General features: G+C 37.1%; 1 protein-coding gene across 2 annotated transcripts; it reads right to left on the bottom strand.

Moving 5' to 3' along the window:
* Positions 1-66,335: 66,335 nt before the first annotated feature.
* On the bottom strand, positions 66,336-134,179 carry DTHD1 (death domain containing 1). 2 transcript variants are annotated; one of them, XM_072620441.1, is made up of 10 exons: positions 133,657-134,177; positions 131,316-131,964; positions 109,008-109,338; positions 108,094-108,273; positions 103,806-104,050; positions 99,946-100,110; positions 90,916-91,205; positions 87,078-87,322; positions 70,342-70,399; positions 66,336-68,325 (listed from the first exon to the last, which is right to left on the bottom strand). In XM_072620441.1, exons 1-10 carry the CDS (start codon positions 133,922-133,924, stop codon positions 68,006-68,008), a joined length of 2,751 nt encoding a protein of 916 aa, XP_072476542.1. In that variant the 5' UTR covers positions 133,925-134,177; the 3' UTR covers positions 66,336-68,005. The 2 variants fall into 2 exon arrangements, with proteins under 2 accessions (XP_072476542.1, XP_072476543.1); XM_072620442.1 differs by lacking the exon at positions 99,946-100,110 and having other exon boundaries at positions 133,657-134,179.
* Between the last annotated feature and the right edge of the window lie 10,000 nt (positions 134,180-144,179).

The raw sequence follows: 144,179 nt of genomic DNA, 5'->3' as shown, positions 1-144,179 counted from the left end.
CTTCTCTTTTGAATCCTAAAAGCTGCTATCCTGTTTGAAAGCAAAAAAGAAGAGAAATGTATGGAGGGGTTTTTGCATGACATCTGCTGATGAGTATACAGATATATTTTAACTTTTTTCTTTCTTCTTTCTTTGAATAACTTTAGGATGTCATTAACAACCTAAAACCCACCAATATAAAAAAGATTGAGCAAACATCACAAATTAGCTGCAATTCTTCTGTTTCTCCATAGGCTAATTCTTAATTACGATAAAAAGAAAGAAAGAAAGAAGAAATTCAGAATCAATGAAGGTAACTCAGCTCCTAATCTTGACACATAAAGTTCCAAAGATTGGTCTCCTCATATATAACATAGCAGGATAGCCCTGAACTGGTGAGGGACCATTAGAGACTGGACATTCTGGCATTATGGGTAAGGTAATAAACTATGCTGAACTGATGGTATCAGGAAGCAAAGTTTTTATCCTGGCTCTAACTTCCTGTGTGACCTTGAACAAGAGATTTCTTCTTTGTGGTCATCAGTTTCCTCCTCTGTGTACCTGGAATTTGATTAGATGTTGTCTAAGGAATCTTCTAGCTCTGGTATTCTATGGTAATGACTGTTAAAGGCATCAATATTCTCAAACTGCATCAGGGGAGTGTGGCAGAGCCTGGGCCTTGGAATGGGTTAGCAATCCAGATAATACAATTTCTGTTGCTGCATCCCTCTCTAGCATTATGTTGGAGAGGTAGGAGTTAGTTGAACAGCCTCATTCTGCAAGAGGGAACAGGTCCTGGCCCTGGCTCAGTACCCTAGCCCAGGATTAATACCAGCGGAAGCAGAGCATCAAATCCACCAAAATGCCAGTTTGGCACCCTGCATAGTACTATGGCAGGAATAGGACACAGCAATAAAGATATCAAACTAGCATCCCTATCCGGGAAAATTGTTAGTGCCTCAGTGTTCCAGACAATGTCTGCTAGAAAGGACAGACCAAGAAGCTACATCAGCCAGGTTTTCTGGGTCACACTGCTTCAGGTTAGGTTAGGGGCTATAAGTTAATTGTAAGCACTTGTAGCATTCCAGTAAAACACCATGTCCTTCACTCAGGAATCAAAAGAAGAGTAATTCCAGGAATTAAGAGCCAAGAGAAATTAGGGGAAAAGGACAAGGAAGTCTGCCAGCCATTCCTAGTGGAAAAACTAAAAACAAGTGGGTAGAAGACAACTGCTAATTGTGGGGAAATATTATGAATTTAAAGAAACCTAAGGAAAAAAAAAAACTCCAGGAGATGAAAAGAAATTCATGATAATTACAAGTAACATCTCAGGAAATGAATAGAATAGCCTGATTAGCATAAGGTCTGCTAAAGGAAATGAAAGTAGAATGGAAGTAAGATAAAGCATCAAATTAGAGCTGCTGAAGAAAAACTTGGCAGGAGAACAAAGAGCTAAGTCAGGAAGCTGGAAAGGCCACCAGTGGGAGGAAGTCTGGAAAAAAAAATGAAGCAAGCAAAGATCTCAAAGATTCAATGATAGAAAAAAATATTAGAATGAATTAAAAAAAAATAAAAAGAAAGTAAAAGGTGTGAAGTATCTATAATTGATATGGAAAACAGGATGAGAGATAATTCAAGATTATTGAGCACCCTTAAACTCATGGTAAAACAAAAAACCTGCATACCATACTTGAAAAAGCCATAAAAGGAACTTGTCTAGGACTAGAGAAACCAGAGAGTAAATTAAACCTGAAACTCCAAATATAGCATACTTAGAAATATGATTGCCAAATTCCAGAGCTTCCAGTGCAAAGAAAAAAAAATTTAAACATCTTGAAAGAAAGAGATCAGGTCTCAATGGCCCACACTCTCACCTACCCTATCTTCTACATGTGCACAAAACTGTACATATATACTAGAAAGGAAGACAACAATGAAATCAAAGATACCTACAGCTTATGGTAACTTTTGCTGCAAAGTTGAGCATAAACTTGTGGAGGAAGATGGACCTTTAATAGAATCGGTGACTTCTAAGCATACTTGTTAAAAACAACAACAACAAAAACTATAATTGGGGAGAATCTTTGAAATACAAATATAAGAGACAAGAGAAACACAGAAAGATGAACAAATGTGAGCAACTTAGAAAGTCTAAATAGTGATCAAGTGCTTCTTGGCTAAAAGGGAAGAAAAAATTGCTATTCCTCTAGAATCCTATCATACTCAAGGGTTAAAAAGTGGACAAAGAAAAATTCAGGACCTGAGAATATGTTTTTGTTGCTTTAAAAGAGAAAGAAGGGGAGAGAATAAGACATAAACTATGTAAGAAGGAGGGGATAATTTACTTTTTCACATAATTAAAGTACTACAGGAAAAGATATACAAGCGAGAAAACAGTGAATGGGTATCTCTTGAATTTCACTTTTAGTTGGATGCAAGAAGACTGGGAGCAAGGGGAAAGTATACTGTAGATACGCAATAAGAAAATGAAAAATTGGTTACGGAAAATACAAAGAATGAAATGGGTGAGGGAGAGTGTTAAGGAGGACGGAACTAAAGTGAAAATAGTCACAAACTTGGAAAAACAAATGTCAGTTACAGAGAGTTGATAATGAAGAGAACACTAAAAGGAGGGAGAGATTGCATCTAGAAAGTGAGTTTGGGAATATTTGAAAACAGAGAGGAAAAGTATTAGAATCAAATAGGTTAACACAAGTGTTGATTTTATTCCCATCATTTCTCCAATTTTTTTTCTTGTAAAGGAGGAGGGAAAAGTGGAAGGCAAAAAGAGAAAATATCATAATAGGATATGATGGAGAGGAAAGTAAGCATACTAATTATAACCATTAATATGAATGAAATAAACTCACCCATAAAATGGTAGTTTTTCAGAGTAGATCTTTAAAGATAAGGGCCAATAATGTATAAGAAGCATGCTTAAAGCATAAAGATTCATTCAGAGTTAAATTGATGGGTTAGAGCAGATCTTATTATGCCTCAGGTGAATTCAAAGAAGTAGCCATCATCATCATCTTAAATAAGGCAAAAATAAAAGTAGGCAGGATTAAAAAAATAACTGGCACTGATATAGAGCCCTTTGATCCCCACAATAACTCTGTGAGGTAGGTATTATTTTTATTATTCCCATGTGACAGTTTAGAAAATTAGCTGTTAGGTTAAGTGACTTTTCTAAGGTCATATAGCTACTAAGAGTCTGAGATGGGATTGGAACTCAGTTTTTAACTTTAAATCCAGCACTTCTACCCACTGCATAAGCTATAAAAGTGTGGAAACTACGTTACACATCACCATTACACATCACAAAACTATCAATATTAAATATATATTCAGCAGATGGCATATAGTATGCAAGTACTCAAAGAATATATACAGAGAAAATGATAATAAAACAACTTTTGGAGACTTCAATCTGCCCTTTCTGGATATGGACAAATCTAAAAGATAAGCAAAAAAGAAATTAAAATCCTGAATAGAGTTTCAATTTAAAAATTGATATAGACATCTGATAAATCCTAAATTCTAATTGTTAAGAGCATATATGTTGACTTTGTATTATGGTATTAAAAAAATCTCATCAACAAATGAAGTACAGAAATAGGAAATGTAGTGTTTGAAGACCATTACATAACAAAATATAATTTTATAATAGGGATTTGAAGAAAGAGGTCAGACAGTGACAAAGATAATATGAATGAGTGTGTCAAAGAATAATTGATTTAGTATTGGAGGATCTGGGTTCAGATCTTAGCTCTAACATTAAGCTATTTGAGTATGGATAAGATATTTCATCTCTGGTATATAGTTTCCTCATCTGTAAAATGGATTAAACTATACCCTTCTAAGGTCTTTTCTACTTGTAAAAGTGTGATCCAGCAAACAATTAATAGTTTTAATAATGAGATAAAAGAATAAAAATTTGTGGTTGTAACCAAAGTATTCCTTAGGGGAAATGCCCTATCTCAACACTTTCACAAATAATCAAATAGATAGATAAATGAGTAAACAGGTAAGTGTGTGTGTGTGTGTGTGTGTGTGTGTGTGTGTGTGTGTGTGTGAAAGGTTTCTTTAGGTGCAGAGATAAAACAAAAGCATTGCAAATAAAACTAAGATTGCTGGGATAGGGGGGAGGTTTAAGCTTAAGATTTTCACTTACACTTACAACTCTCTCTTGCTTTCCTTTTAATTCACATTCCATTTTCTTCCCACCCCACCCCCAAACACAAATACCTCACATTCCGGTTTAAGTTTTGTGAGGTACCTGAATAGCAGAAGGTCATCTAAAATAATCTACAATTTTGAAGCAATCAACATATCATGGTTGATGTCAAATTTTGATTAAACCAAGAATTTGACATGATCTTTAGTAGGAAGGCTATTGTTTTCAACACTCTCTTCTGCTAATATATGTCAAGTACAGAGACTGTCCTCTTGACTATACTAAACGATACCAAATGGCACAGGAAAACACCCCTGAGATGGCTTTGTACAATCAAGACATACAATAAAGAATAGACTTTATGGCATTTAGTTCCTACAAAAACCTTATAAGGTAGATAGTATAAGCAGTTTTATCCAGGATCTCTGCTGTCTACTTCTTCCATACACCTTCCAAATTTTTTTTTTTTCTGAAACAGAGATCTGATCACTCCCTTGATCATACGCCTTGAGTGCTGACTCCCTCTTACCTCTGAAATAAAAAAATACTACCTCCTCTATCTGGTTGTATCCTATTTTCTCAGTCTTATTTCACATTATTCCCCTCCTCATTCTATGCTCCAACTAAACTGGCTTAGCCTCTCCCCAATCATACAATTACTCTCTGCATTTCTTTGGATGAGCTTTGCTCTAGGCCAATAAAGATCTCTCTCTTTACCTCTACCTCTCAGGGATCTGTTTTTCTTCCTTCAAATCTTAACCAAGTTGGCATATCCTCCATACAACTTTCCCAATCCTTCCCTGCCTCCCAGTGTTTAACCCTCTCTCCTTTTTCAAATTACTTGGAATATACATGTGTGTGTATATTTTGTGCATCTCCACAGATGCTATGTAATTTTTCATTTTTGTGTCCTCAGAGCTCACCATGATGTCTTACATATCACAGACACTTAATAAATGTTTGTTAAATTGAATTGAATTGGCTAATGAAAGAGACATTGTCAAGCTGTTTCTCTTCTCTAATTCTGCATTCTTCCAGTCCCTCCAAGGGAGAAATCCCCTCCTAACCTGAAAATGTTTGCCAAACAAGCTGGCAAATGAGACAGGCCCATCTGTGAGCCAACTAATATGTAAATGATTTTCAAAGAGCATCTTCAAGTCTGTGTGACAGGCTTGGATCTGCCTCTTTTACTACAGATCAAATTACAGTTCTCTCCAACCCCACCATAGCACTGCATTTCTGGATTTCCAACTGGAAAGAAAATATTTTTACCGAGTTTGCATGGAGGAAAGATACCTTAGCAAATATTTCCCTTGCTTCCAATTGTCAGGCTAGTGAACCGAAGAGCTTTATCATTTAAGCCAAGAAAGAAATTACAGAACAGCTCCTGGGCTACGAATGTGTAAACATGATCCGTCAATTCGGGTTTTCCGACAGAGCTCAGTGACAGCCTTTCAGCTAACCAGAGTCATTAGGCATTTACTGCCCTGGTTCGGGGGCTTCCTCATATATTCAGATCATTTTAAAATGGAGGTGCCCTTCATAGATCTATTGAGGCTCCACCTAGACAGGTAGAGGAAAAATGCCCAACTAAGCACACTGGCACATTCCAATGCTTAACAATGACACCAAAAAAAAAAAAAAAAAGCCACCTGCATTTTCAAGCAATTTTAGCTCTGAACACTAGTCTTTCCTCTGACATTGAAACTCCTCCCCAAACTGATTACCTGTCTCCCTTTCTCCCATAACTTAATTCCATGCACTCAACACTCTTGTCACACTGACCTGCTTCCGCTTCCTCTTTTATGGTCTATCTTTGTGCCTCAAACCTCACTGAAATGCTGCTTCCTCTACAAAATCTTAAGAGATGCTCCAATAAGAAAATGATGTTTCTTCCCTAGATCTCACGTGGTCTTTATTAGCTGTCTTAAGTTTTTGCACTCGGGTTATGTGTATTTTAGAATTATTGCATTGTATAGTATGTTAGCTATATAAATTTCAGTTATATATTGTATAGTATATTAACTGTACAAATTACAGGAGTGTATTGTAAAGTATGTTCACTACATAGTTATTTTATTGTACAATTTTTCATATCAGTGCATGGGTCATGTACTAATCCAACATCCCTCCACTAGACTATAAACTTCCTGAGGGGTGGGAGTAGGCATTAATTATCTTTGTATCTCCTTTAGTACCTATGTTTTGAAAATAGTAAGAACTCAAAGATCATTGAATTTATGAATGAATGCATCACTTAATGAATTAATTAAAATTACAAATGGAGAAACAGCACTCCTCCTGCCCTTTACTCTGAGAGTTGAGGTTGTTGAGAGATGGCAGGAAACTGTGCTGTCATTTAAATAGATCACAGAACCTCTGAGTTGGAAGGGAACTTCAGAGGCCATCTAGTTAAGTCTAATCATAACTATAGCATGATAGAAAAGGAGTCATCACATAAGGGACATTGGGGTTTATGGAAGGGATACTGCCTTAAGTAAGCAAGATAGAGCGGTTGTAGAGTACCCTGTTCTTATTTCTTCAAGAGAATAGGAAGGTGTTTGATATTCTTTATCATACATTTATTTTTCTAATTTGAGATCTGGAAAGATACTTCCAAAAAGGAGATGATGGTATCCAGGGTGTTATTAAGGACACATAGAGTTTGGTGAAACAAATAGCTAGCCCAGGGAAAAAATAGTTCTTTATCAATCCTAGGGTTTTGTTATCTAAACTCTGTCAATGAATCAAAGCTAAGGAATCCCCAGGAGCAGGAATTTGATAGCATGCCACAGAATGATGTAGCATTTATATACCTAAGCAACATGAAGAAGCTCATTTGGGGAGAGACTGATGGTGACATGGGGTCTTAGAGCTTAGGTAAAGATATCACTAAATCTCTGAGTTGTAAGAGACCTCAGAGGTCATTTACTTCAACAGCCTCAAAAAAGACTTTTCTCTACAACACACCTAAGTGATCCTTCAACCTTTGCCTAAAGCTTCAAGAAGGGAAGAACATATTACTGCTGAGATAGCTCATTCCATTTTGCCTAGCTCTAATCTAAGTGATCACCTAAGGGATGAAATTATGACTAGCTCTGCCTTTATGCACTGGACTGTGAAGTTTTTATACTCTAGTACATGGTCAATTTTTTTTAATTTAGCTTTTAACATTCATTTTCACAAAATTTTGGGTTCCAAATTTTCTCCCCTTTTGTCCCCTCCCCCCCCCAAAACACCAAGCATTCTAATTGCCCCTATCACCAATCTGCTCTCTCTTCTATCATCCTTCTCTGCCCTTGTCTCCATCTTCTCTTTTGTCCTGTAGGGCCAGATAACTTTCTATACCTCTTTACGTGTATTTCTAATCTCCTAGTGGCAAGAACAGTACTCTACAGTTGTTCCTAAAACTTTGAGTTCCAACTTCTTTTCCCCCCTCCCTCCCCACCCCTTCCCTTTGGAAGGCAAGCAATTCAATATAGGCCAAATCTGTGTAGTTTTGCAAATGACTTCCATAATAGTCGTGTTGTATAAGACTAACTATATTTCCCTCCATCCTATCCTGTCCCCCATTACTTCTATTCTCTCTTTTGATCCTGTCCGTCCCCATGAGTGTCGACCTCAAATTGCTCTGTCCTCCCCATGCCCTCCTTTCCATCATCCCCCCCACCCTGCTTATCCCCTATCCCCCACTTTCCTGTATTGTAAGATAGGTTTTCATACCAAAATGAGTGTGCATTTTATTCTTTCCTTTAGTGAAATGTGATGAGAGTAAACTTCATGTTTTTCTCTCACCTCCCCTCTTTATCCCTCCACTAACAAGTCTTTTGCTTGCCTCTTTTAAGAGAGATAATTTGCCCCATTCCATTTCTCCCTTTCTCCTCCCGATATATTTCTCTCTCACTGCTTGATTTCCTTTTTTTAAGATATGATCCCACCCTCTTCAATTCACTCTGTGCACTCTGTCTGTGTGTGTGTGTGTGTGTGGGTGTGTGTGTGTGTGTGGGTGTGTGTGTGTGTAATCCCACCCAGTACCCAGATACTGAAAAATTTCAAGAGTTACAAATATTGTCTTTCCATGTAGGAATGTAAACAGTTAAACTTTAGTAAGTCCCTTATGACTTCTCTTTGCTGTTCACCTTTTCATGTTTCTCTTCATTCTTGTGTTTGAAAGTCAAATTTTCTTTTCAGCTCTGGTCTTTTCATCAAGAATGCTTGAAAGTCCTCTATTTCATTGAAAGACCAATTTTTCCCCTGAAGTATTATACTCAGTTTTGCTGGGTAGGTGATTCTTGGTTTTAGTCCCAGTTCCTTTGACTTCTGGAATATCCTATTCCATGCCCTTTGATCCTTTAATGTAGAAGCTGCTAGATCTTGTGTTATCCTGATTGTATTTCCACAATACTTGAATTGTTTTTTTCTAGCTGCTTGAAATATTTTCTACTTGACCAGGGAACTCTGGAATTTGGCCACAATGTTCCTAGGAGTTCCTCTTTTTGGATCTCTTTCAAGCGCTGTTCTGTGGATTCCTGGAATACTTATTTTGCCCCCTGGTTCTAGAATCTCAGGGCAGTTTTCCTTGATACTTTCATGAAAGATGATGTCTAGGCTCTTTTTTTGATCAAGGCTTTCAGGTAGGCCCATAATTTTTAAATTGTCTCTCCTGGATCTATTTTCCAGGTCAGTTGTTTTCAAAATGAGATATTTCACATTATCTTCCATTTTTTCATTCTTTTGGTTTTGTTTTGTGATTTCTTGGTTTCTCATAAAGTCATTAGCCTCCATCTTATCCCTTCTAATTTTGAAAAAACTATTTTCTTCAGTGAGCTTTTGAACCTCCTTTTCCATTTGGCTAATTCTGCTTTTGAAAGCATTCTTCTCCTCATTGGTTTTTTGAACCTCTTTTGCCAGTTGAGTTAGCCTATTTTTCAAGGTGTTATTTTCTTCAGCATTTTTTTGGGTCTCCTTTAGCAGGGTGCTGACCTGTTATTCATGCTTTACATACATGTCTCTCATTTCTCTTCCCAGCTTTTCCTCCACCTCTCTAACTTGATTTTCAAAATTCTTTTTGAGCTCTTCCATGGCCTGAGCCCATTGAGTGGGCTGGGATACAGAAGCCTTGACTTCTGTGTCTTTGCCTGATGGTAAGCATTGTTCTTCTTCATCAGAAAGGAAGGGAGGAAATACCTGTTCACCAAGAAAGTAAACTTCTATAGTCTTATTTTTTTTCCCTTTTCTGAGCATTTTCCCAGCCAGTGACTTGACTTCTGAATATTCTCTTCACACCCATTTTGCCTCTGGATCCACTCAGCCAGCGCTTGGGGTCAGAGATTCAAATGCTGCTTCCCAGCCTCAGGGTTTCTGTGGGGGCAGGGCTGCTATTCAGTGTGAGATTAAGTTCAGGTGCTCAGGTGGGGGCAGGGCCACCTCAAAGGCTCAGTTCCCTCAGGGAGATTATGTTGAGACCTTCAACAATGGATCCAGGCTCCTGCCTGCTTGGGGAGCCCTGGTCTGCTCCTGCCCCCGCTGCTGCCTCCCAAGGGAGCCTGAGTTATGGGGGCACCCCACTCCCCTCTCAACCCACCAAAGAGACCCTCTCACCTGTGGGTGGAGGGACCCACATGGCAGCTGGAGATTCCGTCCCCAAAGCCTGCTCGGATCTGCTCCTCTCAGCGCCGCAGCCATGACAGGGCTGGGCTCTGCGTCCGCAGAGTGAAGGACCTTTTGCAAGAGGTTTGCAGGGCTCTCTGGAACAGAAATCTCCTCCTTTCCATTGTTCTGTGGCCTCTGCTGCTCCAGAATTCGCTGGGAGTTCTTTTTTACAGATGTTCTATGGGCTGTGGGTTTGGAGCTATGTGTATGTGAGTCTTTCTACTCCGCCATCTTGGCTCTGCCTCCCCCATGGTCAATTTTTGTATATGTGTCATGTGCCACTAGGAATAAAGGTATGTTCTTTTCTATCCCCATTCAGTTTTCTCCAGAGATCTATCATATTTACCTTACCCAGAGTACTATTCGCCTCCTTAACTTCACTCTTGCTTATTTTGAGGTTAAATTTATCAAGTTCAGAGAGGGGAAGGGGGGCCTCCCAGTAGTATAATTTTGCTGTCTATTTCTTCCTGTAACTCCCTTAACTTCTCCTCTAAGAATTTAGATGCTATACCACTTGGTACATATATATTAAGTAATGATATTACTTCATTATCTATGGTGCTTTTTAGCAGAATATAGTTTCATTCCTTATCTTTTTTGATTAGATTTATTTCTGTTTTTACTTTGTCTGAGATTAGGATTGCTCCCCCTGCTTTTTTACATCAGCTGAAACACAACATGTTCTGCTTCAACCATTTACGTTTACCCTGGGTGTATCTCACTGTTTCAAATGTGTTTATATGTGTGTGTGTGGATAAAGAATATGTATACATATATATGTATGTATATATATGATTTATTTTTCTGTTCTTAACATTCACTTCCACAAGAATTTGAATTCAAAATTTTCTCCCCATCTCTTTCCACCCCCCACTCCAGGTCAGCATGCACCCTATCCACCCATTCCTCCAGTTTGTCCTCCCTTCTATTACTCACCCTTTTCCCATCCCCCTTCTGCTCTATTTTTCTGTAGGGCAAAATGGATTTCTATACTCCATTGCCTGTAAACTTTATTTCCAGAGGCATGACAAAACAAATTATAACATTCATTCCTAAAGCTTTGAGTTCCATATTCTCTCCTCCCTCCCCATCCACCCTCATAGAGAAAATAAGCAATTCAGTATAGGTCATGCATGTGTAACAGTGCAAAGCACTTCCATAATATTTATGTTGCAAAAGACTGACCACATTTCCCTCTGTCCTATCCTGCCCTTCACTTATTCCATTCTCTTCCTTTACCTGTCCTCCCACAATAATGTTTGCTTCTGCTTATCCCTTTCCCCAATTTACTGTCCCTTCTATTATCTCCCCTCTCCTATCCCTTTTCCCTTTGCCTTCCTGCAGGGCAAAATAGATTTCCATATTCAATTGAGAGTGTGTTTTTCCCTCCTTAAGTCAAATCCCATGATACTAAGGCTCAATTGCCTTTCATCTGTCCCCTTTTCCTCTCCATTTTAGAAGCTCTTTCTTCCTTCTTGTATATGAGACAAATTACTACATTTTACCTCTCCCTTTCTCTTATTTCTAGTACATACCATTCAACAGTAAATTTTATTTTTTATGTATCCTTCCTTCATATTTAGCTCACTTTGTGCCCTCTGTCCATGTATATATACATGTATGTATATACATACACATAAATAGACAAAAATACACACATACACACATGTACATTCACATACCTACACATATATAATATACACATGCATACATACCCATACACATCTCCATATATATATATATTCCCTCTAACTACCCTAATACTGAAAAAGGTCTCATGAGTTACAAATAACATCTTTCCATGTAAGCAGTTCAACTTTAATGAGTTCCTCAAGACTTCTTTTCCCTGTTTATCTTTTACTGTTTCTCTTGATTCTGGTATTTGAAAGTCAAATTTTCTATTTTCCTCTGGTCTTTTCAACAAGAATGTTTAGACGTCCTCTACTTCATTGAAATTCCATTTTTTCCCCTGAAGTATTATACTCAGTTGTGTTGGGTAGGTGATTCTTGGTTTTAATCCTATCTCCTTTGTCCTCTGCAATATCATATTCCAAGCCCTTTGATCCCTTAGTATAGAAGCTGCTAAATCCTGTGTTAATCTGATTGCATTTCCACAATACTTGAATTGTTTCTTTCTGCCTGCTTGCAATATTTTCTCCTTGACCTGGGCGCTCTGAAATTTGGCTACAATATTTCTAGGAGTTTTCCTTTTGGGATCCCTTTCAGGAGGTGAGAGGTAAATTCTTTCAATATTTATTTTGCCCTCTGGTTCTAGAATATCAGGGCAGTTTTCCTTGATAATTCCTTGGAAGATGATGTCTAGGGTCCTTTTTTGAACACAGTTTTCAGGTAGACCAATAATTTTTAAGTTTTCTCTCCTAGATTTGTTTTCCAGATCAGTTGTTTGTCCAATAAGATATTTCACATTGTCTTCTATTTTTTTCATTCTTTTTGGTTTGTTTTATAATTTCTTGGTTTCTCATAAAGTCATTAGCTTCTATCTGCCCCATTCTAATTTTTAAAGAACCATTTTATTCAGTGAGCTTTTGAACCTCCTTTTCCATTTGGCTAATTTTGCCTTTTAAAGCATTCTTCTCCTCATTGGCTTTTTGGACCTCTTTTCCAATTTGATTAGTCTATTTTTAAAGGTTTTATTTTCTTCTGCTTTTTGGGAGTCTATTTTGACAAGCTGTTGACTTGTTTTCATGATTTTCTTGCATCACTCTCATTTTTCTTCCCCATTTTCCCTCCACCTCTCTTACTTGATTTTCAAAGTCCTTTTGAGCTCTTCCATGGAATGAAAACAATGCATATTTTTTTGGAGGTTTTGGATGTATAAGCCTTGATTTGCATGTCTTCCTCTGATGGTATGCTTTGTTCTTCCTCACCTGAAGGATGGAAGAAAATATCTTTTCACACAGAAAGTAACCCTCTACAGTCTTATCTTTTCCCCTTTTTTGGGCATTTTCCCAGCCAAGTTACTATACTTTTGAGTCCTTTGTCAAAAGGAGTATACTCTAGGGACCTGTAAGTTCTCAGTTCATCCAGGGTGGCACAATCAAGGGAAAGGAATTTACTCCTTTCCTGGCATGTGTTCTGGTCTGGGAACAACCACAAGCAGACTTTTCTGCTCAAGATCTGTGAGTAGGATTCCCTCTCCAGAATCTCAAACACTCTGCCATGCCAGCATTCTTCCTCACTCCAGGACCATCACTCAGAACTGAGCCCTGGATTAGCAGCTTGATTCCCCCAGGGTCTTTGGGCTGAGGGCTCTATAAGTAGATGCTGCTGCTGCAGTGGCTGCTGCATCCCTGGCACCAGGACTGGACCACCCAGGTGAAAAAGCTTTCTTACTGACCTCTGAAGCTATCTTTGGCATTTGTGGACTGAGAAATCTGGGAACTGCAGCAGCTATCCATGATTCCCTTCCCTGAGGCCTGCTCCAGTCCTGTTTGTGTTGTGCCACTTGACCAATACTGCACTACACTCTGCTCTGAGCCTGGTGTGATAGACCTTTCCTTCCAGGCTGTCTTAGGCTGGAAATCTCTTTTACTCTGCCATTTTGTGGCTTCTTCTGCTCTAGAATTTGTTTAGAGTCATTTTTACAGGTATTTTATGGGCTATGGGGAAAGAGCCATAGCAGGTTGTCTTTGTACTCCCTCAAATGTATTTCTTATAAACAACATATTGTTGGATTATGGTTTTTAACCCATTCTGCAATCTACCTCTGTTTTATAGGAGAGTTCATCCCATTCACATTCACAGTTATGATTACTATTTCTGTCTTTCTCTCAATTCTATTTCTCCCACCCCTTTATGCTTTTAGTTCTCCATTCTCCTGTCTGGGACAGCTCCCACTCTGTACTAGTCCCCTTCAGCCACAGCAAGAGGGAACCCCTTTGCAATTTTCCTAACCTCTCGAGATTGTTTACTCCTTCAGCTGATCTCACTATTCTAGGATTTTTCCTGGGGAAATATTCTCTGGGTTTTTCAAGTTCAACAAGGGGAAGGGAGAGTGCTTACAGTTCATTCCAACATCTTGGCTCCTGGAACTTCAAGTAGGTGATTTATAACATTTAGTTTGTAGGCTGATAGTCTCAGGAGTGGCTGCTACTGTTCCTGGGGGTTCTGCAGTTCTCTCTCACTCAGTTCCTCTGGACGCCCATCCTTGACTGATATGTTTGTGAACATACTCTTCAGTTTGCCCAGTGGTTCCTGCTTGGCTTTGCTGTGGCAGGGTCTGTGTTGGCACAGCCTGTGTGCTCTGTACTCCTTCATCCCTATGCAATATATCCTTCCCATCAACCTTGCAGGCTGTCCTGCACTAGAAATCTTCCACACTGTCTGATAGTGAATTCTGCCACTTGTTCAGATTCTCTTTTTAGAGGTATCTGAAGGAGTGTGTTGTAGAGCTTAGGTGTGTACATGCTCTCTCTCTACCATCTTGACTCTGCCCCCTCAAGGGATGAAATTATGATAGTAACTATTTCTTTTCTGAGTGTTGCATCCATTCAATTCAGTAATCTAATTGTACAAACATTTTTTAATCCCATTGTGCAAAGCACAATGCTAGACACTGGGGACATAAAAATCAAAGCCAAACACCCCTGCCCTTAAGGAGCACACATTCTTCTGGAAGAAAACAACATGCGTACTTGTAAATACAAGTAGGGTAGGACAAATCAAAGGCATTTTATATAGGAGATGATTGAAATATGTTTGAATCAGATCATTTACAGCAGGTGTTCCTCATAAGAGCAAGAAATAACACAGTGTTGTGCCTCTAGCATATGTTGGCTATAGGACCCTGAACAAGTCACATAGCTTTTCAGTGCCCCAGGCAAGTGTCTCAACCTAGAGACTGAGAGATGGAGCTGATCTGCATTGCTGTAGTTTATTTCACTTAGAAATTCCCTATACTGATGAAATTATGGCTCTGATTTTTTAAAAGTAAATGAATAAAAACACTTCTCATAATACTGGCTTTTGACAAATCTTTGATACTTCTTATTACTCACAGATAAAAGTAGAATAATAAAGGTTCTTCCTCATTTGTCCCTATTCCCTGAGAAACACAGAAAAGGCACAAGTCCCAGAATCCAGATGTAAATAGACAGGAAGGAAAAAAGGAAGCACACTACATTACATGCCAATATGAATAGGAGGTGGCAGACAAAAACATTAGGTAATAACTTCCAAGGTTAAGCCTTCTTAGCAATCAAAAAAGAATATTTGGAAGGAGCTTCCCTATAAACTTACATGATATCATTAAGATTAATTGTTTGGCTGTTACTGGGGGCAGAGCCAAGATGGCGGAGTAGAAACACACAAATACGCTAGCTCCGAACCCACAGTCCATGAAATATCTGTAGTAAAGAGCCGCCAATAAATTCGGGAGCAGGAGAAGCCACATAATAGTGGAGCGGATAAGATTTCTGTTCCAGAGGGACCAGCAAATGTCTTGCAAAAGGTCTGTCACACTGTGGACACGGAGCCCAGCCCAGCCCTGCACTGGCCCCGGCAACGAGAGGAACAGATCCGAGTGGATTTCAGGGACGGGATCTCCAGAGGCCAAGCAGGTCCCTCCACCCACAGGTGACGGGGGTCGGTGAGAAGGTCTCTTTGGTGGGTCAAGAGGGGAGTGGGGTGCACTCATACTCAGGCCCCCTCGGAAGGCAACAGCAGAGGCGGGAGCAGACCGGGGCTCCCTAAGCAGGCAGGAGCCCCGATCCATTGTTGAAGGTCTCCGCATAAACCCCCTGAGGGAACTGAGCCCGTGAGGCATCCCTGCCCCCACCTGAGCACCTGAACTTAATCTCACACTGAAGAGCAGCCCTGCCCGTGCCCAAAGCACTGAGGCTGGGAAGCAGCATTTGATTCTCAGACCCCAAGCACGGGCTGGGAGGATCCGGAGGCGAGGTGGGTGTGAGGAGAATATTCAGAGCTCAAGTCACTGGCTGGGAAAATGCCCAGAAAAGGAAAAAAAAACCAAGACTATTGAGGGTTACTTTCTTGGTCAGCAGGTCTCTCCTCCCCTCCCTTCTGATGAGGAAGAGCAGTGCTCACCATCAGGGGAAGACACGGAAGTCAGTGCTTCTACATCCCAGCCCACTCAATGAGATCAGATCTGGGAAAAGGTCTTAAAGAGCCCAAACAATTTTCAAAATCATGATAGAGAGGTGGAGGAAAAACTGGGAAGAGTAATAAAAGACTTGCAAGCAAAGTATGAACAACAAATCAGCACCCTGCTAAAGGAGACCCAAAAAAATGCTGAAGAAAATAACACCTTGAAAAATAGGCTAACTCAATTGGCAAAGGAGGTTCAAGAAGCCAATGAGGAGAAGAATGCTTTCAAAAGCAGAATTAGCCAAATGGAAAAGGAGGTTCAAAAGCTCACTGAAGAAAATAGTTTTTTCAAAATTAGAAGGGAACAGATGGAGGCTAATGACTTTATGAGAAACCAAGAAATCACAAAACAAAACCAAAAGAATGAAAAAATGGAAGATAATGTGAAATATCTCATTTTGAAAACAACTGACCTGGAAAATAGATCCAGGAGAGACAATTTAAAAATTATGGGCCTACCTGAAAGCCTTGATCAAAAAAAGAGCCTAGACATCATCTTTCATGAAATTATCAAGGAAAACTGCCCTGAGATTCTAGAACCAGAAGGCAAAATAAATATTGAAAGAATCCTCCGATCACCACCTGAAAAAGATCCAAAAAGAGAAACTCCTAGGAATATTATGGCCAAATTCCAGAATTCCCAGGTCAAGGAGAAAATATTGCAAGCAGCTAGAAAGAAACAATTCAAGTATTGTGGAAGTACAATCAGGATAACACAAGATCTAGCAGCTTCTACATTAAGGGATCGAAGGGCATGGAATAGGAATTAGGACTAAAACCAAGAATCACCTACCCAGCAAAACTGAGTATAATACTTCAGGGGAAAAAATGGTCTTTCAAAGAAATAGAGGATTTTCAAGCATTCTTGATGAAAAGACCAGAGCTGAAAAGAAAATTTGACTTTCAAACACAAGAATGAAGAGAAGCATGAAAAGGTAAACAGCAAAGAGAAGTCATAAGGGACTTATAAAAGTTGAACTGTTTACATCTCTACATGGAAAGACAATATTAGTAACTCCTGAAACTATTCAGTATCTGGGTACTTGGTGGGATTACACACACACACATGCACATGCACACACTCATAGAGACAGAGTGCACAGAGTGAATTGGATAGGATGGGATCATATCTTAAAAAAAAAATGAAATCAAGCAGTGAGAGAGAAATATATGGGAGGAGAAAGGGAGAAGTGGAATGGGGCAAATTATCTCTCATAAAAGAGGCAAGCAAAAGATTTTTTTTAGTTTGGGGAAAAAGAGGGGAGGTGAGAGAAAAACATGAAGCTTACTCTCATCACATTCCACTAAAGGAAGGAATAAAATGCACACTCATTTTGTTATGAAAACCTATCTTGCAATACAGGAAGGTGGGGGACAAGGGGATAAATAGGGTGGGGGGGGGACGATGGAAGGGAGGGCATGGGGAGGAGGGTACAATTTGAGGTCGACACTCACAGGGAGGGACAGGATCAAAAGAGAGAATGGAAGTAATTGGAAGCAGGATAGGATGGAGGGAAATATAGTTAGTCTTATATAACACGACTATTATGGAAGTCATTTGCAAAACTACACAGATTTGGCCGATATTGAATTGCTTGCCTTCCAAAGGGAGGGGGAGGGGAGGGAGGGAGGAAAAGAAGTTGCAACTCAAAGTTTTAGGAATAACTGTCAAGTACTGTTCTTGCCACTAGGAAATAAGAAATACAGGTAAAGGGGTATAGAAAGTTATTTGGCCCAACAGGACAGAGGAGAGGATGGAGACAAGGGCAGAGAGGAATGATGGAGAAGAGAGCAGAGTGGAGATGGGGGCAATTAGAATGCTCAGTGTTTTGGGGTGGGGGGAGGGGACAAAGGGGGAGAAAATTTGGAGCCCAAAAATTCTGTGAAAATGAATGTTAAAAGTGAAATTAAAAAAAAAAAGGATTAATTGTTTGACTACTGTACTTGCATTTCTTTGTGCATTTTTCACTGCGCATTTCCATCAGGGAAGATCAAAGAAACTATGTCTCTGTGATCTTATGTCCTTAGTGATAAGCTAGAGTAATGGGGAATCTAGATCAAGAGAAAAAAAGTCATGAAAGCATCAAGAATCCATATAAAGGAACCATTGAGCCAAGTCCTAGGACAAGTTAGATAAAAAGAGTGGATAATAAGTGGTTGATAGAGCTACAAAGGTGGTCCATTCTGGAAAGTGTTGTGGTATTAGATAAGAAAAACTATATAGTATTCAGAACTTTGAACTTACCAATCTTACTTCAGGACATGTAGTCCAAGGACAGGAAAGGCAGAATGGAAGGTCCCATATGTAATCATATATTCATAGCAACCTGGTTTGTGATAGAAAAAAATTAAACAACAAAGAGAAACATCTTTTTAAATAGTGGCTGAACAAATTGTGATATATGAATATTATGAAGCATTATTGTGTTCTTCTACTCTGAAATTCCATTAGAACCAATAATGCTCATTAGTATTTTCCTTCTCTGCCATAACTCAATCCTATCTTGACTCCTCAGAGGTGTGATTGAATGCTGTACTTACTTCAGCCTTCCCATCACACCTTTGGAATCTCTTTGGTACTGAGATAGCTCCTACTTTTTATACAAATTCCTCAGGGCATGACAAAGTCTCTAACACAAAGGTTTTGATTAATTCAAGGATATATAGAGCCCTGTTCACACTCTGCTTTGTTAAATCAAGAAGTGTTCATAACTAACAAAGGTAATTACTTTTTAGTGGGTAGAAAAATCAGTGACACCAATCCTTTATGTAGGTAAGGAACATATGGCACTAAGATGCTAAGGAATTTGCCCAAGGTAACATGATCAGTTTGAATCAGAGGTGGGATTTGAATTCAATTCTTTCTAACTCTAAATCCCGCATTCTCTATATTACAGTATGTAGTCTCTCAATGCACTCTATAATGACTATAATGCCACAGATAAAACCAACCCTATAAGGCAACTGGATTCAGAATAACTGTCAAGATCAATGTGGAATCTCAAAGTCAGATTACTACACCTGCTGAAAATTGAAGTCATTATGGCTTTATTGATTGATTGATGAGTGATTTTCTCTGTTTTTTTTTTACAAGGGAGTAGAGGAGGAATACAGGATTATTATTTTATTTAAAAATACATATATTAATATGACAAGGAACAGTAGTCCTGAACGCTATATTTACGTATAAAAGGTGAGCCCTCCAAGTTGGCATTATTAGAAGACAGTGGGAGGGAAAGGCTTTGAAAACCTGTTCAATGCTGACATGTTAGCAGTTTCTACAGGTAACAACAGTTGACAGTCCTCTTATAGTGACTGTAATTTGTATCTTCACAACTGTATAAGCTCAGAAGACATGACTTATGCTGAAAACCCTAGACTTCTCTCTGTAAATTAGTCATAATTTGGAAGATAAGGGGTTAGGGAGAAGTGGTGGTTATACTGGGGATAATATATTTTCTTCCAACTGTCTATCCTAGAGCATAAAACTATTGCCTTCTTGGACCAAAGTCAAAGGAAATGATAAATGATGGTTTTAGTTTCTATGACAAATGAAAGCAGCATTGTGATATATGGTATATTCAAGGTGATCAAAAGCTTTCCCAGAAATTGAGACTGAGATCATTGCTAGAGCTATTTGGGAAGTATTTTTAAGGGAGCATTATTTGGCTTCATTTTTTTACTTTTTTAAAGAATGCCTCTTTTCAAAAAAAGAGATGCTTTTCATTCTGGCTTTTTTAAGTGCATCTAATTAACATTTTAAAAATTGATAATAAGATTGGTAGAAATGTTTTTACTCATATAAAGTATTATATCTAACATACCCAAAGGTTGATTTTAATAGATATTTCATAAAAGATCTAGCTAGGTAAATACAAAGCATTGCCCATAGAGTTAGTCTTATGAGATTATCTATCTAATGTAATTTGAAGTGTCCTAGAAAGGTCTCTTGCTCCAGAATTCTCCCTTAAAATTCTCCCATAAAGATGACTATGATTCTACCAATGGAAATTCCTTCCTTTTATCCTTGAAGTCTTACAAAAGTCTTATGAAGTCTGGTGAAAATCCAAATATACATGTAAAGAGCAATACCTTCAGGTATTAGTCATTCAATAAACACTCATTAAATTTCAATTATATACAGAATAGTGTGCTAGGTGCTGAAGAGGGTGATAAAATTTTAGATAATACTTGGTTCCTGCATTCATGGCATTACAGGTTAGTAGAAAAATAAGATACACACTCTATACAAATATATTATGCTTTGTAAAGTAGGAGATTTCTTATACTTTTCCACATTTATATTCCATTGCCCTATTATGATTCCATGGGCAACTAGACCACAAATGTCTTGGTTTTAAAACTTGAGTTGGGTTTTGAATATGGGGATACTTAGTAGAATAATTTCTTTCCCATATTAGATCCTAACATGGAATAGATTCTTATACTTGAGCTGCTACTATGTGCTTAGCAGGCTAGGGTAAAAAAAAATTTTAATATCTTTGTATTAATATCTTTTGTTTTATGTTATTTTTAGCCTTCCCCTCATCAGGTCATCTCATGTAATGAAGATTATAAAGAGGATAGAAAAACAGTATGGAAAATAACTCAGTACATTAGTCATACCTAATGTTGCATGTAGTATTCTCATGTATAGTCCCTTACCACTGCACTGAAGAGAGAGAAAAGAACATTTTCTCAACCCTTCTCTAGAACAAACCTTGGTCATTATAATTTTATAGTGGTCTAGTTTCCTTTTATTGTTATTCTTTGTCTTTACATTCATGTATACATTGTACACATTATGTTCCTGATGCTTCTTAGTTTCCTCTGCATAAATTCATATCATTCTTCAATGCTTCTCTGAATTCTTTATATTCATCCTTTCTTATGTCACAACTGTATTCCATTTAAATTACTACACCACAAGTCATTTACCTATTCCTTAATCAATTGGCACCCACTTTGTTTCCAGTTCTTTGGTAAAGGTCTAGGTTTGATTATTTTGGGAACTCTCTGTTTTTGCTCCATTTAACATATTTAACCAGCAGTAGGATCTCTGGGTCACAAGATATGCCCTTCCGTAACTCAAATTGCTTTCCAGTAAGATTGAACCAATTCACAATTCTTCTAGTGGTATGTTGTTATCTCTATCTCCACAGTCCTATAAACATTGATTATTTCTATCTTTTGTAACTTCTGCAGTGAAATATGAGAATTATCTGATTTGCATTTCTCTAATGATAAGCGATTTAAAACATATGATTGATAATATTTTGAAATTCTTTTGAAAGTTAGTTTGTATCTTTTGATGGCTTATCTATTGGGAAAAATCAATAGCCATATATTTATGTTAATTCCTTATGTTTGGCATATCAGACATTTGTCAGAAAGAGTGAATGCAAGAAATTTTCCTCTGGTTGGCAACTTCCCTTCTTATGTTATCTCCATTGATTTTGTTACTGAAGAAACTTTTCAAATTCAGAAAATCAAAATTATGTTTTATCTCTTGCAAACTTCTCTTTGACTTACTTGTTTAAGAAATCTCCCCCAGCATTAACTGGGAAGGGAGCCTGATCTGATCCTATTCTAATTTTTTGTAATAGTCTTGTATTCATGTCTCATATTACTTCATGCACCATTCTAAATAGACTCTTTATACCTCTTAAGATGGCCATTAAAATTGGCAATATACCCAGTAATGTACCTTTCCAGTAAATATTTAATGATTCCTTTATGGCTTAAGAATTTTTGAGAAAGTCTAAAATATTCCTTTCTTACTTTAAAAACATCATATAAGGCGATATGTCCAACACTGAAATACTACATAGAAATCCTGGGTTTCTGGAAAGTCATGTACATTGATGTTTGGTGAATATGTGAATTGGCCCAATCATCATGGAAAACAATTTAGAATTGTATGGGGGAAAGTCACTAATGTACTCACAACTTTTAACCCAGGGATATCACTCCTGTGACTATATTCAAAACAGGTCAAATATAGAAAGAAAGGTCCTACATGCAACAAAATATTCAAAGAAGCACTCTTTATGCTTGTTCAAACTTGGAATTAAAATACTCATTGAATGGAGATTAAATAAAGAAAGAAGTCATGCTATATAAATATACTAGAATTTTATGTACTATAAGAAACAATGAATATGAAGATTTCGGAAAAACTTGGGAAGACTTAAATGAAGTAATACAAAAGAAGGAAGTAGAATGAAGATAACAATAGACTCAAAGACCATAATATGTGCTTTCAAACGTCATTTATATTTTTAAAATTCTTTTATTTCCAAATTCTCTCTCTGTCTTGCCCATTCTTCACCCATTAAGGCAAATGATGTGATACTCATTATACATGTGAAGTCATGCAAAACATATTCCTATGTTGGCTATGATGCAAAAAAAGTGCAAGAAAAATAAAGAAAATTAAAAACAATGCTATTCAATCTGTAATCAGAGTTCATCAGTTCCTTCTCTGGAGGTGGATAACACTTTTTTATCATGAGTCCTCCAGAATTGTCTTGGACCATTGTATCCATCAGATAACTAAGTCTCTCACAGTTGATCATCAGCAATATTGTTAGAATATACAACATTCTTCCAGTTCTGCTCACTTGACTTTGCAACTAGGTCTTCCCAGGTTATTCTGAACCCATCTTGTTCATCATTCTTATAACACAGTAGCATTCTACCATGATGATATATCCCATCTTCTTTAGCCATTCCTTAACTGATGGGCTCAATTTCTAAAACTTTGTCACCACAAAAGAACTGCTATTATTTTTTTTATACATATAGATCACTTTCCTTTTTCTTTGATGTCTTTGAGTTAGACAACTAGTAGTGATATTACTGAGTCAAAGAGTATGTGCAATTTTGTAGCCCTTTGGTAACAGTTCCAAATTGTTCTCTGGAATGGTTAGACCACATATAGTGCATTAGTGTTTCTATTTTTCTACATCCCCTCCAAGATTTTTCATTTTCCTTTTCTGTCATGTTAGCCAATCTGATAAGTATGAGATGGTAACTCAAAGTTGTTTTAATTTGTATTTCTTTAAGTATTAGTGATTTAGAGGGTTTTTTGATGTGACTTGATAGCTTTAATTTCTCTTCCAAAAATTGCCTGCACATATCTCTTGATCATCTATTACTTGAGAAATAGTTTTGTTTTGTTTTTTTTATAAATTTGACTCAGTTCACTATATATTTGGGAAGTTGGGTTTTTATCAGAGGAATTTGCTGCAATTTCTCCTCATTTTCCTTCTTTCCTTCTCATTTGGCTTCATTGGTTTTATGAAAATACTTTTAAATTTAATCTAGTCAAAATTATCCATTTTACTTGTGATTCTCTACATCTCTTGTTTGTAATCAAGATAATAATCTCTTATCCATAGAACTGACAGGTACATCATTTTCATACTCCCCTAATTTGCTTATGCTATCACCCTTTAGGTCTAAGTCACTTATCCATGTTTACCAGATCTTGACATACAGGGTGAGATCTTGGTCTATGCCTAGTTTTTGCCAGACTACTTTGCAATTTTCCCAGTAGTTTTTCTAAAATAGTGAATTCTTTTAAAGCTTGGGTCTTTGGGTTTATCAAAAATAGATTACTGTGGTGATTTACTGCTCTATATGGTACACCTGATCTATTCCACTGGTCTACCACTCCTTTTCTTAGCCAGTACCAGATTGTTTTAATGATTATTACTTTGTAATATAATTTGAAATCTGGAACTTCTTCTTTCCTTCATGCTTTTTCATTGATTTCCTTGATATTCTTCCAGAAGAATAACATTACTTTTCTAGCCCCATAAAATAAACTGATAAGTAAATTAAAGTAGAATTGTCATTTTTATTACATTGACTTGGCCTGCCCCTAAGCAATTAGTATTTCCCAAATTGTTTCCTTGTGTGAAAAATGTAATTTTTATAATTATGGTTATTTAGTTCCTGGGTGGACTTTGGCAGGTCGGCTCCCAAGTATTTTATACTATCTGTCATTATTTTAACTGGAATTTTTCTTTTTCTATGTCTTCTTGCTTGGTTTTGAGCATAATCCATAGACACGCTAATGATTTCAGTGGGTTTATCCTGCAACTGTATTAAAGTTGTTAATTGTTTCAACTAGTTTTTAAGTTAATCCTCTAGGTTCTCTAAGTATACAATCAGATCATCTGCAAGGAGTGAAAGTTTTGCTTCCTGTTCACCTATTCTTATTCTTTCAATTTATTCTTCTTCTATGTTTTCTATAGCTAGCATTTTTAGAAAAATACTGAATAATAATTGTGATAATGAACATTTTTACTTCACTCTGCTCTTATTGGGAAAGCTTCTACTTTGTCCTCATTACAGATAATGCTTGCTTTTAGTTTTAAATGGATACTATTTATCATTTATCTCTTTCTTTCTAATTTTTTAAATAGGAATAGATAATGGATTTTGTCAAAGGATTTTTCTGTATCTTTTGAAATAATCATATTATTCTTTTTGTTTTTATTTTGGATTGGTCAATTAGGCTTATAGTTTTCCTAACATTGAACCAGCCCTTCGTTCTTTGTATAAATCCCATCTATTCATATTGTACTATATTTGTGATATATTGCAGTAGTCTCTTTGTATAACAACAAGGACCCCGGCATACAAAGCAGGGCATCCTGTACAGGTTCTTAGATCTACTTTTCTAAAAGGAAAGCAACTTTTGAGGAATCAACAATCGATTTTAATCAAGCACATATATCATTCACTTAGTTCAGAGGGAAAAGTCAACACCCTGAACTTCAGAGAAAATATAGAGAAAAAGAGGTCAGCAGACAGGGCTTCCAAACTCTCTGATTGTGAACAATACATACACCACAGATCAACAGACAGATCCAATTGTCTGACCATTATGTACATGCATAGTTATGAGAGAAAGAGGTACCAGCATCTCGGTTTTCAAAACTGGGAGGAGAGGAGACTCCTTAGAGGCTTCCTAGAGTTTCATCTGGCATACAAAACTTCTTCCAGAAACTAAGCCCCAAAACAAAACCTCACCTCTGAATATTTATACACTTTTCCAAGCCAGAGGACAGGACCCTCTGACCTAGTGCCTCAGTAGAAATTAACAAAAGGGTATGAGGCCTATTAATGGATGGGGAAGATCTTTAATTCTTCTCCCTACTTACCATTAACCTTAAGTTGTCATTAGTCTTTGCTAGCTTTCCATTTAGAATTTTTGCATTTATATTCATTAAGGAAATTGTTCTATAGTTTTCTCTTTTTTATCTCCCTGGTGTAGATATGTAAACTGTATTTGTGTCATATGTTACTAAAATGACTGAACCTCCTCCATACCAAGAATTTGGTAGGACTCCTTTACTTATTTTTCAAACAGTGAATATAGCATTGAAATCAATTGTTCTTTCTATGATAGAATTCACTTGTAAATTCATCTGATCCTGAAGATTTTATCCTAAGGAATTCATCTAAGGTTTGTTCAATTTCTTTTTCTAAGATACTGCTGCTTAAGTATTCTATTTTCTCTTTCATTAATCTGGGCAATTTATATTTTTATAAATATTTCCCCATTTTATTTAGGTTGTAAGTTTTATTGACATATATTTGGGCAAAATAACTTGTATTAACTGTTTTGATTCATCTTAATTAGTGTTGAATTCACCAATTAATTTTTTGATAAAATTCTTTTCCTTTTTGATACTGGCTATTTGGTTTTCATTTTTCTGTTTTTAAAACCAAATTAACCAATGGATTATCTATTTTATTAGGTTTCTTTTCATTTCTTATCATTTCATCTTTCATTTTATTATTTTTATTTATTCATTTTTTACTTATACTTATATTAATTTCTCTTTTGATTTTCAGGATTCTATTATCTTTTAACTTTAAAAATATAAAATTTCCCCCGAGTTTGTTTGACTTCAAAAAAATTTTGGTTTATAGCATCATTGTTGTCATTTTCTTTAATGAAATTGTTAACTGTTTCACTGATTTGTTCTTTGGCCCACTTATTTTTCTAGTTTTCAATTATTTTATTTCCAAATTAATTTTTAATCATGCTTCCAAAGCTGTTATTTAAATGTAATTTCATTGCATGATGGTCTGAAAAGGATGCATTTAATATTTCTGCCCTTCTGCATTTTTTGTGAGGTCTTTATGCCCTAATATAGTCAATTTCTCTGAATACGCCATGTACAGCTGAAAAAAGATATATTCTCTATTCCCATTCAATTTTCTCCAGAGACCTAGGATATCTTAACTTTTCTAAAATTCTATCCATCCTCTTTCTTTCTTATTTAATGGTTAAATTTATCTAGACTGAAAGAAGTAGTTGAGATCCTCCACCAATATAGTTTTACTATTTCCTCCTGTAAGTCATTTAACTTTTTCTTTAAAATTTGGCTGTTATGAATTTGCTGCATCTGTGTTTATTACTGATATTACTTCATTTTATATAGTACTTTTTAGTAGAATATAGTTTCCCTCTCCCTTGATTAACCGACTATGGGAGGAACTGAGAACTTACATGCCCTTAGAAATACCTCAGAGAACAAATGTACAAAACCTCTGAAGTCTAGGATGGTATATATCCTCCACTTGATAAAGGGTTCAAAAGACAAGTAATTGACTGTGAAAATGCCCCAAAGGGGGAAAATTGGGAAAACTAATGAAAGCAATGCAAGAAATCATGAAAAGCAAGTCAACAACTTGCTAAAGGAGACCCAAAAAAATGATGAAGAAAATAACACCTTTAAAAATAGACTAACCCAAATGGAAAAAGAGGTCTATAAAGCAAATGAGGAGAAGAATATCATAAACAGCAGAACCGACCAAATGGAAAAGGAGGTTCACAAGTTCACTAGAACATCATTTTGTAAAAATTAGAATGGAGTAGGTGGAAGCTACTGACTTTATGACAAATAAAGAAATTGTAAAACAAAATCAAATGAATGAAAAAAATTAGAAAACAAGGTGAAATATCTCATTGGAAAAACAACTGACCTGGAAAATAGATGCAGGAGAGATAAATTAAAAATTATTGGCCTTCATATATACAGAATATATACAGAACTGAGTCAAATGTACAAAAATACAAGTCATTCCCCAATTGATAAATGGTCAAAGGATATGAACAGGCAATTTTCAGAGGAAGAAATTAAAGATATCTATAGTTGTATGAAAAAAATACTCTAAATCATTATTGATTGGAGAGATGCAAATCAAAACAACTATGAGTTACCACATCACACCTATCAGATCGGTAAACATGACAGAATGGGAAGATGATGGATGTTGGACAGGATTTGGGAGAGTTGGAACTTTATTGTTGGTGGAGCTGTGAGTTGATCCAGTCATTCTGGAGAACAATTTGGAGCTATGCCCAAGAGACTACAAAAATATGTATACCCTTTGACCAAGCAATATCGCTTCTAGGACTGTATCCCCAAGAGATCATAAACATGGGAGAAGGTCTCACATATACAAAAATATTTATAGCATCTCTTTTTGTGGTGGCCAAGAAATGATAATTGTGGGGATGCCCACCAATTGGGGAATGGCTGAACAAGTTGTGGTATGTGAATGTAATAGAATACTATTGTGCTAAAAGAAAAGAAGAACAGGAAGACTTCAGAGAGTCCTAGAAAGACTTATATGATCTGATGTTGAGTGAAAGGAGCAGAAACAGGAGAATTTTGTGGACAGCAACGACCACAGTGTGTGAGAGCTTTTACTGGTAGACGTGGAACTTCATTGCAATGCAAGGACCTAAAAAAATTCCCAATGGTCTTTTAAGGTAAAATGCCTTCCACTTCCAGAGAAAAGAACTGGAATTCAATTGCAGAATGTAGACAGACTATTTTTTTGTGTGTATTACATTTTGGTTTGTTATATGATTTCTCCCATTCATTATAATTATTCTATATAGCATGACTATAGTGAAAATGTATTTAATAGGAATGTATGTGTAGAACCAATATAAAATTGTATGCATTCTGAGGGGGAGAGGGGAGAGGGAGGCCCAAGGGGGGGAAATAAAAAAAATTACAAAAATTAAAATTATTCCCCTACCTGAAAACTATGATCAAAAAAAGAGCCTAGGTATCATCTTCCAATAAATTATGAAGGAAAACTATCCAGATTATCTAGAATCAGAGGATAAATAGGTATTGAAAGGATCCACCTATCACTTTTTGAAAGAGATCCACAAAGGAAAACTCCTAAGAAAATTGTAGCCAAATTCCAGAGTTCCCAAGTCAAGAAGAAAATATTACAAGTATCCAGAAAGAAAAAAATTCAAGTACGGTAAAAATACAATCAATGTAACACAGGATTTAGCAGCTTCTATACTAAGGGATCAAAGGACTTGGAATATGATATTCCAGAGGTCAAAGGAGGTAGGATTAAAACCAAGAATCGCCTACCCAGCAAAATTGAGTATAAGACTTCAGGGAAAGAAATGGAATTTCAATGAAATAGAGGATTTCCAAGTATACTTGGTGAAAAGACAAAAGTTGAATAAAAATTTGACTTTCAAATACAAGAATCAAGAGAAACATGAAAAGGTAAACAGGATAGAGAAGCCATCAGGAGCTCATTAAAGTTGAATCATTTATATTCCTACATGGAAAGATCATACGTGTAACTCGAGACCGTTTTCAGCATTGGGATAGTTAGAGGGAATATATGTGTGTGTGTTTGTATGTTTGTGTGTATATATATGTATATATATATATATATGTTTGTGTGTGTAGGTGTGTATGGCCATATATGTATGTGTATATTATATTTGTATATGTATATGTGTAGGAATGTATATGTATATGGGTGTATATGTGTATATAGATCTATAGACATAAGCAGAGGGCATAGGGTAAGATGAATATGAAGGGAGAATACCTAAAAAATAAAATTTACTGTTGAGTGGGATGTACTAGAAGTAGGAGAACTGAGAGGTAGAATGTAGCAAATCATTTCACATAAAAGAGGCAAGAAAGAGTTTTTCAAATGGAGGGGAAGAGGGCAGAAATGATAGGGAATAAGTGAGCCTTACTCTCATGGAATTTGACTTAAGGAGGGAATAATACATTCAATTGGATATGGAAACCCTTTTTGCCCTGCAAGAAGGCAAGAGGGAGGAGGATAGGAGAGGGGAAATAATAGAAGGGAGAGAAAATTGGGAAAGGGATAATCAGAAGCAAATACTATTGTGGGAGGACAGGCCCAGGGAGAGAATAGAATAAATGGAGGGCAGGACAGGACAGAGGGAAATGTGATTAGTCCTTCACAACATAACTGTTATGGAAGTGTTTTGCATGGCTGCACATGTATGTTGAATTGCTTGCTTTCTCAATGAGAGTGAGTGGGGAGGGAGGCAGAGAGAGAATATGGAACTTAAAGCTTTAAAAAATGAATGTTAAAAATTGTTTTTGCATGCAACTGGGAAATAAGATGTACAGGCAAAAAGGTATAGAAATCTATTTTGCCCTAAAGGAAAATAGAGGGGAAGGGGATAAAAGAATGGGGGGGGGAGTGATAGAAGGAAGGACAGACTGGAAGAAGAGGTGGGTGTGGTGCATGCTGTCCTGGGGTGGGGGATGGGAAGAGATGGGGAGAAAATTTGGAATTCAAATTCTTGTGGAAATGAATGTTGAAAACTGAAAAATAAATTCTATATTAAAATTTTTTTAAAAAATGATTTTTGTTCTTTTTTCCTATCTCTTTCAAGAATTCCAGGAATTCTTGTTAGACTTGCATCCAATCTGCATTTTTTTGAGGCTTTACTCATAGTTGTTTCAAATCATCTTCTTCTGAGTTTGTGTTTTCAGCTTCCCTGCCATCATAGTAGCACTTTATGATCAGGTTCTGTTTTCATTGCTTACTCAGTTTTTTACCTGGTTTCTTCATTTTAAACTTTATGTTAAAGTTGACTTCTGCTAACCTAGGGTGGAGTTGGTATGGGATGGGGAGGAGAGACTATACCAAGCCTCAGGTTTTTTTTTTTTCTCCTGCAGTTATCACAGTTCTGAGAATCTATAAGTTTTCAGTGCTTTCAAGGTGGTGTGATCCAAGGAGAGCTATTGTCATTGCTTTCCTGGTCTGTGGTCTCATCTTTAAGGATGTTCAGGGGCCTTGCTCTCTTGCAGCTACAAATGCTAAAGATCTTCTCTGCCCAGGAATGATCAAATCCTCTGATCCCTTGCTACTACAAGTGCCTCTCTATGCACTTGAACTATGACCTAGAACTGGGTAATGGGCAATGAAGTGTACAAACAGTGTCCAGTCCCATGCCCAGTACCTGTACAGGGGGCTCCTGTAATCCATTTCTGATCAATTGTCCAATCCCTTTACTGTCTCTGGACTGGGAACTCTCTAAACTAGTGCTGCTTTTGTTGTCATAACTGCTATAGCCTCTAAGACCCACTGATAGTGTTGCCACCACATTGCTCCAGGTCAGTTCCCACCCCAGTATTCCAAACCTCTCACTGACCTCTTCAATTTTCTTGGGCTGGAAATATGACTCACCTAGACCTTTTGTTGGCTATGCCACACCAGAATTTGATTTGCTGAAATATTGTAAAAGTTGTTTAGAGGGGGATATTGAGAGGATTCCTCAGAAATGCTCCATCTACTCGGCCATCTTGGACCTGCCTCCTGACCATAATATTATCAAGAAAATGACATGACAAAGCAGCAGAACTTGAATAAATGCAATAACCAATCTTAACTCAAAACTTCATTCCTAACAGTAGAGAAGTGGTGGACTTCAAGTATAGAATAAGGCATATACTGTCAGACACGATCAATACTTCAGCTTGTTTCACCTACTTGCATTTTGTGGTTATAAGGGAGGGTTCTATTTGGAATAGTATTGAATTATGACATGTGATTTTTAAAGAATCAATACATGTGCTGCTACTACTAATTATTATTACCAATGTAAATGCTAGATACTTAGAAGGCATGAAGCAGAGAGTTTACAGACTTTGACAACTAGCCTAACAATGAACCCTATATTCATCTAAGGGTTAGCCAAGCTATATTCCAAAGAATGCATGCTAGAAATCTGATAAAAAATAATGGTATTTTTGGTCATAGCAACTACAGAAGTAGAGGGATTTTAATCTGCACTAGTGAAGGAAGTGCTCATGGAAATATTAAAGAACAAACTGAGAGCTCTTGTTGAAATTTGAAAGTTTATCCAATTCAGGGCAACAATCTTCTTACTCACTGTCAAAACCACAATGTACTCTAATTGCATCTTGACCTCAATCAATGATTTGATACATCCTCAGAAACTTAATCATGAGTAGCCGGACATGATTTGGGAAAGAACTTTAATGGATCTACCTTCATTCTCTTCCCACTCAGTGTCAGAAAAAGAATTTCCACACAATGAACTTTAATTGAGACTTTGTCTGTGAGATCTTGAAGTTTCTTAGAAGCAGATTTTATATGAAAAAAATATTATATAAATCTGGGTTAATAACATGTTTTCAAATTCATGTAAGAAGCTCATTTTGATCAATTTAGTGGGAACTGCATTCATATTAATGGGATTACAGGGCACCCTCTGAATGACACCTCCCATGGATGTAATATAATATTTGAATACTAATTGGTCATCTTTTGTGCTCTGTCCTCTTCTTTACATTTTAGATGATTATATAACAGATTTCTGCCATATTCTGGGGATGGAATAGTGGATTTCTCTGTCCTCATCACCTCCCTTCCAGAACTCAACAATAGTGACGTAAAGCAGCAAAAACACAAAGCAGGATACATATGTATTTGCACTTGACCCAATAGGGGAGTTTAAGCACATGCAGAAACTCCTAAATCACAACTTCTTAAGTACAGGGTAAATTTTAAATTCTCTATTCAGTGGGATATCCAAATCTAGAAGTCTAGCAGGAGAAAGACAATTTCCTGGACAGCATCAGCTTTGAGGGTTGCCTTTGGATCAACTTCAACTTCACAATATTTTTCCTGAACATGAGCATTCCTACATACATTTGTAGACTACTCTCCAAGAGGAAGATTTCCAGCTGAGGGGTGCACTGAAAATGAAGCCTGAAATCATTATGTGGAAGATTAGAAGTTCAAGACTGTCAACCCTGCTATTACTTGTACTCTGACTTTTCAGGTCCATAGGAAGATCCCCTTCTTTGTTATGCGCGGAGCGCACCTGGCTCTAGAGCAAACAGTGGCTGGAGGCTGAGTGGATTAAGGAAGGCCTTTAGCATATGAGTACCTTACAACAAGACTTCATTCACACAGAAATCTGCAGCTAGCACAACTGACAAAGGGAGGCATCAAATAAAACAAAGATGAAACTAAATGGCTGAGTTACAACAGGGGAAGTGCAATCAACTAATCCCAAAGCATATTTTAAGAGGAGCAGCTGGTGTAGGCACCTTACACGTCACCACTCCCTTAATCTTGCAAATGGATCTATACAGGTGGAAAATTGGTCACCTCCTCCCCACCCAAGTGTCCTGGGTTTGTAATATCGAAGTCCTCATTCAGCCGCTGAAAAAGATGCCTAGATGGGAAGCTGTCAGCAGCAGTGTCTGCGGTTGTGATGTATGATCCTTCTCCGGGGTCTCTGGGCTCTCCGACATCGGTTCCCACTTACGGATCCTTCTAATGGGAATCCACGCATTCCCTTTTCCTGTGGAGACACAAACATACCCTCGACCCCATATTAGTATCTTAAAATGTCTCATAGCTGGAGTAGTATGTGCGCTCCTTGAGACAGCTGTATCAAGCTCTGATTGTATTAGGCCTCTTGATCTTAGCTCTGATTGTATTAGGCCTCTTAATCTTAGCTCTGATTGTATTAGGCGACCTTTTCCCCTTCTTTGTTTAGCGAGGATCGCCTTCAAGGTAAGATTGATAAGAATGCATACTGGCTCTTCACTTAGGTATAGCTGCTGCCAGGTGCTTACAAATGCTTCATTAACATCTGTAAGGAACCTGACGTTCCCAGATTTTTTCTTTTTAACAAACACAGGAGCATTCCAGGGTGCTAATTGCTCCTTAACCAGTAGTTGTAGTGCCTGGAGTTTTTCTGGAGTCAGGGGCCATTGCTCCACCCAAATTGAGGTGTCTGACTTCCAATTCAAGGGTGGGGACTCCAGAGCAACAGCAATGGCCCTTACTAAAAATTTGATAACCTCATCCCGAGGCGGCTCATAATGTCTCTGCCCCAGATGTTAAAACTAAGTCCTGGAATCACCAACAGCCATATGGTCCCTTGGCGATCCTCTGCCTCCCACTTTACTGGGTGCATTGTCTCTAAGGTATTTTGGCACCCTCCTATTCCCCACACTGGTCTCTGGCTTTCTTTGAGCTTCCAGTGCCTTAAGGGAAGGGCAATAGCTATGGGAAGCTGATCCTGGCCCCTCCCTGTACTTATTTCTTTCTGCCCAGGGGTAAGGCAGGCTCTAGCTAAGCTCTTCCAGTCATTAGGAGTCAGAACGAACTGACCACTGAGAGTTTCAAGCATGGCAATAACAAAGGGTGAATTAGGGCCGTGCTTGGTACAAGCCTCTTTAAGAGTCGCCACTCTCTTCCACTCTATGGGTATGTGGCTCCTTCGAACGCCACTGGGGACACTGGGGTCCGCTATTTCTAGCACAGGAAATGTCCCTACATCTTCTCCATTCTCTATAGCCTTTCTTATTCCTTTTTCCAAACTGGACTGTGGCCCTGAACTGTCTGACCAATGGAGCATGTTATAAGGAGGCGTGGAGGGAAGGCACGGCGTATTCTCCCCTGCCTCGCCTTTTCCATCCGCTAGATGGAGCTCCGAGTCTATTTTTTCTTTACGCTCCTTAACTTTCCACTTAACTTTCTGCTTGCCTGGACTCTCCGTCCCTCCCGTGTTCTCCCCTCCCCTCTCTCCGCTTCCACTCTCATTCCAATCCCACCCTGGCCTCTCCGGCCCTTCCAGCAGGCTTTTAATTACACCGAATATCAGGAAATCTAAATCCTCCAGCTCCCCAGGGTATTGTTGCTCATAAGCAGTCATTTGCTCTCCGACTGCTCCCCATTTTTCTCTTGATATTCCTGCCTGCTTGAGCCAAGGAGAAACTTTCCAAATCCTTTCACAAAATTCTCGGAGGTCATCTAACTCTATTGTGACCCCCGCCTTCCTGCATTCCCTGTGAAGTTTCTCAGCCCAGACCTCCTGTTCCTCTGGCTTTATTACTGGCAATAGATTCCCCATCTCCCCCCTTTTCCCAGGGGTTTGGGAAGCTTCTCTCCCCTTTCTCTCCTTCCGAATCTAGGATTCGGGACTCGCTTCTTTCACAGCCCCTTCCGGGTGTACCCCAAAAGCACCCAGGATTATCTACGCTCCCAGTCCCTGTTCGGGCGCCAACTGCCAAGCCTAGAGGCCTGTATTGGGCTACCCGAGTCTTTCCTACCTCACCTCCGAGGTCTTCGGCTGGCCACGCCGGATGCACGTATGAGAGAAAGGACGTTCCAGAGTCGAACAGGGGTTGAGCTTTATTACAGGGTCCGGGTTACAAATGCAGGGGGGTCTTCCTTAGGAGGAAGAGGGGGAGATTTCCTAAGGAGGCTAAGCTTAAGGGATTGGAAGTAGAAGTACAAGCGGGGAGAGAGGGGGAGGGGAGAGAGGAAAGAAAAGAAGCGGAGCCCTACTTTTCTCTTTGGCTCCACACGTGCTAAGAGAGAGCTTTCTGGCTTCCTCAATCCTACTTAATCTTCAGCCACACAGTTTGCATCTCAATACCGTGCTGTTAGGTAACTAGGTGTGCTCCAATCCGGGACGACCTCGAGGGCAGGGAGACTCCACCCATCAGGTATCTCCGGGGGAGAGGCGGAAATACCCGAGCTAGCCGAGCTAGCTCGGTCTGACCTTCTCGAACCCCCGCTGTTCATGGAGGGCCTCGTAAGACTCTAAGATTTAGAAGTCCCACTTTTACCTGCCCGAGACTGTCCACACGGAATTGAGCTTCCAGTCCCAACAGGAAGAAGATTGTTTATCCAGAAATTTTAGCCTCACAAAAATATTTGCTTCTAGGTGGAAATATGAGAGTCTATTAAGTGCTATATACATTCCAGTACCTGTTTCTGATCTTCTCTGAGTCTTTTGTCTTACATATATTTGTAGAGGGAAAATAAAGACTATCCCACATCTAATGCCCTTAATTTACATTGAGTAAATGTTCAGTGACCCTGTCACCTTGATTTAGGGAATCCTAGATATAACTTATACCCAAGCCTTATTTTGGAGATTTCCTCCAAATAAAACTTGGAAGTGAACAACAAGCCAAGGAAAGAGAAGGAAGTTCTTTTCATCAGTTAAGTATCTCTTAGCACAATGTCTATCACCTAGTAGATCCTTAATAGTTCTTGTTGACATGTTCAAGCTCAGATCTTTGTGAACTTAAGAGTTTCTGGGGTCCCATAGACAATTGGCTGCATCTTGAGGGCATCATGAAATTTCTAAGAACTTCATTTCAGTTGCTTTGGTTGGCAAGGTCCAGAACTCTTATCCTGAATACTATCTCTTCTGATCTCATCATATCATGTTAGTCCTTCAACCTCAGGGAGATATTCTACTGGCAATCTTATTCCTTTAAAAAAAAAAAAAAAAACAATGCTCTTCTGATGATCCTCTACATCAAGAAAGCCAGTGACCAAACACTCAAACTCAGAGTTTTTTTTTTTTTATTTATACACAATGCAACCCCCAAAATTAATACTTCACAGGAAATCTTTCTCTGGCTAGATGGCTAGATTTGGAGATCATACCACCTAAGGAATTCAGACTTTCTCTTTATATCACCCCCTTGCCACCAGAGGCTATAATTTAAAGACAATGTCCTTGAACACAAAATTTTTATGACTTAGTTCCTTCATCTATAAAATGATGAGGTTGTCTTAAATGAAATCTGTCAACCTCCATTGCTCAAAATACATGATCTTCTAAATTCTTCTCTCAGCCAACATTCATGCATGCACATATCTGCCCCTTAAACATGCTTCTGTTGCAAGTTTCCATCCCTGACTCTTGGGAGGCACAGATTTCTCTTTCCTTCACCCCCTGGAATAAAGGTCTGCTCTGATGAAAAGGGAAAGAGATCTAGGATATTCCATAAACAATAATGATTCTATAAATAATAGTGAAGAGGTACCACATATAACAAAAGCCCATGTCCCCTGACTCTATCCCAAATCATCTTGAAGGCACCCCTACTTAGAGAAGTTTCCTGTGTCCTCTCATCAAGGCACAATGTGTATATGTCCTTTATTTAGGAGGTGCCCTTCAGACAAAGGTCTATGTCTTACCAATTCATCAAGTTAATTGGAGAACGAATCAAATTGATTAGGGCTTCCAGATCAAATTCCCCTACATTGATATTAATACAACCTATGTCACACTTGTAATAAATGGTCCTTTAAATCATAGAATAAGTTAGAGTTTTAAAAATCAATTTCACACTGACTCCTTGAAAAATTCTAGAATGTATTATTAAAGGAACAGCTTGAGAGCAATTGTAAAGGGAAATGGTAATTCCTAAGTCTCATTTAGAGCAAATCATTCAAGGCTAATCTCATTTCCCCTTTTGATCAGGTTAGTAGATTTGATCAGAGAAAACTATACACATAGTATACATATATTTCAATGAGGCTTTCCACAAACTCTTTCATACTAACCTTGTAAACAAGATCAAATTATAGGTTCTCCTGTAATACAACAGGAGAGATTAAGAACTACTTCAGTAATCACATTCAAAAGTGGTGATTAATAATGTGAACCTGAGGGAAATCTGTAGTTCATGGGTAAATAAAGTATGTTCTGTGGACCACATTTGACCAGCTGCCTCTTTTTGTATGATTCATGAGTTGAAAATGCTTTTCTTCCTGGAACTAACCCTCAGGCTACAGTTTGCTAACCTACACTCTAACGGAATGCCACAGGACTATGACATATTTAAAGATTTTTTTTCTCTGTGACTTAGATGAAGGCATAAATGGAATGGCCATCAAATTTGTGATAAAAATGAAATTGGGAGGAATAGATAACATGTGGGACAAAATAGCTGGAATCTAAAACGTTCTTGACAGGCTAGAATGAAAGACTGAAACTAAAACAGATAAGATGAAGTTTAAGAGAGATGAATGCAAAATCTTACTCTTGAATTTTAAAATGAACCATATAATTACAGGATAGTAGCTTATTTCATAAGAAAAAGCCTGCAAGTTTTAATAGAATGCAAATTCAATGTCATGTCTGTGATGTCAACCTCCCCCTAGAGGATTTTTGTCTCAGGTTGCATTTATAAGACCAATTTCTAGCAAAGGGAGTTGATGGTTCTGTTTTACTCTATACCGCTCAGACCACATCTGGGGTCCTGTTTTCACTTCTGGGAGCTATATCTTATGAAGGAAATAAGATGGAGAACAAAAAAGAAATGTGATCAAAGTAGGAAGGAGACTGTAAACCATGACACTATAAGGATCAGTTAAAATATGTATTCATAGTCCTTTTCTTTCTGATAGAAACTGTATTAAAGATGTTGACCTAGATCAGTGGTGGGGAACCCATGGTGTATAAAGGAAAATTGTTCTGTGAAGCTTAGATTTGGTCAAAAGGCTGCACTTGATGACATAGAGATGATGTATGGCCTGGAGGCTATAGATTACCTACCCCTGACTTAGACAAAGATGAGCTCATTGACCTTAAGGCAAAAACAACTTGCTACACTTGGATTTTACCTCAAAAAATCTCAGAGAATTTTGATGTTTCTGGAGAGAAATATCTCTGCACTTTCAAAAATGAGTTTTGGAAGCTTAACATATCTTTGTGATTTAGAATTTGAGGGAAATGATTATTGATAAGCAATGATTTGGGGAGATTCAGAGTTTTCCCTTTTTTATAATTTCTTGTTTCAAAGTTCAGTCTATTGAAGGACATTACTCATAATGAGACTGAATTAACTCTCCTCAATCTAGATCGGAACCCATAGAACCTTGTAAGTTGGGGTTTGAGTGAGGATAATTTTTTTATTAGATTGCCCAAAGTTGGGACTGGGCTGGGTGTAGAGATTGTGTCTTTGTCCAAGAGTAACATAATGTTACTCTCTCAGTCCCTCATTGGAGTAAGCCCATTTCTCATTGTAATATTTATTCTCTCATTAATTGTTAACCAGAGTCGCTTGCCACTTTCTGGAACACCCACTTTTCCTAGGGCAAATAAACCTTAAGACAGCTACCATGAAGGCCTTTGGCATTGGAGAGTGCCGCTGACCTCTTTTATTAAAATGCTAGTATTATTAATAAAATGACTAATTTTATTTTTTAAATGTCACAAATTTTTTAAGATCAGTAAATATACAAACAAACAAACAAACCAGATTAATTACATGTCCAATGTAACGTGTGTTTTCTTGTCAAAGACCATCCCACAAGATGGTGGAGTAACAGCACTGACTAGCTAGTGCTCTCCTCATAAATCCAGCCAAATACCTGTAAAAATAACTCTAAACAAATTCTGGAGCTGCAAAACCTACAGAATGATGGAGTGAAGCAAATCTCTAGCCCAACACAGCCTGGAAGGTCACCAGGAAATGTCTATTGGGCCATGCTGGGAGCAGAGCACAGTGCAGCATGTGCCATGCAGGCACAGATGGGACCTGAGCAGGCCTTGAGAGGGACTGAATCTGGGGAACCTGTGGCAGTTTCCAGACTTCATGACTCCAAAATGCTGAGGATGTATTGGAAGGTCATTGAAAAAAACCTGTGGGACTGGTGGGGAGAGGGGTGGAAGAGCCCAAGGAGGAGGAGCCCAAAGCAGCAGCAGCAGCAGCAGCAGCAGGGGCAGGACAGTGACAGTGCTAGCAACTGTTTCTGGAGCTCTAGGCCCACAGATTGTAGGGAGATTGAGCAGCTGACACTGCAACCCCTACCCCCACTGGAAGTAGAGAACTACCTTGACAAAGAGCTCAAAAGTCAAGTAAATAACTGGGAAAATGAGCAAAAACCTGAAAAAGAATCAGACTATAGAATCTTACTTTGGTGAAAAGGAAGACCAAATTAAACAAACAGAAAACAACAAAGTCAAAGCTTCAAAGTCTCCAAGAAAAACACGATTTGGTCTCAGGTCATGGAAGAGTTCAAAAGGGATTTTGAAAATCTAGCAAGAAAAGTAGAGCAAAAATTGGGAAGAGAAATGAGAGTGATGCAAGAAAATCATGAAAAATGAGTCAACTGTTTGCTAAAGGAGACCCCAAAATGCTCAAGAAAATAGTACTTTAAAAAATATAATAACCCAAGTGGCAAAAGAGATCCAAAAAGCCAATGAAGAGAAGAATGTCTTAAAAAGCAGAACTGACCAGATGGAAAAGGAGGTCCAAAAGCTCATTGAAGAAAATAATTCCTTAAAGATTAGAATGGAGCAGATGGAAGTGATGGACTTTATGAAAAATCAAGAAATTATAAAATGAAGCCAAAAGAATGAAAAAATAGCAGACAATGTGAAGTATCTCATTGGAAAAAAAACAACTGACCTGAAAAATAGATCCAGGAGAAACAATTTAAAAATTGCCAACTCCCTGAAAGCCATGGTCAACAAGAAAGTTTAGACAATGTCTTTCAAGAAACTGTCCTGATATTGTAGAAACAGAGGGTAAAATAGATATTGAAAGAATCCACTAATCACTTTCTGAAAGAGATCCCAAAAGCAAAACTACGAATATTGTAACTTAATTCCAGAGCTCCCAGGTCAAGAAGAAAATATTGCAAGCAGCCAGAAAGAAACAATTTGAGAATTGGGGAAGCACAATCAGGATAACACAAGATCTAGAAGCTTCTATATTAAAGGATTGAAGGCCTTGAAATATGATATTCCAGAGGTCAAAGGATTTGGTATTAAAACCAAGAATCACCTTCTCAGCTAAACTGTGTATAATACTTCAGGCAGAAAAATAGTCATTTAATGAAATAGAGGACTTTCAAACATTCTTAATGAAAAGATCAGAGCTGAAAAGAAAATTTGAGTTTCAAGCACAAGAATCAAGAAACACTTGAAAAGGAATACAGGAAAGAGAAATATTAAGGGACTTACTAAAGTTCAACTGTTTATATTCCTACATGGAAAGATCATATTTTTAAATCTTGAGACTTTTCTCAGTATTAGGGTAGTTGGAGGGATTCTATACATATAGACAGAGGGCACAGGGTAAGTTGAATAGGTAGGGATGATATCTAAAAATAAAATAAAATTCAGAGGTGAGAGAGGAATATATTGAGAGGACAAAGGGAGAGGGAGAATAGGACAAATTGTTTCACATAAAAGAGGTAAGAAAAATCTTTTTCAATGGAGGGAAAGGAAGGGAATGTCAGAGGGAAAGAGTGAACCTTATTCTCTGCACATTTGGGTTAAGGAGGAAATAACGTGCACATTCAATTTGGTATGAAAATCTATCTTAAACTATAGGAAAGTAGCGGGGAAGCAGATAAGTGGGGTGGGATGGGGGATGATAGAATGGAGGGCAAATGGGAGGAGGAGGCAATTAGAAATAAACACTTTTGAGGAGAGGTACAGTCAAAAGAGAGAATAGAATAAATGAAGGGCAGGATAGGATAGAGGGAAATATAGTCAGTCTTTCACAATATTACTGTTATGGAAGTGTTTTGTGTAACTACACATATAATCTGTATTGAATTGCTTACCTTCTCAGTGGGGATGGGTGGGGAGGCAGGAAGGAAGAGTAGTTGGAATGAAAAGTTTTAAAGATGAATGTTAAAAATTGTTTTTATATGCAATTGGGAAATAAGCTATACAGGCAATCAGATATAGAAATCTACAAGAAAATAGTGGGAATGGAGATAAGGGAAAAGAGGGGTGTGATAGAGGGCAGATTGGGTGAACAGGTAAACAGAATGTGTGCTGTCTTGGGTGGGTAAAGGGGAGAGATGGGGAGAAAATTTGGAGTTCAAAATCTTGTGGAAGTGAATGTTGAAAACTAAACATAAATAAATAAATACAAAAAGACCACCCCACATTTTAATGTCCTTATTCAAGCTAAGCAACAATCACCTTTAAACATATAAGATTTAATTGTAACTTGCCTCCATTTAAATGTATTTTCTTGTTATTTAATGCATTAATAAAGAAGCATATATATTACTATATATCATTTCTTTTTTTATACTTTGATGACTGTATTTCAATATGATTTGTTTCCTTTGTAATGATCTTACATATTTATTTTATACATTATAAATACTGTTCTAAGAAGGGGTCCATAGGTCTCTTCAGACTTCCAAAATGGTTCAAACACACAAAAAAATGGTTAAGAATCCTTGAGTTAAAAGAATTCAGGATATTGGGCCTGGAGCAAAGAATACCTAAGGGTGTTTTTTAAGCTATTTTCAAATATTTGAAAGACCATCAGGTGCTTTAGATGTATTTTCTCTGACCCCAAAGGCCAAAAGTCAGAGATCATGTGGTCTACTGGAAAAGATATTGGAATTAGAATAATATGGACTGATTTTTGAAATCAAATTCTTCTACTTATTACCTGTTTGATTTAGTACAATTCAATTCATCTTTCTGAATTTCAGTTTGCTCATCTATGAAACAGTGGGAGTGGATAAAATGATCTATACAATTCTTCTGTGTTTTAAATCCTTAGAAATCCAATGTTTTGTTTATTCCCTAAAGGCAGGACAAGATGGACTCTGAGAGACTGAATTCCATTAGTTACAAGGGAAAACCTTCTAGTACTCAAAGCTGTCCAAAGGTAATTGTTTGCTTCAGGAGGCAGTAAGTTCTCTACCCCTACAGGTTTTCAAGTGGCGGCTGAAAGGACATTTCTCAGAAATATTATAGAGAGGAACCCTCCTCAGGTCTGTGTTAAAACTTATGGCCTCTGAAGTTACTTCCAGAAATGTATTAAACTCAACAGCAGAGTCATAGAAAAAAAGGTAAGTAGCCATAACTCTTAAAGTTGTCCTTTATAAAAGTAAATTATTATTTATGTTATTCAAAAAAAGTGATTTACTGAACAATTGATTAATTTCAACTATTGATGAAATGAATGATAAAATAGACATGTTTATAGTGTCCTACCAGAATGTAGCAATGTCTCTCATTCAATAACATACCCCAGAACACCGGTCAAAATTTATTACAAGAGGCTGGGTAAATAATTCCTCTGAGAAATCAAACTGTCCAAAGTCTGTATGTTTTCTGTTTTCATAAAGTATAGTTATTTGTTTGTACTTGTATTACGTCTTTGCTCCAGAAAGTCTTTTCAAATAAATGCTGTGTTTTTTAGTTAAGTGCAAGGCAAATCCTCTTTAATATTTCACTTTTAAAGATTTCCACTTCAATCCCCATTTAAGATATAAATGGAAATTGCTTGGTAGATGTATTTGACCACAGTAAAATACACACAGTTTAATACAATTTACAATAATGAAAGATATATATTTGGTAACTATCCTTGGCTTGTCATTTAGATCGTTGGTTCCAGAATTGATATTGATTTTTTTTAAACCAACATTTAGTCTTTTCTTGTTTCTCTGACTTCTTGACATTCAATTTTCTGGAATTCACATGAACCAAACACTACAAATTAGAATTATTTCACTTGTACGTAGTAGTTTTAAACAGACCATGTACCTGAGCTAGCATGTTATATTAATTCTGATTAATAGAAAAAGTGGGAATAAACTTTCTTAGGCACTGATCCAATTTGTTTATCCTGATTAAAATTAACCAGATAAAATTGATCGTAGAGATCATTTTAAAGCAGCAAAGTCTGCCTTTGGCACCTTGCTTCCTTTCAGCTTCTCTCCAGTCCCAGGTACCAAGGGACGTTATAATGTGTCATTCCTCCCCCATGCCAAAGCTTTTAATGGTGACATTCCTTGAAGCTAAGAAAAGGACCCATGTTATACAGCTTTCTTTAATGACCTATCCCAATCATGTTACCTATTCTAATTCCTCAGGATAATGTAACTTTATACAGTTAGAAAAGCTGAATTTGGAAGATGAGGAGAAGAACTCTTGTTAATAGGTTCATCAAGTAAATGAATCCGTGTTAATGTTCCTCTTATTTAATGTTCTTTTCTTTCCATTTAAAATGCGCACTCTTGCTTAAGGTTCCCAAACATTAGAATCTTTAGGGCTACTAAAATCATAAGTGTCTGGGATACAGATGAAGGTTTCTTTCTGTTAACCAAACCTCACCTCCTATCGTTATCTCCCATGTATCCATGAGTCCTCAAAGGGAATACTAAAAAGCCCTTTGTAGCTTTGGTATTATTAACTGACATTCATACATTTCTAGAGCAGAAGCAAATATGCTTCACCCTAGGATTCCTGCCCAGGACCCTATCCTTGTGTTAGATCAACTGAGAAGAGAGAAAAGATAGACCCATAACTCATGTGATAACTATCAATCTTCATCAGCCCAGCCAGCAACAATGTAACAACCAGTGACAATTGTTCCTTGCAAATCTAAGGATAATTGACTGCTTTGTCAACAAATGGCAAAAGGGCAGAGAGAAAGATGTCTATCCCTAAAAGAAATTCCTCTTCTCAGGCAGTTTGCAGATTTTAAAAAATTTCCCATCAGCATCCTCTCTATATACACATTTTTCAGTGTTATGTTAGGACCAAATTTCTGCATACTACCTTGAGAAGAATATAGTTGCTTCCTTCCGGAAGACTACAATCTAGTTTAGTACATACTTCACAGCTGATTAGAACATGTCCATTCGTCATTCAAAACAGCTCAACTTCTATTCAGGCTTTGGAAAAATACTGCCTAAAGCATTTTCCAAGCAAAAACCTGAGACATTAATTGAATTCCAAATTACTGAACCCAAGGGTAATTGCATCCTCAATGACTGAAAAAAAAAAAAACAAAGAGAGAGAGAGAGAGAGAGAGAGAGAGAGAGAGAGATAGAGAGAGTTCATTGGGCAGATTAAAAGTTTGAATTAAAAGAAATAAGTAGACAAAAAAAAAAAAAAAAGGAATTTGAGCCTGAAGGTGATGAGAAGAGTTTCTGATGGTAAATACTAAATAAAAAGAAAGTTCTCAAGGGAAACCTTGGTGGAAGATCTAGTGCTCAAGAGTCTTAGATTAAAACCCCTCATGGGAGTAATTCTGCCTTTATAGAAGTGTGGGTAGAATGGGAATCTAGGTATTTTTATTTCTAGTTATTATGCTTCTAGGATTCCTACTTTATATAAGACTTGAATATTTCTGGAAACCAAGCTTTGCTACACCAGAGACAGAGAGTAGTATAAGCTTAAGGTGAGTTCATTTTAGGATAAGTTGTTTAACTGATTCCTTTTCATCCTTCTCCATTATGGTGTCCATTCCTTTATAACAAATACTCAGAATTTGGTTATAATCGGCTTACCTTTATCTAGACACTAATTTTAAAGTTATAGGGAGAAACTTAACAAAGTTTAAAGAGAGCAGGAAACTTCTGAGGGTAAGCAGCAATGAGACAGGGGAGGTTCAAGCCTCCCATGATTCTTCCATCTCTCCTTCTGGGTGGGGAAAATTAAAAAAAAAAAAAAACCTACACATTGCATCAAATCCTTTGCAAATAAGGGTATGAACTAGAATCATAGATTGTTAGACCAGGAAACTATGTTAGAGATTGTCTTCAGACCAACTCAGAAATTAATTCATTGTTCAGTTATTTCAATCACTTCTAACTCTTTGTTTTCTTAGCAAAGATAATAGAATGATTGTCATTTCCTTCTTCATCTCATTTTATAGATGAGGAAACCGAGAGAAACAGGGTTAAGTGATTTGCCCATGGTCCCACGGCTAGTAAGTATCAGAGGTCAGATTTGAAGTCAGATCTTTCTGACTTCAGACTTGGCTTTCTATCCACTGCACCATGAAAGTGCCCCCCCTCCCCGAAACTAAGGCACTAGAGGGAAATGATTGATCCTAGAACTCGTGTCTCCTGCTTTTGTTCAACTATTCTGTCTACTACACCCTTCTGTCTCCTATTTCCTGAAAGAAGGTGAAGGAAATTCCAAGAGCTGGCATAAGAATATTGGTTCAATTGTTCTATTAAAGGAAAAGTCATCAAATTTCCATATGTGATCATATGAGATGTAACAAATATAAAACATTTTGTAAACCTTAAAGAACAATGTAAATGCTAGCTGTTATTATATTTCAAGTATTAGTTTTATAATTTTTCCTCCAAATTTGAACTATATACAAAGAAATAATTTTTCTTTTCCTGTTAGAAATGATTTTTGAGTATTGAAGGAACAAAAAGACTTTACATAAAATTAACTGGGATGTATAAATGGATCAGAAAGAGTCCAAAGACATTCAGTAAATATCACAGGAAAAAAAACTGAAAAGAGGTAATGCCAAGATTACAAACCTTCTAAGACACGGGGAATTTCAACAAAACAGGGTTCTCATGAAAGACTCTGGACCTTTACTCTCATTGTTCCTTTTACACTAAAATGCTTCTGAATGGTCTTCAGAAAACCAAGTAAACTTAAGAATTAAGAGATCTTATCAGTTGGCATGTATGTGTTTGCACAGGATAGAGAGCAAAGAATCTGGGGACTAAAGAATGTTGTGTGAATATCAGAGCATGTATAAGGCAGCAGTCTGTGTAGTCTGGGTGGTTTAAGCTTCCTGGATTTTCCTTCTTTGTGATTCCCATGCCTGATTATCCATCATTTGGGGAGGGACATGGATAAGTTCATTTAGTGTGTGGGGGGGCCATTACCACACATGTACTGCTCTAAATACCAAGCACAGTACGTATCAGAAAGGAAACCTGAGCAAGGACGACCTTTGCAACAGATGCCACTTAAGAGCTCCATGTTGGATTCTGTCATCTGAGCTCTTTCCCTTGCTCCTTGGGAGACATGCCTGACTGCAAGAAGGGAGACATGACATCAAGGTTGGGTCAAGATATATTCTTATTTCTGTGAGAGAGAAAAAAAGATCACACACTTAAAAACTCAGGATCATAGGATTGGATTATAGGATCTTAGAGCTGAAAGTTTTGGAGTTTAGAAACTTTTATTTTGGAAACAAAACTTCCCCATTCCTTTATTTTCCACTTAATCTACTAAATGCTATTTGTGAATGTGATAAGGTTGCTACATGATTCATAGAACATAGAGTAAGAAGGTGTCTTAAAGGAGGTCATCCCATCTAATTCTCAGTCTCAAGGCAAGATTTGTTAAAAACTATTTTAAATAGATGAAATCCACTCCATAATGTACGTAAATAAGCCTTTCCAGTCTTTAATACTTGTAGCTGTCAGCATTCAGCTGTAACAGGAGATCCTGAAAGGCAAGGATTTTGCTTTTTCTCTAGGTTTCTCTCACTTAAAGTACATGATAGTGATTCAAATTGATGATACTAATGTTACATACAAGGTGTTGTTTCAATTCATTTTGGTCATGGGTATAGGTACTTGAAATAATTCCTAGAAGTTACCAGCCTCCCTACCTTTCCCTCTCTTTTGGAAATTTGCAAGATACAGTATGGGATAAATGTGTTTGTGTGGGTGTGTATGAATGTACATATACAAATGTGGTATACAAATATAGATTGATATACATGAATATGTATATATAGACATATACATATAGATGATGATTATGATGATTCAGTTCAATTCGATTCAATAGCTATTTAGAGCCTACTGTATGCCAGACAAAGTACTAAACACTGGAGATACAAAAAGAGGCAAAAGATTGTCCCTGCCTTCAAAGAGCTTAAAATCTGATGGGTAGTGATAGATAGATAGACAGACAGACAGACAGATAGATAGATGATAGACAGACAGATAGATAGATAGATAGATAGATAGATAGATAGATAGATAGATAGATAGATAGATGTAACATAGCCTAGCTAATGTGAAGGGAGACAGGAAATGAAAAGAAAACAAAATCCTTGGGAAGTAGAGACACGACCTTAAGGCACAGACATCCTGATGCTGAGATAGAGGAGAAGTAATAAATAATTATTCACTGACCATGAACTTTCCTAGAGTGGAAAGCAGAGACTCATCTGAGTGTTTTAAGAAAGGGCCATTCCTGGAGAGCCAACTTTTCTAATAAAGAATTAAAAAGTGGAAAAATTTCAGAAAAAAACTAACATATTTGTATGCATGTATGTGTGTGGATGGTGTTCCAAAAGTGATCGTCTCTTGCACAGAAGGCAAGGAAGTATTGAAGATAAATTCAATGTAGTTCTAAAGCCTTTATTGTATCCTAGACCTCTTTGGCAGTCTGGTGAATCCTATGGACCTCTTCTTAGCATAATATTTTTAAATAATTGAAGGACATGGATCCAAGATGGCAGACTAAAAGCAGGGACACCTCTTCTTCCAAACCTCTGCAAATACCTGTAAAAAAAAATGACTCTAAATCAGTTCTAGTGCTGCAGAATCCACAAAGTAATGGAGTGATACAAATCTCCAGCCCAGGACTACCTGAAAAGTCATTTGTCACATTGGTCTGAGAATAGAGATGAATACAGTCCAGCGTGGACCACACCAGCATAGATGGGGCCTGAGCTGGGATCAGGGGACTGAGTCACTGGCAGCTGTGGAAGGTTCCAGACTTCTCAATCCATAAATGCCAAGACAGCATAGAAGATCAGTAGAAAAACTCAGTAGGGGAGGGGTGATCCTGCTGGGGTCCAGCCCCAGCCCCAGCCCCAGGGTGCAGAAATAGGAGGGGCTGGCAGAGGCAGCAGCAGCAGCTTCCAGAGCTCTGGGTCCACAGATGATGGAGGAACAAGTAGCTAATAAAAACCTCCTGAAAGCCTGGAACATTATACCCACCCCCAACCCCACTGGAAACAGAGTCCTACCTTGACAAAGAGTTAGAAAGTCAAATATTTGGCTGGGAAGATGAGCAAACAGAGGGAAAAAAATCAGACTACAGAATCTTACTTTGGTGACAAAGAAGATCAAAACATACAACCAGAAGAAAACAAAGTCAAAGGTACTATAGCCAAAAGCTCCAAGAAAAATAGGAATTGGTCTCAGGTCATGAAAGAACTCAAAAAGGATTTTGAAAATCAACTAAGAGAAATAGAGGAAAAATTGGAAATAGAAATGAGAGTGATGCAAGAAAATCATGAAAAAACTAGTCAACAGCTTGCTAAAGGAGATGCAAAAAATGTTAAAGAAAGTAACACTTTTAATAATAAACTAATCCAAGTGGCAAAAGAGGTGCAAAAAGACAATGAGGAAAAGAATATCTTCAAAAGAAGGATTAGACAAATGAAAAAGGAGGTCCAAAAGTTCACTGAAGAAAATAATTCCTTAAAGATTAGAATGGAGCAGATGGAAGCTAATGACTTTATGAAAAAATCAAGAAATTATAAAACAAAGCCAAAGGAATGAAAAATAACAGACAACATGAAATATCTCATTGGAAAAACCACTGACCTGGGAAATAGATCAAGGAGAGATCTCTCCTTGATCTATTTCCCAGGTCAGTGGACTACCTGAAAGTCATGATCAAAAAAAAGCCTAGACAACATCTTTCAAGAAATTATCAAGGAAAACTGTCTTGATATTCTAGAACCAGAAGATAAAATAGAAATGGAAGGAATCATCAATAGCTTCCTGAAAGAGACTCCAAAAAGAAAACTCCTAGGAATATTGTACCAAATTCCAGAGTTTCCAGGTCAAGGAGAAAATATTGCAAGCAGTCAGAAAGAACTAATTCAAGTATTGTGGAAATATAATCTGGATAGCACAAGATCTAGCTTCTTCTACATTAAGGGATCAAAGGGCTTGGAATATGATATTCCTGAGGTCAAAGGAGCTAGGATTAAAACCAAGAATCACCTGCCCAGCTAAACTAAGTATAATACTTTAGGGGAAAAAATGAAATTTCAGTGAAATAGAGAATTTTCAAGCATTCTTGATGAAAAGATCAGAGCTCAATAGAAAATCTGACTTTCAGATAAAAAAAATCAAGAAAAGCATGAAAAGGTAAATGGAAAGAGAAATCATAAGGGACTTATTAAAGTTGAATTGTTTACATTCCTATATGGAAAGATGTTATTTGTTACTCATGAGACCTTTCTCAGGATTTAGGATTAGGGTAGTTAGAGGAAAGATAGACAGATAGACAAACAGACAGACAGTAGATAGATAGATAGATAGATAGATAGATAGATAGATAGATAGATAGATAGATAGATAGATAGATGGCACAAGGTGAGTTGAATATGAAAGGATATCTAAAAATAAAATTAAGGGGTAAGAGAGGAATATATCTGGAGGAGAAAGGGAGAAATAGAATGAGATAAATTATCTCACATCAAAAAGGCAAGAAAAATGTTTCACAATGCAGGGAAAGGGGGGGGTGGAGGTGAAAGGGAATGAGGGAACCTTACTTTTATAGGATTTGGCTTAAGGAGGGAATAACATACACACTCAATTAAGTATTTTACCCTACAGGAAAATAAGGGGGAATGGGATAAAAGTGATGGCTGGGGAAAGGAGTAGTCAGAAGTAAACACTTTTGAAAAGGAACAGGGTCAAAGTTGAAAATAGAATTAGTGGGGGGCAGGATAGGATGGAGGGAGATATAGTTAGTCTTTCACAACATGACTATTATGGAAGTGTTTTGCATAACTACACATATATAACCTATATTGAATTGCTTACCTTCTCAATAAGGGTTGGTGGGAGGGAGGAAGGAAGAGAATTTGGAACTCAAAATCTTGTGAAAATAAATGTTTAAAACTAAAACTTATTTAATTGATTAAAAAATAAACTAATTTTTTTTAAAAATTGAAGGAATCCCACATTAGAGATCATTGAAAATAGACAAATTTTTCCATATCTAAATTCATGATCCGGCTGAAATCTGTCCCCCAAGTACACTCCAGTTTAAAGATTCCTAAGGAAGAGGGTAAGGTTCTGGGAGCTGGATATACAACAAAGAAAGGTTTAAATCAGCTGCAAACACCTTGCCCTAAGGGCAGGGAAGAGATTTAACATTCACAATTGAGATACCACTGTAATTGCTAAGTGATTGCTTACATGATATAAGGTGACAGACCCACAGCCTACAAAATAGATCCTCACTCATGCCTGAAGTTCCACTATTAGAGATTGATTCTTCTGTTTTAAGTAAAAGATTAAGGTAACAGAGATTCTCCAATGTTAAGCATTGCTTCTCCTCTCAACTTCTGTTTAAAAAACAGGGTAACATATTAAACTTAATAAATATGTTTATCCTAAACCTTTCCTCTCTGACAGGAGAGATAGAATACCAAGTAAGCCCTTAGAGGGGGAGCATTACAGAATCATACAACTAGGACTCAAAGGGAGGCCATCTGGTCTAAACTCCTCTTTTACAGAGAAAGTTTAGGAGACTTACTGAGTATCATGAAAATGGCAGTCAACAGATAGATGATGAAAGTGAGAAAGGGAAAAAGAGTGCAGGCAAGGAAGCTGAAGGCAAGTTTTGTCTAGAAAGAAAGAAAATAGCGTTTATTAGGCACTTTCTTTGTGCCACTCGCCATAGTGCTCATTTAGTCCTCACAACAACCCTGAGAGGTAGATGACATTATTAGCCCCATTTTACCGTTGAAGAACCTGGGAAGTTACATGATTTGCCCAAGGTGACACAGTTAGTGTCTCAAACTGGATTCAAACTTCGATCTTCCTTACTCTAGGTCCAGTGCTCTATCCACTGCACTTCCTAGCTGCCTCTGTCCTAGCTTATAGGCTATCCTTTGGAATGTTTGGATGCAATTTGATTTTCATCTCTACCTTGCAATTTTAATAAGGCAACTTTACTGTATTTATGGCATACTAAAACCTTGTGTATGACCAAAGATTAAATGGTCTAAAGAGGAAGATATTTTTGATCACTTGGGGTTTAACTCGGGGGCCAGAATTTTAGAACTTCTCTTCATTTTTTCTTAAAATATACTAAATATTCCTTTTCATTCTTAAACAGAGTCTATTAAAAGCAATTTATCTTTTTCTTGGTAACTCAGCATCACTATTTAATGTACTTAAACAGTCATGCCATATTACTGTTCTGGCTGCAGCAGATGGCATGGGACATAAAGATGACTACAAACTGACCCTATGGGTTGCTCTACAACTTGCTTTCATGAAAAAGGTCCTGATGTCAGCTTTAGGGGTCACTTGCTATGCAGCTACATGTTTCCAGGGCACTATAATGTGGGGGTACCATTTGCAAAGTACATTAGTACAACAGACGAAGTCTGAAGCAATGTCCTCCCTAGTGGTCATCCTAGGTCACCCTAGAAAATTACTTTTCAGTATTACCAGGGTCTTTTGAGTTGGCATCATTCAAATGATGGCTTACTCGTGATTTCTGCACCCCTAACCCAGATCATGGGAACCTTCTTCTCAGTCCCAACCCATCTCTAATGTGAACTTTTTGTTCTTAGAGTTTAGTGAAGGAGTACCCAGGGGTTGCTCAGGGAAAGAACCTCTCCAAGGCCTAAAAAGTTCATCAATAGCAGAAGATGAATAACTTGGACATTATATTTAGTCAAAGATTTTGCTAAGCTCTAAATACTTGATTCTTAGCAGAATTGTATATATCAGTCACTTCAACATGTTAATGTTTAATTTGATAACAAGACTGAAAGTTCCGCACAGTGTCTGAATGATTGATCAACTTTCACCTTCAATCTCTTCTGCAATAACATTTCTTATTCTAGGTTGAACCAGTATGGCAGGTGAATTATAAAACTAGTCTTAGAAATTCAATAGTTTCTTGCAGTATAGGGCCCCACAACTGTCTAATCAGAATAATTTTTCTCTGTCCTCAAGGATGTATCACATTCTAAAATGATCTTTCATTGAAAAATATGAAAAAAAAGAATGAGAGATCAACTTGGAGGAAAAAGGTTATTCTTCATGAGAAGGAGCATGATACGGTGGAAAGACTTAGTTTGGGAAAAGATCTGGGTTCAAGTCATGCCTCTGTCATTTCTTCCTTTGTAATTATGGGCAAGTCACTTAACTTTTTTGGACCTCAGTTTCCTTATGGGTAAAATAAAAGGCCTCTAACATTCCTTCTAGCTCTAAGTCTTTGACATTATTATCCTATCTATGCATTAATTTGCACACTCTAAACAGGTAATGTGCCCACCTTTGAAAACTTAAAGAATTCCCAATTACCAAGCTTATATTTCTGGAGAACCAGTGACATAAGACCATTTGACACCAGACAATCTGCCCATATTTTTTTCATAAATCCTGAAGGGAAACTTACTTCACTAGCAGCATTAGATTAGCAATAAGAAAGTGTCCCCAAAATACAATACTTTCATCAACTTTTCAAAATTATTCAGGAACTAGACTGCCCAATTCAATTCAACAAACATCTGTTGCTCAGCAATGAGTTGTCTGAAAAAGGTACAAGATTATTTATATTCTCATAATTTGCTTTTTTTATTTTGCCATATGTGTCATCTTTCTAGTTCCACGTTTTTTAATTTTTATTTTTAGTTCTGAATTCTCTTCCTCCACCCAATGAGAAGACAAAAAATATAATGCTCATTACACATATAAAATCATATTTTTACATTAGCCATGTTAAAAAAAATAATAAAGGAAGAGAGAAAATTTGCTTCAGTCTATAGTCAGAGTTCATCAGATCTCTCTCTAGAGGTGGAAGGAAGTTCAATTTGTTCAAAAACTTTAGATCATCAAACTATAAGTACAATTCATGCAATTCAGTTAACTTTATTTTTTAAATTCTAATTTACTTGGTTATTTTTAGTCTTCAACATTCATTCCACAAGATTTTGAGTTCCAAATTTTCTCCCTATCTCTCCCCTCCACCCACTCCAAGATAGCATGCATTCTGATTACCCCTTCCCCAATTTGCCCTTCCTTCTGTCACATGCTCCCTTCTCTTATCCCCATCTTCTCTATTTTCTTGGAGGGCAAGATAGGATTTTATACTCCATTGCCTGTATATCTTATTTCCCAGTTGCATGTAAAAACAATTTTTAACATTTGTTTTTAAAACTTTGAGTTCCATCTTCTCTCCCTTCCTCCTTCCACACCCATCCCCACTAAGAAGGCAAGCAATTCGATATACGTTTTACATGGGTAGTTATGCAAAAGACTTCCATAAAAGTCATGTTGTGAAAGACTATATTTCTCCCATCCTATCCTGCCCCTTCCATTTATTCTATTCTCTCTTTTGACCCTATCCCTCCTCAAAAGTATTTACTTCTAATTATACCCTCCTCCCATTTGCCCTCCCTTCTATCATCCACCCATCCCATCCCATCCCCACTTATCCCCTTTTCCCCATCTTTCCTGTAGAGTAAGATAGATTTTTATAGCAAATTGAGTCTGCATGTTATTCCCTCCTTAAGCCAAATGTGATGAGAGTAAAGTTCACTTTTTCCCTCTCACCTCCCCTCTCTTTGCTTCCATTGAAAAAGCTTTCTCTTGCCTATTTTATGTGAGAGATAATTTGCCCCATTCTACATTTCCCTTTCTCCTCTCAATATATTCCTCTCTCACCCCTTAGTTTTATTTTTTCAGATATCATTCCTTCCTATTCAACTCACCCTGTGCTCTCTGTCTATATGTATGTAATCCCTCCAACTACCCTAGCCCTGAGAAAAGTCTGGAGTTACAAATATTATCTTTCCATGTAGGAATGTAAACAGTTAAACTTTAGTAAGTCCCTTATGATTTCTCTTTCCTGTTTACTTTTTCATGCTTCTCTTGATTCTTGGGTTTGAAAAACAAATTTTCTATTCAGCTCTGGTCTTTACATCAAAAATGCTTGAGAGTTCTCTATTTCATTGAAATTCCATTTTTCCCCCTGAAGTATTTTGCTGGATAGGTGATTCTTGGTTTTAATCCTAATTCCTTGGACTTCTGGAATATCATATTTCAGACCCTGTGATTGCTTAATGTAGAAGCTGTTAGATCTTGTATTGTCCTGATTGTATTTCCACAATATTCAAATTATTTCTTTCTGGCTGCTTGCAAAATTTTCTCCTCAACCTGGAAACTCTGGAATTTGGCTACAATATTCCTAGGAGTTTTCCTTTTGGGATCTCTTTTAGGAGGTGATTAATGGACTCTTCCAATATTTATTTTACCTTCTAGTTCTAGAATATCAGACCAGTTTTCCTTGATAATTTCTTGAAAGGTGATGTCTAGGCTCTTTTTTTGATCATGGATTTCAGGTAGTCCCATAATTTTTAAATTGTTTCTCCTGGATCTATTTTCCAGGTCAGTTGTTTTTCCAATGAGATATTCCACATTGTCTGCAATTTTTCATTCCTTTGGTTTTGTTTTATAATTTCTTGATTTTTTATGAAGTCACTAACTTTCATCTGCTCCATTCTAATCTTTAAGAAATTATTTTCTTCAGTGAACTTTTGGATCTCCTTTTCCACCTGGCCAATTCTGCTTTTTAGGGCATTCTTCTCCTCACTGACTTTTTGGATCTCTTTTGTCATTTGGGTTAGTCTATTTTTTGCAGTGTTATTTTCTTCAGCATTTTTGAGGTCTCCTTTAGCAAGCAGTCGACTCATTTTTAAATAATTTTCTTGTATCACTCTCATTTCTCTTCCCAGTTTTTACTCTATTTCTCTTACTTGATTTTCAAAATCCTTTTTGAGCTCTTCCACGGCCAGGGCCAATTCATATTTTTCTCAGAGGCTTTGGATGGAGGAGCTTTGACTTTGTTGTCTTCTGTTGCATGTTTTGATCTTCCTTGTCACCAAAGTAACATTCTATAGTCTGATTCTTTTTTTTGGTTTTTGCTCATTTTCCCAGTTATTTATTTGACTTTTAAGCTCTTTGTCAAGGTAATGAGGGTAATTCTAGTAGGAGTGGGGGGTATGCTGTCAATTGCTTGATTCCCCCACAATCTATGGGCTTAGAGCTACAGAAAAAGTTATTACTGTTGCCCCTGCTGCTGCTGTGGCTTCTGCTGGTTCTTGTGCCCCCTTCCCCCTCTGCTGCCCTGGGGCTGGGGCAGATCACTTCACTTTCCCACACTGGTCCCACAGGCTTTTTCCACTGACCTTCCAATTTGTCCTTGGCATTTTGAGGTCCTGAAGTCTGGAAACTGTCGCAGGTGCAAGAGATTCAGTCTCCCCAAGGCCTGCTCAGGTCCTGTCTGTGCCTGCACAACCCATGCTGGACTGCGCTCTGCCTGCCCCCTGCCCCTGCATGGTGGGATAGACACTTCCTGGCAACCTTCCAGGTTGTCTTGGGCTGAAGATTTGCTTCACTCTATCATTCTGTGGATTCTGTAGCTCCAGAATTTGTTTGGAGCCATTTTTTACAAGTATTTGGCTAGGCTTGGGTGCAGTACTCTAGACAGTGGAGGCTGTTGTTCTGCCCTCTTGGCTCTACCCCTCTTCAGTTAATTTTATTAGCTCTTTTCCTGTCTACCCTATCCCTATTCTGGCTCCACCACACACCTATACTCTACAGTGAGCATGGAAGTGGAGTGAGGGGCACCCACTAATTTTTTTTTTTTGCTAAAAATATGTCATACAGAGCAGTTGAGGAACTCTAACTTAAGCAAGTGCTTTGTATAGAATTGTCCTAAGAGAATACAAACGATTTAGAAACTATTGTCTCTTGTGAGCCCAAAAATCATTTAAGATGATAACATAGATTGGACTGATTTGTGAACGTTTTCCTTTACTCACCCATTTCAAGTCATACATAAATGTTGATTTTCTCTTTTATTATTAGCAAACCTTTCCTATAATTCTAACTCTATATTTAGAAAAGTCTGGAATCTGTACTCTAGATGGATTCTGAGTCACAACAAGCTATGCTGCACCATATACAGTATGTTATATACTCCTTGTGTATGTGCTACTGAATTATGTGTGCCTTCATTGTGAGAGGCTATTTCCCTTAAGGACTATTAAAATGCACCACAGGTGGGTATTTCCTCCCACTCTAATTTCTAAGTATCCTATCATTTCATTCCTCAACACACAAAGTAAAGGTGTCCCATAACTTCAAGGGCACATTGGGTTGCTTGTTTCCCAACACATTATACTTTTTTTCTTTGTCCTTTCAGAGCTAACTCTCTCCCTTCTTCATTCTCAGAATATCTACTACTCATCACATCTAATTTGTCTGTTTCTACGCCCATTTTTATTCATATTTCCACCATTTACATCCCCTCCCACTTTTTTCTTCACTAACTTCTTTTCAACCCCTCTCTCCCTTTGTCTCTTTTACCTCCATTTGATAGTTTCATCCCTTTGTGGCATTAGGGCAAAAAATCTAATTTCTGTATGTGCTGTCAGTGATCAAAATGTGCCAGATCATTCAATAAAATCGTGTCACTTCTAATCTCTGTCTTTAGCTCTTAATTGAGTTCATTGTTGCTGGGGGTTCAGGGTTGCTGCTGCTCTGCTGTCACAAATGTTTTGGGAGACTTAAAGTGTGGAGTTGTTTCAAGAGCTTACTATCCAGAAGACTGGATGCCAAATGTTTTTGTCTTTCTATATCATTTCATTAACCTGCCTAAGTTATTTTTCACTATTATCAGATTTTATCCCTATATATGGTTGCAACCCATGCCTCTCCCAATGAACCTAGGCCAGCTGATCATTTGCTGAGTAGCCAAGGTGTTACTGATAACAGAGGAGGGATAATCTACAGAGCAAGCAAACTAAATATAAAAACTGTTGTTTTCATCTCAGAAAAATTGAATTTTCAAGATAGCTTGGTGCTATCCCCAGGCAGAAGTCACAAAAAGAAGATCCACATAGATTCTCTTTGAAACATTTCTTGCTTTAAGTCTTATAGAATCCATAGATTCATTCATAGCAGAGTTTAGGCGTCAACCTTTCATTAGACCTTTCTATGTTTCCCCTCCCCCATCATCAGGACTCTCACCCTCTGATAATTTCTGCATGTACTTTGCCTTTACTTCTTTGTCTATATGTGATATTCTTCCAAAAGAATGAAGCTCCTTGTAGGAAGCAGCTGTTTTCACTTTTTACCTTTACATCTTCATCACCTAATATTCACTTAATGGATATTTATTGGGTTAAATTTCATTTTTAGTGAGGAAAGGTGGATGACAATTGTGAAGTGATCACAGTTCTCTATAAGAAGACCAAATAAATTTAGTGGATCAGTGAGAAATGGTTTCTTTCCATCTATAACCAGAGACAAATGGACATCTTGAGTTTTAAATTTTTAGACTCAGAATTTTTAAAATTATGATCCCAGAATTTAACTTAAAATAATTCACTTGTCTGTCCATCTCTCTAATTCTGTTTCTATGTCTCTGTGTCTCTTTTTTTCCTCTATCTCACTGTTCCTCTGTCTCTGTCTTTCTATATCTCTGTATGTATCTTTGACTGTCTCTCTGGCTTTTCCCCTGTCTCTCTATCTTTCTCTCCCTGTATCTCTGTCACTCTCTCCCTCTGTTTCTCTATTTGTCTCTCTCTCTCACTGAAGCTCCACTTCAGAGGTATTCTTTAGAGTTCCCCAGGTAATACTTCACAAATATATGTGTTAAAAGCACAAGGCTTTATTCATTAGTCAGACTTGGTGTTTCTGTTTCTAAACAGTTTGTTCCAAAAGTGCTACCTGATCAACTTCTTACAATCTGCTATTGGTTTCATCATAATTTATTACAACTGCTTTGATTAAAGGCAGTTATGACAATGTTTGAAAAGCACTGTTTAAAGTTAATGTTTCTGCACAATGCAGCATTCAGTTTGTATCTTTTTATTCCACATAAATACTGGAATTTGGATATTTGGAAAAATTTTAGCATATGAAAACTCCTGAAAATAAGAATTACTAATTCAGCTTCTCACTAATTCAGCTTTGTCACAGGTCAAATCATTCAATGTTCCTATCTCCTCAAGTTTAATAACTACATATGAAAAAACTGCATAACACAGAGACTTTACAACACAAACCTTAGTATTCTTCCCAAAGCCAGCACCAAAAAAGAATTCCACCTTAGAGTCCCCATAATGGAGCTAAAGCCTGGTATGTCTGAGGCAAAGAGGCCATCTTGTGGTGGTATATGGGCACTGGCAAGACTTCTAAAAGATTTTTCCAGGTTAAGTTCCTTAGTTATTCATTTAACAAACACTTATTAACTGACTATTATGTTCAACACATTGTAATTAAGGTAATTGGGATTTAAATGTTCCTAGTGATCTATACACAGACTAAATTTAAAAACCTCAGTAATAAGTTTGGAAATTTAGGCTATAATCTGTTCCCTTTCCTGCCATATGTTGCATTTGAGTCTCTGCCTTTTAAAGAATTTTGCTTAATTGAAATTCTAGACAAATGACTAAAAAGCCAAAAGAACTTAGTTTTAATGATGAGGTGAGTGTCAGGGACATATAAAAGTGTTTCCTTTGTTTGATGATGAGAAGTCAGGTCAAACATAGTCTTTTACGCCAGGTCATTAGAAAAGCAAGAAAAGATTGGGGCTGCCATCTGTCTGTTTTCCAGATGGGGTTGAGGCCAGTCTTGGAAAACCACTATTGTTAAGAGAGCAAAGTCATAAAATCAAAGAGTAGGAACAGACCTCAAAGAGTACCTGGTATAAGTCCTATCCTGACCAAGAATCTCTCCCTATAACATTACTGACAAAGGGCCATCCAGCTTTTATGTAAAGATCACCAGTGAGAGATAATCCCAAACTTCAAAAGTCATCCCATTCCATTTGGGGACAACTGTTATTGTTCAAAAGTTCTTCCCCTTGACATCAAGCCTAAATCAGCCTCTCTGAAGCACTACTTCTATTATCTGCCATTTGAAGGCAAAGTCAAATGCTATTTCCACATGATGGCTCATCAAATACTTGGAAACTTCTGTCATGTTTCCCCCCAGAAAAGACCCTGCCAAGCCTTCTGGTCTTTTAGACGAAACCTCCCCAGTTCCTTCAAGTAATTCTCATACAACTCAGTCTCTCATCTTCATACTATCCTGGCTGTGCTCTTCTAAACACCTAGCTTTCTATGTCCATAAGCATACATACATACAGGGTCTTCTGCGCACACCCTAATACCTAGGGGGTGGGCCCATCTCCAGCTCCAGATGGCTCCAGAGGAGAGAGAAAGGCTGGTGACTTTGCACAGCCCTTCCTCACTCAAATCCAGTTCATTTGAAAGTCATGGCACCACCTTCCTGATGCCATGGTCCGCTTCAAGAATGAAGGACAAATAGTAACTAGAGGAAATAAGTGGCTTTGTATTTTATTAAATTACATAACATGCCTTTTTAGCTTTAAAGCTGGATTATCTTATTGTATTATGCAATAAATGCCAAACCAAGTCATACAGTTGCTGCAGAAATGTGCAAAAAACAAGAGTTGACTTAGAGTACATGTACACACTACAACATTGTTGTATCAACATTGGTTCTATCTATCCTCTGTGATTAACCTTACATTAAAAAAATAGCCACATCAGGTGTATCCAATGAAGCATCTTTCTCTGTTTATAGTCTTTATTGTACATCATACCCTACTAGGATAGAATGAAAGGCCCACAAAATATGTCTAATGTGATTGTACATGTATAGCCTATGTCAGATTGATGCTGTGTTGGGGATACGGGAGGGGAGGGAGGAGGAAAAATTAGAATTCAAAATCTTGTAAAAGTGAATGTTGAAAATTAAAATAAGTAAATCATTTTTTAAAGAAGAATTAATGGCCCATTGTTTTATGTTTTAAATGAATCATCTCATATATCTTTTTAATTTTAAAATATTAATGTTTATTTTGAAGAAAAGGAACAAACTAAATTATAATGAACATGTAAATGTCCCAAATTCAGTTAAAAATTTATAAAAAATTATATTTATATGAAGATAATGCTGCCACCAGTTTCACTGACTAAGACAAACTGAGGAGGAAGCAGGAAAAACAGACTTTGTCTCCTAGAGTGGTTCAATTTAGATTGATTCCTATCTAGAGCCATCAACTATTTCATCTGATGTTCCAAGTTTAGATCACCAGTATTATCTTGAAGGTCTTTATCTGCCTAGATTGAACATGATTCCAGAGAATAAAACCGGGACTGAAAAACTGTTTAAAGTCTGATTGTCATGAAAAGTATTTGCAGTCATTATATAGCCCATCAAAGGATGCAACATTTTGTTTTAGACACTATTTTTTCTTTTCTGTGATGCATCAAAAAAGATCACAATGATAGAGGGTTCCTTGAAAAAAAAAAAGATTCCAGATCTTGCATGGGGCTAATAAATGTTTTAAAAACCACCACTGTCAAAATCTCTTGGATTAATGTTCAATTAATGGTTATTTGAATGAAGGAAAACCTATTGATAGACTGTTGGGTGTGGACAGGAAGGCTTATCAGTCTCAATATAAAGGATGGAGCCATAACCAAAGTGTAACTGACTGATATTGTTCAAGGATCACAATCAAAAGGTTTTAAGAAAAGTTTTCAGAAAGATTTATTTCTAAATCATGGCAACCTGCTTCCATAATGGTAAAGGATGCAATAATCTCCTTGAAACGCCACCTCTCTACATCAAAAATTGTATCTTTATGGCCTGTCTTGTGCAGTACATGATCCTATCTTCATTAAATGGAAAAAGGATCTCAATAATTGTCTACAGCCCTGATGATCATGGACACCGCAAACACATGTCCGTTGAGGTGTGATACCTTGACAGCGTTCAGCTGAACATTTTGTGTCTGTCCAGGGGCTATTAATAACTGATGCTCAGTCATTTTTCACCAGCTAAGTAAGGTCATTGGCATTCATAAAATTCCCTGTCGATCACTTATGAGTGTCTGTTTTGGTAGCAACTTTGCTTCATCTGAATTAAAGTAGGTGTTCAAACAAAATGTAAAATACAATAAAATACTCTATGCATGTTGTTACGAGCATTGATTGAACCCAATTCTAGTAGATTTTGACATTTCAGGTAAACAAAATAGAACTGTGTATGCTTTATCCAGACTCTTTTAACCCTCCCAGATGAGAGTCTTATGGAACCTGTGGAGAGTAAAGGAAAAAAGTTCACAAGAGGTAGGATGCCAATGAAAGACTTTGAAGTTATGGCCAAAACCAAAATGAACATGAAGAGGTGAAATGGCGGCTGCTATCAAACAAAATAACTTCGTCATTTTCCAGGCATACAAGAGATTGCCACAACTTCTCTTGCTGACCCTAAAAAGTCAAGAGCTTTATCCATGAACCAAGTCATTCAGACTCCTCTTTCGACTTCATGTGATGCACCCCACTCTCCAGATGGCAGTAAAAGTAAGTAAGCCTCTTCAAGCTGCAAATCTTAACTTGCTTCAATGACAAGTATTAAATAGTTTGTATAATTCTTTGGCTGTGACAGGAAGCAGATAATTGCAAAGACAGTGTGAAAATATGTATAGAGAATAATATATCAATGCCCCCAGTTAAGAAAGGAAAAATATCCACTTATGCTAATTATATATTTGAGTCCCATGCAAAAGAGGAACAGGAGAAAATCATTTCATTTCAGCTGCCTGGTGTGTGTTCATCCTTCGTTGCTGAAGAAGACCATGCCATCAGAGAAATAATGACATGACTTTGTTTTGAGTGAGGGAGGGCTGTGCAGGTCACCAGCCTCACTTGTCCTCCAGAGCCATCTGAATCCAGTGACCAGATATTCATCAGGATGACTGCAGATGACCCAGGATGAGGCAATTGGGGTTAAGTGACTTGCCCAAGGTCACACAGCTAGTGAGTGTCAAGTGTCTGAGGTGAGATTTGAGCTCAGGTCCTTCTGACTCCTGCACTGGTGCTCTATCCACTGCACCACCTAGCTGCCCCCTTTTAGCTACCACCTCTAGATTCAATGTGGCCCAGTACTGACCATGCATTTGAAAAAGGGATTTGTAAAATTGTGACCACAATGGGCAAACTTCTGGCCTTAAACATTTCAAGGATGATAAGGGAATCATTGTCAACAAATTTAAAGTGCCCTTGGATGAATTAGAAACTGAAGCTCAGTTGCATTGTGATTATAATGGATTTGGTCCTACAGAACATCACAAGAGAGTTGCTCAGTTTGCTAAAGGAATTGGATCAGTTTTTCATATTCCAACACTTTTATAAATGCATTTATTGCTAGCTAATCTTTCACAAGTTGTTCATATGAAAAAAGTTTTTTTTTAAAAGTAACACATATAAAAAGCAAAGTAAAATGTCCCAACAATTCCTTGACTCATTATTTTGAACATTACAGAAGAATTTATTTTCTCATTTAATTATCATTATGTGAGGGATTGATTTAAATTGAAATAACATCTCATCTGAGATAAGAAGATAAATAATCCTTAATCTGTTTTTGTCATCTTGGGTTAACATATTATCAGGTTAAAGTTAAATATCATAAAAACTCATGGCATTTTTCTGTGGTTATCACTATATCAGCGACTTGGTGTTTTGTGTTTCATTTTTAAAGTTTGCTTTCTCAACTTAAATTTACTCATTTTTTAAAACAAATTTTGAATTCTAGTTCATTTAGCAGCATGAATAAAAATAATATCACTTATAATTGAATATTCCATAAGCTTTCATTATTTATTTTAGATTCATTAAGAACTTTTAAAAATGTATATTTATATGAAGATAATGCTGCTACCAGTTTCACCGAATAATACAAAATGAGGAAGAACCAACAAAAACAGCCTTTGTCATCTACTGTGGTTCAATTTAGTTTGATTCGTATCCAGAGCCATCACTTATTTCATCTGATGATTTGATCTGTGATACTCCAAGATTAGATCACCAGTATTATCTCAAATGTCCTTATCAGGCTAGATTGAACATGATTCCAGGGAAGAAAATAAGACTAAAAAGTATTTCCAGTCTGATTGGCATGAAAAGTATAGGTAGTTATTATATAGCCCATCAAAGGATGCAACATTTTGCTTTCATAGACTTTTTTTCCTGTTCTATGATGTAGCAGAAAAAGGTCATAGCGATAGAGGATTTATTGAAAAAAAGATTCCTAACAAATGTTTTAAAAACCCACCACTGTCAAAATCTCCTACACTGATCTGCAATTAATGGTTGTTTTAATAAAGGAAAACCTATTAATGCACTGAAGGACAAGCAGACTTCTCTGTCTCAGCATGAGGAATGGTTCCATAACCAAAGTGTAGTTGTTTGATATTGTTTTGTGTTGGCAAAAGGCAGCAACCCATTCTAAGATAATAAGTGGTTGCCAAAGTCCATACCCCAATGAAATGTCTGACTCATGCCTTTGTCTGTATCATTTCTGAAATGGGGCACCCAGAGCTTAACACAGGACTCTAGCTGCTGCCTGACCAGGAAATAATACAGCAGGACTTATTACCTTCAATGTTAGGAGAAATCTCATACAGTAGAAGCAAATCATGAAGGATCTGAGTTCAATTCCTTCTACTGAGTCTTATTAGTTGTATGACCATGAGGAAGTCACTTAACATCTCTCTGATTCAGTTTTTCCATCATTAAAATAGCCATAATAATGCTCATAGTATTCACCTAATAAATTTGTTGCATTTATTATCATAAAGCTGAATAAAGTATTTAAAGCATGAATCAGTCAGCCCTAATTCCTAAAGTCTCAGTGATACCTAGGAGGTAAAATTGGTCTTCTTGTATTTTGATTACGCTATTTACCGATACTTGTATTTGTGGATAGAGATCTAGGTTATTAGTTTTGGTGATCATTGTCTCCTTGAATTATGGTCTCCCATAAATTATTATGCCTCTGTATTCATCTTATAGAGTATATACTCTTCTCCAAAGTACCAGGCTTGGCAGATCTATGTGAGCTGTCTTTTTCTTTCCAATTTAAAACCCTCTTAATTAGCTTTGAAAGACTCTAGACAAATATTCCTGGAGTTGTTTTTCCTATTTATGAGCAAGGTTCCATTATTCTTATCTTTTGGTATGGAATTCCTGTGTTTTGAATCCACTATAGCAATTCCTATGTTATAAATCCTTTTGTTGAAATTCTTGAATTTGATGTAGATATCCAAATTCGGAAAATTCCCATTCTCAGATTTTATTTTCTCATTGACTAATCATTTCCCAAATCCAGGTTTGCACTCTGGACTTTCTCTATCGTGCCTCAGAAACCTCTTAGTCCTGGAAGTTCACGCTAGTCCTAGAATCCACACGCTGAAAATACTTTCTGCCCCTCTGACTTCTCCCTCTGATTGGATGCCTACTCTCAGAATCTCCCCTTTTGGAAGACACCCAAGCTCATGTAATTTCTTCATTATTCTCTGGTGTATATCTCTATCATCCCTCTACACCAAATGTCTTCATTCCCCACCCATATCCTTTTTTGCTTCCTTTTATGCTTTATCTTCCCCCATCAAAATATAAGCTCCTTGAGATTATGGACTGTTTTCCTTTCTGCTTCCATTTGTCTTCCCAACTCTTAGCACAGTGCCTGAATTACAATAAATGCTTCACAAATGTTTGTTGACTGACAAACTGAGTGACTTTCTCATCTGAATCTTCCTGCTTCACTTAATAATGACAATGAAAATATCAGATGTGACCTAAAGTTGACAGTTTGCCCAGAACTTCATGATACAAAAAAGTACTTCCTAGCTTCCTCCTTGTTCTAGCCTTTGTCTCCACATGAATCACTAGGAATAGGAAGTTGTCAGTCTGAACAAGTCTTGAGGGACTCTCCATAACATCCTGGCTACCTGCTCTGGGAAAGATAGCAAAGCTTTCTCTTGTTGAAGCCAAAGATACAAGAAGTCATATTAGTATCCCACAACAGTATCCAAATCCCACTACTTACTCTGAGAATTACCAGATGCCTTTTCACCAAGTGACACTTGCAAATCCATACCTTCATTCCTTGGAGCACTGGAAAATGCTCCTGGAAGAGCTTGGCCACCTTCACCTGCTACCAGAAGATGATCATACTTTTTGCTTAGCTACAAATGTTAGACAGTCCAGGTTCTTCTCTTCCTTAGCTGGATCACATTCTTTTACTCTCTAACCTCCTGATACAAGTTCATATTTCTGAAGTCCATTCTTAAGCCTCCTATATCCTATCCATGAAAAATAGGGAGGGTATTCCTCATGTCTTGGAATTACATCAAGACCTGTAACCAGGTCCATCTGCCCTGTGAAATTCCTGACTTCCCTGTAGGCTAGCATTCCTGCCCAAAACAGATAAGCAGATCTTCAGTAAAAGTGGGGGGGGGGGGGCAGGGGAGGGGTTTAATTTGCACTATTGTTTTAAAAATCAGTAGTGAGGTTGATATTCATTTTAAAATAATATTTCATGTTTCAGCACATTTGATGTTATTTCAATTCAACAACCCTTTATTAAGGCTCTTCTATATACAAGGTATTCTACTACCAAGACAAAATTCCAATATTTCATGCTCTCAAAGATCTGATATTCTACAGGGTATTTCAAGATAGTTTGGCACCAAATGTCCTCCTCCCTTAACATACTCCCTTGGTTCTTTTTTATAAATATCCTGGAATATAACTCAATGTGTTCTGTAGCATTTCTTTTTTCAAGTGAAAATTTTTATATTTTTTCCAAATACATGTAATAATTTTCAATACTTTCTTTAAATTTTTATCTCAACATTCTTTCTCTGTCTTCCTGTCTCTGTGTCTATGGTGCCTCCTCTTCCTCTCTCCCTTTACCCCTCCTTGAGAAGGCAAGCAATTTTATAAAGATTATTTATGTGCAGTCATGCAAAACATATTTCCATAGCATCCATGCTCTTCTGCATCATTTCTGTGGTTATTTTTTTAATAACAAGAATGTCTCTTCAATTTGTTCCTTCACTAACAGAAGTACTATTGAGGAATATTTTATCTTATATCATTTGTTTCCATAGAATATATTACTCTCAGGTTATTTATAGTTTCCTAGAACTATTTCTCTTCTTTGAGTTTAAATTCAAAGTATTTGCTTTTTGTTTTTTTAACTGTGCTATCTGTAGGAATAGATCCATTCTAATCCCAATGCAATTGAACTTCAGTTTCTAATTCATCCAAGGGCACTTTAAATTTGTTGACAGTGATTCCTTTATCATCCTTGAAATGTTTAAGTCCAGAAGTTTGCCCATTGTGGTCACAATTTTACAAATCTCTTTTTCAAATGCGTGGTCAGTACTGGACCACATTGAATCTAGGGGTGCTAGCTAAATTGAAATGATTTTCTCCTGTTCCTCTTTTGCATCATAGTAATTGATACTTGCTCGCTCTTGAAGAACTTATAATCATAGAGAGTTGTAGAGGGCACTAAGAAGTTAAGTGACTAACAATAAACTTAAAAAATTCATTGTTTCCTCTTTTTTCAGGAAAACATACAAATCATTAAAACATGTTGGTTCTTTTAATTTTAAAAAAAGTTTATTCGTGAAAATTGTCTTCTAACATAGCCATAAATGCAACAGAAGGAATATATGAGTTTGGAAAGTTCACATTTATTTGCCATCATTTATTTGTGTATTTAACAAACATTTATGATCAACTCTGTAAGACATTCATGGGTATAGAGATCGATAAAAGTTTATAAAAGACGAGGTCTCTTTGCCTTCGGAAAACGTCACTCATATAGACTGGCAGAACTCGGGGGTATTTAAATGAGAGATTGCAAATTTGTATTGAAAATATTCATTCAAGACTTGAAGGCTAAGTGGTGTAATATATAGAGCACTGGACCCAAAGTCAAGAAGACTTGAGTTCAAATCAATCACTGTCTAACTAATGTGGTCCTGGAAAGTCACTTAATTTCTATTTGCCTCAGTTTCTTCAATTATAAAATGGAAATAGAAAGAACACCTTCCCAGGGTTTTGTCTGGATCAATGAGATAGCATTTGTATAAAACACTTAGCACAGTATTTGGCACACAGTACTATGTAAATACTTATTCCCTTCCCTTGAACAAAGTATTTCAAAGTAGTTTTTCTGTGTAGAAACTGCTGAACCTACTTTAATGAGAGGCAAGATTCATTATTCTCAAGGACATATACAAACAATATAGGACCCTGTGATTTTAATGATACAGGAATTCTCCGATGAGGACACTCTCTCTACCAATGCAAATTTGCACCTTCTCTGCAATTTATAGTCTTAGAGAGATGCTTAAATCTCAAAAAGGTGAAGTGTGACACAGCCAATAGCATCAGAGAAGGTGCTTGAATCCAGGTCTCCCTTGTTCTGAGACCAACTCTTTATCCACTATCCCATGCTTATCTCCTGAATACTACATAAGGAATAAGAAGTCATTTGTGTGTAAATGATTTAAAGTGTCAAAATACTTTAAAGTGGCTGGTTTTCTTAAATAACTCAAAGACTCTTAGAATCCTTCATATATCATTCATTTTATTAGCAATCTTACTTTTCATCGATAATAAAAAAAATGAATTTTAGGCGAACCTATCTCTCTAATTGAATATAAATTCTAAATGTGTAGATTTGTATATGCGAAGTTTTCCTCTGTTTATAAATATCAAAATTACTTTATTTTTGTCACTTCTGTTTCTACGGATATCTGTGTCAAGAACATCTAATCCAGATGGTTCAATGTCTATACTTTCTAGCTGTGTCTATGTGACATCTTATGGAGGATGGAGTAGTGAATTGGTTTCTAGATCTCATGGTTGACTAGTTTCATTCCATGTAGTACAACTAAATGATGAGTCATATGTCACATGTCACGTTTACATTTCAGTGCTAGGAAAATAAATCTGGGAAACAACAAAGCCATTAAAATGTGAGGGGGGAACACTGGCTTAAACTGTTAAGTTGGGCATACCAGAGGGAATTAAGTTTGCTGAACATGAATTGCTGAACCATGAAGAAGCACTCAGATCTATGAATTTCCTTTTATTGTCTGATTAGCCCTTCTGTTTGTCTTAATTGATTTTAAGAGGCCATCTATCTAATAAATTGAACTGTGGTATATGGAAGCTGGTAATATAATTTTGACAGAAACTCTCTCCAAGATTTACATTAACATTTTCCCCAAGGGAGCAAAAATAGAAAACCAAGGTTTTATTGCTCTACATAGAACCCCAGCGGAGGCTCTGAAAATACCTTATTCTCCCACTTATATTTGAGCTCTTCCGAAAGATCACTCCTCCCAGTCTTTCGGAGATGACGACATAGAAGCCGTTGTTTGTCAACTGATCTTGGGAGGGTTTTCTTCCAGAAGGAAAGAAATTCATAGATCTGTTCAATTAGATTATCAGGATTCTTCAGTTTGACAAGTTGAATGGTGCTCCGCCTCAGAGGAAGGGATGCAGCAAGGGATGCTGCATTTTCTTCAGACAGTTCCTCAGCCAACCAGTACAGCAAGTTTTCCCAAAGGGCTTCTGTGGGGCCGACATTTAACACTCATTATGGTTATCAGAGATCAAATTGATACCTATTCTTAAGTAACATGCTTATCTGGTTTTCCACTTCTCTTTAGTGAAAATGCAGGCTCTAACTTCAGAGCCTGAGGAAGATTTAGTGCAACCTAGGAGGCAGTTGTTTGTAATATTTCAGCAACTGCTCAAGGGTGTCTGATTCACTGCAACTGCCAGGTTTCATCTGCTCCTGGTAGCATATATTAAGGAAGCTTTTGTGTTTAAAAAAAATTCTCTCCCCATGATGAATTTTACTTATGCATTAGCCATCCTACAATTCCCAGGCAGCAAATTTTCTCCCAACCTGATGTTAGAGAGAGAGATTATAGGTTTAATAGCAGCACTGAGGGCCCAGGACTAGAGCTTAAATGATCCAGTCTGACCATTTGATATTGATTCAGGATTGGCCTCAGAGAAATTCTGTTACTTTTTTAGTACAGAACTGCCATGTATGTGAGGAGCAAATTATACAGTGAGAATACATTAAAACTTGAGTTTCTATGTAAAAAAATTCCTATCTCTCTGTTTATAACCTGACTTGGAATCATTTACATCTAACTATATACAATATATGGAGAGACACATTGGTGAAGTGTATACAGTTCTCAACATGGAGTCAATAAAACTCATTGCTGGGCTTGGAATCAAGAAAACCTGGGTTCCAATTCTACCTCTTAAACTTACTGATTATGTGATCCTGTGTAAGTCACATGATAATTATATATCTCACAATTTGCTTTAATGGGGGAGGTTCCACAACATGAATTTCTACATTGACAAAGTCAGGAGTACTATAGATTGACTCCATGCTCTAGGTACCACTATTCTAGATACCACCCTCTTTTAAAACAGCTGCTGAGAATATCATCTTGTAAGAAAATTAGAAATATATAAATGGTAGGAAAGAGGCAGCATTCGCAGTGGTAGAGGGCCGGCCATGAAATCAGGTAGACCTGGGTTCATCTTACCTCTGATGTATACTAGCTATTTGACAATGGCCAAGTTATTTAATCTCTCAGTGTCCCTTCCACCCATACCTAGGAAAGTCTCTGCGAATAAATGAATCACTCAGCTGCATGAATGGCAAATTTCTATACTGGGTATTACACCATATCAATGAAACCACATGTACAAACTGAATTAACACTAGCTATTGTTACTAGCTGTGTGACCCTGGGCAAATCATTTAATTTCTCTTAGCCTCAATTTTCTCATATGTAAAATGGGGCAAGCAGTACTTATACAACCTGACTCACAGGGTTCATTGTTGTTAGAACTAGGGGTATGGTATGGTATAACACAAAAATCCCATGAAAATAAGGTCTGAGGTTATTTGAGGCTCAGTTACTTGGTACATGTGAATTACTAAATAATAAGCTATTTTACTAATAAAATAAGTTTCATTCAGAGATGGGGTAGAAAAAATATTCCTACTTCTACTCTTGTATCCACAATTGTTATGTGGTTACTTTAAGCATAGCTATGAATGAACAGTAAGTGCAGAATATTATTTCACATTGAAATACATGCATTTTAAAATTACTGAGCTAATATATGTGGGATAGTTTTTATACTCTAATATTTAAAACCTACCCATCAGCACTCAAGTATGAACTGCAGTTGTTTGTTCACTAGAATCAGCAATCATTAGTTCCATGAGTTAGCCAGTGTATGCAACCATCCACATTTCTGGTAGTTTTTAATGCCACTTTAATTTCATCTGCAGAGAACTATCACTAGGGGAATATTTTTAAAATGTTATTCCATTTGTACATGTATTTCCTAAAGGACAATGCATTTATTATGCTGATGAATCAACATTACTCTTATAGCACCCTTGAGTGGAAAACAATTTTTATAATCAACTCCCTTATATTTTTAATTGCAAAACAATTTTTCTATTATTTGTTTTCAGAAAGAGACTTACCCATATGAAAATGTTGGAATGATGAAATACAACCTGAAAAAATAGTTACCTACCTGAAGGATCTGTAGACAATCTTTTAGTGTTCTGTGGATGGCTGATTAATTTTTCATGCTGTTGGATGAAAAGGAGGCAGAGGAACAGGAGAAGTAAGTCATTAATTTGTGGAAAAAATCTGAACAAATAACCTATACAAGCCCAAACCTTACTTGGAAATAGAGGTATTACAGTGCATGGTATGCAAAATTAGTTTGTGCATTGGCATCTGGGTGTGCTCAGCAATTGCTTTTTCCAAGTCTTGGGCTAAGATTAATGTCACTGGATGTTGATCCAAATCTTTCTGCAAATTCAACTCAAAGAGTACACATTAATGTCTTTTTTATAATCCACAAAAACCACTGTGTAGCACTCACACTAACCAAATAAATGCTATCCAAGTAAGATTGATATCTTTTAAGATCAATCTCCAAGGTCTAAAACAATAGCTTATGTAATGGTTATTGCTTTACAGTTACAAAATACTTTCTCATACATTATCTCATCCAAGCTACTTGTCAAACCTGTAAGGTGGGCACTGTAAATGTTTATTAATCCTACTTTGCAGATAAGAAAACTGAGGCTTTAAGAGATTGTGCCTAGTCCAAAGTCATACAGCTATTCAGTAACTGATAGAGCAAGAATACAAAGACATACTCTTGGCACTTTGGGGGTGGAGTCAAGATGACAGAGTGGAGAAAGCACTCAGCTGAGTTCTCCCAACATTCCTCTCAAAACAACTTTAAGATAATATCTTAAATAGAAATGTGGAGTGACAGAGCCAACAAAAGGTCAGAGTAAGACATTCTTCCGGCCCAAGACAATATACCAGGTTAGAAAGAGAGAGATCAGTGACAAAGGAGGAGATGCATGACCTGGAGCCCATGTGGATGAAACACAAGTAGTGGCAGTAGGTGTTGGTGACAGAAGCTAGTAGCTTTGGGAGTTCTCAAGCTAGAGATAGAAAGGGACTAGGCAACTGATCAGAAAGAGATTGCAGAGGACCTCTATGCTAGCAGTGGACATAAGACCAGATACTGTTTGGCAACATCATTGCCTATTCTCACTTCTGGGTCATAATTCAAGGGCAAGGAGGAACACTTTTGGTAAAGAGGTAATGAAAATTCCAAGGGAGAGATTGCTTCCAGCCCCAAGGGATCAGGGACTCTGAGGAATAGTATTGTGTCTGGTCCCAAGGGAACAGGGAACCTAAGAAGCAATGTTGATTTCAATCCCATGTGTTCAGGAACCCTTTCTGGGTAAGGACCAGAATGCAGACCAGGAGAGCAGTGATTACACTTCTCCCCAGATCACCCCATCTTGGAAGCTCTGTAATTCCAACCCTGAGAACTACCCCTGAAAATAATGGTGCAAAAAAAGTCTAAAGCTCAAGACAGCTCTCGCTGTCCCCCAATATTAACATGAAGTTCCAAATCAAGGGTGGGAAAATGAGTAAACACAACAACAAAAGAACCTGACCATAAAAATCTACAAGATAACAGGAAGGATCAAGACACAAACTCAATAAAAGACAATAATGTCAAAACAGTTACAAGCAAAGCCCTAAAGGAAAAAAAATGCAAATTGTACACAAACTAAACGAAGCTAAAAAAAAAAGAGTTTTAAAATCAAATAAGAGTGATGGGGGAAAATTAGCTAAAGAAATGACAGTAAAGGAAGAATAGTAAGAAAAGACAGAAGCTTCGTAAAAAAAAAGGTACAGAAATACTGAAAAAAAATAACACCTTAAAAACAGAATTGGCTAAATGGAAAAAGATATAAAAAAGTATGATAAAAATAATTCCTTAAAAATTAGAATTTTTAATTCTAATTAATGAGACATTAAGAAACAATAAAGCAAAGTCAAAAGATAGAAAAAATAGGAGAAAATGTAAAATATCTCATTGGAAAAACAACTGACTTGGAAAACAGATCAAGGAGAAATAATCATTAGATTATTGGTTTACCTGAAAGCCATTATCAAAGAAAGATTCTAGACATTATATTTCAAGAAAATATCACGGAAAATGCTCAGATATTCTAGAACAAGAAAGTAAAATAGAAATAGAAAAAAAATCTATCAATCATCACCTGAAAGAAATCCCAGTATGAAAACTCTCAGGAATATTATAGTCAAATTCCAGAAATCATAACTCAAAGAAAAAATACTTCAAACAGCAGGAAAAAAATTCAAATATCATTGAACTGAAGTCAGGATCACATAATATTTAACAGCTACCACATTAAAGCAATATATCACAAAGATCCACTATGACCAGATGGGGTTTGTAAGAGGAAGACAGGGCTAGTTCAGTATTAGGATAATTGTCAGTGTACTTGAAAACATCAATAACAAAAGCCATATGAATATTTCAATAGATGCAGAAAAAGCATTTGACAAAATACAACACCTATTCCTATTAAAAACATTATAAAGTATAAGAATCTTAAAATTTAAAAAGCAGTAACTATCTAAAACCAAAAGCAAGCATTATCTGTAATGGAGATAGACTTGAAGTCTTTCCAATAAGATCAGGGGTGAAGCAAGGGTGTCCATTAATGAGTGTCATCAGTATTATCCTATATTGTACTAGAAATGCTATGTTAGCAATAAAATAAGAAAAGTGAATTGAAGGAATAAAAACAAGCAATGAGGAAATAAAACTGTCACTATTTGCAGATGATATGATGATATACCTGGAGAACCTTAGAGTATCAACTAAAACACTAATAGAAATAATCAACAACTTTAGCAAAGTTGCAGTGTATAAAATAAACACATAAAAATCATCAACATTTCAATATACTACCAACAAAACTCAGGAGTTAGAGATAGAGAAATTCCATTTAAAATAACTGCACACAACATAAAATATTTGGAAGTCTACTCATCTTCCTGAGTTCAAATCTGGTCTCAGACACTTATTAGATGTGTGACCCTGGGCAAGTCACTTAATGTGGTTTGCCCCAGTTTCCTCATCTGTAAAATGAGCTGGAAAAGAAAAAGACAAACCATCCAATATCTCAGTCAAAAAAACTTCAAAGGGGGTCACAAAGAGTCAGAAACAACTGAAAATTGCTGAACAATAACAAAAATAAACATATTTATAAATCTTTATTATGATGATTTTATACAAATGAGACATTTAGGTTACTAGCAAAGGGACAATGAGGCTCCTTCTGGCAAAATCTAGCACAGAGAACCATGGATTTTGCTTCTGACAGATATAAATAATAATGGTAGGGATGTGGACTGCATGGGTGGAATATATTGACCTTCCCTTTACTAATTTGTTCTGACTCAGAGAGGATCTTAGAATTTCTAACCTAAATCAGTTAGCTATTTGGACCAAAGTACTGCAATCTCTTGCCCAAGGTATAAAAAGGCCTTCGTTGGTCTTGTTCTGTCATGTCACAGTCTTTGTGATCCCAAAATTTTAGGTTATCTGGGCAAAGATACTGGAGTGGTTTGCCATTTCCTTCTCCAGCTTATTTTACAAATGAGAAAACTGAGGCAAGTATGGTTAAGTGACTTGCCCAGGGTCATATAATTAATGTCTGAGGCTAGATTTAATCTAAGATCTCTCTCACTCTAGGCCTGGTGCTCCATCCACCGTGCCACCTAGCTCCACCCCAAAAGACTTTAGTCTGAGGAAATTGTTTCCGTGGGTATACCTAGCTTGGGTGGATCCTGAAGATCGCTCCAAGATCATACTACTCAGATACTGGGGGTAGTGACCAATACCCAGCAGGTACACACCCACCAGCAACCATAAATATTGTAAAGCAGCAAATACTAGAAATCGCTGCAAAATCTTCAAAATAACAAGCACAAAGGAGATGTCACATACAGAGAGGAACAGATCTAATGAGGTCAGCACAATGATATCACCAGAAGTTACTGGTGGTCCTGAAGTATCAGGAAACAAAGCCTGTCCTTCCATACATATTCCTTATGAGTGTGTGCCATCAAGTGTGTGCCTCTGAACATGTGTTCCTTATGAATACCCTTCATGCATCATTTCTGATGTATACCATCCTTCCAAATTATGGCATGTGCAATTGCCAGAGAATGTACCTTAAGTTTAGAGAGAAGGAAGGTGTTCTATCACTATGCTATTTTATTCAATGCATTTGCTTTGATTGCTTTGCCTTTAATTGTTTTGAGCTAATTGTATTCTGTGGCTGACTGGGGAAAAAAGAAACACATTGATGGGTCCTCATGGTTTTGAGTGGATGTAGAAAAATAATTTTCTCCCACACTTGAAAACTCTACTTTTGAACTGACCTACTGTTTTTATACATGAGGTCAAGAGAGTGTATGATTCCAGCAATCACAAGATTTTTCCTGAGTGGTATCACTTTGCACTTATCCAAATGCCAAAGCTGTGTAATCCTTGCAAATTTACTAAGGATGTATTCACATATCCTGGTAGATTTGTGGTAATATACCTTAACCTCTACTTTAAGATGACATTCTAGGCACATTTGTTGATTGATTGATTGATTCTGAGACTGCAGAGGAAGGGGGAAGATCATATTTGCACCCCTCACCCTTAATACTTTATGATTAAGTTCCAGATTTTCTGTCATTACATTAATTGAAGTGCGAGGGGGATTGAACCCTATCCCATCATCCTTGATATTTTTCTGATTTTTCAGTACATTCCCTTCTTTTAGACATTGAAAATCAATGTTCCAATGCTTTCAAAATTGTGTGATTACCAATGTGGCATGTGTACTTGGTCCATTCTACCTATTCTTCCTGTAGTCTTCTCCTTTAGTATTATTCCCAACTATACATATAGAATATCGGGGACTTAAGTATTACATTTTGAGTATAGTAGTTAAACAGTAATTAATGATGAAAATTGTTAAAGAAATGCTAAAAGACCTATTCCATTTTTGTTTGGTCTTTCTTCCACTTTAAGCTGTAAATAAACTTGGATATTCTAAGTCTCATCTCTTGCCAAGCTTCATACAATTTTTTCCTCTCCATCATTCTTTTCTCTTTTGTGCTATGTTACTGCCCTTTGTCTTTTGCCATCTGCCTACATCACATTTTGTAAATAAGTATCTTTTATAAACTACGGTCACTGCTGACTTTTATAGATCATTATTGAAATAGAGATAAACTACTTGCTGATTGAGATGGTTTCTGGATTCTTTTGGCCTCAGTGTTGTGATGATTGCTTAATGTTTTTAAATCTCCGTAGGAAATGTTGACAGTCTGTGTTATCAAATTTGGGTTTGTTAACATCAATAGCTTGTTTGCATCAAGTGGAAACTTGTGCAAATTTATTCATTACCTTTTCTCATCTTTATTCTTTTTTTCTATATGGACAAATGTTTGCTACTCTTCTGACTGCAAAGAGTTGGTTAATAAACAACTCTCATATTAATATACAGTCATTTCCTAACTCTCAAGATGCAATCAGTTTGAGTTTTTGTAGTCATGTTCACTGATTGCCAGGTTCAGATTCTTTTTACTTTCTTCTTTAAAAGATTATTCAAGATCTTTAACATAAGACTTCTGAGCAGTTATGTCTTTGGCCTTTTTTTTGTTTCTTAATGCTGAATTACATTTCCAAAATATGTCTGGCCCTCGCCTTGTTGTTCCTTTATACTGAAGTCAATTAGTGTCAATGACTTGGTACAAAGGACTTTATCAAGTTTCTCACAGAATTTCCCTGTAGTTATGTTCTAGAACAAATATTGTCACATAAGCTACAATTATCTTCAAACTTCTTTTTATGCTTACTGTGAAGACCCTAGGGCAAAACTACTGGGGATCCTATGAAACAGTTTTGTTGCCTTTGGGCATAGAATAAAACCAAACCTACTAAATCTTTTATTTTGTGTTTCAAGGAGAATATACAATTTTTTCCTGTTTTCTTGATGATTATTTATGTTTTAGTGATTTTTTTTGTCCTTGGAATTTGAGGTCATCCTGCAAATCTTGTAGTATAAAAGAACCCAAAACCTTAAATATGTAAATTATCTTTAATTTAAGTATGTTAAGAGGGGGAAATTGAACAGTTCTAAATATCCTCAACCATTTAGTCAGTATTTAAAAAAAAGAAAAAAAAGATTCACATGATCATGTAAGCCCTTAAAATTATTCAGGATAATATTGTAGGGAAATCCATCAATCAATTTATTTGAGGGGGAAAAAAGAAATGAAAATGAAGCTCAGTGAAAAGTAGACATTCTGAAGAATTACATGAAACCCATATGTCTGTCTTTCTTTCTGCTCCATTAGACAGGTTGTGCCAGCAAAGTTATTTGACTTTGAGAGAAAACAATTGCTTTTGAGCAGTTTCATCGTTTACTTAGAAATCACATGTCAGGAGTTCAGTTGAAAAATAAGGAAGTTCATTGTTTAGCTAGCATTACTTGAAAGCAGAACTAGGGTCAACTGATTGCTTACATAAATCTCCAAGCTATGAACTATTTTAAAACGGAAGCAGATACACCAGTCTGGCCTAAAGCAGGTGGAGCTTTCAGGGCAAAGGTTTGCAGCTGAATATAGGCAGCTAACCTCCACCAAATGAATTTGTTGTAAAATTTTTATTTTAAATTATGATTTATGGTGCTTTCCCTGAGTAATAAAATTGTTTAAGTTCTACCCTCACATCACCATTCTGACTTCAAAATCAACAATTAAAGAATCATTTCTTTGTCCCTAGTCACATATAGATATGGCTAGAAAAAATTATCATTCATTTTTGTTCAGCCTAGAGGCCGTGGGCTACCCAAATCTTCTTACCTTTCGAAGGTCTTTGGTGGCTGGCCAGATAAATGTATCGAGAGAAGAAACTTTCCAGAGTCAAACAAGGTGGTAGACTTTATTCAGGGTCTTAGTTACATGTTCATATGCAGGGCAAGTTCTTCCCCAGGGGAGAGGAACCCTCCTCCTCCCAAGGCGCAAGGACCATACAGCAAGAGGATGGGAGTGGAAGAGGGGAGGGACCCCTGGAGGGGACCCCACAGCAAGAAGAAGAAGCCCTCAGGTTTTCCTGTCCCTACTTAAGCTCTCCCAGCTGCATAGTTTACACGTGAATACCGTGCGTGCTCTCAGACTCTAGCTAATTAACAACAGGTGTGCTCAGACCACGGACCAATCTCAAGGGTGGGATGCTCTCCCCAGCAAGTTTCCACTGAGAAGAGGTGGAAAGCTCATGTTTCACGCTTCAATTCCCAGCTGTTCCCTGGTGGGCCTCGTGAGAGCTCTGAGGTTTAGAAGCCCTCACTTTTACCTGCCCGAAACTGTTCACGTGAAAACTGAGCTTATACCCCAACACATTTTCATATAATTTTGAGCTGAATTTACTGGATCTTTATACACCACTGAATCTTTTTTTGTAAATTAATTTGTTTTCAGTTTTCAACAGACACTTCCATAAGTCTTAAACTTTCTCCCCTTGCCTTTCCCCTCCCTCCCAGAGACAGTATGCACTCTTATATGGGTTCTACACATACATTCTTATTAAACACATTTTCACATCACTCAGGTTACATAGAAGAATTAAAAACAATGGGAGAAACCATGAGAAAAACCAAAACAAAGCAAAACATAACACAAGAGAAAATAGTCTGATTCATTCTGCATTCCAATTTCACTGTTAACTCTCTGGATATGTATCACATTTTGCCTCAAGAGTCCTTTGAGAAGGTGTTAGGTCTTTGCATGGCTGTGAAAGCTAAGTCTATCAGAAACAGTCCTCACACACTGTGGCTGTTACTGTGTACAAAGTTCTCCAGATTCTGATCTGTTCACTCAGCATCAGTTAATATAAGTCTTTTCAGGCCTCTCTGAAGTCCTCCTGTTCATCATTTCTTATGGCACAACAGTGTTTCATTACATTCATATACCACAACTTGTTCAGCCATTCTCCAATTGGTGGGCATCCCCTCAATTATCATTTCTTGGCCACTACAGAAAAAGATGCTATAAATATTTTTGTATATGTGAGACCTTCTCCCATTTTTATGATCTCTTGGGGATACAGTCCTAGAAGAGATATTGCTGTGTCAAAGGGTATGCACATATTTGTAGCCCTTTGCTGATTGAGATGGTTTCTGGATTCCAAATTCCTCTCCAAATTGCTCTCCAGAATGGTTGGATCAGCTCACAGATCCACCAACAACAAATCAGTGTTCCAATTCTCCCACATATTCTCCAACATTTATCATCTTCCTGTTTTGTCATATTAACCAATCAAATTGATATGATGTGGTACCTCAGAGTTGTTTTGATTTGCATGTCCCTAATCAATAGGGATTTAGACATTTTTTCATATGACTATAGATAACTTTAATTTCTTCCTCTGCAAACTGCCTATTAATATCTTTTGACCATTTATCAATTGAGGAATGACCTGTGTTCTTATAAATTTGACACAGTTCTCTATATATTTTAAACATGAAATGTTTATCACAGACACTAGTTGCAAAAATCCTTTCCAGTTTTCTGCTTCCCTTCTATTCTTGGTTGCATGGGGTTTGTGCAAAAACTTTTCAATTTAATATAATCAAAATTATCCATTTTGCATTTCATAGTGTTCTCCATTTCTTGTTCAGTCATAAATTTTTCGATTCTCCATAAATCTACCAACACACTACTCCTTGCTCCTCTAATTTGATTATATTATCAGCCTTTGTACATAGATCATGTATCCATTTGGACTTCATTCTTGTGTATGATGTCAGGCATTGGTCTATGCCCAGTTTCTGCCACACTGTTTTCCAGCTTTTCAAGCAGTTTTTTGTTAAAAAGTGAGCCCTTATCCCAGAATCTGGGATCCTTGGGTTTATCAAACAGTAGACTGCCATATTCATTGACAACTATGTCTTGATTGGCATGGCACTGGATAAGTAAATTAATTTATGTAGAATTGTCATTTTTATTATATTAGCTCAGCCTACCCACAAGTAACTGATGCTTTTCCAGTTGCTTAGATCTGACTTCATTTGTGTGAAAAGTGTTTTGTAATTGTGTTCATATAGTCTCTGGGTTTGTTTTGGCAGATAGACTGCCAGATATTTTACAGTGTCTACCATAGCTTTAAATTGGATTTCTCTTTCTTATTGTTGGACTTTGTTGGTAGTATAGAGAAATGCAGAAGATTTGTGTGGGTTTATTTTGTAACCTGCAACTTTGCAAGTTATTTATTATTTCAAGTAGTTTTTTACTTGATGCTCTAGGAGTCTCCAAGTATATCATCATATCATCTGCAAAGAGTGATAACTTAGTTTCTTCTTTGCTTATTCTAATTCTTTCAATTTCTTTTTTTCTCTTATTGCTAAAGCTAGCATTTCTAATACCATATTAAATAACAGTCCTGATAATGGACATCCTTGTTTCATGCCTGATCTTATTGGAAATGCATCTAGCTTATCTGTATTGCATATAATGCTTGCTGATAGTTTTAGGTAGATACTACTTATTATTTTAAGTAAGACTCCATTTATTCTTATGCTCTCCAGTGTTTCCAGTTGGAATGCAGAATGAATCAGACTATTTTCTCTTGTGTTGTGTTTTATTTTGGTTTGGTTTCTCTTACAGATTCTCCCATTCTTTTCAATTCTTCTGTGCAACATGACTAATGTGAAAATGTGTTTAATAAGAACGTATGCATAGAATCCATATAAGATTACATACCTTCTATGGGAGGGAGGAGGAGGGGAAGGGGAGAAAGTTTAACAACAGTAGGTGTTGTATTTTGCTGTATTCTATTGAGATAATCATATGGTTTCTATTAGTTTTGTTGTATAAATATGATCAATAATGATGGTAGTTTTCCTAATATTGAATCAATCATGAATTGCTGGTATAAATCCTACCTAATCATAATGTATTATTCTCATGATAAGTTGCTATATTCTTTTTGCTACTATCTTACTTAAAAATTTTTCATTTATATTCATTAGACAAATTGGTCTATAATTTTCTTTCTCCATTTTGGCTCTTACTGGTTTAGGTATCAGCACCATATTTGTATAATAAAAATAATTTGGTAGGACTGTTTCTTCACCAATTTTCTCAAATAGTCTATGTAGTATTAGAATTAACTGTTCTTTAAATGTTTGATAGAATTCACTTGTAAATCCATCTGACCCTACAGGTTTTCCCCTAGGAGTTCATTGATGGTTTGTTCAATTTCTTTTTCTGAAATGGGGTTATTTAAACATTTAACTTCCTCTTCTGTTAATCTAGGCAATTTATATTTTTTAAAATATAAATTTGACAGTCACTTAGACTGTCAAATTCATGGGCCTACAGTTGGGCAGAGTAATTTCTAATTATTGTTTTAATTTCCTCCTTGTTGAAAGTGAGTTCACCGTTTACAGTTTTGATATTGGTAATTTGGTTTTCTTCTTTTTTTTTAAATCAAATTGATCAAAGGTTTATCAATTTTATTGTATTTCCATAAAACCAACTCTTAGTTTTATTTATTAATTCAATAGTTTTCTTAATTTCAATTTTATTAGTCTTTCCTTTGGTTTTCAGTATTTCTAATTTGGTATTTACTTGGAGATTTTCAATTTGTTCTTTTTCTAGCTTTTAGAGCTTCATGTACAATTCATTGATCTCCTCTTTCTCTATTTTGTTCATGGAGGCATTCAAAGACATAAATCTTCCCCTAAGATATGCTTTTGTATCATCCCATAAGTTTTGTTAGGTTGTCTCATTATTGTTATTCTCTTCAATGAAATTATTGATTGTTTCATTGATTTGTTGTGTAACCCACTCCTTCTTTAGGATTAGATTATTTAGTTTCCAATTAATTTTTGGTTTATCTTTCCATGGTCTTTTATTACATATAACTTTTATTGCATTGTGATCTGAGAAGGATGCATTGGTTATCTCTGCCTTTCTGAACTGGATTGTGAAGTTTTTATGCCCTAGTACATGGTCAATTTTTGTATATGTGCCATGTACCACTGAGAAAAAGGTATATTCCTTTCTATCCCCATTCAGTTTTCTCCAGAGATTTATCATATTTACCTTATCCAGAGTTCTATTCACCTCCTTAACTTCTTTCTTGTTTACTTTGAGGTTAAATTTATCAAGTTCAGAGAGAGGGAGGTTGAGGTACCCTACTATTATAGTTTTGCTCTATTTCTTCCTGTAACTCTCTTAACTTCTCCTCTAAGAATTTGAATGCTATACCACTTGGTGCATTTATGTTTAGTAATGATAATACTTTATTGTCTATGTTGTCTTTTAGCAGGATATAGTTTCCTTCCTTATCTCTTTTGACTAGATCTATTTCTGCTTTTGCTTTGTCTGATATTAGGAATGCTAACCCTCCTTTTTAAAAATCAGTTGAAGCATAATATATTTGTGCCAACCTTTGTGTGTATACCCCTGTTTCAAATGTGTTTCTTGTAAACAACGTAATGGTGGATTATGGTTTTTAATTCATTCTGCTATCTGTCTCTGTTTTGTGAGAGAGTTCATCCCATTCACATTCACAGTTATAATTACTATCTGTGTCTTTCTCTCCATACTATTTCCTCCCATTTATGCTTTTAGTTCTCTCTTCTCCTTTCCCCTCTACAATAGAGTTTTAATTTTTGACCATCATCTCCCTCAGTATTCCCTCCCTTCTTTCAATCCTCTCCCTTTTACTGTCCTTTTCTCTTATTACTTCTTCATTCCCTTTTTGCCTCCCCTCTCTTTTCTTTCCTCTTTCCTCTCCTACTATCTATAGAGTTGGTTAGATTTCTCTACTTAACTGAAATTGCTGTTCCCTCCTTGAACCAAATCAGTTGAGAGTAAATCTCAAACAGAGTTCATCTCCCTCCCCTATTCCCCTCTGCCATAATATGTTTTGGACCTTTTCCTGTGATGTAATTTACCTTTTTCTGCCCCCTTCTTTTCACATCTCCCATTACAATACCTTCTCACCCTTAAATCACATTTTTATCATCACATCAGTTAGTTTATACCCACTCCCTCTATCTATGTGTATCCCTTTTAAATATCATAATAAATATAAAATCCTCAAGATTAAAAAGTTTCATCCTCCCTTATTGGAAAGTAAGCAGATTGCTTATAATAAGTAACAAGTTTTTTTCCCCTTGTTTACCTTTTTATGCCTTTCTTGAGACTTGTATTTGAGGATCAAATTTTCATTGAACTCTGGCCTTCTCATAAGGAATGTCTGGAAATAATTTATTTCATTGAATGTCCATCTCCTTGCCTGAAATATTATGCTCAGTTCTGCTGGGTAATTGATCCTTGGTTGTAGTACAAGCTCCTTTATGTTGTGGAATATCATATTCCAATCCCTCAGATCTTTTAATGTAGAAGCTGCAAGGTCTTGTGTGATCCTGTCTGTAGTTCTTCGATATTTGATTTTTTTCTTTCTGGCTCCTTGCAGTATTTTCTCCTTTTCTTGATAGTTATGGAATTTGGCTACAATATTCCTTGGTGTTTTCAGTTTGGGATCTCTTTCAGGAGGTGATGGGTGGATTATTTTGAAGACTATTTGCCCTCTGGATCTAGTACCTCAGGGTAGTTTTCCTTGTTGGTTTCTTGGAAGATATAGTCCAGACTCTATTTTTTTTTTTTTGTCATGGCTTTCCAGTAGACCAATAATTCTTAGATTTTCTTTTCTGGATCTATTTTCTAGGTCCGCTGTTTTTCCAATGAAATATTTTACATTTTCTTCTATTTTTTCATTCTTTGGATTCTGTTTGACTGATTCTTGATGTCTCAAAGAGCTGTTACCTTCTACTTGCCCAATTATATTTTTTAATATCTTGTTTTCTTCAGTTAGCTTTTACACCTCCTTTTCCATTTGTCTAATTGTTCCTTTTAAGGAATTACTTTCTCTATTTAGGTTTTGTACTTTTTCCACTTGTTCCATTGTTCCAATTGGGTTTTGTATCTCCTTATCCATTTGCCCAATTTTCCTTTTAAATTCTTCTGTGAATTCTTTTTTCATATTTTTAAAATCATTGCCCAATTTTTCTTCTATCTCTCTAATTTGGCTTTTAAAATCCTTCTTGAGCTCTTTCAAAATGCTCTTTGTGCTTGAGACCAGTTCATATTCCCTTCTGAGGTTTCAGTCTCAATGCTGACCTCTTCTGTATTTGTATTATGGTCTTTGTCCCCATAGTAAGATTCTATGGTCTTTTCTTTTCTGGTTTGCTTCTTGCTCATGATGATTGCCTTTTTCCTGGCTTTAAAGTGGATCTCTTCTTCTGGGGTATAAGGGACTCTGTCAATGGTTCTTGTGCTGAGAATTTGAGACTTTGTGTGTTGTGGTCTCTGGTTCTTTCAATTAGAAGTTAGAATGCTGCAGTTTACCTGGTGCTGAGCTGACTGCTGTGCCAAAGCTGAGACCAGGTGAAGTTTTTCTGAGTTTCTCCATAGTTTCCTTGAAGCTCACTGCATAAGGTATGGTGTAGGGGTGATCTGTGGAGCACAGATAGGCTCAGCACTTGGTGAACACCCTTCTGTGCTGATGTCTTCCCAATTCCCCTGGCTATGTTAAGGCACATCTGGGTCATACAGGCTCACCACCCCTGGGACTCTGAATCTTTTCCTGGTTCTTTGAGGTGTGGCTATCTGGAACAGATCCTGCACTGGTCCCCTTCACCAACAGCAAGAGGGTCTCTCCTTGATACTTTTCCTAGCCTCTCTAGTGGAGAGACTGTTTCACCCTTCAGGTGATCCCATTATTCCAGAATTTTTCTTGGGGAAATATTCTCTGGGTTTTTCAAGGTCAACAAGGGGAGAATATGGGCACTTACAGATCCCTCTGCTATCTTGGCTCCAGAATTTCAAGTAGAGGACTTATAAACATTTAATCTGAGAGCTTATAGTCTCAGGAGCCGTGGCTATTGTTACCAGGGGTCCTGTGCTTCTCTCTCATTCAGTTCCGCTGGACTCCTGTCCTGTGCTGCTATGTTTGAAAATCTACACTGCTGCTTCTGATTCAATCCACCCCTGTGATTCCTGCTTGGCTTTGTTAGGGTGGGGTCTGCACTGATACAGCCTGTGCGTTCTGTTCTCTCCCAGCCCTGTGTAACAGAGCCTTCACATTGACCTTTTGGGCTGTCCTGGGCTAGACAAAAGTCTTAAAAAATTCTTTCATCTGCTTCAGTTTATCTTGAACTGAAACATACTTAATACTATTCTAAATAGAACTATCCTATGTTGTTGTATCCATCCTCCATACATATTGATTCTATCTTCTGCATATGTATTTTGAAAACCAAAGTTGGTCAGGGTAACTGGGTGGCACAGTAGATAGAGCCCTCGGCCTACAGTCAAGAATACCTGAGTGCATATTCTAACTCAAATAATTGGGCAAGTCACTCAACCTCTGTTTGCCTCAGTTTCTTCAACTGTATTAAGAGCACCTACCATCCAGTGTTGTTGTGAGGATCAAATGTGATAATACTTATAAAGTACTTACAACAGTGCCTGGCACATAGTACATGCCATACAAATACTAGTGATGATGATGATGATGATGATCATGATCATGATCATGATGATCATGATGATGATGATGATGAACTCCCTGAGCACTGGTCTCCTTAGATAGTTCACATTTTATCTTCCTCATTGAAATCTTTTCTTTTACTGTCTTCAGGAGTATATTTTTTAGCTCTTCCCATGACCCATAGAATTGTAAGTTATGAAATACTACCCATCCTTTTTTAGAATCTTGAAATCTGCTCTTCCAAAACCTAAGACATATGATATTGAGCCCAATTTGCCACTCCTCTATCGCAAATTCTAAGATGGAATGTGCATTTCACTTCAGAGTTCCCAGTGTTTAAGGTTCATTTCCTTCTTAGTAACCAACTCTTCTATGTTGGTGAAAAACATGAAGAATACAATTTCCCTGATCTTCACCCACATGCTTACCTCTATGTTTACCTGCTCTAATTCCTGAGTTTTTTGTGTTAATCATGTCTTCTTAATTAACAATGCTAACCTGTTATTTTATCTATTCTTTTTTTCATAATATTTAACATTCCTTAATTATATTCCATTAAAGGGTACCATCTTATGTCTCAGTGATACCTATGAGGTCGAATTTGCCTCTTTGCATTAAGATCTCTTGTTCATTTTTCTTTCTATCAATACTTTGAGCATTTGTGTACAGACTAATACGGGGTCCTTTCTTGGATTATATCTCTTGCAAAGGTTTGGGTATCTCTGCTATTATTCTTCCTATATTGTAATTTCTCTCTGTAGCAAGAGTCCTTATTCTGGGGTCCATGAACTCCAAAAATATCATGAATATATTTAAGGGAGTCTATTAACTTGGAGGGGGGATATTACATCTTTCTTTGTAATTCTATTACTTTTGTAATCTTATGTACATTGCCTTAGGCATTTAAAAATGGCATTTTTAGAAGATTTCACTAGATTACCAAATAGATATATGAGACAAAAAAATTATGAACTCTTGCTCTATGTTACATATAATGGTAAATACTCTGATACACTTCACTCTTTCTTTCTAGTTTAAACTTTGTTTGTTTTTAATTAGATTTCCAAAACTCCAGGAAAATTTTTATTAGTCCTTGTTTGATGTACTCTATCCCTGGCAATAGCCTATAATTCCTAAATTTTTATTCATGATCCAGAAATCAAATTCTTATTCTCAGACACCATCTTTATAACCACTTGTTACCTTCTCAAATCTGCTTTTCTCTTTCAGTGTCACTGGCTTCAATAAGCAAGAGTGATGAAAACAGCATCTATTCTCCTTATGGTAACCATGTTGACCATGGAATCACAAAGACCTATGCTCAGATCCCACTTATGATGATTGCTAACCATGTGACCATTTTAATTTCTCTAAACCTCAGTTTCTTTATCTGTAACCACACCAAATTGAATTCCTTTCTACACTGAGACTGATTTGTGATGATAAAAACAGAATTGATCATGAAAGTAAATTGCACTATAATAAGTTGATGGAAAAATCCCTGTAGGATGTGTAGAAGCAAGTATTCATAGCACTGGTATGTGTAAAACTATAAATGATATTGGCAAGTGATTAAATACTTTGGCAAAGCACAGACTTTAGAAATATGAAAAAGTTATTTATGAAAATTAAGCTGCCTACATCATAAATGATTCATTTCCCAAGAAGATGCTAGATGCCAGAACATAAGTTAATACTAAGCTCTAAATAATTCATTCAACATTATTAAGAGCCATCTATAAGCCCTAAGCCAATCTTAGATCCTATTAGCTTGAGATATATGTACTATCACAAGCAGTGTGGAATTTATTGAGAAGACAGATACATAAATACATAGATACATAGAAATTATGTACTTATATACACACATATATGTATATATAGGAATATATATGCATGCATGCAATAGAGACATTACTGTGCATCTTCTTACTTGCAAGTAACACTCCCAACCCTTCCAACATGTTTTTCCCCACCATCTTAGCATATAATCCATAGATTAATTAATATTTTGTCATACTCTTTTTGGAATATTCCATAATATTCCAGAATAACTATGAAGGTCATAAGGACAGAGAAATTGTTTTTATATTATTTGAAATATCAAAGTAAGGTAGACTGATTGAGTATGTATGTTGAATTCCTAAAACTAATTGGGAGGAATCGAAGGACAGAGCATTTGTTTACAATTCTTCTGAAACATGAAACTAAGATAGAGTGACTAGTTAAATATGTTGAACTCATAAAACCAATTAGCAAAGTGACAAGCAACATCCTCCATCACTCACCTTAGGCAAATTCAATGGTAATTTACAAGTAGGCAATTGATGCCCAAAGTCATTAAGTGTAAGTGGTTGGTTCAAGTTCTTGGCTATTTTTTCCTTGGGTACTTTGTAAACTGCAACTGTACCCTTGTAATGAGGGGAACTGTAGTTTCCAAATTCATCCACCTCCTTGAGCTGGAGTTCCAGGCTTGGCTTCCTTTGTAAGTGAAAAATAAGCTTGTAGTCTTTTCCATAATCTTTTCCATTACCTAAATTTCAGTAAAATGCATTGGTTATTACCACAATATAATACATAGATGATTTCAGTTAAGCCTTTGGAAGTCAAATAATCATTTAGTGCTTGAAGTAGAATACATTTTACATTTGATTCAGTTTCCAATGCCTCACTGATCTACAATGACTTGCTTTCACATAAAATCTGAATTTGTACAGAAATTGATACTCGCTAAGCAAAAGCAGTGGAAATAGAGTGGAGTACAAAGAGCACTGGACTCAGAATCAAGAGACTTGGCTTCTAGTCCTGGCTCTGTTTCTAACTAGCTGGGTGCATTTAGGCAAATTACAGCTCCTCTAGGCTTATTTACTTATCTGTAAAAGTAGGAACAGAATTCTTGCTGAGGTGATTTTGATTTTCCTGAAAACAATAGGACCTTCCAAGAGCTGGAAGAGGAAACTGAGTTGAGCAACACTCTTGAGTTTTCCCATAATACTCTCCAGTTCTAATGACTGACTATCCTAAATACAATCTGTGCCAAATGGGGAGCAATATTTCTTGGCCTCTACCATTACAGTGACTAGGTTCTGTTTTCTGGAGAGAAAGGAATGTCTTGTCCAGTGCCTCATAGGGTACACAATCCAAAGTATCTAGATACAGAAAGGGAAAGCATCTGGCCCATCCATCTCTCTTATCTGTAAAAGTATATGACCCTCCCCAACAAATAGAGAAATATTTATCTGTATTTTGAGTATTTTCGTTTCCTTGCCTCTAATAATGAGTGCAGACGCTCTCTAATTTATCAAAGATCCATTATCTGGATTGATTTAAATTGGATATTTATTTTAGAATTTCATGTACTTTTTAAATGCTAAAGGCCATTTTTATCCATGAAGGAAGAAGCATTATGGTAGAAAGAACATTGGATTTTCAGATCGAAGATCTAGGTTTGAATCCTGGCTCTCATATTAACTAGTTACAGAACCTTGGACAAATTACTTAATTTCTCAGATTTTCAGTTTGCTCAGTTTGTAAAATGTGGGAATTTGCTTACAAAATGTCTAAGGATACTTACACATGTAAGTCTGTAATCCTATCAGTAGGATAGTTTTGCGCTTTCTTGGATATAAAAGGAGTATTGAGTTAAAGTACATTTCTCCTTTCAGGCAATCTTCTCTGCAGATTCTGGTTGGAAGAACAAGCTGGTTCCTCACATGAAACACTTCATTTCCTATCTCCATATCCTTTGGTGGTTGTCACCCATGCCTAGAATTCTCTTCCTCCTCATTTCGGCCTCTTAGGTTCTCTAGCATCCTTCAAAATTTCACTCAAATACCACTCTCTGTGGAAGGCCTTCCCTCGTCCTCAAACCTGCTAGTGTCTTCCCCTATGAAATTACCTTCCATCTACACCACGCATATTATACAACCATAGTTATTTATACTGTTCTGTCTTTCATTTGAGTGTGAACTTTGAGCAAAGAAATTGCTTTTACCTTTCTCTACAGCCCCAGCTTGGCACATCGTTAAGTTTTTAATAAATATGAGTTGATTTGACTTGATTAACAGTGTGACTGCTGAGAGGTACAAGAATATTTACGTAGGCCTAGTCCTCTCAGAAGTATGCATGCAGAACTAGGAAGACAGAAATGATCATTGTCCAAAGTCTGCCAACCCCAGTCAATCATATTCCCAAGCTGTTGCTCCTTATTTCTCTATGCACCCTTTCTTTGCCTGCTGTTCCCCACAACCAGGTTCTGACACTATTTGAAACTAAAATACTCATTGATAGTATCAACAATGGTGCTATTTACTACAGCCAATATACAAAGCGTAACAAAGGAAATATTTCAGTCATCCACATGACCTGTTCGGGTGGGACAGTTCCGTTTTGTATCTGTCTGTGTCCTCCATGGGAATGGAGGGTGTATACCATGGTTTCTACTCTGGAAACCAAACAGGAAGGAATTTCTGCCCTTCCTTTCCCCTTTCCCCTTTTCTCCTTTCCCCTCTTTTTTCTATGATTTCCTTTGTCACTTGAACAGTGCTTCTTGGCTAGTTCAGACTACATTCATTTCACTAAAGGCCCCAAGGTTAAATCAAATGACTGATGCTGTGAAGGAGGGGTTTTGTGTATTCCTGTTATACATTTTAAGCACCAGAGGAAAGGCATCTCTTAGTTTTAAACATAATTGCTTCAAAGTTGCGCAGAGGTAACAATGCTTGTAATAGACTTGGTTAAGGGCTAAAGGGAAAGGTGTTCAGGAATACAGACCATGAAAATGGGGAGTTTTGTCATCTGGAGCTCTACATCACTTTGTAAATAGAATTTACAAAGGAACCTGGCCCAGCTGAACCTTCCCCTGCTGTGAAAGCTGCTAGATTTCTTTTCATTGAATGGGTGGAGATACAAGAATCTTAAGGAAAATGATCTAGTCATAACAAGGGCTAAAGCAAACAGTCAGTTCTCTTTTCCCCTTCTTCTCCCCACTCACATATCTGTCATGGCTTACTCTTGTGTTTGCTTTGTTATCTTTTATTTCATCTCAGTTTGATCTCTTGTACACTTTCTTAGTCTTTTATTTTCTCTTGGCTCCATCTCCCCAACTACCTGTTTAATCTAGTACACACACACACACACACACACACACACACACACACATACACGTGATTTTCAACCCTTTTCCCTTTCCTAAACTCAATACCAAATTGGGGGGACTAATATATGGTCATTTTACATTGCAAAGTCCCTTTCTTCCCTATATATCAAGGAACATATTCCTTAAATGTGTAGAGGAGAAAATTCTTTTTTCATGCTCGTATCTGAGATTCTTGAGGACCCCTACAGGAGAAACAGCTTAGACTAATGAAAAGAGCCCCATACTCCGAATCTGAAAACCTAGGTTTGATACTTTTGAACTGTGGGAAAGTGATTAAATTTCTCTAAATCTCAAATTCCACATTTGTAAAATAGGGGTGATAACATTTGAACTAGCTACCTCACAGGGTTATTCTGAGGGAAATGTTTTATAAACCTTACAACAGTCAATATATAAATGCATGTTCTAGCTGCATTCATTCTACTTCCAAGGTATACTCATGTATTCCCCATAAACAGCTAGCACTGTTCATTCTCTGTACATTCCACAAATGCTGTAGCAGGGTTATAATTACATCAGAAGATGACTTCAGATGTGTATGACTCCTTATTTTAAAAGTAAATGGAAATATAAAAATTAAGTACAGAATGGTTGTGCTTTCATTTGTGAAGGAATGGGAGAGAATACACATCTTTTCCTCCCTTTCATAACACAGAGAAGATTAAGGGAAGCATGGGATGTAGAGCTCGAAGCAATGTTAGAGATGATTGACATTAACCCTCATTATTTTTACAGATAATTAAATGGAAACCCAGAGAGTTAAAATGCTTTGTTTAAAATCATGCAGCTAGTAAATGGCAGAGTTGGAATTTTAACCTAGGACCTATGACTCCAAATTTCTAACACTTTCTAGCATACCACACTTCTCCAGGTTTCTTTCTATTGAACAACAACAATTCAGTCTCTGACTACAGGGTGGAGCATAGGACACAATACATAGATGAAAACAGGAAAAGGTTTGTACTTACTTGAAGCAAAAATGTTGCCATTAAACCTTAAAATAATCTGTTCTCCTTCTCTCATTTGGAAAAACTGGGATGGTTCTGGAGGCCCACTGAACCCTCTCTTATGCAGGCTCTGAAGCTCCTGACTCAAATCTTTAGAAGGCACTAATGAAACAACTGCTTTATGAGGGTTTTCTTTTTTCCGATATAGTACTACACAGGCCATGGTACTGAAGGTAGCTTCCTCTAGACATTTTGTGAAAAGGACTAGATGGGAATTGTCCATGGTAGAGGAAAGGCGAAGTACAAGCAATCTGTATGAAGAAGGTAAGAAGAAATACTTGGGCAAGAATGTAATTGCCATAGACATATAAATAAATACCATTATTAGTTACTCTTCCTTTAAAGTGAGTCAGGTGGGTGGCATGAATAGATGCAATAGACTTTGGCACAGTAAGAAAACGAGTTTGAATGTAAATGTACCAATGATGAGATGCTAAGCGTTCAACTTTCTTCTATAATGACATAGATAAGCAGAAAACAAATGATCCTAAAACAAATATATAATTCTCCATTGTTTCCTTTTCAACTCAGCACATATTTTCAGTGTAGCATATTTAAATCTGGACAAAGAAAGCACCATTTTTCAAAGTTAATTGTTTCTTGAAGCAAGCACTGTTATAGATTATAACTTAAGTAAATATGAGAAAGGGATTATCAGCATGACTCAAAAATAATTTTTCTTACTTATCTTTCTCAGGGTGAAAAGGAGTATCTTTATATTAAATATACATTTGGAAATACTTATCCATGGTAATTGTCTAGGTAGAATATAAATCACTGTGATACCTACCCCTAAAAGTCTTTCAAAGAAAATTTCTGTGGACTAAGGGACACTTTCCCCCCTTTTCTTCTTAATAGTTGCATAGAACTATATAGGTTCAAAAGTCCTTTCACATATATTATTTCATTTTATCCTCATAATAACTCTGAGAAGTAGAAAAAACTGATACTATTAACCTCATTTTACAGATGAGGAAACTGAGACCAAGAGGTCAAATGACTTTTCATGCCCAAACAGATACTAAGGGCTCCATTCAGGAGTGGAACCTTTGTTCTCAGACTTTCAAATATAATATTTTCCCACCATATCATGTTGCCTTTCTTTTTAGAAGTGTATGCTTCTGAGAGAAAAGGCACATGGAAGCTTAAATTGTTTACATTTGTTAAAATAAGAAACACTTCATATTTTATGTTATATTCTTCAAAGTAATTCTATGTCAATTATCACAGTTGTAAATCTTAAAGAGCCATATAAATGTGAATTATTAATCAACTGAAATCTATCATAACCACCAATACTACCAAATCTTATGGAAATTATATTCAATTATATTCAAAGAGTGAAATCATTTGTATTAGAACAAGAAAAGATAAGATGGCTCAAGAAGTGAGTGCTACCCCTTAATTACCACCAACCACTACGAAAAAGTCAGACCTGTAGGGCTGTTCCCTCATGGATACACACACACACACACACACACACACACACACACACATTGCCAAAATACCCAGGTGGATCAGTTAGTTCAATCAGTTTTGGTCTAAGCTTTTACCAGTCTTGTTGTTTAGTAGCCTTTGGGGACAACACTGACCAAGAATAGGTACAGCTTTTGCTCATATAGCACAAAGTGCAGTGACTCTGGAATTATTCAGCCCACATATCCTGGAGAAAATTTCCTAGAGTTTAGGCATTGCACAAGATATTGAGGCACCACAGAAAATTCCTATTAATACAAGTGCCCTCCCTCTGTGGATTGTTCTAATTTAGCCAATCAACAAAATCACGTGTCTTGTTTGCACATAGTTGTCTTCATGTTGTCTCCCTCATTAGACAGAGGACCAGGTTTTTCCCCTTTCTTTCTATTGCCAGTAATTAGCACAGGAGCTTAGTTGGTGCTTAATAAATGTTTGTTGACTACCTATAACATTGTTCCTAAAAGACTTCAAGAAGTGTATGATTTAGTTGAAGATGTTGAGGTTTTAACTCTGGGACATCAAAAACTGTTCGAGTTTCATGATGTGTTGCAGTAGAGCCATTTCAAAGAATCTAAAGTCAGATCACCTCTAATCCAAGTATAGGCATTAATTGAGATTGAAGCCTCTCATGAAACAGGCTAAGTTCCCAGAGGAACCAGTAACCTCAGAGAGAGCAAGATAGATTTTTATGGGGTAAAGATGCAATTATGCCATATAAATTTACATAGAATATAGGAATGTGATTATTATTAAAAAGGCAGAAGGAGTTTGTTAAAGGATTAGGTAATGGAGGAGGAATTCTATCTGTGGTTCAGTGGTTAAACATTCTGGTCATGCTGCCCTTCAATTGGCTAGCTATGGTAGTCCTGTCTGGTGAAAATAGATAGTTAGGTATCATGGTCCTGTCTTTGGCTAGATGGATGATGTGATTATGTTTGAATACAAGAACATACCTGTTCAGGTATGTGGGAATGGATCTGGGGGCAGTAGTTAGGTAGAGGCAGTGGTTGAGTTCCCATGGACATGCCTGCTGTTTCTGTGGGAAGTAAGAGTACAAGGGCACTCCTGTTGTTCTAGTGAGCAGTGTGCATGTATGAAGAAGTTAGGACATTGGCGGGAGGGTTAGGTAGGTAGAGTGAGTCTGTAATGAAGTTAGAATATTGGGTTTGGGGGCAGCTCTATTAGGATCCTATCCAAGAGACATTGCATTTGCATGCAAAAGGGTAAAAAGGACAGAAGGAAGTATAAGATACCACCTAGAGGGATTGTCTGGTATGATAGAAAAAGGAAAGAAACAACACTAAGTGCTTACTATATGCCAGGCAAGCACTGTGAACATAAATACAAGCAAAAAAAAAAAAAAGGCAATCCCTACCCTCAGGGAGTTTGCATCCCTCTAATGAGGGAAGACAACACAAGAAAGGGACAAGAGAGGAAGAATATGAAGATAGCTGACTTGGGGACATAGTTCTAAAGTCCAGAAGAATTCAGGAACAAGACCAAGAGGAAAGTACAGGTAGGTCACCCTTAGCCCTTCAACAAAATGGAGGCATTCGGTAAAGAAAAGGGAGAGCGGGGAGATGGCAGAGAGAAAGTCCATGAGGGTGGTAGGATGTTCCAGAGTAAGGAAGCCTGAAGTACAAAAGGCAATTTAGAATGAGCCCCCAGCAGCAGGGGCATGGTTTTGAAGTCCAGAGGAAGTCAGGAACAGAGTTGAGAGAATAAACCTGGCCTCAAAGTTAGGAAGAATGAGTTCAAGTGTAACCTCAGAATATATGCTTCCAGTCTGATCCTGGAAAAGGTGTTTATCCTCTTAGTGACTCCAGCAACTTTCTAAGACTTTAAATATAGAGAAAGTACTTATCAGTATTGATACATATAGTTCCTCTCTGAGAACTTCCTATACCAATGAGAACTTCCCATATCAATGCAATCACAGTTCCCATCTCAGCCTCCTTCTCTTCCCCTACCCCTCAAAAAAACAATGATAAGATCAAATTGAACATTTCATACAGCTTGGAGAATAAAAATTCAGAAAAGAGATAAAATCGCGTGTCTTGGGGTGGTCAGGAAAAGCTTGATGGAGGAGGTGGGGGTGAGAACTTAGGAGGGTCCTTTCCAAAAAAAAAAAAAGGGCAATGGAGTGTACAAAAGCTGCAAAATAGGAAATAGGAGTTTGTGTCTGGAAAAGCATAAATAGAGGATAGAGAGTTGGATCAGAGACTATATTAATTCTTTCAAAGTTTATTTCAATGAGAGCCTAATGCAGGTATAGTCCTGTTGGAGGTTTTGTATGGCATATAAAAGACATGAAGTTCATATGAATAGGCTGTGAGGAACCATTGAAGGTTTTGGGGGAGGATTATGATCAATGTAAGACCAATTAGAAAATTAATTCAACAATAAACCAACTAATGAAAACAGGCAAACTCAAGAGAATAACAATGGATAATTTAATATGGTAAGGCTGGATAAAGAGGAGTATTTTAAAAAATGACTCCCAGGTCTTGAACCATATAAGAGGGCTACATTTCCATTCCATATAGTAAAATATCAGAACTGTCCTTACAAAAATGAATCGTGTGGATGACTGAAATATTCCTTTTCTCTAGTCTGTATATAGACTGTGACAATAAAGACTCTTCCAGTCTCCTTGGTGACAGAGAGAACGATGGTATCTTTTTCAGAAATAGGGAAGTCAGGAAAGGGTGCCAGGATGGGGGGGAGATGATGAATTCATTTTTAGACATGTTGACTATGGGGTGACTACAGGATATCAAAGTGAACATGTTCAGTAGGCAGCTGAAAAGGGGAGCTGGAGCTTGGAAGAAAAGAAGGCTAGAGATTTTTTAAAATATGAGCCTCTCCTATCGAGAGGAAGTAGCTTAAATTATAAAAGCAGATGAAATGTAGAGAAGAGCTACCTAAGGACAGAGCCTTGGAGGATGCCTGAATTTAGAGGGTAAAAGGTATAAGAGGACCTGGTAAAGACAGAGTCAAACATATAGAAAGAGATAGAGCATCCTAAATAGTGCCAGAACCCAGTGAGGATAGACTTTGAAGAATGAAGGTGTAGCCAATAGTATAAGTTATTGAATCATGTAATGCTAATGAGAGTTAAAGATCTTCCCCACCCATTAATGGGCCATTATGGGAAGCTTGATTGGGGAAGTTTTTTTGTTTGTTTGTTTTTGGAAGACCCACATCTTTTGTTAATTTCTAATGAGGCACTGGTTCTCCAGGGTTGTGATGCTCTCTCACCCTGAAAAGTGTATATATACTTTGAGATGAGGTTTTACTTTGGGGATTACTCATTGGAAGTATTTGTTTGACCAGAGGAAACTCTGGGAGGCTGCTAAAGAGCCCCTGGCTTTGAAAACCCAGATGCTGGTGCCTCTCTCTCTGGTAATTATGTAAGTATGGTCAGATAGCTGGAAGCCCTGTCTGCTGATTTTTTTTTCTCGGTTTATATTTTTTCTGAAGTTCAGGGCACTGACTTTTTCCCTTGAACTAAGTGAATGATAAATGTGCTTGATTAAAGTAGAGTGTTGACCCCTCAAAAGTTGTTTTCCTTTTAGAAAAGCAGATCTGAGAACCTGTACACAAGGCTCTCCTGGGTATGCCAGGGTTCTTGCTGTTACAAATGGAAGTCAAGGAGTAAATGCACTAATAAAAGACCATCACATTGAGTGTATCGCAGGTCACTGATGACCTGAGAAAGCTATGTTAGTAAAATGAGAATAGAAGAGCCTGATTACAGAGCTGGCTGTACATTAGGGAGCAAGCCCAAGAAATAGGGCACAATAAATGAAAGCAAACACTTATTTGAGAAACTTTAGAGTAAAATAAAAAAAAGTAGGGGGGGGTCAGGGGATAGAGTCAGCATCAAGGTTGACCCTTGTGGACTTTTCAAAATAGAAGACACTTGTAGATGTGAAAATGGTTGCTTCAAAACAACTCGGCAAATATTTACTAAGCAATCACTATCCACCAAGTGTTGTGTCAGATACTAGAGATATGAAGCCAGGAATGAAATCAATATTCAGTATCATTAGTGCTGTTGTGATGATTAATGTTGTAGGACCTGCTCTAAAGGATCTTCTAGCTGAATGGGGAGAGGGAAGCAAATGTACAATTAACTGTCAAATATGTGAGAAGGAATCAAAAGCAAAGGATAGATAAAGGCAAAGGAAAATTTTAAAAAAGGAGAAAGGAAAAGTCACTTTGATCTGGTTTGAGGATGAACAAAATGAAAGCCTTGAGGAGTTGACAAACAAAGATGAAAGTATGGCAGAGAATTAGTTTCATTTTGAAGGAAAACAAAAGGAAAAGCACAGAGACAAAGGGGGCAGGGAAGGAAGAGAGAACTGCTAGTCCAATTTGGCATTGAGAATGCATATAACAGAGTTATGGCCAATGGAGCTCCACCCTTAGAAAAGGTAAAATGTACACTGCCTGCTTCCAGAATATCTGGAGGAAGCTGAGGAGCATGCTTCCAGAAAGACACGATCATCTTTAATGAAAACACCCCACTCTCCAATTCAGAGAATACACAGTTAGCCTCTTTCTAGTCAGTGCCCTTATGTAAAGAAGAGGAGCCTTTTGACTGGCTGCTGAGATAGCATGGAGAAGGCTTTCAAAAAAGGCTTTCACCCTAAAAGGGGATTAATAGTATGGAATACTATATTTAAAACTTGGTCATTGGACTAAATAATTAAGAGGTCATTTTTGACCTTTGAGGGGCAAATCTATCTCAACATCAACATATGCAAAAAAAGAACTGTTTTCAATCACACACTTCAACCACACTCCAATACTGCCTTTCCTCCAAACACCAATATTTCTGACAAAAGTACTATCATTGACTTTCACAAGTTCAGAAGCATCCTTGACACTTTCCTGTCCTTCAGCTAATCATTTACCAGATCTTACTGATTCTATCTCCACAATAGCACATGCATCAATTCTTTTCTCTCACCTCATACAAGCACCACCTATTTTTTTATCTAGACTTTTACAATAGCTTGCTCATTGGTCTCCCTGCTTATATCCTCTCCGCTTTGCAATCTGTCCCTCATAGTACTTCCAAAATAATCTCCTGAAAGCTCTGTTCTGACCTAATCATTCTGTGCTCAAAAACATCTTCAATGGCTCCTTATTGCATTTAGGATAAAATACAAAACCCTCACCCTGACATATAAAGCTCTTTGCAATATGCTTCAGTCAACCTTTCCAGAGTTACTATATATTTCTCCCGTTCCCATGATCTATGTTCCAAACTGGCCTATTTGCTCATCGCCCACTTTTGTGTTTTGGCCTAGAATGTCTTCTATTCTAACTTATTTCTCTTAGAATACATAACCTGTTCCAAAGTTGAATCTCTAGGGCTGCTTCCTATAGAAAGCCTCCCTTATCCTCCTTGTTAGGGTTCTTTACTGCCTCAGATTAGTTTATATTTCCTTATTTACATACATGTTGCTTCCTCCATCAGCATGTGAGCTTCCTTGAGGCCAGGGACAATTTTACGTTTATGTTTTTATACCTCCAGTTTCTAGCATAGGACTTGGTACGTGATACATGCAAGATAAAGGTGTGTTGAGCTGAATTATTGTTTAAGTACTGGAGTACAGAACCTGATTATACAAGGTTGAGGAGTAAACTAAAGGAGAAGAAATGGAGGTAGTGTAGCAGACCACACTTTCTAGAACAGGGGTTTATATTTGAGGCACTCAAGCTTAGGGTCACACAGCTAGTAAGTGTCAAGTGTCTAAGGCTGCATTTGAATTCAGATCCTCCTGGCTCCAGGTCTGGTGCTCTCTCCTCTTCACCACCGCTCTGCCCCTTAGAACAGAGGTTCTTAATCATTTTCATGTAGCATGAAACCCATTTCAAATGATGCCTTCTTGGAATAACAATTTTAAAAGCAAAAAATTAAATACATAGAATTTTTAAAAGACAATTCTACTGAAATATCACTATTAAACTATTTTTAGAACAATTTTATGGAACCCAGATAAAGAACCTTTGATCTGGGAGTTTGTAGTAAAGGAGAAGAGAGAGCTAAGACAATGGATGAATTCATTCATTTTACTTTGTGCAGTATATACCCTGGCCTAGTGAATAATATAGAAATCATCAAAAATAAGAGATAATCACATGTTTAATTGAAATAGCTAACATCTATATAACATATAAAATAAACTTGTATCTCATTGCTTACCATCTAAAGAAAGGGAGAGCAAAGAGAGGGAAGGAGGGATAGAATTTGGAACTCAAAACTAAAAAAGTGTTTAAAAATTGTTTTGTGTGTGTATAAAATCTACAAAATAAAATCAAACAAAAAAGTTATAAATTTAATATTTTAAAGTTGCTTAATGAAAAATCAAATTTTACATACATAGACCAAAGGTAGCATATTGTTCTCTGCCCTGTAATATACAGTGAATCTAAACTTTAAATATATAAAATCTATGAACATCTGGCTATTCACTAGTTAGTAAACTTTACCTCAGTCCACATAATACCTTTTGTTTCAGGGAAAAAAATAAAGGAGGAATTTTGGCCAAGTGCCATGTAATAATGAGAGACAATAGAGTGTAATGCAGAAAAGATTGGGGCTCATGGTCTACCTCTGAAACATGTTCACTGTGTGACCTTGGACAAGTCACCTAGCTTGTATGTTCTTTAGGGAACTCTCTTAAGTTGAAAGTTGCAGAAAAGCTGATGACCTGCACTGATAAGAAGGAATTTCCTCATCAGAGAGCTCTTTGTACTAGTGAAATGCTAGGTATAGTCTCTTTGACTATTATATAAAAACTATCAATAATGTTCACTTATATTAATCACATATTTTATACAATTTAGGTATACTTATTTGAAATACCCTGTTGAGATCAACAGTTTTCTAAATTTCAATATCTGCCCATTCATTGAGTCTAAATATAACATGTATAATCTACATATATGTGTATTTGCATTCAAAAAATTCTTTTTTCACATGGTTTCTTTCTCTTTATGTCCTTCTAGAATCTCCATGGACTCCTAAGACATCTTCATTTTTTTTTTTATAATTAGATCGGTTGCAGTGTATTGAAATGAGAAAAGAAAATGAAACCACTCCTAAAAAAACCAAATCTAGTCTACACAAACATAGTCATTTGATGAACATAAAATAAACAGCTTTCTCATAATCTTTATGGAACTTTCAGGAATGGAGACATTAACACAGACTCATCCTGAAGTTACACAAAGCATTAGAACTGTCAAGATAAGATCAGATTAGTTTGGGGGCACATCTTTTGTGAAGCTACCATGAAAGGAAGTAATACCGTATATTACCTACACATAAATTTGCTAACACTGGTTTCCATTTTCAACACAGCCTAAATGACTCTTAATACTTCCACTTCTTGAATTATGATACTCATCTCAGGATTTCTGCATCTGTAAACATAAATTATGGCCCATCAAGAGGTAAGACATTGAAAACCTTGCCTTCGTTTACTGAAGCTTTACCTGTCTAAATGTTCATGCAATTCAAATGATACAATTCCACTCTGCACGTTTCTCACAATAATATCATCGAGGACAAACCAGCTTCCCTCTCTGCTTCTGAAACCCAATAATTTCAAGGACTCACTGACATTGTCCCCGGGTTTTCTTATAGAAGCACTCTTGGCCCTACATAAGGGGAACATACAAGAAATTAGTGACATGGCTATAGATTAAATCACACTTATTACAGACATTAAAAAAGTGCCACAGGAACATTGAACAATCTGCCATGAGTAGATAAGAATAGTCAAGAATAAAATGCTAGTTCAGGGATAGGGAACATGCAGCCCTCTAGGTCCTCAAGTATAGCTCTTTGACTGAATCCAAACTTCACAAAACAAATGGGTGCTTTGACTGAATCGAAACTTCATAGAACAAGCCCATTTGTTCTGTGAAATTTGGATTCAGTCAAAGGGCCAGGTTTGACGAACTAAAGGGCTACATGTGACTTCAAAGTTACAGGTTCCCCACCCCTCTCTTAGTGCCTTCAGGCCAGTTTTCATTTCACTTAGTAGTAGTTTCATAAGGATAGGAAGACAGGAACTAGACCTCTGAATTTACTGGTATGGGGAATTCCTAGAAGAGGAAGTTCCACATATGACCAATATAACTTAGCTCCTTCTCTTCAACTTATATAGTGGATTAGATATCATCCCATGATGTCATCAGCCCTCTTAGAAAGCAAAGGACAAGCAACAACCAGAACTGTGTTAGAGCAGAGATTTTTAACTTGGCATCCACAATACCTATGATCCATGAATAGATTTCAGGGAGTTGGTGAACTAGTCAGAAAAAAAAAATTCTCTCTCTCTCTCTCTCTCTTTCTCTCTCTCTCTCTCTCTCTCTCTCTTTCTCTCTCTCTCTCTCTCTCTCTTTCTCTCTCTCTCTCTGTATATATACATATATACATATATATGTATATATGTATATATATATCTTTATTTTGATTGTATTGGTTTCCTTTGGAATCCTATATACTTTCTTTTATGCATTTAAAAACATTATTCTGAAAGTAATCCATAGTCTTCACCACACTGACAAAGAGATCCATATCACAAAAAAAGATCAAGAACTCCTGTCATAGAGAGTTGTTTAACCTGTTGAGAGGTTAAGTGACTTGTCGAGGGTCACATAGTCAGTATGTGTCAGAGGTGGCATACGAACCCAGGTGTTTCTCACTCTGAGACTGGTGCTCCATCTAATATACCTCTCATGGTAAACTTCTATTTACTTCAATTCACATCAATGATATTTAATTAACATTTATAATATTACTGCTATACTTGTGGTCCTGAGGAGGCAGTAATAAAATAAAAGAGTGCCTGCAATTAAAAATTTTATAATTTACTAGGTAGTTGACATGCACACAAATATTTATGGTACAAGGAAGAATGGGATAAATGCAAAGGAAAGATCCAGATGATGTGCTGTGCAAAATATGAAAAGTAGGAGATTCTTATTTAGCCAGGGAAATCTGAGGAGCCCTTATGGGAGAAATGACCCCTGAATTCAACTTTGAAGGAAGGGGGTGATTTCAAGAAGCAGAGAGGAGATGTGGGAGGGTATATTCCGGGCATAGGGGATCATGTGATTAAAGAGACAAAGACAGAAGAGGACAGGATAAGAACTGAATTTGGCAAGTAGTCACTTTAGGCATACTACAAAGTGCACAGAGAGAAATAATGAGGGAAAGATTAGACTTGAAAGGTAGGTAAGATCCAAAATATGGATGGCCTTCAAGACCAACTTATAGAATTTATCTTTTATTCCAAATTCAGTAGAGAACCACTTATGGTTTTTGAGCAGAGAAATAACATGATACAAAGCTCCTTGAAGCAAACGTTGGGCAGATCATAGGCTGGTGGATCTTGAGCTTAGACAAGACTTCAGAGATCATATAGTCCCACACCTCCAAACAAATGAGTAACTGAAGGCAAAGCTGAATGACTTTCCCAAAGTCGCACATAAAGTAAACATTAAAGATGGGCTCCAACTTCAAAGCCACATTCTTTCCACTGTACCTTGTTGTCTCATATCTCAAATGAAGCCTGCATTGATATGGTTTATCCCAGGTCTAGAAATGTAATCCCAGGATTCATACCCTGGGAAGTTGTCACCTTAGAACAAATTCAGAATTCTAGAACATCAGTAGAACTACCCAATTTCCTAGGGAGACTGGATTAAGGGAAGGGGTCCTATGGATGTGCAACTCAACTACTTTCTGGGTTCTCTTAGATTAAGGTAGAATTCTTAAACTCTTGCCAAGTTGGATCTGCAACCTTTGTGGCTCCCACAGAATTACACCATTCCCTTAGAGTAGGAAGGGGTAGAGTCTCCATTTACTTCATGCGGTCTGGTGTGAAACTGGGACTATATCTTTCCATGAAGAGACAAGCAGTCGTTATGGTCAGGGAAGCCTGGTTCACTTTAGAGAAGTCATGCAAGACTAAGTAAATTTTCAAGGATTTATATTTCTTCCTCAAATACATTGCATCTTCCTTTCCAGGGTGCCTTTCTGAACGTTGTGATTTTAGTATCAGGACAAAGGAAACAAACAAATAAGAAATATGTTGAGCATTATTATAAATATATGTATATACATATATGTGTGTATGTATATATATATATATATATTACTGCATGAAAATGCATTTTCTCTGTCACTCTAAAATATCCTCTTCCATATACTTGAATGGATTTCCCTTAATAAACTGTCCATTTTCTTCTAAGTGACATTATTGAATAACATTAAATATTCTAACACAGCAGTTCATTCTGATATGCTAAAAGTAAAATACTTCATATTTTTACATTTTACTCCTAAATTTTCTTACATATGATGCAGTATATAATATATTGGCAGTTAAGTGGTGCCGTGTTGGACTTGGAGTCAGAAAGGTGAGATCCTGGCAAGGATATCCTAACCCTAAAAAGACAGTTTAATATATTAACTCAGTGTTGATGATTAGCTCACAAATTTTGAATTGGAAAGGACTTTAAAAGTGTGCTAGTCAAACCTTTTCATCTCACAGATCATAATGGTTCATATTTCATTCCTATGTGAGTAGCATATGTGTCTTCCTTACTTTTTTATCTATGATGGTATAAAGTTGATTTAGAATTTTAAAAAATATAAAAATAAATGGGGGAGGGCAGGAGAGTTTAAATGTGAATACATAGTTTGAAACCTAAATTTTATAGCAAAAAGTTTAGGTCAGTCTAAACATCAGGTCAATTTACCCCACTATATATTGTCATGAAAATCTAACTTAGTTCTTTGTGATAAACTGGGCTGCAATCATTTTAAACACAAGGACTATGTTTTTTCTAATTCTCTTACATTTCCTATAGCATCTAGCTCAGTGATCAGACCATAGTAGGAAATTCTGACATCATGTGTCCATATCATTATACTTAGAGAGACATAGTATTTTACAATTTGCATTTTCTTAGTAGAAGTATTTCAGAATAATCCAATGAAAATATTTTCCTAAAAGAGTGCTTAATCATTTAAGTTCCTTTGCCATTAATTCATCTTCTTTTTTTTTTTATCCAGACCTATTATTTCATTATAAGTACAAGGAAGTACTGATCTAGAGATTCCCTATACTAGATCAGTAGCTCATCTCTAACTTCTAGCTTAGAAAGTTGATGGAACCCTTCGAGATTAAATGACTTTCCCAGGACCTCACAACTAGTATGTGTTAGAAGCAAGACTTGAACTTGGGTTTTCCTGACTCCAACGTTGACCTTCTCTCCCCTATACCAGGCTATCTCATTATTTTTGATAGGTCAAATTAACATGTTAAGGTCTTACTCACCGGAGGGAGTAGGAGGTTGTGATCTTTCCAGAAGTAGCACTAGTTGCCCTTTTATGGTCTGTCTGAGCACCATGAGTTTTTCTCTCTGTATTTGGAGAACAGGGCAAGATGACGGTGACTGGTTTATGAAAAAGATGTGTTGCTGGGTGTTGGAGATGAATTAAAGGGCTAGTTGATACTACTGAATAATAAAGATCTTGTTTCATTTTTAATGTTGATACTAGGGAAGGATCAATTGGCTGGACCTAAGCAAATTAGAAGAAAAAGTAATTAATTCTCATTGATTAACTTTTGTTAGAAGCAAAATGCATTTTTTCTGAGCTTAGTGTATTATAGAGTGTAATTTTGTGTATGTTGTTTTGTCTAATAAATTCAAACTTTTATGACTACAACAACTCTTATAACACCTCCTTCCTCTAAAGTATCTTCAGTCCAGTCATTTCCACCATGAAACCACACATATCATATAGGTACCCTCCATCTTGTCACTTCTTGTTCTGACATCTGTAACCAAATCAATACTACCATTTCCTCTTGAAAGGGTGTCTCGATTGAGTGCATTATTGTTCCCCTCACAATCTCTGTAACTTCCCAGTTACCCTTCTCTGCTCATGCCTCTCCTATAGCAATATTCTATTTTATAAGCCTCTCAAGTGAGCAAATCTAGATCTGATAGCTCTGATAGAAAATTGTTAAAATTACTATTGGTGGTCTGGAGAGGAGGTATACATGGGTGCTCTCCAGTAACCATTGTCCTCCCACTCCTGCATCTACAGAAAACTGAAGTAAAGAACAGATTTCCAACTTCTCTGTGCATGACTGGATAGAGACAGTTAGGTTATATTCTAAAAATGGGGGCAGTTAGGAAGTGGCTAGTTTCTTTATCATCTTCAAAATTCCCACACAGACACAAACCACCAAATCCTCATGGATACTTGGCTAACCTCCTTATGTATGGAAACTACCAGAAGAACCCCTACTTTGGAGATTCCCTTCCTAAGTAAACACTTGTATTTGTATGTATTAAAAGTTTTTCTGTTTGCAAGTTTAAAGTTATTATTTTCTATGTAACTTTTCCAAGAAGCCTTATTATATGAGCTCCCTAATCCAAGTCCCAACCTCAACTATAAGATAATGGCAACTTTATCCAAGATCATTCTCAGGAAAATTATTAGCACTTACACCAGGGAGTCACCCTCTCCAACCCTATTATGGAAGAGTAATTTTAAAAATCATGTGCAGAAATTTGTAGAGGCATGCTAACAGTAAGATATTATGTTTTCTTTATATAATATCTATTTTTAAAAAATCAGTGTTGCATGATGCAGGTGTAGTATCAACTAAAGCATAAGGTTGAGGGTTAGGAAGGTGTTCCATATTCATCTAACAATCTAGTTATGAAGACTGCTGTATTTATGTAACATATACCATCAGACCTTCAGTTTTACTAACTAGTTGCCCTTACTTTGCTTTTCAATCATGCTAATCAAGTTGAAGAAGTAGAAAATGGTTTCTTTCTTGCAAAAGAACTATGCTAGAAAGAAAGATTGTATATTTTAGGATGAAAGCACATGACGACACTTTCCGCTTTTTCCTGGAAGAAATTATATATCCAAGGATTTCAGGTGATCCAGATTCTAGAGGCAGTAAGTGTCTGGCAGAGAAGTACCTAGAGGAGAGTACTGAAAGCTTTGAACCTGTGAGAGCTATTTACTGCAGAATCAGCCCAGCATGGTGAGATCCTACACAATGACAACATTTGCAAATTTCTGCTAATGTGACAAGAATTCAACTTGGGGCAAAAGAGTGAAAGTGATCTATTTCATCACAGGTGATTAATTTATGTGGTCCAGGGACTCTGGAGAACAATTTGGAACTATGTCCAAAGGGCTCTAAAGCCGTGCAAGCCTTTTGACACAGAAATACCATTACTAGGTCTATATCCCAAAGAGATCACAGGAAAAAGAAAAACCTTTATCTGCAAAAAATTTAAAGCAGTTCTTTTTGTTATGGAAAGAATTGGAAATTGAGGGGATGCTCACCAACTGGGGAATGACTGAGCAAGTTGTGGTTCATAGAAACTCCGCACTATTATGCTATAAAAATGAAAGCAGGATGCTTTCTAAAAAACCTGGGAAGATCTATATGAATGGATACAAAATGAAGTGGACAGAACCAAGAGAATATTAATAATAGCAATATTGTATGATGATTAACTGTGAAAAACTTAGCTATTCTGATCAATGTAATGATCCAAGACAATTGTGAAGGACTTCTGATGAAAAATGCTATCTACCATCAGAGAACTGATGAACTCTGAAAATACAACATTTTATCCTTTATTTTTAGTGCTTTTTTTTTACAGCATGGCTAATATGGAAATATATTTTGCATGATTTCATATTATTTCACAGCAATATCATATTGCTTGCCTTCCCAATTTGTGGGGGGGGGGAGATTGAAAGGGAGAATTCAGAACTTAATTTTTAAAAATTAATAATAAATTTATTTTTATAAGATTAGAAAACCCAAGCAATATATACAAAAAACTCAAACAAGTGGTTAGTTTAGTCTCCATGAAACATCAGGTTAAAATATTCATAAAACATCATGTTACCTAATTCTATCTGAGCTGTAAGAATCCAAGTCTCCTTATTTTCAATATTGCATTCAATCTTTAGTAGCCTCAGTTCCCTCATCTACAAAATGGAAAAATAATACTTGCACTAACTACTTCATGTGATTGTTGTAAGGATCAAATGAAATAATAATTAGAGAATTCTTTATGAAATATAAGACTCAGAAATTATTGATATTTTATTGGAATAATCTACTTACTATTATTTTAAATATTACATCTCATTCATCTATTTGTCAGATGCTCAGATGCCAAGTCTTTAAGATTCTGCCTCTATAATAGCTTTTACATATATTCTCTTCTCTCCAACTGGAGGGGGTGACAGTAGGGGAGAAGAGAAGCATTTATTAATTTCCCACTATGTGTCAGGCTCTCTGCTAAGCACTTTACAAATATCATCTCATCTAAACCTCACAACTCCAACACGCAAGTGGTGTTATCATCCCCATTTTACAGATGAGGAAACAGAGGCATACAGAGGTTAAAGTGACTTGTCTAGTATCACACAGCTAGTAAGTGCCTGAGCCCTGAGTTGAACTCAGGTTTTCCTGACCCCCAGACCAGCACTCTATTGACTGCACCACCTAGCAGCCACCCGTCTTGCTCAAGTCTTTATTATTTCTTGTCTGAGTTCTGGTGAATAGGCTGCTAACTGATCTTCCTGCTTCCAATACTTTCCTTCTCTGATCCCGCTGCTCCACAGCTTCCAAAATGAGATGCCCCAACCACCTCTTAACTTTCCTACTCAAGAAGCTTCGGTGTCTACGTATTTCTGTAAGATAAAATACAGGTGGTGCAGGGGATAGAGCATTGGCCATGGAGTCAGGAGGTCCTGGGTTCAAATTTGACCTCAGGCACTTGGCACTTACTAGCTGTGTGAATGAGGCAAGTCACTTAATCCCAATCACCTTGCCTTCTCCCCTCAAGAAAAAGTAAATGTGATAAAATACAGACTCTTCCGTTTGGTATTTACAGTGAGTCACAAGGAACAATGGGGAGAGAGCAGAGGATTCGGTGCCAAAGGACCTAGGTTCAGATCCCAGAGCTATTATTTCTACCTGCATGACTTCGTGCAAGTAACTTAACCTCTGTGCACCTGAGTTTCTTCATCTGTAAAATAAGGAGGTTGGACTAGCTAACTGGAAGGTCCCTTCAAGTTCCAAATTTATGATCGTGTCGATTCTCCCAGTATGACCCCAGCCTATCTTTTTGGTATGATTTCATTAATCCCTCTCATATACCCTATGTTCCAATCAGACTTTTATTTTTGCTGTTACCCATACATGACCTTCCATTCCTCATCTCCATGCCTTTGCAAAGACAGTCCCCCATGCCCTTCAATGCTTTCCTTCTTCTGCTTTTCAGAATCCCTAAGTTTCTTTAAGGTGCTTTCTCCTACAGAAGACATTTCCTATTAACTATTATTGCTCTCCTTGCTCCCAAAGTTACTTTCTCTTTCCCTTGTATATGTTATGTACTGTCTTGTCTGTGTACACATCTCCTGGCCCTCCCCAAGTAGCACCTTAAAGTCAGGAGTTATCTCTTTATGTCTTACTATCTTCATCAGCTGAACAAAGAGTAGACACTTAATAAATGCTGGTTTTAGTGGACTGAATTAAATGGAAGGGCAACGCTATGGTACATACTTACCTTTAACTGTACAAGGACTGAAGAGCTGAAAACCCCCAAGGGGTAACTTAAGGAAATCCTGGGGTCCATGCTGAGCTTTAGGGAAAGGCCTTTCTTTGGAACCATGAAGGATTCTTTCTTCAGGCATGATACCACAGAAAAGATTCCAAGCTTATAAACCTTTACTTCAGCCCAGGTTCCCTGAATGAATTATAGCACAGAAGACAAATGCAAAACAATGGGGTACGGGAAGAAAGCCCTACATTTCGTCTGTTTTGTAACCCATCTTGAGCTTCATGTATAGTTAACTGTGTGAGCTTCATTGCTTTTCAGAGAAGACAAAAATGGTGAAAAGAAACCTCTTAGATAGTTACCTGCACAAATAAATGAAAATTCTGCCTATGCAAGTTCCCAAAGATGTTAAAGTTTAAGAAGCATAAAGACCAAGATTATAAATTGACTGACCACTTGTATTAGATGGGAGGTCTATATTGCTCCAGGGGCGCTTTGTGATTTCCCCTTATACCTAGGACACACCCATAAAATGAGATGGTTAGAATAAATGGCCTCTGAGTTCCACCCCATTAAAATCTAATTTTTATTCCCATTATGAAAGGTACTGTGGCTGTTGTGTTTAGTCCATGAGCACACAGTAGTAATTAAGTCACAGTGATTTTGTCTGTTTTCTTCCCATATAAGCTAGTTAGCCTTGATCTGTTCAGTGACATCAAACTGCACCCTCGACTCTAGGAAAGCATCTTACAAATATGTATCCTTGGAAATATTAAGGAAAATCTCAAAGTATGTATGCTTCTGTCCCACACAGATAATCAGTAGCATCATCTTCATATTTCAAGGACAGCATTGTTTGGCAATCTGAGGAATATTAAGAAACTTGGCAAAATTAAGGTATCGTTAGCTAAGCATTTACCAACCTTATGATTTCCTTGAGTTCCTTCCAATGAACTTGGGGTTATATAACTGGATTGAAAGTCTCTGTCAGACACTTTTACCATGATGTCTCTGTAATTTCCACGGTAGCGTGCTCTAAATGGGATGGCGATGCTGATTGGAAATGGTATTCTCTTCTCCTGGTCTGAGCACTCAACAGTGATGACATTGCTGACCAGTTCTTCAGAATCATTAACTACCAAAGAGCTAATACTATTTGTTATCTGGCAGACCAGGTTTTGTAGAATAGGTGATGGTGCTGTGATAGAACAAGCTACTTTGGGACTGGTCTCATCAATTGGAGTAACAAGATATCTGCAAAAAAAAAAAAACAAAAAACAAAAAAAAAACCACACATGATTTTCCTTTGAATAATTTGATTTACATGTGTATATTTATATATTTGATTTGCTAAGTGATTATACAATTTTTATTACACTACAATTTAAATTTGAAGATTGCTATAGAATCTCAGTTAGAAAGTCCTAGAGATCATCCAGTCCAATGCCTACTTACAGCATGAATCCCCCACACAATATTCTTGGTTATCCAGCATCTGTTTATACATCTCCAACAATGAAAAACTCACTGACTCATGGGGCCTATTCTAGTTTTAGAAAGCTCTAATTTTTTGAAGAAGTCTAATCTTCTATGTTCTTCCCTTTGGCTAAGTAAATCCCTATTCCAAACAACACCTCCACCAAATTTTCCCCTCATTCCTAGTTCTGTGGATGATACCACCATAGTTCTTACCCTGTAGGCTTGACACCTCAAAGACATCTTGGACTTCACCCTCCCCTCCCCATATCCAATCCATTATGAAGTCCTGGACAGTCTATCTCCACCACACCTCTTGCTCAGACTAATCGTAACAGTCTTTTATCTAGTCTCCCTACTTCGAGTCCCTGCTCCTTTCCAATCCAGCTTTCAACCAGCCATCCAAATAATCATTCTAATGTGAGTCTGATGGTGGGAGCCTTCTACTCAAAACTTTCATTGGATCTCTATTTCTTACTGAATAAAATGCAAATTTCTTAGCCTGGCCTTCAAGGCCCTCTAAAATAATGACTCAGGCATCATACAACTTCATGTACTTTATATTCCAATCAAACTGGATTGTTGCACAGACATATGATTATTGCCACCACTGCTCCATTTCAAAGAAGGGTCCAAATTCCTGGAAAAGTCTCTACTTTTATCACCACTTCAGAGTCTTTCTTTCTTTTCATTTAAGGCCTACCGTTTCATTAAGTCTTCCTCATCCCCTAACTCTCAATAATCCTCCTTGCCTTCCCCTCCCCATTTTCCAAATCTCTTATACCACTCTTTGGATCTCTTCTATACTCATCTTATCTTATGAATTGTATTATGTTTACTTATGTATTTTTCTTACACCCCCTCCCCATTAAGCTGCAAGGCACTTTAGGACAGTATAATTCAATTAAAGCTGAAATGAATGGTATAGACCATCTAATCTACCCTCCTCATATCACAGATCAGGAAATGAAGCAGAATAAAGACCTAAGTCTTTCCATCTCCAAATTTAGCATCTATGTCACAGTGCATCTCTGAATCTCATTTCATTTTTCATCTGTAATACCCAGAAGATGCTTTGAAATAGTGGTTGCTTTATGCTTGCTGAACTAAATCCTTTAAATATTTGAAGATAGATATCATTTCTTCTCTAATTCTTTTCTTCTGGAAGCTAAATTTCACCAGTTCCTCCAAATAATCATTAATTTTGAATCTCATCATCAACATAAAAGTGTGGTAGTTCAGTTTTAGAATTAGAAAGAACATTAGAGGTCATCTAGTTCAATTTTCTTATTTTTGTGATGAGAAAACTGATATTCTCTTGTCCAAAGTCACATAGTAAATAATATAACAAATAAATAACAGAGCTGGAATTCCAAATCAGGTGAACTGATTCCAAGCTCTACTTTTTAAGCCATACTACTCCACCTTCAGGAAATGTATTATCAGAAAAGAAGGTGGCCACATAGTGAAAGCAATGGGAAGTGGATGGATGGCCTGAGTGCAGTACTGGTACCCAAAGAATGTCACAAATACACTGAGTAGATCCTCTATGGCTTATTTTTGGGTGTACGTGCTCAAGAATAGCTCGGAATGAGAAGAAAGGAATGGATCACAATTGTAGTTGCTGGATTTCCATGCTTTCTCCTACTGATGGTACTGATGACATTTCATAAGTTTGGAAAACAGTTTAAATAGAAAGTCTATCATGAGCCAGCCTTGTGTTTGGGAATGATTCTCTCTGATGTTTGCATAATGTACTCTGGGAAGCCGTATCATGGCTAACTTCTTCCAGGAAGCCTTCCAAGGTTGAAAAATTAATCAGAAAAGGGAGGAGTTCATCATGGCGTAAAACCCATCAGTCCCAACTCCACCCTCTAAAATACTGTTCTCAGTAACTGAATTGGTCTTTAATAGACCTTCTTACCTTTGGTATATGAATTACCTAGGACCTATAGAAGAGAATAGATTCTTTAAAGTGTGATATCCATGGAGGCACCCTAAAGATTCTTTCTTTGCTAAACATTTTAGATTTTGGAGGGTGATGGCTTCTGAGCCTGAGGTAGCGTGATGAGTCATGAGCTAAATTTACAAATATATTGGATGATTATGTGACTAGGAAACCACTAAATGAGGAACATGAGTGATATAGGGTGTGGTGTTGGTTTTGACTGTTTAGACCTCTCCTTGAGTTACTTGGAGTTGTTTTACTATACGAAGTGCTTTGTTTCAGGTAAAATATGATTTCTTAAAAAAATACTTCTGGCTTCAAATTCCACCTGGGACACTTTCTACTTTTGTGACTATGGGTAATTCACTTTAATCTCCATGGCTCTCAGTTCCTCATCTGATTGGATTAGATGGCCAATAAGGTCCCTTGTACTTCTAAATCTATTATCCTGTAATCCTACAATACTCTGACAAAGAGATGATAGATTTGAAGTGCAGAAGGAGGCATATCTTTTTAGATATGATCATGTGTGATTTGATTGCTTGACTCTATTTGTTACAAGAGAAGTTTTGTTTTTGTTTATAATTACCGAGTAGAGGGGTTAGGAAGGAAAGGGGAGATAATAAGAGGAAAAGAAAAAAAAGGAAGGAAGGAAGGAAGAGAAGGAAGGGAGGTAGGGAAGGAAGGAAGGAAAGAGGGAGGAAAGGAAGAAGGGACATTGATGCATATTTTTAATGTGTAAAAGGGAAAAAGAAAAAAATTCTAAAGGACAGACAGAAAAGCAGGGCAATTTTAAAAGTTAATACGTTGTATTTATTTATTTTCAAGAAATCAAGCTCTGCATAATAGAAATTCATGGCTTCATGTGCAATTTTCTGTTTTCCTCTATGGAAATGCTCATATTTGTTGTTGTTTATTAAACTGAAAATGTCAAATAGAATTATTTTTTTAAAATACTCAATGTATTAGAACAACTTAGAGTATGTGGTGACTCTCTCAAACCACTAAGGTATCACTTAAGATAAAAGAGCATCTAAAATGTATATTTTTCTGGGGAAAATTACCATACCCCCTATAGGTACCTAAAAAACCAAGAGAAAATATTGCTTATTCACCTGATGTAATCTGGTTTATGGGAATCTTATTTAGTTTTATCAAAGATTACTAGTCACCTTGAACAGACAGAGATACTGACACACTGTGACTAGCTTAAAAATACCAATTTAGTGTGGACTACATCGAGTACCTTCAATATGTTCCATTTTGGTATTCAAGTCTTTTGTTATCATTGGTATAAGGGAGATATTCTATGAAAAAACTATCAACCAATGTGACAACTGTTTTTCAGTTTCTGATTTTAGAGGTGTGTGATTAAGTCTCATCCACATCCACACAGCTTGTAGATGTCAAAGGAGGAACTTTAATTCAGATCCTCCTAACTCCAAGAAACCCTTATATCCCCTGCACCATGGAAGAATAAAGCATCAGTTAAGTGCTTGCTATGTGCAAATCCCTTTACTAAACAGAAAAGGCGGTCCGTGCTTTTGGAGTAAAGTTTCAGCTGCAAATCAGATGAGAAGATCCCATTGTTCTTAGGGTACAGAAGCAAAGCAGATGTAATGCCTTTTCTTTAATGTCATTGCTTAATATCACTATTCCTAAGGCTGTTGGGTTCAAGGTTCTGGGCTGTCTCCATCAGGGTCTGAAAGAAGATGGTGGCCAAGGTACTGGTCATGGTTGGCTTGCCTGGAACATGCTGCCTCCTGTCTCTCCCTCAGGCTGCCTTACTGCTTCATCTAGGCTGACTTGGTTGCTTTATACGTGGCAGTTGGCTAGCATTTGCCATGGATAGATGGCCCCTTCTCCACAGTGATGATTCCCTAGATGATGGCTCTGAGGGCTGGGTTGAAAGCAGAGCTGGTAGTTTTGAAGGTGCTACCCCTCTCGGGGCTCCTGTGCTTATGTATCTATAGGTAGAAATTGGTCAGCAGTTGTAGCTTGAGGTAGTGAAGAAGGAAAGCCCCTTCTCTGAAATGATTTGGCCTCTCACTGATGGTTTCAGGGTAGGCTACAGGCAGATTCAATGGCCTGGGGAACATTGCTATTTCAAAAGCCCTTGGGTTCAGAGTACCAGACTGCTACTGTCAGGGTCTGAGGAGAGATGGTAGGCATGGAGGTGGGGGTGGGGATCTGACTTGCCTGGTATGTGCTGTCCCCTGCGTCTCTCTCAGAGTGCCTCAGTGCCTCAACTGGAATGGATTGCCTGCCCCACCATGATGCCTCTCATGATATCTTAAAATGTTTTTCCATAATAAGAGAGTTATTGATCTGGAATACGTCTAAATTTCAATTTATCATAGTTATTCTGTTTTCTTTCATATTTAATCAACTACTTCCTCTCTTAATACTGTCTTCTGTTTGAAATTATGATCAGTTTATACTTTACATTATCTTATACATAATTTTTTTCATATTTGTCTCCCCCATTAGATTAAGAGCTCATTTAGGACTTTTTGCCTTTTTTTAATCCCCAATGCCTAGCACAGTTCTTTGCGCACAGCAAGTGACTAACAAATACTTGTTGATTTCGTTGTCAAATCCTTGTTAACCCTCATCAGTGTGAGTTTTGTCATTGGGTAACATATCCACAGTAACTGGATCCAAAACATTTCCTTTTTCTATTGATTTACTTCTGAGACTGGACTATGTTTGAATCCTCAACTTTTGGCCCCCAAGGAATGTGATTTCTCTTCTCCCCTTTGTGGTACTGCCGAATTCTGCTCTCCCTTTCTTCATTCTAAATATGGAACATTTTAGCATTTCCTCTGAAGTTGCGGAGATTTAAATGAAGTCTTTCAAACAACCTTATTGTGATGTGTAAGGTACCACTATATTAGAGCTATAAGAGGAGTCTAGAACTAGTGCATCATGCCCCTTCCCAGAATATTTTGAATATTTGGCCTATATTTCCAACCTCTGCCAATACTAACTCCTCTACATGTCTTGTTTTCCTCTATTTTATGCAAGTTCCTTGAAATCAGAGACTGTTTCACTTTTGTATTTGTATCCCTAGTGCTTAGAAGAAATGCCATTTAGTGGATGGAGAGCCTGCTGTCCTGTTTCTGACACATAGTATCTGTGGAACCCTAAACTAGTCACTGAACCTCAGTGCTCTCAAAGCATTTGTCAAGACCATAAGCAAAGAAGGTGCTCATCTACATTGGTAAAGGTAGTTCCCTACCTGAAAGTTCTAGTCCAGTTCTATTGCATTCAAAGCTCTTGACACATAGTAAGCAATTAATAAGTGCCTTTCATGTCATAACATTGGTGTTTTGTTATTTCTGGACTTCAACAGATCTATATTCTGTCCAGTGCCTATCACTGGGCACTCATGTCTTCTTATTCTGTGTGATTTTTGTTCCGATTCTACCACAGATCCCCCTTGAAGGATTTAGCCACCAGATTTAATACATAATAATAACAACAACCTTCTAAATTTTGTCATTTCCCTAAATTGAGAAAGGGAGAAATGTTATTAATTCATCAGTCTTCCCCAGTATCTCTACCCAAAGACCTCCAGACTCCTTTCTTTTCTTATGATTTAAAATTCTTCTCACCCACCTCCCAGACTCCAATATCTTCTTCCACTGCACCGATCTCAAACTTCTTCCATTCATATAAACCTCAAATTTCCTTCACCTCACAAAATTACAGACTCTCATCTTGACTCACAATACTTAAATTTCTCCCTAGCAGGGAGCAAAACCTTTTCCAGCTCAAAAACACTAATATCTTCTCCTCTTAGAATTCTCAAAGCCTCTTCACCTCACACTTCCTCTCAGAAAACAAAACCAAAACCAAAAAAAATTACCAAAAATCATCTCTCCATTCTCATTACCTATAAAAGTCTGGCATAGCTTCTTCTAAAGGTATACTTTGTGCAAGTTTATTTACATAGATGCTACAGTCTGAGATCATCCTGGACTCCAAAACTCTGAACTGAACACAGTCAGAATCCTTAAATTACTGAGTAAGATACATTGGTCAAATTCACTCTTTTCCTTGGAACTGACATCTGTTCTATGCAGAACACACCTATAGGTGAGGGAAGTGATACAAATATAACAATGAATGAAGTAAATATGGAATTACTCTAGATAACCCCATTACATAACCTCCTGTTCTTGCTATTATATTTGACTGAGTATGTACTCCAGGAAGCTTGCCAGAACATCCCAAACCACAAAATATGTAGCTGACCCTAATAACCACAACAGCTGCATCCAGTCAGTTAGTCTTGTGTCAGAAATACATAACATAAACCTATAAAAACCTTCTGCAGCAAGCCCCCAAATGTCTTCCTTCTTCTCTATAATACCTCTCATATATGCCCCTGTCTCTCCATATACACAACTACCATCCTTACACAGGCATCTGTACTCATCATCTCTCTCTTGGACTATTACAACAGCCTCAAAAGTGATCTCTCTGCTCCAATGCCTCCCCCAATACAATATAACCTTCATTCAGATGCTCAAGTGATTATTCTACAGTAAGGGTCTGACTGTGTCACTCTCCTGTTCAATAAACTCCAGTGGCTCCCTATGGCCTCTAGAATCAAATATAAATTCCTTCGGCCATATTATTTAAAGCTCATTACAAACCAGTCCCAACCAACTTCCTTAGGTTATTTCACATGACTTCTTTTCATATATACTAGGGTCTAGTCATACTCTTATTTTTCTTCATTCATAACATTCCATCTCCCATGTCCATCTCTGTCACTCATGCCTGGAATGCGCTCCCTCTTCTCCATCTCTTAGAATCCTTAGTTTCCTCAAGGATCAGCTCAAGTTCCACCTTCTACATGAAGACTCTCCTGAACCTTCTAGCTACAAATGCTTCTCTCTGCTGCAGGTAATACTTCTTTATATGTATAGATAAATGTTATCTCCAGGTTTGACTATAAGCACCATAAGAACAAGGATTCTCAGTGTCTTTCATTATTTCCCATGGACTTGCCACAGTGACAGGGGGCCATAATCAAAACTTAATAAGTGCTTGTTGATTGATTGATTGACTTGAGTTGACAAGATCCTAACTCATGCAAACAACTCCTTGGAGTCAAAGTTTCATTGAACCTCTGCAGAACTGAAAGAAACACATGGGAAGTTGCATATCAGCCAGCCACTGAGGCCATGAACTTCTTCATACCACAAATATCCTTGCTTTAATTGTGTCCTTCCTTAAACCAACTCTAGCTTTAAAGAGCAAAAAGCCCCTGCCTGCCTCCTTTTTTTTTCAATATTCCAAAATCAAAAGGAAACTAAACAAAACAATCCAGCACACAGGGAATTTGCCCACAAAAGCAAGGGATTCTGCAGGCCTTGTTTCTTTCATTTTCTTACATGCTCTAATTTCATTTTAAAAATACATTTCTTCATAAATCCTACATGTTGTTCACAAATTCCCAAAGTTTCAAGCCCACTCAGACACTTGCATTAATAACAGCATGAACAAAAGCAAGAAGTATTAAATACAGATATAATGGGACACAACATCCCAGTCACTTCTCAGCTTTAGCCCTCCTTCCATGTTAGGGTTATTTTGCACTTTCTTAAATCTTAGCAGATTTAAGAGAGAGAACTGGGGATAATAAATTTCATATGTCCCAGTAAAGTAGTAGTAGTCAATGCTCAACAAATTGTCCACACACACATTTGGAAGGGCAGAAGAAGCTTTGGTAATTCTCTTGGTGGTAGGTACATAAGTGTGCCAAAAAGATCCATAATTCAGTGGGCCTATTGTGACATGTTCACGTGTTTTGTGGAGCTATTTGTCCCAGATCTGAAAAGAGGCATTGCTCAAATACACATGAGCTACCACTACCATGACCCAAATCCATCTCAATATAAATTATATAAATTGTATTGGATTTGTGTCACAAAGTAAATGACAGCAATACAGGTGACTGTGTTTTAGTCCCAGCCATCACTTATTTCTATGTCCTTTTTTCTTAACTTTCACATGTTCTCTTTGTATGTATATATAAAGATTAAATGTATGTATACATATGTATATATGTATGTAAATCAAATTTATTGATATCTTTTGTTTTTACAAAACTAGGAGGTTAGGTCTATCAAATAACAACTGATCAATTGATCTACCTCCAGATCATTTGATGAAATTAAAGGACATAAAGGAGAGGTAACAGATATAACACTTAAATAAAATGTAAAGCAACATATGCACTTCTTTTCTCCTTGGGGAAATATGAAGAAAGATTTTTCTATCAAATTTGATGGAATTATAGAAAATCTGTGCAGTGTATGGATAAAGGATCATCTGTATGGCCTTTAGAAAACAATGCACACTATCTAAGGAGTCAGACCAGTCATGGGACAGTAAGAGCTTTGTAAGTATGGAGAGAGATTTAGCCCTGCCTGGGAGTTAAGCTTCAGAGAGGAGCAGATCCAGTGAGTTCTGGTGGTAGCTGATCTGTTTAACAGAGCTGCTGCTCCCAGAGACACTAGGAAAGGAAAAAGAACTTGGGCTGTTCAATGCTGGAGGTATAAATTGACTTGGTCACATAAGTATTCTGTATGTGTACTTTTCTATTAGTGAATTATGTGTGTGTCCACTTTTCATACTGATTGTGTGTGTGTGTGTGTGTGTGTTAAGAGGAGAATGTATCCAGATTTATGGGAGGAATACTTCATTACTACTGTTTTTTTATATCAGTTACAGGAAATGCCTGTGAGCTCAGTAAGGTAAACCCTCTGAAAAGGGCTCTTGGGTAAAAAATGTAGCCACTACAGTTTTAAGTATTCACATACACTGAAGATCTTTCATCTCAAGTAGTTGTCTCCCTGGGTACCCACATATGAGTGTAAGTTGGGGGATAGCCCAGACATGGTGCTATATAGTCATTTCCTGACATCTCTCCTCAAAACCACCGCCCATCAAGCCTTTGCACAAAATAACAACAAAAAGAATTAAGCAAAGCCAACTTGTTTGCACCATAATTGTATCTATCTGTCAGCATCTTCAACATTCCAAACCCTCCTTCCTTTTCCTCTGCACCCTACCTCCCAAAGATTTTCAAGGTCATTACAGTTACATGCAATTGAAATTCATTTCAGAATCTTTTCATACATATGTAGTAACTGTGTACAATGTGTTCTTATTTGTTTACTTATTTTATCTGCTAATACAAGCATACATATCTTTCTCTGAATTCATCACACTTATCATTTTTTGCTGCAAAATATCCATTGCATTCATATACCACAATTTGTTAAACTATTCCTCAAGTGATGAACACTCACTTTGTTTCCAATTGTTTGGTTTTTGCTACCCCCAAAATTCCTGTTATGAATTTGTTATCATAAATAGGAAATGTTTTTCTGTTTTTTTAATTTCCTTGAGTTATATAATCAGAAGTGAGGTCAAAGACTTTGAATAGTTTACTGATTTTTCTGACTTGTTGCTTTTTCTAATATAATTCTAAATTATTTTCCAATTTCAAACTGACCAATTCCTCACTGTAACAAGAGGATATTAATGCTCCATTTTCCCACAAACTCTCTAACATTAATTATTGGCATCTTTCTTCATCATGGATGATTTGACCTTTTGTTTTTAATTAATATTTTCTCATTATTGATGATTTGGAGTATTTTTTCATTTAATTGTGCTAATTCACTAATCTTATTTTGAAAAATGTGCATTCATAATCTTTGGTCATTTATATGTTGGGGAATGGCTCTGGGGTTCATTGTATATATGTCTTAATTCTCTATATGTTTTAATATCAGACCATTGATATTTTATGAGAATATTATTTCCAATTAATAATTTCCCATCTTGCTCTAGCTGCACTGATTTTATTCCTACAGAAGTTTAATAATACTCTCTAAGTGGGGGGAAAATGATGGGAAAGACATCACTAATGCAATCTTAGAGTTGTGACAGAGGAAAAGAATTATGGTCAGAATCTATCATGCATTTTAGATTTTAAGAAAGATGACTTCCAAAGGGTCAGAGGAAAGACTGGATTCCATGGACAACAGCATGCTTCAGGGGACATCAGTCCAGGAGCGATGGGATACTCAAATGAAATTCTGAAGATGCAAAGAGAAGAAATTCCATTGAGCAGGAACAATACAATTTATCTAAAGAGATTGATGTGGCTACATGGGAATCTCACTAACAAGCATATTTTAAAAAGAAATGTATAGAACATGGAAGTAAGTAAAAGCCATTTAAGATTATCTGTATATATGTCATAATCCCATAAAAATATCCAGAATACTCAAGTTCAGAATTAAGTGAGGTTAGCAAAGAAAAGACCACAAAAACATCATGGTTGTTTTTTTTTTTATTTGTATGTTTAACTATAATGAAAGAAAAAGGAAAATCAAAGAGAGAGAACTTATACTTGCTACCATGATAACTAACAACATAGAGTAGGTAGAATTGCCCTGCACCCATTTTATTTCTGCTTTCTCTGCCAAGGAGAATAAACTTTATATTTGAAATGACAAAAGAAAAAATGGTCAATAAGGAATTAATGCCCAGGATCAGTAAAGAGACAGTGACAGAATAACTAGCTGCCATTAATGAATTTAAGTTGCGTGGCACAGATGAACTACTTGATTGGGTCCTAGGTAACCATGCAGACATAATTCCTGAGCCATTGTCCATGATATTTGAAAGATCATGAAAAGCAAAAGAGGTATCACAAGACTGAAGGACAAATGTTCCAGTCTTCAAAAAATAAAAGAGAGAGAGAGAAATTAATAGAATCCGTGAAGTATAAGCCAGTGAACTTAACTTTGACTTCTGGGAAACTTCAAGTAAAAATGAAACTGGAGACATGGTTGCCAAGTTATTGGTCTTTCATTTTCAAATAGGACCAATGAGATGTCTTGCCTCGTGTAAATTAGACTTAAGTGAGCAGAGTTGCACAAAGGTGTCAGCCTCTTTCTTTTCCTGAGTCATCAAAGTCCAATGATAAGAAAAAAATCAAGATGACTAGTAATGATCCATGATGTAGTGAATGGCCTTGGAATGGCTATTGGAACAAATGACAATCCACCCATTCTACCTGGCAAAGTCTTCACATGCTTGGAGCAGTCACTCCCCTAACTCACTGATGGATTTGAGGCCAGTAAGTTACCCTCAACCTGGTTTAGCCCCTTTACCAATGTGATTTTCCTGAGGCGTTGGCTCTGCGAATGCTATACAACTTCTTGGAGCCACAGGTGAGAGTTGAATGCTAAGTAGACCCCAAAGGTAAATGAGCAGCCCTGAAAAGGGCTCAGCAAGCCCTCACACCAGAGGCACTAGTCCTGCTTGAACACTCAAGGTGGAGCAGTGATTTTAAATTATCGGAAGAATGATTAAGCTCATTTCAGTTTCTGACAGGATTGCTCAACCAGTAGAGGATGGGTATGTTGGGAATATAGTTTGCAAAGATTTTAGCAGATCTTTTGATAAAGCATATCATGCCATTCTTGTGGAGAAGATGAAAAGGTAGATATCAGGTAAATATATAGTCAGATGAGTTCAGAACTGATTGGATGACCAAATTCAAAGAGTAGTTGTTAACGTTCAATGTCAATATGGCAGGAAATCTGCAGTGGAAAGCCCCAGATATCTGTGCTTGGCTCAGTATTGCTTAACATTTTTATCAATGACTTGGAGAAAGACATAGTTAATATGCTCATCAGATTTGCAGATGACAAAAAGTGGAGCAGGATAGCTATTGGCTACCAGTAATAGATAACAGGATATAAAAAAAATTGACAGGCTAAATCAGGGATCAGCAAATTATGGCAGAGGGCCAGATTTGGCCAGCTATCTACCTGTTTCTGTATAATCCAGAGTTAAGAATGTTTTTTAAAAAAATCTTTTTAAATAAAGTCTTATTGTAATTTAAAAAAAATGTTAAGACTATTCTTAGCTCATTGGCCTATGTAAAAACAGGCAGCAAGGTGGATTTGACTGCTAGGCTGTAGTCTTTTGGATTAGATGATTACTGTGGTCCTTTCCAACCCTCAAATTCTGTGATTCTTTGAGTTACACTGACTAAAATAAATATGTTCCATATAAAGCAATGATAAAGCAAAATAACTATAAATAACAGGTTATTTTTTAAAGAACTCAAGCTTACATATAAATATCTATTGTTTCACTTAACACATTTAAAATCATCCCCTTCCTCTTTTGAAAGAAATCTCTCCAGTGAAAAATTGAAAATGAGGAAAAAAAGTCAAAGATCCAAAATCTAGGCTTAATTAAGCTGCTTCTTTTTCCATTTCCCTGTTCTTTCAGTGTTTTTAATCTCATGACCCAAATATATAATTTGAACACTAGCACAACTAGACCAAGTTGGATCAGGTTTCCAGTCTGATATGAAAATATTTCTTCATGTGAGTTGAGCTGTATGAGCTGCTGCATCTCTCGATAAGTTTTTTTTTCTTCTCACTTTAAATTTCAAAATCCCTGGTGTCCATTTCTTGAGTTTTCCTGAAGACACATAGATGGTTGCAGCAACCAAAATTTCTCTGGTCACTAGAAGAACCAGTAAAACTCAAAAACCAGTAAAACTTAATGATTAGGGGCCAAGGGCTGGTTCAGAGTACTGGACTAAAGGAACTAGCCTTGTCATCAGTTTACTTAGTTATCCACAAAAGACAAGATAGAGATTTGTTTTATTTGAAGAATTGTATAACCCCCAATCCTAGATATTACTGGGAAAAGGAGACCAGAACCTGAATTGTATTCCTATTAGTTTTAGATTAGGTAGAAGACTACATACTATCTTGAGGTCACATGCAACAAATTTGGAACTTTAGGAGATGAAGTAATTGTTTTTTCTTCTAAGTTGGGCTTCTCAGTGGTTTCCTAGTATGCTCTGGTAGAGCAATTTATCTTTATGAAATCATTTTAAGTTACCCTTTCACCTGAATAAAAACCTCTTTTACTTTCCTTCCTTTCACACACTACCCTCTTCATTTTAAAATTCTATATTTGCCTCTGCCACCCACAGAAATACATTAACCTGGATGGCTTTATCAGTCTCTCCTCATCCCTCTACATTACAAGATGATCCTGAATGGTTGGCCAGAGAACAGGTGGTAACCCCCTAAATCATTTTCCCTCAATCACATTTCAGCTTAACTATGTGTGTATGGAAGGAGAGAGAAGAGCACCTTTAAGAGAATGAACCTAGTATGCCTCCTTGTCCAGTCACTTCAAAAAACTCCATTGCTTTCATTACACATTAATTATTTGTGATTCCCCCTACCTACCTCTCACTACCCTACTCCCATCTGCTACATTATATAAGAAGTAAATCAATTGATTTTAACTGAATTTTTACTTTTTTCTCAGCTTAAAGCCAACCTTCCTTTTTGTGCTAATGCTCCCTAAATCCTACCCATCCACTATTAGCTCCAATTCCACAACTTTACAGGGGTCATCTCAGAGAAAGCCTTTGAGGCTAACATATTTAGAATTGGATTGTTTAAAGCAAAGCTTATGGTTCCCTTGATTTGTACATCCTCAGTGCTGCAGCAACTCCCTCCTGTCATCCATAGGTTCCTAAGACAGAATCCAGGCAACCTTAAATTAGGAATTCTTCACAATTCTTTCCGGTTTCATAACCCTTTAGCAGTCTGGTCAAGCTTGTGGACCTCTTTTCAGGATGATTTTTAAAACAATGGTAGGAAAAGGTAAAGTTCATTTAAAGGTTAACGAAAATAATGAGTTCATTTTTTCCCATCCAAGTTCATGAAACCACTGAAATCTGCCTGCAGACCCCTTTGGGGTTCCATAGATCCCATATTAAGAAACTTTGCTTTAAATAGAGTAGCAGAGGATAGAGCATTGTTGACTGACCTCTGTCCAAAAACGTGCAAGTTCCTCAGTCTTCACCATTGTGAATTGAATATTGTACATCTGAATTATACCTGTGGCCTATAGTTCTTCTAATAGCATCCCCTAAGTCCCTCAGATTTAATTTGGCCACAGTCTTCATTGTTGCAGTGTTTGTAACAGATCATCAGTGCCTTGTACATACTAGGTGTTTAATAAATTATTGTTAACTGAATAAGGGACTTTAGAGTTCATCTAATCCATCTTCTTGCAACATGTACTTCAGTTCAAGTGATGGAATAAAAGGTTAACTTTAACCTCTTTTCCAAAGGCCCAGACAGATATGAGAGGAGCCCTCATAGCCAGAATGCCGAGAGCTAATTATCTGAGCCAGAGTCTAAAGAAATGCTGCTTCAGGCAGCATCCTATATCATTTCCCTTGTTTTTTCTATCTGTCCATCTTTGGCATTAGGCCTTAGTAATGCAAGAGCATGAAATTGCTGGCAAGAATGAAAGGGCATTTTGCATTTTGCCATGTCCTCATCTCCCAAGGTTTCTGCTAATCACACAGCCAAGCTTCATACCTTAGAACATGTAAAATCTTGTAGGATTCCTGGTCTATTCATTTATTTGCTGTATTCCCTGAAAATATTCCAAGCTAAGTGTCCTTCGGATGAACTGTTTGGAAGAGTTGAGTAAGGGACTCCAAGAGATTATATAGCCCATTCCACATCTTCATGGAAGAGACTATACCACATGGGATGACATGAAGGAATAATTGGAAAACTGGGAATTGACTTTCTTTTCTGTTTTCCTTCAGATCATCCAATAGAAGGTTCATATGTACAAAGATAAGGGGTGAGAGGAGCTCATTACCTAAGGCCATGTAGTTAAAGGCTAAGGTGTGCACCTAAAGTTAGTCAAATTCCTCCTTTTATAGGGACCTTTAGAGGCTATTTGGTCCATCCAGACAGGATGATATCTAAGATCATTAGAGGGAATGGTAAGTTTCATCTAGGAAGGCCATCATGGTAGGTGCTTCTATGTAAACTATAGGACCACAGAATGCTCTTCAAACAGAGAAGGCTCTATAAAGGTTCTGTCATTTATCCTTTTGCTTCCAGATAGTCCTGCCTTTAAGACTGTTGGAAGGTAGCAGGGCACTCTGCTTCTTGAGAAAGTATCTTAAACCCCACACATCTCACCCCCCATATCTTCCTTTACCCAACTGATGTCTAAGAGCTTGCTTCCTGATCTTTTTTCTGTGAGGATGAAAATGTTTATTGGTCAGGTTGGTTAACGAAAAGCAATAGATCCAACCACTTACTGAGGAGAGGAGAAGTGAAACCAAAACCAGGAAATGTTTTCCAGGGCTCTACTTTGTCCTTGACTAACCATGGGACCTCATGAAGAGGAAATTTATTTAGTTCCTTTACAAGCCTTTTATCACACTTATAAACTCGGAAGAATCACACTACTGGTGTAACTCGAAACAACCTGTTTTAAGTGACCTTTACGTGGTTGCAGGGATGAAAGTGGGGATTATAAGTCAAACCTTCATTTCTCCCTACATCAGTCCTTCATGTTTCTTGCAATACATATTCAATGGAATTATGTTCAAGTACATAGCTAGTCATTTTAAGAGGAGCTATTACATCAATTAAGAATATTACTAAGGCATGTTATTCTACATACTTTAAAAAAAAATCAAGTCCCTTCACTATAAGGGCTTACAGCAGTTTGCCCTCTAGCCCATATTAGAGTGAATATAATGATAGATTTGGATCTGAAAGAGGCCTGGCAAAGTAAATGCTTTAAAAATGCTTGGCAACTCGTTGACTTGACTGCAAATCTCTTTCCACTATGCCAAACTGTTATAATAATTAACAAAATGTAATATTTTAACAGTCAGGGTATTCGTTGCTAGGTAAGGGGCAGCTGGGTAGAGCAGGGGAGAGAGTTGCAGGGCTTGGAGTCAAAAAGACTCTCCTTCATGAGTTCAAATTCAACCTTCAGCACTTACTCTATGTGTGTCACTTAACCCTGTTTGCCTCAAAATGAGCTGGAGAAGGAAATGGCAAACCCCTCCAGTATCTTTGCCAAGAAAACTCCAGATGGAGGCATGAAGAGTCGGACACAACTAAAATAACCAAACAATATCACTGGATGAAAAATTAGTTCTGTAGAGAAATGAGTAAATTTAGTAAAGTTTTGAAAAACTTTGGAATTGAATAAAAGACTTCACATAACTGGAATGTCAATGACATGATAAAACAAACTTGTAACAAAAAAACAAATTTTCTCTTATGAAAATGAACATTGTCCAGTGAACACACATTTTGAGAATAGGATAATTATGTCAGGATTTCCTCAATTATTAGTGCCCTCCTTCTCAAAACACTTTTCATTTAACTACTTTGTATTTATTTGTATCTATGTATGTTCCACACACTGTGTCAGACGACCTGGATTTAAATCCCATCTCAATTATTTACTATTTTTGTTACGTCACTTTACCCTTCTAGACCTCAGTTTCTTTGTCTGTAAAAATGGCACAAATGGATAAATGATCTTTCAACTCCAAATGTATTTTTTTCTTCCATTTCTGCAGAGATGCCAAGATAGGGACCATTTCCAGACGGTTTTGTTGACGGTGTGGGTCAGATTAGTTGGAACAGGAACATATATTAGAGACAGTATTGGGAGCATGGAACTTGAAAGTTAAGAGGCTCAAAGATAAAGCAGTAAAGGGAAAAGTAACTCTCTCCTCTTTCACCTTTAGTACTACTAGGGAGCTTCCCATTCCAATAGCTTTCAGAGTCAGTTTTAAAGTGCAATCCCAATCCAACCGTGAAAAGACAGTTTATGACCAGATTATGTGAACCGGAGGAAAAGAAAGCAGTTTGTAGTAGAGAGTACACTCTGCCCTCATCAGCTAGATCCAAAGGGAATTTCAAACTGAAACAATCTGTGAATTAATTGGCATGAGTCCTGCATAGGTAGTAATGGAAATTTGTGAAGTAAATGAACTTCCAGGTTATCTCTTTCCCCTCAAGAGAATAAAACAGACTAGCCTGAGGAGCATGATTTGTCTTCTGTTTAGAACTGGGTAGACTGTGAAATGTACATTTTTATGATACATATGGCTAATGATTTCCTGATTTTACCATGCCTTTACTAAAACAGCTAAATTACTAATCCAATTAACTGTTGTTTAACTAGGTGAGTGATTGAAAGACACCTGAATCTGGAAAGGATCAGAGGGATTGGTAACTGGAGTCAGAGCCATGAGTGAACTGACAGATAATCTTGGGCATCAAACCTGGGATTAAGAGGAGGGAGCCAAGTGCTGGGTGATTGACAGTCACTGCCCCAGAATTCTGACTACTGGGAGGATCAATCATAAAAGTATCCTATTTTTCTTTTTGGTGTAGTCTCTCCCTGTTTATTATTATATTCCTTGCCCTTTTGTCCATCCTTTATCCCTCTTTTTTACCCTCCCACCTAAAAGGTGGAAACCTTAAGTCTGAAAAGGACTTTGATTCTATTTTGCCTCCCACCACTTTCTTTCAGAGCTAGAATAACAGTAGATGAAGTCATGCCACTCTAAACTCCCCAGAGATATGGTATGAAGTACAACCTCTGATACCTTCTTCCAAGGGAGTGACCAGAATATCTAATGATAACAGGCGACACAGTGGCAAACTTGAAATAATAGTAACAATAGCTAATATTTAATACTGTGAGCAAGGCAGTGGACCAAATGCCTTACAAATTTCATTTGATCCTCATAACAATCCTGGGTGGTAAGTGCTATTATCCCTAGTTCATAGATGAGGAAACCAAGGCAAATGAATGCTGGGTGAGTTGCCCGAGGTCATAAAGAGAGTAGGTATCTAAGACCATATTTGAACTTGGGTCTTCCTGACTGCAGAACCAGTCTTCTACCCACTGAGCCACCTAGCCATTTATATATAACACTAAAGTTTACAAAGAATCTTACACTTATTATCTGATTGGATCTTCACAGCAATCTTGTGAAGTAGTTACTATTTTTATCCCTTTCTTTAAAAATAAGGAAAATTAAGCTGAGAAGTTGAGTGACTGACCCAGGGCCACACAGATAGTATCTCATGGAGGATTCAAACTCAGTTTTACTTGACACTATGTTCGGCGCTCTATCTATCATGCCACCTCCAAAAAAGCAACCAGGATCTTATGGCTGCCTCATCCAAACCAGAGTAAGGTTCTACTTAGACCTACTTTATGAACTTCCTTCCTTTTTAGAACTCAGAATTTCTAAGAAAGTTATTAGACATACCATTCTAAAAAAAAAACTCAGCAACACAGGCCCAAATACCTCTCCATCTTTGAACACTTCAAACTCCTGCTCTCAGTTCCTCTGATCCATCCAAATTATTGTCAACAAAATTGAATCTGTTCTTAGCATTATTTATTAAACTGAAGACTTCTGCTTTCTCATTACACCCCTCCACCACAAGTACAGATCTGAGGAGCAGTCTAAGTTTGCAAAGACTCATGAACAGAAAGCTGGCCCCAGGTGACAGAAGTTTTGGACCTCAACCTACAACTCATGAAATACCCAAGGTTTGGAGGAGTTGTAATCTGCAACAAAAGACTGAGCACCAGCACCAGGGAAATCACAGATGTTCAGAAGTGCTTTCAACCAGAAGAGTTTTGACTCTGGCTTTTCCCTGTGGAGGATAATTAAACATGATGGACAGTAACAAATTCTAAGGGTTATCATATCAATCCTTGTACGTAATTTATCTCAAGTCATGGATATGGAAGTCCATAAGCTCCTTGGCCATGAAGGTCATTACCACACTGAAGTGATATTGGGTAAGGCCTGCCTGTCTAGTTCTTCTGTAGTCTTGCCTCTAGAGAAATTTCTGTCCTGGGGCTCTGCTCAGCTGATTGGTAACTTCCTTTCTCAGACAAATAGTAGCCACAGTCATCATTTCACTTCCTCACTTTCTCACCTTCCATGTCCAATTTGTTGCTGAGGTCAGTTGATTGTACCTTTCCTACCATCTCTTGCATGTATGCCCCCTTCTGTCCTCTAACACTAACAATACTCTGGTGTAGGCACTAATCACGTCATATATGTACTATTGCAACAGCCAGATCATTGGTTTCCCTGACACAAATCTGTCCCCACTCTAGTGGGGACCAATCCACCCCAAATCTTCCATCCTCCACTCAACTGACCAAGTGATCTTCCTAAAGCACATCACACACTCTCCTACTCAATAAACTCTAGCTTTCTACCACCTCCATGATCAAAGATGAAGTTCTCTGTTTGAGCCCTTCCTTACTCCCCCTACCCCTGGCACCTTTCTTGTCTTCTTTACACTGTTCCTTCCTCACCTACTCTTCTATCTAGTGACACTGACCCCCTTTGTGGTTCTTCAAAAAAAACACTCCCTTTTCCTGACTTCCTGTTCCCCATGCCCCATGTTCCTCTTCATCTCTGCATCTTGATCATTCTCAAGAAGTAAGATTTTGATCAGATCCATAGACAGTGATCATGATGGCATCTGTATATCCAGGCTCTGTGTTTAAGTGTTTTCACAGACCAGTGTTCTCTCAGGACACCTCTAGAAGGCAGGTCTTTATAACAGACTCTCTACTATACTCTCTAGTGACAAATGAAAGAATATCCTTCCTGGAAATTTCTTATTTAATGAAAATTGTCCAACACTCTCTAGAATTCAAAGCTGTAACAAAAGCAGGACAAGTAGCTCACTTTGGGCATGCTAAGCTAAAGGAGGTATGGAAAAACTACAAAATATCTGTCATTCCAGTCATTCCATGCCATTATATTGCAGGGTGGGGAACTCTAATTTTGTCTTCTTCCTGGGTCCACAAATTAGCTCACCATAGCTTTCCTAGAATTGTTCTCAGAAAACAAGGTTTGGGTGTTTCCAACCAGCATCTGAAAACCCTTCTTTTGTCAACTACAGGGCACAAGTCTAATTATTCCACATCCTTCTTCACCTATACAGGGTCCAGAGGCATATATGTAAATAGAATTTTGTCTCCATGATTGTGTTTCTTCCTGCCTAGAATACTACCCCCAGTTGCATTCCTTTCCTGTTGAAATCCTACCCATCTTTCAATGCCATTTCAAATGTCACCTGTTTCATCAGCATTTTCCCAGTCGCTCCCAGTCAGGAATTACCTCTCTTCCTCTGTCCTTGAAGAGCACTCTCTTACCTTCTTATCATATTTTATTTTGAGGCAAACTACAACTACACAGTAAGTCTAAGGCATTTGTACTTGATAGGTTATCTAGTAGAGAAGAAACTCCTTGAAAGTAGATGCCAGAGCTTTATGCTTTTGTACTACTCCCCAAAACCTAACATAGTCTTTTGCTCTTAGTAAGGTATCAATAAATGGATGTTGAATAAGTAAATGAATAAATAAATTAAAGGATGAAGAGTCCAAAAATAGGCCTCAGCATCCCATTGTCTGCCAATTTGTGTGTTTGTCTTTCATTGCTGAAGCAGACCATGCCATCAAAGAAGTGATGACGTGACTTGCACTTGACTTTGTTTTGAGTGAGGGAGGGCTGTGCAGGTCACCAGCCTCACTTCTCCTCCAGAGCCATCTGAATCCAGTGACCAGATATTCATCAGGATGACTGGAGATGACCCAGGATGAGGCAACTGGGGTTAAGTGACTTGCCCAAGGTCACGCAGCTAGTGAGTGTCAAGTGTCTGAAGTGAGATTCAAACTCAGGTCCTCCTGACTCCTGCACTGGTGCTCTATCCACTGCACCACCTAGCTGCCTGATCAAGTTAAGTAAGCAAGATAAGAAGGGGAAAAACATAAATATTTCAAAAATAAAAGTGAATGGCTCTCAAAGCAGCAAATTCAGGACTAATTCATAATTGATACATATCCCCATTTCCAACATAATTTTTGAGATAACAGGGTCCATTATGCCAGAGACCTGACAACTAGAGGAGTACAGAAGTTAGGGTGGACAAGCCCACATAACAGTGGCCAGGAATATGCCCAAATTATCCAATCATGAGGAAGGGTATTTAGGAGTAAAAGCTATTATTTAAACAGAAACTCTACTCCCATGGATCCCATCACCATAGCAGAGGTCCTTCTCTGGGTCTATGAATGTTTTTTTAATGTTTTGATCATTGTATTTCAATACAATTGTTTTCCTTTGTAGTGCATTGTATTCTGCTTTATGAATTTAAAAACCTTCTAAGAAAGAGTCCATAGACATTGCAAGAGTATCAAAAGGATCTATGACATCAAAAAATGATTAAGAACATTAGCCCTAGAGAATTCCCAGCCTGAGGAAGAGAGAAACCAAACTCATCATCAGAAGGGTCCAGATGGATGTAATAACACGGATGGGTGTTATTGCTCAATGCCCTCTATCCAGTAGCTTCCTACTTTAGCTACTCATACTAACTGTGGGCTAACATACTTTCTGTGCTGCTAAAGATGTACATGTGTTAAATTTTATACCCTCTAAGTTTCAACAACCTGGAGTAAAGACTTGGGTCATCATTCTAATTACAGCTCTGCCTGTAAACTCCATTGTCCTGGTGACAAAAACCTATTCCTTCATCTCTGTTATCTCCCCAAGCCTAGTACAAAATATTATTCATACTATGTACTTAACAAATGTCTCTTGAAGATATATATACATATATATATATATTTACATTCTTATACTATCTTATACCCTGTAACCTCCCCTGCTCCTCCCCCCCCAATTAATTCTCCTTTCATAGTTTTATGGGGAAGTTTAGGGGGATTAATTATGGTTTGAGAAAAAAATGAATCAATAGAAGAATAAAATTGATCTTGTATATAAATTCTATTTATAGCCATAAACATACATCACCAAGAAAAAAAATTTACTTACTCCTTTTCCAGAACATGATTTGTTTGGTTTAGATTCTTTGAATCATTTGTAAGAACATTTCCCCCATATCTATTGTCAATATCATTCATCAGAGACATTGTCTTCTCCTCATTCATACTTTCCACATTACTTTGAAATTCTCTTTCTGGAATTTCTTTGCTAGATCTTTTAGCATTCATCTCTTCCCTCTTTACACCATTTTTCTCTACAACAGCATCGTTTATTAGTTTGCTATCCTTATTTGCCATATTTTCTGAGGACATTTCATTAAATTCCATTTCTTGACTCATGACATTTTCATTCAATGATGAGATATTTTCTTTCTCCACAAATGCAGAAGTCATCAGTTCCTTGTTTTCTTGATTCTGGTTTTGGCTCATACTATGACTTTCTCCTTTCACAGAGGGAGAAATTTGAGGAAATGGTTGACTGAGATTAGGAGTTGTTTCTATACAATCCATTTTCCCTTTTACAGAAGTATTTGTTCCATCGAAGGTATTTTGGATGGTAGTTTGTGTGTAAAGAGGAATATATTCATGGCTTATGGCACATAAGTTAACTGTGTCTTTTTCCTCTTTCTGAAGACGTATAACGGTGTTCCTCAAACATTCACTTATATTCATGAGGTATTCTAAGAGAGCACTAATTTCTAGATTAAAAAAATACAATGAATACAGATGACAGTCAAATTGTTTGTACATTGTTAAGTATTCATCCAACAGAATTATCATATCTTAGAGAAGGTGGGAGCTTTACAAAATAAAAACTGTGTCTATAATGTCCTTTAAAAGAGGGTTTGGGAACATTCCCAAACATAGAAGCATAACTCATAAGGGCCCTATTGTATGCTATGTAAGAAACTGCTGCTGCTGCTGTCTTGGGAATGTTCATTATTAAACAACTAATTACAAAAAGTTCTTTCCTATGAATCAAAATTTACCTCCTTCTAAGCTTTCACCCACTGGTCCCAGTTCTGCCTTCTGCAACAGGACAAAATAGGCTCCTCCCTATTCTACATGGTAACTCACCAAATATTTAAAGATAGCTATCATGTTTCCTGTAAGCCTCCTATTCTTCAAGATGAACATCCTAGGTTCCTTCAACCATTCTTTAAAATAGAAAAGCTACATGGCCTTTGAATCAGGAGAAACTAAGCTTTGAAATCTACCTCCAACATTTAACTAGCTATCTTTCTATCAGCAAGTCACTTAACTTTCCTAACTAATGATGTCTGTGGTAGCTACTTCACGATATTGTTATGAGGCTCAAATGAGGTAATATATATATATACACACACACACACACACACACACATATATATATATATATATATATATATATATATATATATATATATATATATATAATGTTTTCTATGGCTTAAAACTTATATAAATAGTAACTATTATTATGATTTCCAGACATCTGTCGATCTTCCTCCCAGCATTCTCTAGTTTGTTAATGCACCTTGTTAAATGTAGTACCTAGAAATGAACACAACTGCATGATTTCATCAACAGACAATACAGTGAAGCTTTATATTTCTTTTAATAATTATAATGCAAAGTATTCGGCATGTAGTGAGAGCTTAATAAATGCTTTTCCATCTCATTGCATTATGTTACCTGAGGAAAGCTGGATGAATGAGGGAGAGTTGGTAAACTACCAAGTATGCCAAAATGTATTTTAAGATACTACTTTGGATATAAAAGTCATTTTCAGACATTCCTATATCCCTGCCAATGTCTAAGATGTCACTGGAGACTTCCTTTCAAGTTGACACCAATCAATCAATAGTCTTTAGTTGTGATTATTCTATGAGATGCAAATCTACCTGTCCAGGAAAATATTTTGTGCTTATCAAATGCTTTCTTGAAGGCAATATTTGATATGCATACAGCATTCCTCTCTTTTTTTAGTAATCTCATCAAAAGACGAAAAGAAATAACTTACCTAATACCTAATATTGATATTTCCAAAGATGTTCTATTTAAGTCCAATGTAAGAAACAATACGAGTTTTCCTATAAAGCTTTAGAAGAGGTCAATTTGGCTTGACATTTTAAAATTGTTTATATAAAATGAAGATTAATATTTGAATGAGGTGATTTAATCATTTAATGTTATATTTTAGTGGTATAAACAGGTCATAGAAGTACACATAGAGGTGCAAACTAGAAATTTACTTCACCCTTCCTTTTTGAGGGCATGCCAATTTTCACCTTTGGTAGTATATGGCATAGAGGTATTGAAAGAAAAGCATGAGGATTGCCATATCATGTGTACCTTGATATATGAAACATTAAATAATTAGAATTGTAGCAAAATATATATTTACTTGCCTTGTCTCCAGTTGCAAGGTTTCTGTTTGTCAAGAACATGCAGTTGCTGGCAAGTGGCTTGTAGTATCCATGTAACATGTTCCAAATGTTGGCAGAGAGCCCCACTAAGCTCTTGACATAGCATGATCATTGTAGATATCCATGTCCTTATGCCATCCTTGTCTTGAAGGTCATTGCACAAAAGGGTCTCGTTTACTGATTGGTTTTGCCACCAAATCTGCTTTAGTAGCTGACTTAGTTTACCTGTGTCCAGTTCAGTTGGATCCATTTCCTTCCTATTGGCAAGTAAAAAACAATGAATAAATAAATCAATAGATTCAAGCTTGTCACTAGTTATTGTTTCTCAAACCTAGGCATCCAAAGTTCACCAACTGAGTCCTCTCTAAATAGCATAGCAATTAATTCTTTGCTGAGCCTTATATTGTTGTTAACTAATGTAAAGTTACTAGGTGACCAAAGGAGGGGCTTTTGGGAAATCAGTGAGCAGTAGTGCACGCACACACACCATGTGCTACTGTGTACAATACAGATTAAACACAGTTTCTGTTTTCTCAGTCAAGGATAATGATCCCCAGATTGAGAACTATGGGAGTAAAAATAATTAGTAAATTGAAAACTAAGATAAGTAGGAGGACAGGAAGCCACCTGGCTTCCCTCAGGAGGTCAGTTCCCCAAGTCCAGATGACTGATGGGATTGCGAAGTTTCTTCCAGCAATCATTAAAACAAAGCAACCGCTCTAGATAATGGGAGACAAGCAAATGTGTCCTCAAGTTTCAAAAGGCATCAGGAAAGACATTTTTCAAAATGATGACATATGTAATCTTTGGTGAATCACTTTCTATATCTAATATCATCTGTAAAATCAGGGGAGGAGGTACAAATATGAAATATTGGACTGGATGTCCTCTGTGGCTCCTTTAGGCTCTCCATTTATGAGGCTATGATCTTTCATTATGCCCTCATTAATAAGACAGAGAGATACAGAATAGATAAAACAGTAAAGTATATTAAGAAGGAAGAACAAAGAGATAAAAGGTGGCAAAGTAATTGGTCTCAGAAGAGTTAACAGCAGCCTACATACACCAAGGGAGATTGCTATCAACCGAGATTGCCTAGGTTTCTCTTGGTCCAGATTCACTTGGTCTTTCTGTACTTTGAAAAAGTTATACAATATGAATTAATAACATCTCTTTTCCATCTAGCTTTGAGCCTTCATTCTGGGATTGCCCCTAATGGTTAAGAAAATCTATGTCTTTCTCAATGCTCCCTTGCTGAAATTTCAACACTAAAAGTTCACACACAAATAAGTATAGTAAAACAACACTGTATTCAGCTAGTTTACATTCCACCCCAATCATAGACTTCAGTCACAGTGCCCTCTTTTCATCACTCTCTGTATTGATGCTGCTGAAAATTTTTGGGCACAGAGGTTAAGGCAGAGTTGGAGAACAGCTCCTTCCTCCCCAACCCATAGCAATTGTTGTATTTGGGGTTTTCTTTACTGCAGTGCTAACTCCTCTCCTCGAGAAGCACACTTTCACTGGTCCATTTCATAAGATTTCATCTTGTTCCTTTCCACAGGAATAAGAGCAATCCATCTCATTGACCACAGTTATCATACCCCAGGTAAATGGAGTAAATGGACACTGGAGAATATATACTCACCTTTAGCCCAGCATCTCCAGTAAACCATTACAGAATTATCAGTGTTTATGCCTCAACTCAATCCTATACTGTAAGCTTATCAAGGGAAAAAATTCAGCTTTGCTTTCTCTAGACCCTAACAAGGGTCCTTGCACATAGTAGGTATTTAATATATATTTGGCAAGTTGAAATGTTGAATTATTGCTGTCACTAGTTTAGCATTTCCCATTTACTCTCTTGAATTATTAGTTATTTCCTCAAAAACTTCATTTTATGTCCCCAAAAAGATAAACAAATAGTAGTTATTAAATCCTGAAGCTAGGACTGTTTCTTCAACCAATTGATCAACAAGCATTTATAAAGTACCTACTATGTGTCAGCCATTGTGTATAGAGTATGCAACTACAAAGAACAAAACAATTCCTACTTTTGAGGGACTTACATTCTTCCATTGGCAGAAATAACCAATATGTATTGAAGAATTGATCTAGTCTAAACCCTTCATTTTGCAGTTGAGGAAACTGAGGCTCAAGGAAGTAAATTAGCTTGCTCAAGCTCACACAAATAGTAGCCTAGATAAACTGACTCCAAAGCTAGTAATTTTTGCACTGTAACCTGAAGTTTTCTCTTCATATATAAGTATATCTAAAGTAAATAAAAGTAAATACAAGGAAGTTAAATATAAACTAGGTAGGCGGAAATGACATTCTCTCATCTCAGGGCACTTCCTTTTATAATCTGTTCACCAACCGCCTGCCACCCAAACAGTCAATCTTTTGTCAAATGCAGTCATTTATACCTTCACAACGTCTCTCCTATACATCTCCTTTCTACTCACACAACCAGCACACCAGGTCAAACCATCCACTTCTCACCTGAACTAATTAGAACAGCCTTTTAATTGGTTTCCCTGTCTCATCCCTCTCTGAAATTAATGCAGTCAACATTCAGCTTCCAAAGTGATCTTCCCAAAGCAGGAATCTGACCATGTCACTTTTCTACTCATTAGATTCAAGTGATTCCCTATTACCTCTAGGCTCAAATATAAAATCCTCTATTTGGCATTCTTCAAAACCTGACCCCTTTTTAACTTTCCAGACTTCTTATACCTCCCTCCACAAACTCTTTGATCCAGCTACACTGACCTATTTGTTCTTCACACATGACACCCCAGCTCCCACCTCTGTAATTCCATTGGTTATGTCTCATGCCTGACATGCTGTACCGTCTCACCTTTGCCTCTTAACTTCCTAGACTTCCTTTAAGACTCAGCTCAAATGCTACTTTGTGCCAGAAGTTTTTCCTAGTACCCCACCCCTCCCAGCAACTAGGGATTTTCTCTGAGAACTTTCCAGTTCCATTTCCATTTCCATTTTCTTTCTCTCTCTCTCTCTCTCTCTTTCTCTCTCTGTCTCTCTCTGTCTGTCTCTCTCTTCTCTCTTTCTCTCTCTGTTTCTCTCTGTGTCTCTCTTCTCTCTTTCTCTCTCTGTTTCTCTCTGTGTCTCTCTCTCTTCTCTCTTTCTCTCTCCATATATGAGTTTGTGTGTGTATGTATGGGTGTGTCTATGTTTATCATGTATGTACATACTTATCTATGTGAGTTGGGGGAGACAAGTACAAATAACATTATATAAACATCAATATAAAGCTTACAAATACATACAAAGTATTTCAATATAATGCAGTATGAGAAGGACTTTAGTAGTTGGGAATGAGGAGAAACAAACAGATATCAGGAAAGGCTCCATATGGAAAATTGTGCTTGAGCTCTCTCTTAAAGGAAGAGCACAAGGTAAAAAAAGAGTTCAATCCAAACACATCTAGTACTGGTTGGTTGTTGTCCTTTGTTCTCGGAGAGGAACAAAATGACATCACCATGATAAACTCAAGTTTCAGTGTATCTGACTGCGGCTGATCAGACCTATAGGAGCTTGCAATGCTCTACCACAGATTGGGCACAGATAGTTCGTGTGAATATTTGAAGTTGATACTCCAAATGTGTGCATCCTATGTTTTTTTTGTGCTGTCTCAATTCTACTTTGCTCATAGAGCACAACACCCTTTCTGATGTAGGCACTCCATGCTGAGCGGTCCTGTGCCAGTGTCTCCCATGTCACACAACCAGTTCCAAAGTTCTTGAGAGAGACATTGAGACATCCTTGTATCACTCCTTCTGACCACCATGGGATCACCTGTCCCACGTGAGTTCTCCACAAAATAGTCTTTTTGGCAAGTGTACATTTTGCATTCGGACAACTTGGCCAGCCCATCAGAGTTGTGCTCTCTGAAGCAGAGTTTGAATGCTTGGTAGTTTAGTTTGAGTAAAGACCTCAGTGTCTGGTACCTTTTTCTGCCAGGTAATCTTCAGAATCTTCTTAGGACAATTCAAATGGAAGCGATTCAGTTTCCTGGAATGGTGTTGGTGGACTGTCCATGTTTCACAGGCATACAACAATGAGGTCAGCACAATGGCTCTGTACTCTTTCAGTTTGGTAGTCAGTCTAATACCTCTTGTCTCCCAAACTTTTCTTCAGAGCCTCCCAAACACTGAGCTAGCTCTGGCAATGCATGTGTCAACCTCATTGTCAATATGTACATCCTTAGAAAGTACACTACCAAGGTAAGTGAACTTATCCACAGTATTCAAGACTTTTCCATTTGTTGGTACCAATGGTTCCATGTATGGATGGTGTGGTGGTGGCTGATGGAGCACCTGTGTTTTCTTGGTGTTAATTATTAGGCCAAAATTAGCACAGGCAACAGAGAATTGATCCATACTTTGCTGCATCTCAGCTTCAGAGGTTGCATTGAGTGCACAATCATCTGCAAACAGAAAATCATGCACCAACACTCCCTTCACCTTGGTCTTGGCTTGTAACCTTTTCAAATTGAAGAATTTACTGTCAGTAGGGTAGCTGACCTTGATGCCTTGTTCATCCTCATTGAAAGCATTTGACAACATGGCTAAAGACATCATGCTGGAAAGCATGGGAGCAAGCACACAGCCTGGTTTTACTCCATTGGTGACTGGGGAGCATGGCCAGTACTAAGGTGCAGGAGGCAGAATCTTGTCCATAGAAGAACATAACAGGGAAGCACAGTTTGTCTGGAAGAAGAGTCCAAAGAATGAGTCCATTGAGGCCAGATTTCATGGGGCTCTAAAAGCTTAACAGGAGACAATGGGAAGCTAATGGAATTAGTTGACTATGTATGGGAACAGGAAAGGCAATACAGAGGAAAATGAAGGTTAGAGAAGGATGAAAATGGAAGCAACATGCTGGAGATGTTGAAATCAAGACTACAGTAAAATAGCCTTTTTCAAGAAAAGGACCATCTAAGACTGGTGACGGAGGAGATAGTGGGTTAAGATGTCTAAATGATGTCATAAGAGAAGACAGAAGAAGAGGGATTTCTTTGTGAATGACCCCAGTTCTTCTAAGGAAAAATATTAATTGAAATCCTTAGCTGAGAGGAGGAGGGGTGACATGGATTTGAGGAGGTATGAGAAGTTTTGGAATTGCCGTGACAAATAAATTGGAGGAAGGGTCTAAAAATATTGCCTTACTACAATGAGGGCCTAATTGATGCTCTGTAGCATATGTTTGTGGTAGACTCAGTTATCATGGCTCAGCTTCATCAGCAGCACATGAACAGGAAGAAAGGCCACAGATTCTCAAGGTTGAGTTTTGGTAAGGATAAATAGGCATATAAGTGTGTAAAAGATAGAGTGCAGGTCCTAGAATCAGGAAGATTCAAGTTATTAGCCGTGTGACCTTGAGTAAGTCACATCACATCTGTTAAGAGAAATTTTATGAGGCAAAAGAGAGGAAGGAATGTATTCTAGGCGTAGTAGATCACTAGCGTGTTTGACTAGACTGGAGTGTGAGAAGGGGTGTAATGTATAATCAGTCTGGAAAGATATGCTCCCATATCTCCTAAAATAGTGTCTTGGGCACAGTTCCTCAACAGAACTTAAAGATCATTGATTGATTTTAAAAAGCAGATGTTTCATGGAGCAATGGAATACTGGACTTATAAGAAGACCTCAACTTATAAGAAGAACCTGGTCCGATGCTCACGTGGAAAGCCAAATTACTTAATTTTCTTAAGCTTCAATTTTCTCGGTTTCAAAATGGGAGTAGTAATGAGCATCTACTTCAAAGGCTTATTTGGAAAGCCTATGAGATAATACTTGTAAAGTGTTTTGTAAGCATCAAATGCTATATAATTGTCAGTTATTTTTTAAAATTGTTTTCTTTACTTATGCTTTCTACATCAGTTATGAAATAGAATTTGTTGGCCTTATTTTAAAGGCTGAAGAAGGAACCTGTACTAAAACAGAGACAGGAGTGATATTTTTGTACATGTGTGCTTATTTATATAATAAACCAAGGTAGCTCAGAGAACAAAAAAAAAAAAAAAAAGATCAAGGTCTCCAGTCTTCCTGGTTAACACTTTCTCTAATTAGAAAATCAAAGCAAAGCAAAACAAAAACCACCCTTTATTTCTTTCAGAAGAAAAATCTGAGAAGCAGCCTTGGGGTAGGAAGGGCAGCTAAGGACATGTAATTAACATCCCTGTGCAGTATTAGGGGGACCTAGCTACCACTACCTCAAGAGCACACTCCCAAATGGGGTCTCAGAGATGAAGGTAGGGAAAAGAAGGAAGAAGGAATGGCCTCCTCCATTCCCTATCCACACTCCATCAACCAAAAGAAATAGAAGGGAAACAAATCAGAGAACATTCCAGAAAAGTTTCAGTTCCTTGTCTCCTTTAGAAATAATGGAATGCAATTAAACCTCTCCAAAGACACTGGGTGATATCTACTATCCCCTGCTCCTCCCATCCTCCCACTCCCTTTCTCACCTCATCTAAAGCCCTGGGGATCTTGTAGCTACTTTGAAGATGCTTGGAAGACGGGAAAGACAGAGCAAAAAGACCCAACATAGCCGAAGGCATAAATATTGCCTAAGTGGCTTCTGTAGGTGTAAAGGTATGTGGGCAGAAGGGATGAAGGGGGAGGTCAAGAGGAAGAAGCATTAGGATCCCAGCCACTTTAGAGCTGCGCAGTTTACAGAAAATAAAGGACAAGAAAGATGGCTTTTAGAAATTCAGTTGGGGGGGATAGGGAGGTAATTGCTTTCTTCAGTTTGCTCACATCACCTATTGACTATCTGTTATTTGAGATCTTCTTTTACTGATAACACATAAGTAGATACCTTTAATTTTTAGAGTAAAGGCTGGATATAGTTTGAAAGATATTAATTGTATAATTATCTTTAATAGTGATAGTGATTTGGGCCTGGACCTCTGATTTTGTTGGTGTAGGAAGTTCCTTAGTGAAGAAACTGCTTCTACTGAAGGAGTCAGCACTTTCTGAAACTTCTAGTCCAGGGGTGGGGAAACTAGGACCTTAAGGTCCTTAAGGCCCCACATTTCCCACCACTGTTCTAGTCTTAGACAGTTACGTAGAGCATTGAGAAGTCAGATGATAGGCCTAGGATCACATATCCAACAGGTGTCAGACTAGACTTGAACCCAAGGTTCCTGGCCCTGAGGACAGCTCTGTCTTCTAAACCAGTTAGTCTCTTTTGAACAAATCATTCTGAATAGTTAGGAAAAAATTACAGTGCAATTTTCAAAGTCACTGGATTATATATACAAATACATACATATGTATGTATATATATATATATATGTATATATATATATATATACATACGCACACACAAATATATATATACACAAATTTTATATATATACAAATATATATCCATATATATAAAGCACTTACAGATGTGTGTGTCAATAGATATTTTCCCCTCTTAGTCATGGACTATAATCCTTTCTCAGGAAAAACCAGTTTTCCTTAACCTCTATGACATTTGCTTTCAACAGGCTTGAGCTTGCAATCTGTCTGACTTTCTGAGAATGTATGAGTTGCAAAATCAAACCCATCACACATTATGATGCATTTACTTGTTGAAACTAGCATCTACTAGCTCTTAAATCTTGTTTTAAATTAATTAAAGTCACCAACCCAGAAGAACAGGCCTTTATAGCCAAGAACTAAGATAATCACGAAAAAGTAAACTGAAACCTTGTCTTGAGTCTTTATTACGGGGCATTTTTATTACTGCTACTAATAAACTTATGGAATTCTTTAAAAATAAATTTTACTTTTCAGTAAAATCATCTTTACTTCCAATAACACCAAAGGAACTATATGAAGTCACTGAACCATATACATTATAATATGAAAATAAAAGGGTTGAACCTTCTCTCTTCAAACTCTTACCTTCATCCTTGTCCAGAGCAACAGTCAAAAGATGATGTCATTTCTTAGTTGAGAAGACTGAGACCATTTGGTTAAACTCTCTCATCTCCTCTACCCCTCAAAACTTCTCCACGTTCTCACCCTTCCCACTGGTCCCCTTCCTTGTCCAATGCTCTCCACTTGGGCCCTTGATCCCATTCCCACTGATAATTCCCTGGGACCTTTTTCCACAGTTCATTCCACCCCTAATCTTCATTCTGCTTTTCTCTAACTAGTTCCTTTCCCACTGCCTACAATCATGCCCAAACCTCCCTAAATCTAACAAAAGTACAACCCTTCTTTTGACAATGCAATCTTCCTAGAACGTGTCATCTCGACTTATTCTCCATACTTGCTGCCTCCACTTTCTCAGTTTTTCAACAACTCCTTTGTTCTCTAAACTGGTATTGACTTTGTTATCTGGGCTACAGTGTAAGTTCTTTTATGTTTCTCTTTATAGAAATTTATTTATATTGGTGAAAATTCTTTAGGATGTTTAATACCCTACTCGTTGACTGAAAGTACTCTCTCAACCATTACCAGTGAGATTTTAACTGCCAAATCCAATGCCCTTTTCTCAGTCCTTATTCTCTCTACTATCATGAAGTTCTTGAATACTTTCTCCTATCTGGATATCACTGATACTATTCTCCCCTATTTCTCCTACAGCCTTTCTGACCACTTTTTCTTATTACCCTTGATGGGCTCACATAAGATAGATAGATACATAGATAGATAGATAGATAGATAGATAGATAGATAGATAGATAGATAGATAGATAGATGATAGATAGATAGATAGATGATAGATAGATAGATAGATACACACATACACAATATGATGGGCTCATTTAGTTATATATGGTTTCAGTTATCATCTCTATTTACAGTTCTCAATGATAGCTTTCCCATCTTTATCTCTCTCTTTAAGTTTATTTCTACAATTTCAACTGATTGCTGGATATCTCTGCTCAGGTGACATGCTTACACTTCAAACTTAACATGTTCAAAAGGGAATTAATAATCTTTCCCCCAAAATCCTTTCCTTCCTCCCAACCTACCTAGTTGTATTGGTAATACAGTCATATTCACAAGCACATAGCCTAGAAAACTTGGAGTCATTTTTGTTCAGTCCTTTCCCTAATGGCCCAGTCAAATCACCTGCCAATGCCTGTTTCTTCTGCCTACATAATAGTTTTATACCTCTGTCCTGCTTTCTTTCTATATTGATACTGTCCTAATTCAAGCCCTTCTCATCTGTCACCTGATTTACTGTAAAAGTTTCCTAATAGATTTCCTTACCTCCAGTCTATCTTGATACTCATCTTTCCTCACTCAACTAACAAAATAATCCCTAATATACAGGTCTGACAGCATCATTTCCTGTCTCAAAAATCTTCAATGGTTCCCTATTAGGTTTAGAATTAAATAAAACCCCTTTGTCTGATACTTAATCCCTTTGCATTTTGGATCCAACCTATATTCCATATTATTCCCTTCCACATTGGTTTCACTACTGGCTTTTCCTTGATTTTATCTTATGCCTTATATTTATACATACATACTTATATATATATATATGTGTGTAGACGGATGGATGGATAGATAGATAGATAGATAGATAGATAGATAGATAGATAGATAGATAGATAGATAGATAGATACACACATACACAATATGAATTTTATATTTATCTGAGTATTCCTTAGGCCATTTGCTCAAAACAAACTCCCTCACATGTTTATGCCTAATGAAATCTTTTTCTTCCTTCAAGACCAAGATCATGTGCCACTACTTCAGTGAAAATGTCTTCAGCTGAAAGGTATCTCTCCCTTTTTGGGAAGGCTTCTTGAAGTACTTAAGATTTTATCTGAGTTTTGAAGAAAGCCAAGAGGCAGAGGAAAGAAGGAGGGTCATTTCAAACAAAGGGAACAGACAGTAAAAAAGCACAGAGACAGGGAGACAGAATGTCTTATTTGAGGAATGAAAGGTCAGTGTTACTAGATGGTAGGCTATGTGATGTAAGAGGGCTGGAAAGGTGAGAAAATGCCAGGTTATGAAGGTCTTTAAAAGTTAAATGGAGGATTTTATGTTTGATCTCACAGGTAATAAGAGACCACTGGAGTACATCAAGTTGGTGTAGGGATAGGGTTGATATGGTCATATTGGCACTTGAGGAGAATTGTTTTGGCAGCTGAGTGGAAGATAAACGAGTGAAGAGATAATTGAGATAGGGAGACCAATCAGAAGGCTACAGTAGTCTAGATGTGAGACAAGGGGCTGCACCAGGTAGTGACTATGTGATGGGAGAGAAAAGGATTTGCACCATCAATGTTACAAATGTAGAAATGACAAATCCTGGCAACAGATTAGATATATAAGGTTAGTAGAGTGAGGGCAGAGTCTAGATTCTAGGATGACAGGTTATGAATCTAGGTCACTGGGAGGATGGCAGTGCTTTCACCAGTAATTGAGAAGTGTAGAGGTAATCATAAAACTTAAATTTGACATTTCCTAGGATATCGAGTTATTTACTTGTATGATAAACCTCCCCATTGACT

This window comes from Notamacropus eugenii, chromosome 6, assembly GCF_028372415.1.
Source record: "Notamacropus eugenii isolate mMacEug1 chromosome 6, mMacEug1.pri_v2, whole genome shotgun sequence".
NCBI classification, from domain to species: domain Eukaryota; kingdom Metazoa; phylum Chordata; class Mammalia; order Diprotodontia; family Macropodidae; genus Notamacropus; species Notamacropus eugenii.
Note: the sequence above shows the minus strand (reverse complement) of the source record. Positions and strands in the feature narration are given on the sequence as shown.

What these genes read in the sequence shown, in the direction of transcription:
- DTHD1 (XM_072620441.1), bottom strand. Translation starts at nt 133,924, where the DNA reads ATGGATCCAACTGAACTGGACACAGGTAAACTAAGTCAGCTACTAAAG. An exon ending in TTGCATGAACATTTAGACAG is followed by an intron (nt 91,206 to 99,945) that starts GTAAAGCTTCAG and finishes TTCTTCATACAG; the next exon opens with ATTGCTTGTACTTCGCCTTT. An exon ending in TACCATTGAATTTGCCTAAG is followed by an intron (nt 70,400 to 87,077) that starts GTGAGTGATGGA and finishes TTCATCCAACAG; the next exon opens with CATGAAAAATTAATCAGCCA.